Source organism: Ischnura elegans, chromosome 8 (assembly GCF_921293095.1).
Source record: "Ischnura elegans chromosome 8, ioIscEleg1.1, whole genome shotgun sequence".
NCBI classification, from domain to species: Eukaryota; Metazoa; Arthropoda; class Insecta; order Odonata; family Coenagrionidae; genus Ischnura; species Ischnura elegans.
Genome location: NC_060253.1, coordinates 37,935,442 through 38,051,989, shown reverse-complemented (window position 1 = coordinate 38,051,989; position 116,548 = coordinate 37,935,442). Strand labels below are relative to the sequence as shown.

Here is a 116,548-nt window from a genome sequence, read left to right as displayed (position 1 = left end):
TTACTTCGTTAGGCTATGAACGAATGCTCTTCGTTTTTCGTTGCGTAAACGAAGGAATACATTCGCTGAAAAACTTTCGTTGGCAACGAAAGTGTTCAAAACTCGCGCGTTTGGGATAACGAACAAATGACAACGAATGAGTTCGTCATAACGACGGATTTTATTCGTTAAGGCGTAACGAAGGATTCAAGACTCAGGCCACAGGCCCTGAAATAAATTTCGTCCGGCCTTCCTTCATTGATGGAATTGGCAAGAATGTATGATTCAATCCACAAGAAGCAAGCTAGAAGAAAGTGAACTAGTCCAGCAGCAGCACTTCAGGGCAAAAAAAAACGGGATGAATTGTGGATCTAGTGGATTGAATTACAAATGGCAGGAGGGGCTGTGGGTTGAAATGCAGGGGGCAGATAGAGGAAGGATAATAGGAAGCAAGCACTTAGCCAGGGGGGTGGGACTTGGAATCTTCAGCTCTCAGCTCCCCCATTAATTTTTCTCCTTGAGACGATAACATTTCTTTCCAAGACTAACATCCCTGTTCCACCTATCCTCTGAACCCCATTTTTCGATCTATATTTATTTATTTAATTCAGCCCAAAACAGCACGAGGCCAATTACAGAGGACAGAGAATAACAAGAGAATAATTTACTAATATTAAGCAAAACGTAACTAACAACGAGAAAAATAATATTCAACAGTATTCATGGGCATACCCAGCGAGGAGCAGGAGGGGGCAGCTGCCCCCCTCCCCACTAGAAGCAAAAATCGCAAATGTCTTTAGGGAAAATAATATCTTTTCAAGCAAATAATTTTAAAAACTAATAAAGAGCTGTAACAGTTTCCTGAAAATGTTGATTTCATTCACCTTTTCCATGCTTAAATCTTGCCTACAACTTGAACCATGACTTGCCCTCGTATTGATCCTGGGTACGCCCTTGACAGTATTTAAAAGGAAATAACAAAGAATGATAGATTTCATCGAGTGGTGCGAGGTGTAGGGATAGTTACATTTCATACTATCTGACAATAACCTACGAGGTGATTATTACGGAGGCTTCCGCGGTGAGTTGATTGGTGATTTAATGAAATTCCTGATATGTGCTAATTGACAACAAAATGCGATTACAGACAATCCGCATACCAACTAAGCTCCCCTCGAAGCAAATTTATGGCTGCATGCCGACAAAAGATAGGAACATAATTCTTCTTATGTGACCCGAATGTGAGGGTTACCGGGCAAATGTGTAGCGGCAACAGCACTCCAATTGCCGCAACTGGCACTTCGAATCGTGAGCTTAAGAAATAATCTACCACGAATGGGGAATGCGGTGATCACAAAGAGAAACTACTTTTGGACACGCAAAACTACTTTGAGACCAGTGAAAAAATTTAGACGCGATGTCAATGGATGCCTTCGACGGATGGATTGGCTAAGTACGAATAATAAAGAAGAAAGTCCAACTGATGAAGATCACAAAACCTAACAAAACCGGTACCGAGGGTCGAAGCTCTCAAGGAAAATTATAACAGGCAAGAAAAATTAGAATAGGAATCATATTTATTTATGCTTTGATATTTATCATTTTTGTTTTCGTAAATTTATCCCATAAAGATATTTCTCGAATGAAATATTTAAAAAATAAATGCCATCTATTGAAAAAACTTAAGTTTCAAGGATGTTGACTGTTTATCATAATTTTTTTGAGTGCTTAGACTGCCTTATTACCCTATTATTATGATGCAGTGCATACATAATGCGATGCATAATAATAGTAAGAGAAATTACGTATGCAAACTGCAAATGTGTATGGGAACTGGCCGGTAGGGGTGAGTCTATGAGCTCACCGTAAAAGCACATTATCGTGCGAACCTCCTGATTACGCTACAATAGGACCTCACCGTTGAAACGGTGATTCAGCAGGACTCACCCAACCGAGACCCTGGACACAGCTTGAAATCTTTGGTCTACCATCACCGCTGCCAATGATGTAACTGCCAACGTCCTTCGAAGCTCACGAGAAATACTTAAGTTATATTTTCCGAAGGAAGGGCCAATTTCAATTCGATGTACAGTGGAACTTGGTCATAACGTCATCAAAGGGACCAGAAGATTTTTAACGTTATATTCGAGTGACGTTACAAAAAAGCAGCCTTAAATCTGAGTGACACCACAACTTGACATTGCTCAAACAAAACACAACTAACAACGTATAAAACAACTGTCAACAAACGCGATGCTCACACCGAGGTAGGTAGTGATGTGACTGATGATCTACTGTAACTAACGAACCAAACAATACAAGATAGTGTGCCTGTGTCAGTGACCTTGTAGAATATAGGGGTGGGAAGGGATAAGACCCGGGTACGCGGGATAGCCCCCGCTCCCTCCAGATACCAATGAAACAAAAGAGTTGCATCCCGTCACCTACTCAACGTCCAGCTTGTGGCCTGTTTTTGCTTTTGATGTTTCTACTCATGGTTTCTATGAACTTTGGGACATAATACAATCACACTACCACTTTTGCAACCTAAGAACAGCAAAATTTTTGACGCTATACCCGAGCGTCGCAATATTTGTTGACGATATAAACGGGTTTTCGTACGACATAAAATGTTCAATTTTGTTTGGTCTGTAAAAAATGTGACGTTAAAGCCGAGTTGGCATTACAGCCGATGCCGTTGTAACCAAGTTCCACAGTATATCATTTAGTTGAAAAGCAATCCAATCGGAAAAAAATGATTCATATATTTTATAACAAACCTGCCAAACACCCTAGAGGTGGCTCGCAGGGTATTATGTAGATGTATAATAGCGATCAGCGGTCATTTGAGATACACCGTTAGTGCAATAGGCGACCAAATGGTTAGGCCATTTGAACCTGGAGGGAAGGAAGGGTGGAGAGAAACCCGGTGTCGGCATTGGTCATCTCTGAAAAGACAGACGGCAGAGGGACCATGGTTTAAAGTCCCATCCTACAGAGGGAGCCCAGAAAAAGTGACTCCCTCAATGCAGCACTCAATAAGGGATCTAGCCATCCATGAACAGTAAAATATTTCAATCCTACCGTGTGAGCGGGGGTGAAATTCACATAAATTCCCCTGACCCGGGAATCGAACCACGGACTATTTGCTTTCCGGGCCGTATCACAGACCACTACGATATCCAAGTTCCTTAATTCCTATTTCAATTGTACCGAGGCTCATGGTATTACATGTTAGGCTTTCGTGGACCATCAAAGACGAAAAAGCCTTCAATGAAGCCACAATCGGAAGAGATCCTGCACTAAAACCCCTCACGGCGGCAGTAGCCCGGGAAGGTAAAGGTACGTGGTTCGATTCCCGCTTCAGGGAATATTTTTCTCATGGCAATCCATGTGAATTCCACTTCTGAAATGCTGTCTTAAACTGAACCCGGGCCCATGGGGTGAGAAGCCAACACTCCATCCACCAATTTCAACAGATCTCCTTTCGAAGACGGCTTTTTCTCCGGGAAATGCAACTGCCACACAAATTTCAACGATACCAGGAAATATGACTAAGGGCTCGAGGTCTGGGGTTGGTAACAGTAGAAATGAAAACAAAAGGATTCCTTTTTTTTTACACCAACAGCATTTACTCAAATCACATTGCATACATACAGACTGATTGATGCATTTTTTTTCTTGAAAATTTTAAGTACAATTACAGTAGATATTTTACCACTAACACATCACTTTTTGGAGCACAGCCTAATCATTTTCATTCGAGTCCAAGAATTCAATACAGCAGTAAACATATATAGGAAAAAAATGCGCCATAAAGAGATTAAAACGCGGCCGTTTTAAAGTGTTAAAGTCTAGTAGGACTTTTTCTTGCTTGGTGGGAGCCAAAAAAAAGGATATCAATATAGTACACACATTGCTTCGTCACCTTCAAAAAAATGAAAGTATCTTCCTTCCGCCAGCGGCAACTAACACGTGTTATTTATTCCCAACTATATAAATGCTTTTCATATTTTTTTCACCCTTATGTTAAAAAAATAAAGGCTCCCCTGCTGTATGTAAGCAAATGTTAAAAAAGATAAAGAACATCGCTGTCTCAATGCGAACGAACTAAATGAAAAAAAAAACCCATGCTTGAAAGGATACCTTCTTCGACTGCAAAGCCGTCGGCGTAAATTAAAACAGAACTAAAGCCAGCCTACGCTCCTGTTTTCTAAAAAAAAAGTGCAAAAAATTAGGAGCGAGCCTTATTTTTTAAACTTCTTGAGGTTTTCTGCCAAGATGACTCCAAGGTATCGAAAAATTTACACCACATACTTTGAATTACTAGGTCATGAACAACATCCTTCTGTTGCAAATATATATGCATTCATATATGTCTTATATATTCAGTTACCTATTTTTTTTAATTATTATGCTTCCCGATACAAATAATAAACAAAATGGTGCATACTATACATTATTGATGATATCTTCTTTTGGAAAGAAACTTTTCAATGCTTATATTATTTTGGGTTTTTTGCTGCTCGAAAAAACCTGCTCATATACAATAATATTTACAATATTTTTTAAGTCATAAATTCTGTGATCTGTCTTTGCGAGCATCAGCACGCGCTACTAATCTCTATCAAAAATTACAGACAGGTACCAAAAGAGCAACTCCTTTTTAAGTGGTTATAGGTGATTTTTAAAGGATATAATTAGAAAAATCAAACACAATATTGGCACTTCAAAGCAATTAGAATCGAATTAGAGATAGAATTTCAAACTAGGACTGCAAAAAAATAGCTCAACGAATCAACCCCGTGAGTAGCGGGGAAATATAATTTTGAAAAGGCAACATCGATTGCAAAAAACAAGACACGGCAAAAATAATTAAGGAGCACTAAGTTTTTTCTTTACTCATACCGTGAAAATAACATCATGACCGTGTTTCCGCTATTTTCAAGAAAATTATTTTTTTAAAGCCGAAACTGCAGATACTAACGCATTATACATTCTAAAAAATATTAATAGTAGATACGGAAAGTCGAACAAAGTAGGGTTGGCCTGATTTCCTTATCCTAAACTGCTTTACTTCCCTATCCATTGGAAAGGCGAAGAAGAAGATATGACGACTGGAAAAACCAAATTGCCGGCACGAATCAAAGCAAACGGAAAGACACCTTAAAGTCTACGTAGGAGCGAACTCATTATTTCCAGTTAAAAAAATATAATTACCAAATATTTGAAAATACAACATATATCACTTGTGTAACACTAAATCTTTGCACCATAATGAAGTCATTTAACAGAAAGAATTATTATTACACCTACTAGTGCAAAGCCACACACAGGAAAAAAACAATAGTGCATTCAATTTCTTCACCCCGCAACATAAAGCCTTTTAACATATATGACCATGTTGAGGGTTTAAACTTTCGTAAGGTTTCATTTCAATTAAATCTTTAAGACGAGAGAACAAGTTTGCATTTAAAAAACACCTTGAAAAAAAAATCAAATGAGAAAATTACCAAGTGAAGTGATATGTTTGAATAATCTGACAAATACACTTTTCTAATTCTTGCTCGTGGAAAAGGCAATGAACAATATTATTACACCTAAAAAATAGGACCCGATAACGGGGCTCCCAAGCATTCATTGAAATGCAAACTCTTACAACAACTCCAAATCTCTTACAATACAAAGGATAATAAAGTAGAAAATAAAGGCACTATCAGGTGGAATGAGTATCCGTTGGCAAAAAACTGACATAAACCCTTGTGACGGGAACTTTACATTATATATATATGGCGAAATATGAGCAATAAGACTTTGGCATTTAGCTGACAATGCTAACTCCTTATAAACTGTGAAAAAGACTGCTTTACAAAAAAAACTGTGTTGAAATTCAGAATCACTAAACACTACAATGAAGTTGAGTAAACATAAAATAAACATACTCAGATGCAGGCATTACTAAGTTCACCTATTACCCCCGGCCTTCTATTAGCCAGAAGGCTAGCGAGATGGAATAGGACCACCTCTAGAATTAAGTTCGAGGTTGGTAACACAAGAATCAAATCCCAACAGCAATTTTCACTCCTACTACCAGCCTAAGTGTCCGCGCAATCATCGGTACCCGTAACACCAACTGTTCCGTGTGAAGGACAGGGCAAGATCACGTGGGTACCGGGGCACAGCACATTTCAGGGCTGCACATACAAAAGTCCTAACAAACCAGTTGTCACACGTTTGGATACATCCGCAACTACATTAAATGTCCCCGCAACTCAGTATATTGAAGTCCTCACCCAACTTCCGACGCACATAGACCGTAATTTAAAGGTCGTAGTTCTTGAAAGAGAGTCTTCACGACGAAAGCACAGTGTTTTCCTTGTGCACAGATGATAGAAAAATGTTCAAACATTAAACTATGCAGCACGTGAAATCATCACCATCTACACAAAGCTGCACGATTGTCTTACACAGTTTTTTCCTTGTCTTTGTTCTGCAATGAGGAGTCCACAAAATAATAAATCCAATACACGCTAAATGAAAAAAAAGTCACACCCACGAAAAATGCTACATATGCCGACTAAACTTTCTCTTTAACATCTATTCATATATAATAGCGGCCTGAGCTATAACTTCAAAAAAAAAGAAAGGAGAATTGCATTGATAAAACGGCGAATGGACAGTAGCTGACTGTTCGCCAAGGAAGACAAAGGTAAGAGGTACGAACAAGATTACAGATAAATATATAGTTACAAATTTTTCTTCATATAGCCGACGATCCACACTCACAAAAAACACCGGCCGGCGACGTCAAGTCCCGTATCCCGCGACAGCGGTAATGCAGTGTGCTTACACACGGTCCCACAGCTTATTATCCTCACATCCATTCAGAACGACGAATTCTTAAACTGCCACAGAATCATGGGCACGAGAGAAAAACCAGCCGTTCCCCAGTCGCGAGCACAGAGCGCAGTCCAAACCGATGGGGACATCGACACGAAAAAACTAAACTGTTCTGAATTATACGGAACTATATCAATATATATATATTTGTCTCTCTATGTTACAATAGATATATATGCATCATATATATATATTATTCATTCTTCATATGTACACACGATAGGGATGAGAAAGTACCCTCTTATAAAGTCCACCATACATCAGAGCGTGACCCTAACTGTTTACCGCGCCGCCGCCAGACTTCTCCTGAGCGACGACACCTGAGCGCGTAGGGCAACTTGTCGGGCCCTCAAGGCCTTGATGGAGTCCTGCTGCTTGCTGCCGATGGCCGTCAGGTGAGAACAGAAACCAGCGGCTTCCCTGAGTATCGTGACTTTGGCGGCCCTCTCCTTCTCCCACACAGCCGGGACCAGCAGCCTCAGGTTCTCGAACGCGTTCCTGAGGTCAATGCGTCTCTGCCTCTCCATGGTGTTGTGCATGGACCGTCTCTCCAGGGGGTCCTCGGGAGCAGAGTCGCCTCCTTCGTGGGACTGCCGGTGCTGGCGCCTCCGGTGACCGCCGCCGCGTCTCCTGGGAGGCGACGCCGTGCTCGAAGACGACGAGGACAGGTACGAGTTGTTGTAGCTTGAGGACCAGGTGCCGTGCCCGGAGGAGGAGGAAGACGGGTGCTCGTCGTAGTCGGGGTCTTGGTCGCGGTTCTGACGTCTCCTCCGCTTGTGGCGGCGGTCGGTGCGGGATTGCTTCGCGGAGGGACCGCGCGGGTCCTCGGAGGCGTGCCGTTTCGAACCTGCCGAGATCTTCCCACCGTTACCGTGGTGGGAAGACCGGCTGTTCCCGGCGCTACTGCTGTTGGACGAGGAGTAATGGTGTCCGTGGAGGTGTCTCTGCCCTTCCGAGCTGTCGTATCCCTCGTATTCTTCTTCCTCCTCCTCCTCTTCTTCTTCCGCCTCCTCGCTCTCTTCCTCCTCCTCCTCGTCTTCGTCCGAATCTTCCTCGTCGCAGCCGTCGCTGAACGCCTCGGCGGCGACGTTGGCTGAGACGCGGGCCATGGCGGCCTCGACCGTGAGCTGCAACTGCTGCTTGTCCCTCGCGCTTGGGTTGGTGGGCAGGTTGACACGGCCGGAGCCGGCGGAGGCCTTGCTGTTCCGGGAGGCCGTGGGGGCGGGGCTCGACCTCACGGAGGGCACGGGCTTCTCGCCTCCGGTCAAGCTCACCACGTCGATTTCCTCCTCTGCAAAGACAAGAAAAGAGATCATTAGAAAATTTGGTACAACTAAATTTTCAGACAAATAAGTTTGTAATACTGCATGCATAAACATACTACAAACAGAGTTCGTTCCCAATATATATACACCCTTGATATAACATACATACACCAGTAGTATCAAAAAACGGAATTAAGCGTAACCTTCCGAGAAATTAAAAAAACTTGCTTCGTAGGAATACGAAAATTGAGATCTCATTGATGTTAGGAAAGATAAACTTTAGGAAAATACGGTATATTTAAACTTAAATTTTAAATTTATGGTATATTTTAAAAAGCACGAACGACAACCCTCTATACAAAAAGTAATTTTTTCATTTGGTGATGAATTATTAAAAGCCATTGACAACAAAACACGATAAGTTCCCTCTAAAATTTTAGCTACGAATACTACATGCGCTGAAAAAACATGCATCCACGAAAAAAGGCAATTTAACATGCTAACTATCACCATGCATAGATTTTCTCTTCCAATAGCCCAATATTTTTGAATCAACACGTTCCCAATATTTTTCTCAAAGAAACACATTTTCAACAAAAAAGAAAACTATCGTCGATTTGCAGCCGAAACGTGTAGGAGAAAACAAAAAGAATCATTACAGGGGAGCATGTATAGCCCATGCACATCCCTTTAAACGCAAGCCATGAATTCGGGATCGCTTCAAGGTGCGAAAGGCAAGCGATCCTGGTCGAGATTTCGCGTGTTATCCCGAACCGCACGAAGAATAAGGGCGGGAAAAATTAGCCGCTTAAGGGTTAAAAGATCGGTGGAGAAGAAACAAGAAAGGGGGAAGAGTCGACCCTCATTTCAAGCAGTGCAACCCCTTCGTCACCGCAGAAGGGAACTTGTGGGGCTTCAGAAGTGACCGCGGTGTGAAGCCACACAAAGACGACGGCTTCCAGAAGAAAAAAAAACGAACCACGAAAAGCGCACAGCGCGAGCGGTAGCGTCTTATACACGCCAGATTGGAGAAAAGACGGAAATGGAATTTCTCGCAGTAAGTATCCCAACGACTATTGCCTCAAGGAACAAATCCTCGGGAGGAGATTTTCTCCTTTTGCGAGGATAACTTACACGTGAACCGAACATGCTAACGGAGTGATGAACAGAATCGATAGACGACGGCTACGCAAACAGTAGGACTACAGTGTTCCCGCTTAGGTAACCGAGAAGTGCGAGGTATACAGTCGAAGCGCACCAAATCATCTCCAGCTCTAAGGACTGATATCGCTAATGCACAGCATTGCTAGGAGTACAGTTATGAGCAAATGTCACTCACGAAAACCACGGAATATCTCAATACTCTTCAAGGTGCTTCTACAACGTGAACTAACGAAACAATCTGGAATTATCAATTAAACTCCCTCATCCATTCACTTAAACTCTCCAAGCTACTCATTTAAAAAAAGCCTGCAGACTGTCTACGTCAACCAATTACCGCCAAAACGTCGAAATGGCGCGTGGATTGGGTTGTTGCGTAACAGACTATTTATTAGAAAAAAAAGGAGTGATCACGCTATTGACAATGCTACTGAATGCTCGAGTTCCATAAAGCATTCATTCATTCCAAGTCGTATGAAACTCAGGGGGAAAACGAACTACGATACAGTTCAGCATAATATCATATTTTATCGTTAAAGTGGTTCTAAGATTATGTCCACCGTAAAAGATGTATATATGCTTTATATCTCTTAACAGCGGTTTACGTGGTCCGTGGAACGCCTGATTACTTAATGATACCCTCCATCCTTCACTTGCCATCAAACACAGGCGAGTAAGAAAGCAAACTCAAAACAAAATGGACAAAAGCAAAGAGTGATCATCTTACAAAACTCAATGGACGAGCGGAATAAAATAAGAAGTACACATTAGAAAACATGCGGGCATGAGGTCGGCCAACATAACGCCTCAAACTCAGCGGGAGACGCCATTGTTTTTTCTTCCCTCCATCCGCCCTCTAGTGGAGAGTAAGGGGAGGAAGACGAAAGAAAAAAAAGAGATCACGACATGTGCTTAGAGCGTCCGACGCTAATTCCTTCGCAGCAGGAGGCCGAGGCAAAACGGAAGGACGCCATTGGCAATTGGACAAGTCACAACTGGCGCCACAAATGGAGCAGTTGAAGAGAGACCACCAAGACGACTCGACAAGTTTGTTTCACTCGTGGCGTGCAACTAAAACACAGCATCCGAACAGGCCTGTGGACCATCAGGCGCATCATTCATAATAACGAACTTAACTAAAACGAATTGCAACACGGTTGCATATCGGGACAACATAAACGCGAGCAACTTCAATATTCAACTAAAGAGACTACGGAAGGGATTTTTATTACCATGTACGGAAAGAGTGATAACTGAAGGAATAAATCGGTCCCTAACACATTCACTCACACCATAATTATATAAAGACGTAAATTGAGCGAAGAAACCAGACTGAGAAATTAAAAATGTCAAGCTCATTACGGTGTGTAAGTAATAACAGAAAAACGTTTGCAACAACAAATCAAGATTTGTTACAAGAGGAATTAACTATCTCTTCCACATTCATTCTTTCAATTCAACAAGGAAACTTCTCACATTCAAAATCATTTTTCTAGGATTGTCAAGATCGTCGAGAACAGTTTAAACTATAACTGCCAATATGCTGAGTAAGAGATACTAAAATAAAAGCATAAAACGGTTTGAAGTTACCAAACAGAACTCGCTCCCCATCGTGACAGAGAGCTCTCTCCAGGGATTCAAAAGAAGACGCGAAATAATAAAACGAGAGAGAGAGAAAGAGGAGGAGAAAAAAATGAATCTCGCCGCAGCGCACTCGAGGCGAGAGTGACGTATTTCGCCCGAACCTTCCACAACAGCAGGGCTAGCGTTCCCCGCCGCCATGAGCAGGGACCCTTTCTCTCTCACTCTCCCGGCCACGGCGCTCCCCCTTCCCGCCAAAGAGTGCGGCTGGCCCTCGACGAATCCACTTCCAATGACGAGGGAAAGTAGGATGAAGGTGCGACAAGCGGCGAAAGAGGGGTGTGGCCGCCGCGGATTCTAAACGGGAGCGGAGCGACAACACCGGACGAAGGTTTAAAGACTTAAAAAAAAATTCCCTAACTTCGCATTCCGATGTGGGAAGGAGGGCTTCCTTCTAACCCTTTATTATGTAGCTCGCACCGACGAAAACAATATTACGCAACATCGGAATGTCAACATAGACACGGAAATGGGAACGTTGAAAACGGAAAATGAAAAAAAAAAAAACGCTCCTGAGATATCAATTACCCACCTAATAGAAACAAAAAAAAGAAAAAGGACGTGCGAAAAATTACGCAACGTATTTGAACGGAGTGTTACGAAAATATTGAATAAGAGGGAAATCTCAAGAATAGCTTGATATCATAAGAGATAATAAATATGCTTTTTTTAAGTATCAGTCGATAAGCAGTTAACCTAAGATAACCGAATAATATGCAAATGTCGACATTAGATACTTCCCCCACCTAATTAATCAACCAACTACACCCATATATGAAATAAGCCAAAGGTCAACTACAGAAAGTTAAGGATTAACTATAAAAATTAAGCTACAGGATTAGAGTATACGATTTCGTAAGGAATAACGAGAGATGATCCTTATAAAGGAAAGGAATACAACCATGCGACTCAAAATTGGTAATTGATAGGAAGTGAAAAGGAGATTAGAAATTAAGAGCAAACGCAGCGGAAAAATCCCCTTGCTCATTTATCCACACAAGAGCGGTCATTGAAGATGAACCTCCTAGATTGAAACAAAAAGTGGGTCACGCCAGCCATCCGGCCGGTTAAGGGACATCGGTCGACCACTGCAATGTGCACAGGGAAGGGTCGGGTCATGCGCACATCATGCTAAACAAATTTAAGAGACAGTAAAATGAACGAACTAGGAATATTAAACCCGAGTTCTAAGGTCGTTTATCCTGTTCAACCCCACCCGGTTAACACGACTCATGAAATAGTCAAAGGAAGAGTGCTGGCTACATTTTCAAATAAGCTATCGATGCCTACATTCTCATGATAAAGCTGTGTGTACTCGTACATGATATTTACAATTTCCCGGAAAACTAAGTTGACAAAATATACATCCGCTATGAACATAAACGCGAAATACTCCTCTCATTGATTGTATCAAAACCAGCTTGCCACAAAGTGTATACAAACAATCCATACTTAAGCAACACGGTTACAATACGCTTGAGCATCTATCCCAAAAAAAAACAATTTAACTCTTCGTCCCAGACATGAAGATGGGCAACTGTATACTTCACTCGTGCGAACCCGAAAACAAAGCAACTTCCACAGCAACTTTACTAACACTTAAAGAGGTTTATAATTCAATTTATAAATAAAAAAATGCGGGTCTAGTTTCCACAGAACATTTAATCACGCAACCGCTTCCAATACATTTCGTACACCAGACCATTATACGAAATGTAATAATGATATAATAATAATAAATGCCTTTATTCAGGCGCGGTGGAGACAAATAAGTGCCCTCTTCCACCCCTAAATACCAAAAATATTAAAATAGGCTAAAATTAGAAGAAAGTATTCGTAACTTCATCGAAATAACATTAAAATTATTTATATTATTTATGAGGCATTTTTTGATGGATAAAACATATATATCACGACACAAACACGATATGTTGCTAATATTGATATCAAACTACACTAAATATTTTATCCATCACTACGCAAAAAACCCTTCCAATGAATTCGTCGAAGTAGATGCTTGATGAGAGGGCAATCGGATTCCCAAAAAAGAGAAACGTCTGAGGGAACGGAAGAGACGCCCGGGTGCGGCAAGAGGAAACGCGGCATCGTATGGAGGAGATTGGCCGGGCGCGGCGCAAGGACAGATGCAATGGGGCGGGCACCGTCCTATGGAGGTGGGGGTGCGGCACGGGTGCGGGAAACTCTACCGCTCCCAAGACTTGGCAACCGCGCCGACGCGGAGGAACGACGGAGCGCGGCAGAAGGGTGCGGGGAGGGGAGGGGGGAATTTGGCGCGGCGGTGTGCGGCGCCCTGCCGATCGATATGTGCCAGGCAATGAACTCTTGCGGCTGAGACAGGGCAAGGGTGTGGAGGCGGGGGGAACGGAAGCTTGGGGGAGGGGGAGAGAGACAATGGGGGGAAGGAAGCGGGGGTGGAAATGCGAAATAAGCGCCCCCCCCGCCAGACGTCCCGAAGTCAACCCTTCCCTCCACCCCCATCCCTTTAAAATCGGCACGAACTTATACATGGTTCACATACCCCCTGCCATAAACCGTGGAGGTGGCTTGCAGGGCATTATGCGGATGAACCAACCATTCACTATCAAATTTAGAACAAAGGTAGTACTTCTGGATTTATCACGGTTTTTCCCCCGCATCAATTTGCTTATGGACAACAAGGCCTTAGACAAGAAGATCATGTGGCAAGATCGTCATCATAATCACTGGTCAACAGTCCTAAGATATTGGTCTGACGCAGATTTCCAATAAATTATCCTAACAGTTAACTTTTCATACCTACGTATTTCCTCTCTTTATTCCAATACATTTCGTACACCTGACCATTACACGAAATGTAATAATAATATAATAATTTATCATATACAATTTCCTAGATTTCCAATTTGAAATTTTTAAATATCCCTGACGTGTCATGTGCCACTGAAGACGTACCATAAGCAAGTTAACCTCTTCCCACGCCGAAATAACTCCGCACCTATAAATTCATCCCTACCTTAGCTCGGCCACCTCTTCCTTCCTGGCTATCACCGAGAGTCTGATGAATCCCCATCCTATTCGCCTTTAAATATAGCTCGCGGTAGAAGTCAATTGGATAGTAAGTAAGGGAGCTAGAGAAGGAAAGTAAAGTGGTTTACAGTGTGTACGAGCGAGGATTCAAGAAACCTGAATCATTAGAACTTTTAATGATCATTATTCAGACGAAAAAATAGAAATGTAATTAAGTAAATGGATGTAATTAGTGTCAACCTGTTTCTCCACTTCAGCTTCTGATCAGCCGCAACTAGCTAAGCCTGTTTCATGAAAACATTCTGTGGGAACTTAAAAAGAAGTTTTTGTTTACGTTACAATCGGAATGGATTCTTAAGCAGGTACGGTATATATTGTTATCATCACGGAGACAGCGAACACTCGCGTATTTTTTTCATAAACACGCCACAGCCAAAACAGGGACTTGACAACTCAGTTACACCGAGCATGTAGTGAATCCGCCCGGTAAAATATCATTCTGGGCACCTAATTGCACGATCTTACATGTTTACGTAAGGTGCAGTCAAAATTGCGTCCCGCAGAGCGGTGAATAGTTGGAACGCAAGCGAGAATGCATGGACGTGAGATAGAAAATTAGACATTCGCGCAATTGCACGCCATAATGAGAAATAAATGCAATTATAACCTGCGGAATTGCGTGCCCCGTATACAACGGGCTCAAGCCTAACCAGTATTCTCCGAGATTTCCTAGAAGGAAAGGGCGGGAGAGGTTTTAAGAATGAACGCGAGGAAGTAGTAGCGTAGGCAAGACGAGCGATGGGAGCCCAGTGGCCCGCGAGAATGAGCGGAAGTGACGCAAGCGATGGCGGGAAGTTGGTTAAGCGACCCAAGACGGGAGGAGGGTTCCTGCTGGAGTAAAACAAGAGAAGGCGAGAGGCCGATGGTCATTGATGGTGGTGGCGTGGGAGGAGGAGGCAACTCCACTGGCCAACAGTGCGCACACCGGATGGATAGTATTTATTTATTTACAGGAGAGCGATAACCTTTGTGGGTGGGGCCCGCAAAGGGGGAGAACGACCTCCACAGCCTCCGCCGCGGCACTCCACAAACAGAGCACCCCCTCCTCACGGACGGCGGGATGATAGCTCACGTTAAAGGGAATGTGTCACGCCTATCAACACCGATCGGCAGGGAGACTATATAAACGCGATGGCATCAATTCACAGAGTACGAAATAATAACTCGTCATCACACATGCCACAGCCCTTCAGCGAATCCAGAAAGGATGTTCCAATCCCGGTCAAGACAAATGATTTTTCCCTCAGTGGAAAATTCGCACTTATGAAAATAAAGTGAGGTTAATTATTCTGCTGATTATTAATGGTAATGGTTCTGGAATTCATTCAACACTGAGATACATCAACGTTTTTACATATTCACAGTCTATGCTGAAATGTATATTATCATTAAATCGTCATAAAAACAATGATCACAGAGCTTCTTACAGTTAACACATCGATCATGCTTGATAAAATGTTTAAAGCACAAATTCCAGAATCCGTATGACATCGCTAGTCATTTCCTTGAGTAACTATAATAATTATCTTGACTCCTAAATACGAATATTTTACCACAGAATTTTATCCGGAGCTAAACTGACACATGTATCTTCCCAGGGGCTATCATTTCATTTCAAGTTAATCCATATAAAACGATGTAATAGTTAAAAGTTAAGTGGGAACACTTGTGCGGTAAAGGAAGGAAGACATCTCACTCCAGCAACATTAACATTCTAGGAGCGAACAGAATGGCTGGAGAAGTGAAAGAAAATGCTAGAAGTCGACGTAGAAAGGACGTAGGATGATAAAATTCAAAGATAAGACTGAGAGGAAACGGCCAGAGGAAGAAGGAAGTTGGAGAATGCACAGGGAAGACTTTTAGATGCATCCTTGTGCCGACAAAGGAAAGGCGAGTCCGACGTATAGAAAAAAGAAGACACTATATATAATGCTGGCATGAAAATAAGTGCTCCACAATTAGCTAGCAGATCATCAACTGTTTTATCTTAGAAATGATGATTCGAAGATATCAACCTAGGAGTTTAACAAAAACCTCCTGATAACATGAGTACAACGAAAAAATGGTCAATTATTTCTACACAAGAAAAACTTGACTCGTAACCCAGATTTCGGCGGCAGAATGTTTCAAGATATTTAAGTATATCATACATAGAGCCCCAATTTTTATAGGGGGGATATAATTAGTGAGTTTTCCGTCATGACTACGCCAAAATAAAAAAAATACGCATCAATAGTTAATGCTACATAATCAAATAGACATCAAATAAGTGGAATATTTAAAATTTTGCCCATTTAAGGAAAAAAACGTAGTTATTTTGCCGAGAGTGATCAATAGGAATGCAAGAAGAATCATCGCCCCAGCGTCTTCCCCTCGGGAAGAATATAGACGTGCGGTCCCAGGCGGCGAGACTGCGTATATTTACGGAGGCACGTGACCAGCGGCCGGAGAGGTTGCTACAGGACATTGCCGCGCTGCCGAAAAAAAGAATTTATATATCCCCGACGTGAACCCAGGTCGGGAAACACAAGAGCATCGGAGGGCGGAGAGGAGAAGGGGTGGATAAATTAAGGGCGGGGCTAAGGAGGGGTGGAGGGGGTTGAAGTAGGAGACAAAAGGGGAAGCTCTCTCTCCTCTCCGGAGGAAGATTAAAAGGGACAGATATGGGGGGGGGGGGATGGGGAAGGGATGCTATGCGACACAGCAGCCATGCGGTGGGGGAACTTGACGGAAAATGTTCATCAAGGGCTTTGGGACGATGCTCATCCCAAGTCATCATCAAAAAACCCACGACGGAAATTAACGAGAGGGGGGAAAAATAAAAGTAGCAAAAAAATGACGCGAGTACATTCCAGAGCAATGACCCCCCGGCTGCTAGCGAAACATAACCTTGATTTCAAGGGAGACATCACCGGCATTCAGTACGTTACGATAATAAATACGTCGCAGACAGGAATTCCGTTTATTGCCACTTTATTGAACCCGTCAAGACTATAGCGATGATCGATAATGTGAAAATCACTGAGACTAATATTAACTACTATCGATGAGCATTAGTAAGAAGCACTTTGCCACCCTTGGTAGCAACTGAATCATCTATCAAATATGAAGGCAGTCGAATGTACTAAATATAATGTTATCAAGTGCAATGTTTTATGACCGTGTGGTGGGCATGTAGCGGTCCTCTTGCATGCTGCATGTTGGTGACTGACCACCCCCTGCCAAACACTCCAGGGGTGTCTCGCAGGGTACTATGTAGATGTATAGTAGTATTGTAAATGGGCAACCCTTTATAGAACGAATCACGTACAAGTAAAAATAAAGTAATCATTACGGCCAAAATAAAATGTAACAGGTGAAACTGTGTAGCACTGTTCAGCCAATAACTTTATGTGACAACTTTAAGATCTCATTCAAAGCACAAGTCGGACGCAACTGGGAAAAATCAACACCGCTCCAGTTCCGAATAGCATAACGATGTGAGAGAGAAGCGAGCGAAAAGCTTCGACTCAAGGCACGATTGCGACTTCCACGCAGAGCCATATGGCCCGCAATGATTCCCAGGCCACCCTCTGTACCACGGAGATAAGGACTATTGCCGGAGGGGTTGGAAGAGAGTCGTGCAGATACCACGGGAAGTAAACAGATCACGCGCCGGTGACATCATCCGAGATTTTTCAAGGGCTGCCCCCGCCCCTTCTTTTCCTGGCGCGGCGGAACCGTGGCAACCCACGCCAACGAGCAACAAAACGGGGTATAAATGACGAAGATCGATCGAAGCGATAGAAAAAAAATGAGGCACGAATACCGCAAAAGCCACAGACTTCCTCCTCGATGCTACCCTTCCCCAACGATTTCGAAAAAAAGGAGGGGAGAAATATTTTTCGCATCTTCAAACAGAGACCACCCTCATTCACTCGACTTCAGACGTGACGATAAGGCAACACTGCACGCCGGGAAAAGAGCGCGGAGAGAAACAAGCGAAAAACACCGGGCGAATCTCAGAATCGCGGAACGTATTCGCTGGAGACTCAGAAGTTTGAGATGCTGGGGGACTCGTAATAATCGAAATAAATATTACGGATATTGATAAGACAACACACTCTCCTCAGAGCAAACTGATTTCCATTCAACGTTAAAAAAACACATAGAACAGTGAATAATCGCGGTTGTATAACAGGCTGTCCAGATTTAAAGGCTAAGACAACGATTAACTTCATAACAAAAGCCGTCATTAAAGGCATTTAGTGGACGAATTATTGATACAAAGGGCCTGTCTCCAGATGATCGTCTCCTAAAGAAAAGCCGTCGAAGTAGGAGCAGGAGACCCTTCCTTTCGCCTAGTAAGACAGGAATTGAGTTTATCGAGACTTTCGTAAAGTTCCTATTCTTAACGGAGGGTGTAGTGAGGAGTGGCACTACCAGAAATAACCAACCCTGACATGTCAAATAAAAGAGGCTCGTACAGTTCACCCACAACTAGCACATAGAAAAATAAGGAAAGATATACCGAAAACAAGTCCACGTAGTAAAGTGTGCGTCACACGTCACCAGCATCACATCGGCCCCAAGGAGACGAGAAAGCAAGGAACAATTATATAACACTTTGGCCACCGCCGAGAGATCAAGACAAACCGAGCGAAGAACCACACGACTGGGGAAACCCATCAGCAATTGGGGGAGAGCTTCCCATTTAAAGCAAAACCCCTCTACACCAACTCCCTAAGCACTAAATCACGAATCAACCAGAAAAGGGGCGGGAGTTCTTGTTGAGATGTTAGAATGGAAGAGCAAGAGGAGCGATACTGCGGATGTCAGGGAGTGATATGTATATATGATGGGGGGGGGGGGATCAATACCCCCGTAACGAAACGAGGGTGGATGGAAGACTCAGCGAGCCTGTTCAAGTGAAGGAACATTGTGCGCGTGAATTCGTAGGGGGCGGAGATGTATTTGAACGAATCGCAGCTCTATCAAGGAAGATCATAGATAGAGTGTTCAGAATTTTTTTTCGCGTAGGTTTAGTGCCAATGAACGCACTAACCCCAAAACCAATAAGTTTAATCTCTAAGAATGCTGAATTAAATGTCTTTTCAATTTCACATAAAAGTTTTAAATAAATTCCCATCATTAACCTTTACCTTTGTTGGCATAGAGGGCTAGAGAGATCACCAACAACTACGCAGACACTACAGCTCCTGTCTATTCATTAAATTCGGTATTTAGTAATGATTTCGTACTTATTTAACAACCGAACTTAGGACCTTTCCTTGCAATTAAGTTGGACACGACATATATCCAGGCCCTGGTTAGCTGAAAAAATCCACACAAGCGGGATTCGAACCCGCGACCACTGGATAAGCAGGCAAGGACTTTATCCCGCCGCCATATTCATGTCTATAGTTAATATTTTCCACTAGATTGTACCCCTTCCTTCCATAAATATACTGCGGTCGCCAGGGAGTCTAATGCATGCAGGGGGAGCCCACAACATGCGGGGAGGATTTGAAAAGAGATTTTTTTTCAAGTGCACCAGCAGGGGTGGGAGGTGACAAATCGAGCCCCCCTCCCACCACTTCAAACAGCCCCGGATGTAGAGAGGGGGTGAAGAGAGGGTGGGTGTGGCTCGGGGCGCCCGCCGTGTAGACGACCTACCTTAAAGACGAACCCCGTGAGCCGGCTGCACGAATTCGCAGGCGCAGAAAACGCCCCTTCATTCGGAAACGGGGCGACAGGGGGGATTGAAAGGGGGGTCCCGGTGACAGACCCTGTAGAGGGGAGGGGAGAGAGAAAAGGGTGCGGTCCGTGCTCTCCAGGGCACATTAATCCCCAACAGGGAGCAGACTGCGGCAGCCCTCCGCCAAAATATCCCGCGCACGGCGTGAGAGAATGGGGACGTTAATTAATGCACTGATTGAAATAAGCTAGCGTCCAGAGGGTTCTACGCGGTAAGGACTAACGGCCCTGCATCTAAGTCCCGTGCTCATAAGGCGAGACTAACCCATGATGGCATCTACTAAAGAAGACATTGCAAAACTCCTAAATATCCTCGTAAGAGACACTGAGTGCTTCTATAAAAGTACTAGACGATTTTTCCTGGTCGGTAACGCCCATTCTGAAATACATGATGAAATTTTCAGGGGTCCAGGAGCTCAATATTATTTCAGAAAAAAATAACCTGGCTAACAACCAGAAAAATGTACCCACGTTCACTCGCTGGTCGACTTTCACGTTAAAATTGTGAACGACAAGGAATAATTATTCGCTTAATCAGGCAAAATCACGAACTTATGACATCTGATAGGAAGAAAGCATTATGACGTATTTACCCATTACGTATTAACAAAAATAAATAGTATGAATCCTCTTCTGGTAAATCAGATTATCTCCAAAGGGAACTACGGTGATGAAGCAGTTCAATAGATACAGAGCAAACACTCGAATGGAGTTGAACTATAGAAAACATTGAACCGTCGTCACAAGTTCGTAGCACGATGCATTGGAAAGAGACGCACAGGGCATGGACGCTATCTGAGACCTCAACGAAGGATGCAGGTCGAAGCGATGAAGAAAAAGAAAAACCTTTCGGGCGCGTCTGTGTGATCTTGACCGTGACAGTCTCAGACGGACGCCGAGTGGCAAGTGCGCCCTAGTATTGGGGCGCCAAGGCAACGCGAGTAGGCCAACAGATCTCAACCCAGCATCATCGATTGCACAATACCACGATTAGCTTCGGGGGGCTGTGCGCCAGGACTGGCGGTGCGAATAAAGGCATAGAACAAAGGACCGAAAAAATTCAAGGGTATCGTAAAAATGTGCCACCGCTAAATTTATACGAATACGTACAAGCATAAGGCGTCTTCGTCAAAATATTGCACACTTAATTGACGCGACTTTCTTTTGGGTTTAAACGCGTCATAATTTAAATAAAAAACGACGGTGTCGTCCCTGTCAATGAAACTTCTCTCAGGTAATACCCTGCGTTCTATCAGCCGTCTCCTGCGTAATTACGCGTGAAAAGTTTGACTCTGTGATAAGGGTTTGCCAATGACAAACTCGCCGGACACACAGGAAGTCATTCAAGGAATTTATATCACACCATTAAAACTATTTTCCAAATCAGAAAGAAGAAATAAATGAAAAAAAAAGTTGTAATATTATTACCCAGATCACAATCACGAGAAGTGACTCAAAGACATTAACTTAGCTTGGAAAATGGACTCGTCACCACTCGTAATAATATTTATTACTGTTACATAAGCGTGCGACGAAGTTTCCCGAATTGGTACTCCCTTTGGGATGGTCGCCAAAGGGTCATTTGGCAAAAATCACGCGCCAATAACAACTGCGAGTCACGTCTCGGATATTGACCAGATGATAGCATTCTACGCCGCGGAGAACCTTGAATCCGCGAAGGTCAAAAAAGCTAAGAGGGAGGAAATGAAGCGAAAAAATTATACGGGAGGAGCCAGGCGTTGGGATTGAAAAATCGACTCCCACATGAATCATACCTTCCCACGCCAACTTTCAATGTCAGTAACCTCACTCGAGAAGAAGAGCAAAGCTGGAGCTTACGCCTTTGCGACAATGAGAGGAACTTCAGGAGCAAGTGGCAAGTAAAGGGGTGAGTTGGCAAGAGGAGAAGAATACGCGGTTTACATCTTGCGGGATTTTCGCTCGCTCCACGGCGTCCAAATGTAGGGGCGGCTTCTAAAACAAGCAACAGCCTCGATGCGTAGTACACAGTCAGTGATGAATTTTCGGCGCTAAAAATCTAGGGGTATATAGGAAGAGGCTGAATTACACGCAATTCCCTCAGCTATAGGAAATAGATGGAAATGAAGGATTGAACCGGGGGCTGTGCGCCAGGACTAGGTTAAAAAAATCTAACATAGAGCATTTACAAGAAATCGTGACTTCGTAATTCGTGATGAAACAAGTAAGTAATTTAACAAGTGTGGAGTATTACTAATAATATTAAATATCAACCGAACCGAGCATCAGTAACAGTTTCCTATGACTACACCACTGAAAACAGAGTCGGTGAAAATTAAGTGTGGAATATCACTAACGTGTTCCATTGTGTATAGAACGATAGGCCGAAAAATATTAAATTAGCTAGTTCTAAGAAGGAGTACAGAGAATGGTCAAAGAATTATCAAATACATTTCGAAATAGATTAATAGTAGGTGTTATACAAAAAATCTGACAAAACGTTTGCGAACCCTAAGGTCGGAGGTTACTTGTATTATGCAGTAGTGCTACAAGCTTTACTTTTCGGTTCTAACGCTACAAAACTCAACACGTATAAAATGATAGATTTTTTAGATGAATACATTCCAGTTTTCCTGGTTATTTCTCCAAATACTATACCAGTGAATAATACTGTACGCATCATTGGAAAAAACTGAAAAAAAGGAGGAAATGAACGAATACACAATTCTCCATGCAAAACTTTAAATAAGGGATTGAAATGTCGCTGAATATATTACATCGGGGGATGGAATGAAACAAGTGCCACGTATAACAAATAAGTAGTGCAGCGATGGGAGTGAAGGGCATCGATTCGGCCCAGACGCAGAGATCTGCCCCGCGGATCGGATCAGCCCTGATTACAGTTCGATGGAGGATGAGATGGGGGAGTTAACTTCGCCGCTTTTCATTGGTTTTTTTTTTTTCGCACGCCTCTCCGGGAAGCCCCACCGATGGAATGCGGTCGCCGAGAGAACCCGTCCTTCCTGATTATATCGGCGGTGGACGGCAGGCGCCACGCGAAAGAACACCGCCGGCACTCCTGCCCCGCGCTTTCTCCGTGGGCCATTTCACCAACGATAGTCGAAATGGCAAAATCTGGGTGGCTGGTAAGCAATAAATAGGTATTATAAAATACATACCTGGCCTCATGAGACGATTGAACGATGACACAGGCGCTTACATTTTATGATATTAATTTCAATTAATTAATTCTGTTGTAATAGAATTTAATCGTATTTTTAAATACCTACTTATATACCCGCCACCTTGTAGATATATAAAGGATTAAAAAATCCATAATGAAATGACGCCCTCAATTCAATCAAGTCACCAATTTTTTAACGCTATCAAACGCTCTTTATGGACCAACTACCGATAATAGTCCATGACGATGAACATAATGAATAACGTACTGAATATCTGAAATAGGCAGAAATGGAAATAGTTGGAATAAATATATGTACCAACGGTTTGAACGTATCTACCTACGGTACAACCAGCGTTGAGAGCCAAGGGCCAAAAAATGGCGAAGTTATATTTAAAAAATCGCGAATTTCACGTAACCAAGGAGAATTTTAGAATGCTGTTTAAGGAAACGCACTTTAGAAATATTATACTATTAATGGAATAAATGGGGGAAAATACGAGAAATAAAGTAATGCAGGAGTTGCAGCTCTTTGGTGAAAATGTACGAATAAGTTTCACATAAAACAGTTAAAGAAAGAGATAACGCAAGGAAGTGATTAAAAGAAGAAAAATGAAGACTTATTGGAGAAGAGGGTATTATTATCATCCACCGCGAACATGAGTAGTGGGGGGAAAAGACATCGACCTAAGGAGATGAAAAACGCTTGTCACGACGGGATTATGGGAAGGGGGTAAAATGGAACGAAAATTAAACTTCGGCCCTGAGGGCGACCGGAAACACAAGCACACGATGACAAACTTCTCCCGAGCGAGAATATTACGGACGTTGCCCCGCCGAGAGAGAATTTCGCGAAAAAAAAGCAAATTCTTCCAAAAATCCACATCCCCCAACGTGGAAAGGGAAAAAAAGGAAGAAATATTACATCTCTGACATCAACCGCACACAAAGAAAATCGTACCTCGAATACGGTCAAAAGAAGCCATATCTTGAAGATAAAGAATTCACTTCCTCACGTTGGGAACAGGAAATACAGGGACCTTACACGTGAGCAGTCCTTTGTCAACGTCATCTCCGCTGGACCTTCTCGACCGAGGAATTGAAAGGAAGTACTTAATTAATAAGTACGAGGAAAAGGTCGTTGGCTTTTACGTTGACGCCAAACTGCTGAGTGAAATTTATTGGTAAATGCATTATTAACTTTTGAAGAATATGTAAAGGAAACCTCACACCAAAAATGTATACTGATGAACCTAATAAATAAAGATCTACCAAAAGCAGGCTCTGATGACTATCGCGTGACAATATGAGCATGACTAATATAAATTTTAGGGTGACCAATTGCGCATAACATAGGGAAAAACCACATTGCAAATAAAAGCACAGTAAGTATCAAAAGTTTCTGCAACACATTTAACATAAATGACTGTACTATCACATAATACGTACGAGTATAACACGGCAATCAAGTCCCGATGAAACCACGTAGTATCGCCTTCCGGATGTAATATAGGGCACACACACAGGAAAGTATTTGAGAGACATATCGTCTGACTTAAAAACAAAAGAAGCTCGCCAACGGCGCTGGACCCAATAATGGGGAGGAGAAGAAAAAAAATGCCGACCCAATCCCATTTGAATTCGTGCTAATTCACAACCTAGACATGTGTAAGTCTGTGGCGGAAAAAACACACATTGAGGAATGCCTAAGACTGAAATGGAAAATGCAAAAGAAGACTGCTCGGAGAAAAAATATCTGGATCCCTAGGGTGGGTGGAAGAGAGGAATTCCAATCCTGTTTGTGCATACAGCTGCTGACACACTTATGCACAGATACACGCCTCTTCCAAGACAATCGAGTACCACGTGACCATCCCTTGCGTTCACTTTAAAGAGTCGAGTCGATTGTATAAGAATGGGAGAGAGTAAAATAAAAAAAATGATGATTTCATAACGAAACACAGGGCAGATACTACAAAATGAAGTTCAATATCAACTGTGTGTTAACAGGTATGGACAGTTTTCGGGGAAATATAACAGGAAAATCTAGGAAATGGCTTTGAGCTACCACAATTCCAGCAGGTTGACATTGGTAAGTGTGAAGTATCACTACTGTGTTATCCTAATGAATATTAGCAAATAGCTGAAACAATGTTGCTTATGTTTCCTGAAATTTATTGTAACGGCCTGAATGCGGATTTTCGAAGAGATGAAGGTACATAAATATAATCGAAGAAATAGAGGATGGAAATAACACAACGCGCTGCGATATAAGAAAGTTAATCACGGAGAAATAACCGATTTGGCCAATCCCCCTGGGCGATGACACAGCCTCTAAACAGCGTGAAAGTCATAGCCACCACCTGCCACACTCCATCGCGGAATCCAGCGAGGTAAGGCAGGATGTTGGCGATTGGATTCCAGTGGCGTGGCGAGAAAGTCCTTCGGCTCCAGGGGGGAAGATATATAGCCGAAGCGGGGGAGTAGGGGCACAAAAGCCTCTGATCACGCAATCTAGGCCAGAGAAACGAACAAAAAACCACAGGTGAATCGGAGACGAGATTTTAAGCGGCCATCTCGCACAGCTTCTGGGTCACCACCACCAGATCACGGAAAGAAGGCAAGGCATTTCAAGAAGCTAAAAGACGGCATGAATGAACTACCGATTTTTTTTAACGGGTAAGAATAAAGATACTTCCAACAGTCCACGAGTCAACGAAGACAGCCAAATCATGGTGGCTATCAATAACCTGGTTTCAATGTTGATAACACGAGATTATAAGATTAAAATCAACTCAAACAAATGGGTTACACGGGGTAGGTAATCAAGGATTAAATGAAAAGAATGGTTTAGATATAAAACTGTGAATAAAAAGGACAATAAAAAATAAACAGCTGTGCCGGGTGATCCGTCAGACCAATCTTCTGATTCCTGCTGACTTACGATGATCGCAAAAGTCATGACTTATCCCTCAAGCCACGAACGTTGTATAAATATTTCACTTATCAAGATATTTCCAACATTTGTAATATCTAAGCGATAAAAAAAACACTTGGAACTGTAAGTTTTCCCGATTACATCCGAAAATCGTGACTGCCGTATGTATCGTCTCGTTCGGAGTAACTAAAAACAATCAGAGTTGACCAGTACCAATTTGGCGTGAGATACTTTTAAAGGGTCACAACAAAGATAAACAAGAAACGAAAACAAATAGTAAAGGGGAGTCAGTACATTCACCAACTTCAATCGATTGAAACGCGCTATTCGGTCAATAACACCTGAATCGGGAGAAATCGACCTGCGTTAAGAACGGAATACTTCGCGTGGGCGATCAAACGTATAAATCCACGTCTCGTTGCGAGAAGGAAGATGCTGTGAGGTGGTCTTGGGGCAACGCCCTCGTCCACGTAGGCCACCACGCCCATCCACCCGCCCCACTAACACTGGACCCGGTTTCCATGGCAGCTTCTCCCACCATCCAAACATACCCAACTCCTCTCTTTTCGCCAAATGCAACGCCCTGCGATGACCTCAACGAGGCTCGCGTCCACTCGAGTCAAACAAATACATCGTTTCTACTGTTGCTCTACTCTTCTCTAATTATTTTCCTCTATTTTTCACCTGCATTAGAATCCGCGAAAAATATTTTATTGAGATATAAAGGAAGCTCGCTACCTGAGCGAAAATGTAGCTGAACACCGACATGATTTCACATTTTGTCACGAAACCACGACCAAATTTCTTCCAACTATACTGTATTCTCGATTTGAAACTGAATTCATGAATTAAATGCTTGGAAACGTAATTAGTCACCGATGCTTACACAGCGATAACGAAAAAAAAACTCAAAATATATGCGTCAGTACATTCTATGTTGTATACCCTTACATAATGAATGCTGTGTAGCACTGAGTTGTCATACAAAAATAGAGGAACATTCCCTGATGTTACTCTTCCTGGAGTGGCAACATACGCGAAGGATTTGAAAATATTTCTTAGATGACATCCATCCATACTGCGAAATAGTCCGAAATTAGAGTGTACTTAGGTCCCTCGCCAAAAATCAACCCAACATATGAACTTACTTCCAGACCAATCCTCCCGTATAGTCAACAAACGCACCCCTGATATGAAAGCCCCACCCTTAATCAGAAATTAACCGGAGGGGCTAACCCACCCTTGGCCACAACAAAGAGCATACGCTTCCGAGACCTCGCTATCAAGGGAAGACAGGCGGAAAACTGAACGCCCTCTCCCTTACACGATGCGGGAATGGGATGTTATGAGTGAAGGGGTTGGAAGGGCTCTTTCGGAAGGGGGTCTGAAAATAGGAAGGACAGGAAGGCAGGGCGCGTGGGAGCGGTTGGGAAGAGACGGCAGGATAGGGTATTCACCTCGAGCGGCCCGAGCAGTGATATTTACGGGCTAGACAGCAGGGGGGAATGGGAGAGAGTGGGAAGGGAAGGATAGGAACTAGACCAGCAGCAGCACCCGCCGCCGACGGGAGGCTAGGTTGACGTGACATGACCGTGACAGCATCGGGAGACGTGAATACACACATTCGGGGGACGGGACAAACATATCTCACCCAGCACAGCTGTGAGTGATTTGGACGCCGAGCGACGGAAATGCAACTCACACACACACAAAACCACCTCACGTTAATACCAGGGTTCATACCAGCATCCCATTTTCAATTACCAGGAAGTTCCGCCGATTTCTTAGGGCTATGTAAAATTGCCCAGACTATAAGCATCGGAAAGCAGTCTTATACGGGGACTGAGTGGAAATTTATGTGAAATTACGTTAAGCATCAGTTGCGTTAGTAACTGACACAGACGAGATATATTGGAATGACATCTTGATTTGATGAAAAGAGAGATGGCACTATATTCCACAAATGCACTGAGTAATGTGCGTTTCTTTTAACGTACATACTCAATAAATAATAAAATAAAGTTCCATCCCTCTTTTCACAAACTAAACATTAGTAGTAGTACTTAAGAATCGCAAATCAAGACAGCAACCATAATCAAAGTATTCATTTTAATAACAATAATAGCCCGGAGACTCGCTATAAAACAATAAGAGACACGTGAAATAGACAAAGGGACTCGCGTTGTAAAAGTGTCCCACGGTGATGTAAATCGCCAAAGATAGGGTATAAATAATTATCGGAGAATTAATTTGAAAATCACTGCGCGTCGAGAAAGAAATGAGATGAAACGAAGAATATTTCTAAAACAGCGGGCGTCAGAGTGATGTCACAGGTGGGGAAGAGCATTAACAAGAATGGCATTTTCAAGAGAATGGACGTTTCATGTGGATCTGTCCGTAAAAGGCAAAGAGAAACGTCGATGTAGGAAAGGAGGTTCTCGGTGCAGACGAATGTGTTTGGGCGAGAGATTTGAGGAACCCACGCAGAGTAGGCGGAAAGACCAAATCGGAGATGAACGACACATGCATGAGGAAATGAGGTCACTATCGAATTAAGAAACCTCTGCTGCGATAGTACCAATCAACGAAAATACCCATTTAAACAAATCTAAAATTCTTAAAAATACAAACGAGAAAAAAACGATAGTATAAAAGGAAATGAGACTAGTTAGGAGAGCTATTTTAGGGTTTCCCCGCATCAATTATGTAGCTATCGTTCCCTTTATTTTCACGTAGGTCTTGTCTTTAGACTGGTTACAATAGCTCATAGTTAACAAATATAAAGAACAATCTATTTCTAAGCCACGTCCCTTCCCAGCTACTTGAGGTGACTATACAGATTAAAGCAATATGGATTCTGTTACAGCAGGTACCCACATAGCTTAAACTTTATCGAACCCTTATTCAAGTTATTAACTCTTTAATGCTATTTATACACAAAAATATAGCGTAAAGGAGTCTCCCACTTCATTCCCTACGCAAAGGAACATCGGCATTTACGACTTCATACGATTTTACGGGCAAAAACAATGCTTATGCACGAAAGACCACTTTTCGGGGACGAACGATCAGTCCCTTGAAGATTTCCGGCTGGTTGTGAACTGCTGCCATTATTATCCAGGTGAATCAGTACCTCCCAATGCGTTGCTCAGCTTGGGTGGCGACCGGGTGGCTGTAATGAACAGGGCAGTCACGATTCGACGCGCCCAACATCCTCGCGCTGAAGAGAGGAGAGGGAAGAGCCGACGTGGCGCATGCCGGGAAGGAAAAGCAGCGAACAAGGCGGCACGGAACACTCAAATGGGGGAAAAAAGCAGATCCCCTCGCATTACAGGAGCACGCACATGCCACCTGCATGTACCGCTAGGCAAACAAAAACAACAGGAATCAGATGAACCAATAACAAAAGAAAATTTAACGAAAAAATATATAACCATTCAATTAAGAAATAAATCTAGACTAGAGATACTTCGACGTTCTGCACGCACGGGGAGCTACCTCAAATGTTACACTACAAATATATTAACGAATCAAACTCCTCAAGTAGATTCGCCCTTTTGAGTTCCGATTGGGGTACACTTGTGTTTTGCGGCAGAAAAATTAAATTATTCGAGATCGAGAGACTGGATTTACTACTAAAAAAAAGATATATTAAGCTTACTTCGATATGATGAGACACGGGGAGGTGTGCTAAAAGAATTGGAGAAGAGAGTGAACTTCAAAGCAGCATATGCCAAAGAAGAACCCGGTGGGCAGGCCTTGTCGTAAGACATTGTCATTACGCGAGATATATAATGGAGGGATAGAGACTGAAGAAAGTTCCATGAGGAAAACCAGGTAATTCGGACAGATAACGAATGACGAGATGGGAGATGAACGCCATGAAAGTGATCGAACTAACAAAGGGAAAATAGATAGGGAGGGCTGCAATCTTAAATTTGTAACACTAAATAGACTGCTTCCAGTAGATTTCATTTACACCCGCACATCCGGCATGTTTTTTGTACCTACGGCAAAGGCAATCAGTACATATAAATTCGTGAACATTGCAGTGCACCCGACGACAAAGCAGGTGAACCTGACGAAGGACTATCCTATGCATAGACGAGGAGGGATTAAAGTAGAGAACTAGAAATAGATCAGGAGGGGATGAGGAGAATAAATCGCAGTCCGTCGGCCTCGGAAGATGCACAAGGCAGAGCCAGAAATAGCGGAAGGAGGGGCGGGCAGGGAGAAGGAGGAGGGGTGAGAAGGCTTGAATATATATGCACAGGAAGGGATGAAGCGCGGACCAGGCAAGGCCATGGGAACCAATTGAGATTGGGGGAGGGGGGGTGAAAGAGGCGTAGGCGGGGAGACGACTCCCCCCCACCCCCCAGGGAGACGTAATGGAGGGGGTGGGGGAAATAGTCAGCGAAGGCGGTATGCCGAAAATAGTGCCAAGGCACGAGGAAGCCAAGGTGGTTTCCGGAGCCGACGCTTCTTAATGACACCGACTCCGAGAAAGACCCATGATCTCCTATCTCCGATTAAAAAAACGCATTACATAATACTTAATTTTTTTAAAGTCGCGTGCCCCATGAACCTAAGCCACTTCCGCGAACCTCAACCAACTCGGAGAAAGAAGCATGATCTCGTATTTCCGAAAAAAAGCGCATTACATAACATTTAACGTTTTAAAATTCACGTGCTCTGAGAACCTAAGCCACTGCGCGTCATACTAAAGCCATTAATTTTCATTGAATTTTCCAATGCGATGGCCTTTAAGGACAGATCTTCACCTACCAGCAGTAGAGAACGAATCCATCAAAAATTATAACGGATGATTTCAGGCTTAACTGTTTGAAACCTTACTATTATGAAAAACTTCGTTAAGGTTCACTAACATATTTTAAAAACCAAGACCCGGGTTACATAACATGTATCACGATGTAATTATGTTATTAAACCCCGGCAGTGTTTTTCGAAATATATATGTTGGCTCAACAACGTATATTCTATCATTTTACAATTTCAAGGATTAATATTTTAAGAAGATAACATGTTCGGTTCCATCTAGTTATCAATGCATCGCGCGATCGCACTTTTAACGCTATTCATGCATAACGTAATCATGAGCCAAATTGTTGGGTGCGTTACGAAAAGCCAAAAGTCGATTTCGGGGCACTGTATTTCTTGGATAACTCCCGAGTAACAACTATGGATGTTGGAACTAATTTATCGCGTTAATACGAGATTGGAATCACAAGTAACAAACAGTAACACCCTTTAAATATGAGGTGATATCGAGGCAATACACGAAGGTACACCCATCGGAAGAACATGCAACGAGGATTAACTCTTCGTTTCAATGGGAATTCGCCGTTGCAAGCGGAAGACTTCGTAATGAGGGGTCATCATCTCCACGGCCTATCACTCGATGGAGGAGTAGGAGGATGGGAGATTTCTGTTCATTAAACCGGGACGCGACGATGGACGAAAAGCAGACCTCGATCCAGGGCAAACATTCACCACAAACACCGACCCATTATTTCCAAGGACACGCCCACCCAAGCAGATACCGCCCCACACAGCACCGTATCAGATGCTGTACAACCGCCCTCCCGGCACGCCTTGGTCGGACGCTAAAACAAGACCCCTGGCTTGAAACTGAACTCCTTTATCGCCACCTCGACATGCTTGAGGAGCAAAGGCTATTGTCGAAGGCATAAGGATGGAGAATTTCTTCTCAGACATGACGAAAGAAGTCGATAATATGCGAAAGAACTATAGTAACAAGGTTAAAAGTGCGATGACGTGACGTATTATTATTAACTAAATAAGAATGAACCGAACATGTTAACCTTTAGAAATCTTATTATTTTATTACCTAATTCGCTCTCGACCGCTGGTAGGTGAAGATCTGTCATTAAAGGTAATCACAATGGAGAATACAATGGAAATGAGTGGCTATGAGTATGAGACGCAGTGAATGAGGTTCATAGAGATATTAATTCCGACCAAGTTTTCGATTGCTCAGCAACCATTATAAAAGTGAATCTTACACGAGACTTCATTCCCTATATGTGCGTGAGGGCTGATTTGATGTACCAATATTCTTAATTTCAACACGAAACTAATAATCCTCGAGTAAATTAGGGAAACCAACCGTTGATTTATGGGCACATTTCGTTCTGTTCACAGGAAGAAACTTCATGAGAAATCATGGTGCAGGCGTTCGGAGGGGAGGGGGAAAATCCATTTACATCTGTCATCGGTGGACCACGAAAGGATACCCACGCCCTCATCATTAATGTCTGCACCGTAAACACCGTGACGGAACCGTGCACGGACGCGACATTAATCGACACGCACACGAAATCGAAAAGAGGTCAGTGGGAATTGAGTTTCTAAGAATTTCGCAGGTGATCAGTGGGTACGGTATACTTAACCAAAGAGCTCAGGTTATCATCTTCTCAGCGGCAAATACTTAATAAAAACCCGATCACTTATGCGGAGGGAAAAAATATTACGTATCCCTCCGACAATGTGTTGAAATACAACACGACGAACTTCGCAATAAGGAAAAAAAAATCTAAGATGAACAGAATGTATTCAACTCACCGTTACTGAGGACTGTGGGCGTTTAATTACCGGTGGAGTGTACATGAAAAATGTAAACTAATGTAAATCATGCGAAAGTTCCAATTTTTTTTAATTTTCGCAGAATATGTGCATTGCGGGTGACAACGTGAATTTTTCAACATGGCCAGTCCTGGCATACTTAAAATAACGTAAATATTGTTATGACGAAAACCAAGAGTAGGCTAGACAGTTACACCACACACATGACAGCTACACGTGAAATCAAGCAGAACCATCAATACCGCTAATTCCTCATTGCTGGCGGTCCATGTATGCAACTCGTCGAGGACCAGCATCGAACAGGACCCGACTTTCCCCATAAATCTCCCACCATGCACTTTAACCCCTAACCCACCTGCAACCCAGCTAACCCATCGGCTCAAATTACCTCGCCGGTGAGTCACCTCTAGGGCGAGTAAAAACCAAGTTGAAGGAGAGGGAGAGAGAAGATAGGACCGACCTTAATCCCGGTTTTAGTGCCGAATAAAAACGGCTGACTAACGGGTCTACAGTCTGAGATGAAAATGGAGCCGTAGAGGGATAATCCCGTCAAGAGAACAGGGGAGGACTAGGGCGGGTTGGTTGGCGCGGGAGACAAGACACCCACTCGTACTCGAGTGGGTAGGGATGGGGACTGGGTGCATGCATGTAGTCGCCGGTTGGTTAGTCATCGCGAGGCGAGAGAGGACTCGTGACGAGGGGAAGGGGTGAGAATGGGCGCCATTTACACTCCCACACGGGATTTCGCGGGAAAGTGCAGACGGGGGGAGGGGAATATATCAATCATCAACGGTACACCTCCCTCCACACTACCCCTCCTCTCCCCCACCACAGTGCAATACGCAAACTGAGCGTGACAACAACTAGATGCGGGCTTGATGCGGAATATAGGAAGCAAAAAAATAACGTACACTTCCATGGCTTAAATTATGAGAACTCATGGCGAAAAAGAATTGGATCTGGAGAGAATAAAAAAACAACATCTTTTAAAAATTTAAGAATACCGGGACTAGCCGCGGTGTTATATTTACGGAGTCACCCGCAATGCATAATTTGCGCAGGGAATAATCACGACTCCGTATCTTAAGAGGCTAAAGCACCTGACCGCAAATCGAGGGATCCAAGTTCAAATCCTGGTCAAGGCGTATGATTTTTTTCTCGGTGGAATTTTCGCACAAAAAGCAACATATGATATCACCAAATTAGCAATTTGATCATGTCCCTAATTTTTTATGCAACATGAGCAGTTTTACTCGAGTATTCATTGCGGTACTTTGGTCGCTAATGATTGGGTGCAGCTAGCGATAACAGTAAACAGTTTGGTTGTTTGAAATTCATAGTGACGTAGTCTTTCTTTCGCTAGGCCGAGTTAGCGACATTAATTGCAACCTAAATAAACGTTCTGAGAAATATTTTCACTTCTTAAGGCCTAGTTAGATATAATATTAGCTAACAGCAGAATAGAAAAAAAATGCAACAATAGATAAAACCAGAGTATTAAGTACTTTTCGTTCCTCTAATTCCCCAATCGTCACCCTTCATGTTCATATAATGAATAGGAGAAAGTAAGCTTAACCGTAACTAAATTAAAACAGAAAAAGAAACACTTTTCCATACAAAAATAAGCAAGAGATTGGAGTTAAGAACTAAGAAATCCTCATTTCACAACTCTGAATAAACATACTGCAAAACCTTTACGACTGCAGCTATTCAACCGAGGTGACGTAAAAAACACTGAGGCTGTCGATGGACTCACTCATTCCCATTCATTCTCGGCAATGAGTAGAAATTACGACCGGTCGAAGTTCACTACTCGCAACAAAAAGATGGCACGAAGCAATACTTCGAACATAAAGCTATTGCTGAGCATAAATAAATACGGAGAGGAAAACACAGCTGAACTTAAAGGCTAAGACATGAATTGAATGGGTTTAGAAAGCTCGTGAAAAATACAGAGAAATTCCTGAATTCTAAACAATGCAAAAACCAGAGAAGGGGATATTCTACGAGAGTAAATGCGCTGAAGAAGCTAAATTTTCCACACGACGTATCCGGGAAGTTCTCAATCCAAACAAATACACTCTACTCGAAAATGTCGTGAACTTCACCAAGACGAATGGTGAATAAACATACTGAATAGTGACGATGGTAAAAACATTTATGACAGAAGAATACCTCTAACACAGTACCACTGTGATCGTGACCCGTTTTAAAAAATGCACTACTCGAGGCAAGAAAAAAACGAGGGTATCACGTGTCACAAAGGTGGCTGCGGTTATAGGATAACGTGGGAGACGAGTTGATCATTTCGCCGCGAGGGAGCAGGTCGAGCGGAGGCGCGGCTCTTCTCTCGGCGCGCGGCGGCAAAAAGAGCCGGAAGGGGTGTGAGGTGGCAGGAGTAGCGCAGGGAAAGAGAGAGACAGAAGAAGAGCGGTTAGCGCAATGCGATCAAGAACGTCTATCCCGCACCGCAGACAGGTGCGGGCGCGCAAACTACAACGGGCGGGGGATAAGATTCCCCGAGTCCGTTGCCCCCTTCTTCCCGAGGCAGCGCCAATGCAGATGGCACGGACGCCAGACACTGCTATATTAAAACCAATCCAACCTCCACGTGAAACTGCATAGACGGGGCTCGGGAAAAAAATGCACAAGTCTATTAACGCCGTAGTTATTTTTTTGAGACCATAGAGATTTTTTTGCAAACTCCAATGATTATACACCACTTCGCCTTATTTTCAATCACATATTCCGCATTCCATGTTGTACAATTTACTTATTACGATCAAATAAGGTTAACAAAGGCAGTAAGCCACCGTATTACAAACGGTTAGATGCGTATCTAACAAGGTTAAATAAAACCTTGGCTGTGCAGTGTTGAAAAAATAAACCGATTTTAAGATTTACACGATAAAAAACGAATGATAGATGTTGAAATTACCCTATTGCGTAAGACATAGATGGAATATTCTAGTAAAAAGCAATAAAACCACTTCCATATAAATAAAATCAATTGCAATTGACTAATCGAATACAATATCATAACTCGTCGTACGGAATTGAAAACGCAACTTATACACAAAAATTGATATCCCAGACTATTACTTCCACAAAGAGCAAACACAATGCATTTAACATTGCATAGAAGATGGAATGCCGTTATATAAGGAATAAATTACAAAAGCATTCAATCACAAAAAGACATGTCCATTGCAAACAAAACTGAAACCACAGAACAGGAATATTTGAGAGCGCCTACACCAATGGGCGATATAGACGTATTTAAGGATTAAAAAAAATAAAACACTAACGCATCACAAATCGATAAAGAATCACAAAAAATTAACTGCAACACAAGATGGTACATAGACTGGGAGACGGTAGTACCGGCATTGTGGCGAAGGGGGCGTTGCACGCCGGTAGAATTGGCGCGCGCTGATGGCGTGGCGGGAATCTATGGCGAGAGTGGCGTGGAGGTCGCAGCGCCGCCACGCCCCCCGCGCGCATTGATCCCTCCGGGGGCCGCCAGACGTCTGCGGTGACGTCACACGCGGGCGAGCATTACTACGAACCAAGGGGTGAGGGGGGTGAGTTTACAACCTAAGGGGGGAGGAGGGGGGGGGGTGAGGGATACGGCTATAATCAGTGGGGAGAGGAACGTATGCTCTGGAAGGAGTAGAAAATGGGGGTGGGGGCGATATTAGGGCCCTGGACAAAGGGGAGGGGGATGCGACAATACGGGGAGGGCGAAACTATATCGACGACACACGATAGTCCAGCAAAAAAAAAGACTGCAGCACCCCGCCCAAAACGTTTTCACTCAAGAGGGATTGATCGTGCTACAATGGTAACATACTCTTTTAAAACTCTTCCACACAACTGAAACGCGAAATTTATTTTCCTAGATTAATTTTCCTTTGGAGCATGAGACCCTTGCCGGATTCCGTTAGCAATTCCGTCCCAAAAGAACGTATCACCGGGTTTTCTTCCGGAATCATAAATTGACTGTTATTAAATTCATAATTTAATCGATGAACGCAGATAAAAAACGAAAGCGAAATCCCTGTCATTACCTAAACTACTGTAACTGTAGGTAACTGTTTTCTGGTCATAAAAGCTAGATTATGTTAAAAATTCTTTCTTAATAGACCGTATCACCGTGTTTTCTAAATAACTTATCATTATTTTAATCGAATTCATAAAAATTGGTTAACGCAGAAAATAAACCGATAAGAAAATTATGTTCATTACCTATTTCAATATATGATTCTTGCGTTGCTGACTTAGGACATAAAAGCTATCGTATATCACAGCAACCTAAATTGTAATGCCTTGATGAGCACATAGAAATGCACGTTGAGGAAGAGCTCACACAACACGTACAAACCCGCATGTGCGTATTGAGTAACGTTTTTTTTTTCTATGAAAATTAAGGGCACGAACGATTACAAGCTGGCACGCATCGCAAGCCAAAATACCCAAGGGAAAGTAGTAAGAGCAATGTAGATGTAGAAACACAATTCCATGAAGTATTTACAATCCACGATACTACCGCGAAATCGTAAATGCAACGCATAATAAAAGCATACACGTATGGTAATGTATACCCTACCGTATTGCGCGTCTAGACAGCCGGGGTGGTGTTCTGTCTCCAAGGAGTTCCACGCATGCGTGGCGCCAAGACGGAGCCAGGACTATAGCGGTTGCTAAGCGAGCGTGACACCACTCCAGCAGAAAAAAAAATAAAAAATCAAAACGCCGTCGCCTAGGCGCGCCGAAACTGCCAAGTGCGCGTAGCACTTAACAGCGACTCCAGCGGAATAAAAAATATTTTCAGAAAATCGAATACGCGACTCTGCGTCAAGGTTAAGGTCCGGCGGAGAGAATTAAAAAAATGGGGACGAGTTTATTTTTTACGAAGAGAACCCTTTCCCACGTTCTCCATAAAAAAAATTCCCTCCGTTATTCAGTCCAACCTGCCCCTGGGTAGTGAAAATTCCGCCACTGTTACTGGTACATCAGAGATTCCAAAAGCTGAAAACAATCGACTAACTGCCGTTCATACTCGTCGCAATTGTGTTGCCTTCGTGTACTTCACAGAGAAACTGTGTTAAAAAAAATTGACAGAGATGTTGAGTTAGGGTGATACCTAAAACTGTCTTGAACAACCACGATCTTAAAGATACGAAGAAAGTAGCGAAACTTCGGCCAAATTTCATTGTCACCAGAGCAATTTAAATTGGCATCCTTGCTGCATGAGTAACATTTCCTTTAAAATAAGAAATAAATAAAAAGAATATTTACTCCGCACGATGCCGACCAATTAATACAATACGGAAAAACCAATATCAATCACTTCGTAAATTTAATTACTATTAGAAAGAAGAAGGATAAAAAACAATTGAATCTCGACGGGATTGTAATTCGCGAAGTCCACTTGATTTTCTCAGCCTTGGAGGACTAAATGCCGAACTAAATGGACTGACGCCAAAAGCGTGGATGGTTCTGCTCAGACGAGTAGCGCCCCTCAACCTTGAATCGACAAGACTGGAGAAAAAATCGGCCGACGGACATCCATTAGGGACAGCGGGGGATGGAGACGAGGAGGCCCCGACGGAACGGACCATGACGAAAAAAACGAATTCTCATATTCTTATGGGAATACGGCGACATGACCAGGAGCAAGAGACACCACGACATTAAAAAATGACAATCGTAGCCAAGGAAAACCAGTACATAAAATGAATGTTTGAAGCCTGTTCGACTCGTGATGAAGGGAATCTCAGCCAATCACGATTTTTAAGCAAATTATCCCCGATCGAAGAAAAAAAAGGAAATACTTCCGGATTTCCAACGCCATGCAGTGGATTCAAAAACATGTATTATTTCAATAAATGGAATTTACCTAATTGAACACAAGTACTGAAACAATCATTGCTTCCATTTGCTCAAAGCATCATATCTAAGCTTGGAAAAACCTAAAAACCAACCAATTGTGTTGAAATGAAGATTAAGAATAACAGTGATCCAAAACGCGTTCCACCATATTCATAGAGTGTCATGCATCCCATACGGAGAGTAAAAAACGAACAAAAAGCAGGAATATCTATCAGGAAACAGAAAACATAGGGCCCAAAATTTTGCACTGAGAGCACTACACAAACAGTTAATTAATTCAAATCACCCATGGACGTAAACAATAAAAGTAATCCTCAAAGGATATATGGAACAATACACTATCCGTCTACAGGAACTATACAAGCAATAAAGAAACGGACGACTAGGAACAAACCCCGCACATATTGAACGAAATAGGGGAGACGCATGCACCCTAAGAACAAACTGACGGATGTTTCAATTCGTAAAGGCAAAATAGCAGACCACATACGCTGCGACAGTAAAATAAAAGAAAATTCACTTCCACGACGACTGAGGGCAGAACAGCAATAAACCACGATGGAGAGAGAGGCCCATCAGGGGCAAAACACTCGCGATCGAGAAGAAGACACGGCCCTTCTGGCAAGGCAAATAACACGCGTGTTAGAAAGGGCAATAAGGAAAAAAAAGAGCACGGACAAACAGGCGAGCAATGCATAGCGCTGCCGACGGAGAGTATTAGGGGGGAGAATTCACAGCACACCCACACGCAGGGGTGGCAGAAGGAGCGCCCCCCACCCATCAGGGGCGTGACCATGACCCATAACACTCGTCGCAACACGACTTCATTCCACCGCCCCTGGTCAACCCCCCGAGTCGCATCAGAGAAACGTACCAAAGGCACGTACGACAAAGACAATGGACCGCGAAGTAAAACTTAAAAGCAATTATCTCTGAAATGCGGGAGGAAAATAGTAATTGAGAGAGCGTGAGAAGAGGTCGGGGTTTGCGGGGTGGTTGCTTACATGCAAAAATAAAGAAAGAATTTGAAACGAAAGGTTTTAAGTTGTAAAAACGGAGGGACGGAAATGAAGAAACATGCTAAACGCACGCAGGGCGATAGCGCGAAAAAATACGCGGAACGTAGGCGGACGAACACGAGTAGCCCATACACAAAAAAATTAAGTTCTATTACCTAACTGCAAAAGTAAAATTAACTAAAACTATTACTTAAAGCAATGTTTTGCGAGACCACTTCGAGGAGGTGAAAGAAATTGTTTCAATGCTGAGCAAACAGGAAAAAAAACGGATCCTTATAACCTCTCGATAATGCCCTAAAAATGTCCGTAGAGCTTATTTTATATGAATACTGTGTAGAACATAACGAAGGTAATTTTTGAATCGGCCATTACTAGTTAAGGCAGTATGAGTGATACTATTAAAATCATCGAATTAATTTTTCACTTTTTAATATTATTGGCGTACTACAGTCACCCCGGTAGAACACGCTTGCGGTAATCATGGCGATTCATATGACGTCGCAAAGCTATTGCAAATCGAAGGATAAAGAGAAAAAAAAAAGAAGGGGGAGTGGTTTATCAAGCCACAGAAGGAAGGGTGCTATGCAAACAGGCCGCGCAGAGCACCACATGGCGGTGCACAGAGGAGCGGATCAGCGGATGAGTCACGTTGGGAGGGAGAAAGATAACAGCTCCCCCGCCCGGGACGATGTACACAGGGTGGATATGCACCGCGGGAAATATTGCATCGCTGACACTGACCAATGTGAGGCCGCGCGAACAAGAAAATAAGCACTCAGAGCCGCGCTCAACTTCCTGGTCCATCTTGCCTCGCCCGACACCATGTTAAAGGGATTGCAGAGAGAAGAAAATATGCCGGATTAAGACCCCGCCCAACGGAGGCAGAAGAAATGCAAAATTTCACCCCAAGAACTTCCAATTCCACGAAAAATTTCTCTAGAATGCCACTAGTTAGAATCTTCACAGAATTATCATACGGCAAATAAAAAAGATGCATAATTGCCGGCTAGCTTTGTAAATTTGTACGGGGAAAAATCATCATTACACTAGGAAGAAAATGAACGTAGCAGTTATATAGTTTTCCACATGACACCAAAGATAACAACAGCCAAGATATATAATCCTATACGTTCCTTGTAAGACCAATAAAAGCAATTAGGTCCGAAAAATATCCTAAGCTTATATCTTTGACTAATTAAAAATAGGAGCAATATGAGAGATACAAAAAATAACGAAGAACACTCTCCATATTCACATACAGTTCAAAGGAGGGTAAGCAGCAAAGACAGGACATCGTGGTGCACACAAGCTTAGGATGAGGGTTGTTCCCTGGTCTCATAGCAACGTTATCTACACCCTGCTTATCAGGGGGCTTACAATGGGAGAGACAAGCGGCTCCCTTAACAGCTACAGTGACCTACTGTCAGCACAGGGAGAAGTAGAGGATGGAGCAGGCTGATAAGAGGAGGAAAAAGATCCCTAGCAGGACTCCTGTTTAACTTTCCCACAAGACCCAAAGAGCATCTCTCTGTGACCGCCACACACGACGGCTAGGGGCACGACTTGAAGCTTTCTTGAAGACACGGCAATACCAGGACATTCATAAGAGGTAAGAGGTCAAAACTGAAAACCAATTATACTCCAAAAGGCGCGTTCGTTCCAAGGAATATTAATCGCATTAAGCCAGTTCCATACACAATTTCATTTAAGTTAAAGAATTGAGAAGTAACTGTGTAGGGCTTATTATGAATTAATATCGAAAAAATATTATGATCAATTGTTCTTGATCTTATCATTCAAAATTTCTTCAAAAGTTCAATCTTGGACTTCTCCATTAAGAAGATAACAGGGATATAGCAAACAATGATGACAAAGACAAAAGAATGACGGCTGAACAAAAAGGTATTGTTTTTGTGTACTTAGGTTCCATCCTCATGAGTAAAATAGATTAAACTAGACAATTTTTAAATTATCGCTCTCGCCCTCATATTTTATTTATAGGTATATTACATAATGCATTACAAGAGAAGAATTCGAATTCAAAGCAAACTAATCCGTGAGTTTGCCTCGAAAAAGAGTCTGAGATGTACCAAAAATCGAGCAAGAATAACACATGCGAAAAAAATTAAACTTAAAACACACGCAGGCCAAAAATAAAAAAAAAAACCGACCCAAGGCCTTGAACTCGGAGGAGACGAAAAGAGTGCAACCCCCTTGAAGGGGATATTGATCCGGGCGGAGGGAGCCGGGTCTTAACCCCGCACAACCCCCTTAATAATTCATAGATACACCACCGCAGGACTCCGCTAGGCGTCGCCTTAAAGAGAGAGACACACAGATACATATATGTGCGGGTGAGGAGGTGAAACATATATCCCTTGCCCCGCGGGTACTGCCCCACCCGCGGTGCGTACCCTCCCCTTCCCCGGGCGCTCAAAGATCTCGTCTCCCAGGCAACGGCCGCGGGAACAATGACGCATCGATCAGCGAACAGTCGGCACTGCCAAGGTCGAGCGCCGAGCAGAAAACCGCGCCTTCCTCACCCCATACTACGTACGGATACGCGGAGGCGCCAAATTGGAATGCGAGAAGGGGGATGGTATTGCGTCATCCGCGTCTACATTGACTCCCCCGGTAAATAGCGAGGGAGGGGGATGGGTTTCGCAGGCACGAAACGAGCATTGCATGGAACCAAATGATTATGGATATTGCTCGGGACGATTGCAGATCCGTACCTAAATAGTGCGGCAATAGAATGAATGGTACATCCGAGGGGAGGGGTAAAAAAACTATTATCGCATTGTGATAAATACTAACACTTAAATTAATAATGAAAAGAATGTTGAGCAGGAACAAAGCACTTGCAATATTTGAGCATCCTCGACCAAAAGTAGAAAGAAATTATTCCTGAGCCCTTACGTAAATTTCCATACAATTAAAAGGCCTAAATCAATCTTGGAAAATTCAAGATTCAGCGTTTGTGCCTTGAAAAAGAGACTGAATACCCAAGCAGGTATTACCCTACGTGGAACCTACCCTCGTTTTGTCTTAGCAAAATTTTCTCACATCTCCCCTATGAAAACCAACGAAAGTAATATAAAATAATAAATAAATAATATTCCTAAGAAGGAAACGCAAGTGATAAAACCGCAAAAATACCATTCCATTATCCGCGCCTCTCCCAGAATGCATTGCGTACGAGGGGGCGAAGTAAGTTTTGTAACCCCCACACACGTATTGTGAAATAAGGGGTTGGCTGCATCGGAATGTTCTACGAGAGAAGGGAACACTTCCTGGAGTAAATCACACACGAAATGCGCAAAACGACGTCTTTATGGAGGGGCGGGCGGCGGGACGGCGCGGAACTTTAATTAGCAGAAACCGCATTAAGTGTGAAACCCATGCCCATGCAGGAAAATACGGACGAGCGACCGCAAAGGGAAGGCCTGCACCCTATAGATATGCATTGCCTTTCTCATCTCTCTGAGCATCTATTAACGCCGTTCCATTAAAATAACCGCCTTCAAAAGGCACAATAACTTTGCGCATCGAGTTACGCAACTAAGCCTAGTACGTCTCAATATGCACGGAAGTTTAACATTCCCTCTAAACGCAAATTTACACAGCGAAAGATCCCACACGTAAGAGTAAACTTGAGATTGCAAACTTGTCTGAACGAGTACAGCTCAGTACAATTCTATGCGATTGAATTAGCCGTATTCGATAGCTCACTTTTCATGTCAACAAATAGTTAAAGAGTTTCAACAAATAAAATTACAGGGTAAAACTATCAATGTTTTAGAATCAAGACACCGCAGTTGACCTGCATACAAGCAATGGAGTGCAGTTAATTCCATGCGATAAAGGAATTATATAATAATGACAAGTAACTAACATTGAAACAATTATATATCCTGATTACATACAATAAAAGAAATGAAACTAGATGATTCAGTTACTAATAACATCTTCACTAATTATTAGTGTCAGCCTCGCAGATTATCAGTGCGGACGATGATAGGTGCCAATTCATTGAAAGACCAATGGAATTAGTACGAAGAAACAAGGGTGCTATTAAGAGAGAAAACCCAAGGGAACATTATCGTACTTTAGACGCCCCTGATAACGCGTCGGAAGCGACGCTGACCCTAACCCAGAGAAAAGGAAGCAGGCTTGACCCTGAACTCCGAGGCTTCTTGTAATGTTCAACCCCCTGCTCCCACAGCCAACAAACGCCACACGTTGCGCAACCAACCAGAATACGCCTTCGTATGCAGGCCCGGTGGTACCTACGGATTAGGGGGAATTTCCTAAAGGAGGATTAAGCCGTTCTGGTGCATACGTAATGAGTAATGGTCCCAAGGGAAACATTCTACCCAAAGTTTGGAGGAGTAACTTGCAGTCATGGAAAAAGAGGGTAAAAAGAAACAGCTATTTCGTAGCACCGCTCATATTATACAGAGTCCTATGGGAACTATAAACCAAGATATGCAAAACCAGATTAAACGAGCAAATATTCTAACCCAAAGATTTTCCCAAGGTGCAAAACGCAAGTTACAGAATCCAAAAAGAAATATATGTTCGCTATAACAGAGCTGTTATAGGGTTCCATGATTTTCGCGAATAAAAAAAACCTGTGAACTCTTTTTCCAACTTGTACACAAATATTTAGTGTACGAGGCGTTATATATGGTCATTTTCACGATTTTGGGCGGAGGGCGGATAATTTAATAAAACACCAAAAACCTACAAGAAATATTGTGATCGCAATAATTCGCAAACACGAAAAATCAAGGAGCACTTGCGAACATTACGAAGATCGAATTCATGCTATCCAATTAGACAACCGGCTTGGATAAGTTTAACTTAACAATACTAATGACTTAAGTTTTGCCTAAGGTAGTCTTACTGTTCCCAAGCGACGACACAGACAACCCCAGCATGTAACACAAACACAAAAATGACAGTGACCTTGCCCACTGCGGTTTCGCAGCACAACAGATCGGACGGGGAACTCAATAACTACGTGGGTTCCATGCCTACCGCCAAATATCCGAGATCAAATAACGGGCCAACCCCGAAAGACTATTAAAGCCCCTAAAAAATGCCTAGAGTTGCGGGCAACTTTTTTAAATACCTCGCCGGGTCCCAACCCGCGCGCGCACATACGTTAAAGCCCGCGCTGGGAGAAACGTGGCAACGCCGCAATCGACCTTCGCGGGCAGAGCCGACGGTCAACGGCCCCGCACTCACCTCCAACCCCCTCCCCCCCACCCGCCGACGCAACCACCCCCACCGAGACGCTGGCAGACGCCGGCGCCGCGCGGCGGCGGGAGGGCGGTGGGACGAAGTGAAATAAAAAAGCGAACCCAACCCTCTCTGTGCGCATGCGTAACTACGCCAGACGCCGGCCGGCAAAACGCGGGGGCAAGGACTAACTCCAAGAATACTACGATAGAAGACGCACAATTCGTCAAGAAGAGTAATTATTTTTTTCACGCACCGCACATTAACACAGTTATTTTAAACTAACCGCTAGAAGATTAGCTTCCTAAAAAAGGACATTTTAATGACATAATAAACGTGTTTTCCCTAAGAGAACGCGAAATAATTGCTGTCATACGTTAGGTTCCACAAGAACTTAAAATTCAAAAATAGCGGCAAGGGATTAATGAGAAGATTATGCGAAATATTTAGCCCTACATTAAAATTGAGTCATTTTAACTGTTGTTAAACTAACTGCTAACTGTTGTTTTGGCTAACAATAATAGAACACCAGCTGGAATTTGAAATGATAAAATTGCGGAAACTGAGTGCTGAGAAAATTATGCCCTGTATAAAATTATTATCACTAAGCGAAGTTCAGGAAATCTGAATGTCAAAGTTTTCGTAAATCTGAGAGAATTTCCCTGAGTTTTGAGCTCTCGTGCAGCTTGTTCAAAACTCAGGGAAGTAGAAACCCCAGCACTGGCATATTAACAAGGAAAGCAACCAGAAATGCAATGGAATGAAAAGGCTAGAATCAGGGGAGTAAGGACTTAACCGAGGAAGTAGGGAAGGTAAGCCACCTTTCACCAGCAAGCTTTATCTGCGGTGGCGTACGGCCCGAGGGGTTTTCCGCCTAAAAGAGTTTACCCTGCAGGTAGGCGCCAAGGAGCCGTTTAGCCTGGGGCGAATATTGTTAGCCAACTACGGGAATAGCAAAAGAAAATGCTCTCCCCAGGAGAAACCGTAAGGATCAGACAAAGTTTCTATGGGCCAAGCTTCCAACAACACGAAGAGGGGATCGTACCAAAATTGTGAAGACAAAAAATTTGATTTTTTTTCGAAAGAACCATTTCACGGGCGATTTAACCTCAAAAAGTCAAAGATGGATGTTCACCAAGCTTGTCCAAGCGTGCGCGGGGATATCTTTAACATAACGAGTGGTTCGAAAAGAAATTAAATGAGAGTTATTGTAGATTATACTATGAAACTACCTATCCATACCCGAAAATAAAAATGGTCGGATTTAAACGAAAATTGGAGGATAAAAGGTAAAGTTATCACACCTAGTAACCCTAATTATCAGAAAATTATTTCCCAAAACCAGCTGATAGATGCTTTTTAAGGATTAAAAATAATATTAAAAGCATCAAATGACCAACGAAAATATACTAGCCCCTAACTTTCACCTTTTCTAAACCGGTATCGACGCGCATAACAGTCTTTCTAAAGAGCAACTGCTCGAGAAGTGAACAAGATTTGAAGGCACGTCACTGCATATGAATTTCCACAACGCAACCACGTCAGCTATAAATCTATCAATTTAAACTAAAAAATTACAATAGTCAGTGCAGCAATCATTATCCCTTGGCCAATCTTTGAGAATAATATATAAATTCTACGGCCTAATTACAACGCAGGGCAGGTGCTGCAAACCGTGTCTTCGTGCGAGCGTGCTGAGGAGGAGGAAGAAGAAAAAAACCCATCGATGCACGGCTGAAGAATTCGCATGACCGAAAGCTCCGTGGACCGAGGAGAGGAATGTGCCCTTCCCACCGTCCGGAAAGACCCAAAGGGGGGTGTGGGGTGGGGGAATTTGGGAGGAGGTGGACAGAGAAGACCCGAATGCAGAAGAGGCAGAGGTTGTCAAGCCGAGGCAAAGGGTTATGGAGGGGGGGAAAGGGAGTCAGTACTAGCGTAAGGATTGCCAAAAGCAGGAAAATCAAGCCACTCCTAAACTGAGGGCGAAGAAGGAAGCGTTTACGATAGACTTCCATACGAGCCCATTGACTCATACCAACCAGCCACATTGCGATGTTTGAATAGATTATAATACATATAATTATTAATAATAATATTTATATAACATTAATAATATTTAATACACGCATTTGTTTACGCTGTCATTGTAGCGTGATGTACGTGTGAACTGGAAACTAAAACTTAAACAAATACTGAGGTCATATCACGCCATATACATCAATTGATTGTACATCACGGCATACTTCATTCATACTAATTGTCATTAACTTATAACGGAGTAGAAATCCGATGAAGTTTGCACATAGCACCAAAAACTGACAAAAGTTATAATTCTATATAAGTTGCGAAATAGAAGATTGGCTAAAGCAAAAAGGTAAAGAAGATCAACCGTAAGCTATATCCGAGATGCAGGACTTGAAATTATAAAAAAGAAAGGGTTCCAACATAATATCTAAAAATTTACGAAGCGATAAACAGCCCATAATAGAAAAAAGAAAGCCTCCGTAACGCACTAAACTCAACAGCATAAATTTTCGTACGGGACGAGTTGACAAAGGAAATGAACCACACCGCAGGGGTGTTGTAAGAGCATCACCACCTGCCATACACCCGTGAACCGTGTTGAAGGAGATGCAGATGAGGCGTGCAGAAGGGCGTGACAAGTGGAGAGGGGAGGGAGGAGGCGGAGGAGTCTAGAGGAGAGGGCGCAGTGTGATTGAGGCGAACCTTGACCTTCCTTACGACCGTTTAATTGCGGAGCGAGACAACCCCACCAAACTCTTTCCTCCTCCCACGTGCACATCACGAGAGACTTGGCCCGCAGGGCGAAGCCAGCCCGCGGCAGGAGAGACTACAGATACTAAAAAAAATCATCCTAAGAGATGCACCCTTCAGCCTACCCATTCAAGAGGCAACTCGCGAAAGGTACCTAAAAATGAATCGGCAAGATATTCCCCGAATTATGCCACAGCCAACACAGATTAATGCCATCATTTTCCAGTACCTTTCAAGCATAGAAGTGGGAGACATTAATATTATTAAAGTATTCTACCGATTAAGGTAGGTTTCCAAGCCTCCCCTTCCATCATGCATTTCCCTCTTCAATTCACAATAAGACCTACTCCCTTTCATCCTATCTAAAAAAGCCTATTATTTTCCTTCCTTCGAATTAATTAAAAAATTAAACATGGGACAGGGACAATATTTCCCTGCTCTACAATTTACAATAAATTTAGGAATATGAGGCGTGAGCAAGAAAGACAATATACAGGAATTTCCAGTAATCAGGCGTGCATTATTCCTTAAGAAATTATCTCGGTAAAACCCCTCCGACAATAACTGAGTAACCAAACAGATTCCATGAAGGAACAACAACCAAATCGTGGCGTTGGCACTTGCAGTTCAGCATAAATAGCGATAAAAGACATCGTTTAATACAGCCTGCGGTACGTATCTATCACAACGGGCAAAATACGTTCAGGGAACTCAGAATTATACCTTAGTATAATCGACAACTCCGAATCAACTGAAGCAAACCGAGACATAAATACTGTTTTCACCTTCCTTTTTTTTGCATGGTTATCAATGTTGGCGTAATTAAAGCCTTCTGCGAGCACAGTAAAAAAATTGAAGAATTCCACAACAAACACTCGGCCACTCATTCCGCGCGGTAAAACTCAAAACAGTCACGAGACATGGAGGGATTATTCCAAATGTCAACAAAAGTAAGCAACGAGCGGGAAACAGACGATAGAGAATAATACCCCGTCGGAAGGAGAGAAGGTTGACAGCCGCCTTCTGCGACAATAACGGGAGGAATCGCAAGAAGGACATTAACATATGACACCATGCCCATAAATAGCAGCGAAAGAGTTGTGCAAGGAAGGAAAGGAGATAGCATTGGGACGGAAATACACCACCCTTCGATTCAATTAAAAAAAAAAAAACGGAGCCCGAAATAAAAAAGGTAACGAACGCCAAGGAGCAATAAATGCTGGAAGACAAAAGGGTTTGAATCACTGGGTGAAACAGCTTGGGACTATAAACGGAAGGAGGGGACGAGGAAATTAAAAACTCCCGGAATGAAACAATGGACAAAAGACAGTCGGGGGTGGCCCGCGAGAGGGGACGCGACTATTTGAACACGACGGAATATCCCCGATTCCCTAAACAACAGCGTCAGGGAAATGACGGGCGAGTCTGAAAGAGAGATTTCATTAGGGAATCGGGACAATTTATTGTCCGCGCGCCTACTCTGGCATTCTGAACGCGGCTACGTTCTAATTCGCCCACAGGCAGCTTAATGGAGACACCTACTGAAAGCATAGCAAAAGACAGAATTTATACTCCAGAAAAAACAAGCTTTCAACTCGAAATGGCATGGGAGCACAAGTGGATAGATAGACAAACCCATGGAAAATTATTTAAAAAAGTGAAACTTGAAGTTTCGCTGCTGCCGCTTAATTGACCTCAACCGGGCATAAACCAGCTAGCCCCTCTATCACTACTAAGCCTCCTACTGATATTTAACTTTCAGGAAAACTTTCCAATCGCAAGATGTTGCGATAATAATATTTTATAACATAACCTTCATTCACATGTGGTCGACGTATAGGATATCTATTGCAAATGGTGTCACCCTTTGTGGAATACCACAGAGTTTGGCAACAAGCCTGTGTAGTTAATAGAAACGTTACTTGAGTTTAATCTGATGGTATTCTAAAATATTTTAAATCCAAACTTAACAAAAAATTAAAAAAATTGTTCATGGAAAATAGGTATTATGTTAACATTAACAGTACGTGGAATATTTACAACAATGTCGAATTAGAATTCCTTAATTTTATTTTAGAAGCCCTTAAAATAACTTTCCATCGCATCCATTCGCTGAAAAAAAAATCTCACGAGCACCAAGGACTGCCAAGCACCCGAAGGAATGCACACACGACAGAAAACATGCATCAAGCCACGCCGATAATCCTCCCCCCTGCAGATTCCACCGACATGAAATAAAGACAAAAAAAAAAAAAAAAAAAAACGGCGCAAGATGCGGCGGCTGGCGCCGATCGAAATGACATCGTCCAAGAAACACGCCCGATTCCCACGGCCACGAGGGTTGAATGGGGAAGAATAAGAAGAGGGGTCTCGGCGCCAACACGGGAGGGAAAAATAAGACATGGTGGATGGGGGGGGGGGGGGGTGGCAGGATTGCGACACCACCGCCACGCACGACATATGGCACACACCCACCCCCTCTCTACCTGCCGAGGGCTCACCGTCGTGCTTACTACGAAAGGGAAGATGCATACTACGGTATCCACCGCAAGAAAAAACAAGATTGTGAAATATCACTGGAAAAAAATGTAAATAGAGGCAGTACATTTAGGCATCTACATACAAGAGCTCTGGGTGTATTTGGCAGGGGGTGTGACAAATGGACCATGGAACAACAACATTTGAATTTGCCATATTATGGACATAATCTCTGTTTTCACTAAAGGCAGAATTTGAAGGTGTATAGGTAGATTGTATACGGTGAAATAAAAAGTCAATTTCAAATTCAATGACAACTTCGGAAGACTGTTTTGGAGGGAAGTAACGTAGTACTAACTTCAGAACATGTTTAGCGGTGATGCAAAAATTAAATGAAAGACGATAGGAAAGCTACAATACCGCCCAATCAGCCTTTAAGAATATAGCTGGGAAGACGATGAATCCATGCCGATGCACGGACACTCGAGATAGGATCTAAACGGAGAAGGTGCATCTAAAATAGTGCACTAGCGATGCTGGCGACGTCCACGTGCGCATTGAATGACGGGAGAAGTGGTGGGAGGGTGGGGGGCGTGAATCTAAGGATGCGCACATACCAATGTGACTCAGCACTTCGAAGTGGTCCCGTGACCGCAGTGAAGATACACACACACGCCAGCGAACTACAGACATTAGAACGGAGTCTGTGGAGTTATATTGAGGGACAAAGATCACACCAGGAAATCGTGAACGACCCCACTTCCTGGAACTGCAAAAAAAAAATCCTTCGCGCGCGCGCGAAATAAAAAAAATGAACAAAGTGAGAGAATGCAACAGTAATGGAGAAAGATGAATGCATAAGAGGAATACAGTGCGATCACGGAAAACGTAGTCACGATGACATCTGAACCGCGTGCACCTAAAAATCACCACCTTTCATTAAGCTGAACAAATAGTGCAGAAGGGCACAAAAACTCTACCTAAAAAACGACTACCACAAGTTTCCATCCACAATCAGAACTTATCCGACACCATGGACCCACACTAAAAACTTATTTTGAAAATACAGTTAGTAAGTTGGGTACAATAATTGTCGATGATTTATGTATTGATTCATTAGTGCACCTTCATAACTCATTATTTAGTAGGTAAGAAAAAATGATCCATTTAGGAACAATATTTGGGAACCATAGTGATAACGATCCTTACTGTATCTCCAAAACATTTTGCTACGTAAAATAAGAAAATAATATGGGAAAAAAGAAACAAAAAATTACAAAACTGAGCGACTACGCTCCAGGCAAAAAGGTGAAACACAAGTCCCCAAGGAAAACATCGGAAGAAATTTACATAAAAAGCAAAATCTCATCATCACCGCCAAGGAGACAGGAGAAAGGATTTAAATCGCTAGAACAAAGCAATTTAGAAATAAAAAAAGAAATAGGGAGGCTAGACTAAAAAAATCCACGACGTACATAAGCGACCTTGCAGTGCCTACCAATGAAATCATACAGCCATGCAAGGACAACGCTAAAACAGCATAGGGGAGAAGAGCGAAGCAAATATTAAACTAGCGATAACCGCATCCACAGCATTGCATAATGCACCAGCGAATGCCGAGTCAGCACGAAGTGACATACGCCGTCGCGCACCACGGAGATGGGGGTATTGCGTCATGGCGACACGTCATATCCAGCGGACCGCCAACACGGCGCCTGGCAGGGGGTGACGGGAAGCTAGACTGTTGATTGCGCAATAATAGGGGGAAACAGGATCGCATAACAATGCATCGGGAGTTGGAAGGGTATTGCGAGCCCCCGATCAAACAGTCTCGTAGCAACGACACAAACAAGCAGACAGTGGCGCAACAAACAATAAGGGGAGGTCGTTGAACGCCACGTAACAATGAGAGCAAAATATCGCCTAGGTACTAACTAAAATGGTTGACATGCGATAACCACTACGGTGTGACCATATTTTAGACCGAGGGTCAAGCTAAGGACTCTAAATTAAATACTTCTAATCATATCTAACAGCAAAGTGTACATATAATTTTCATAACAAAATTAGGTAGCATTAAATAAAACGAGGGAAATGAGGAACACGAAAATAAAGGGGAAACCGAGGAGAGAAACAAGATCAATGGGCCACGAAACGTATTGCCAATAAATATTTCTGTACATAGAATAAATAGTGCCAAAATCATCACTCATCGCGAAATTTAAAAATACGTGAAGTTACATTAAATCACCTACAGTGAAAAATAAATGGTTTCCCCTTTATAATCTGCAAACGACAGATAAAGAATTGGGGGAGGCTGATAGCCAGAATGGTAATAAATGACGAAAAATCCAACATGAAAGAGAATATTACAAAGCGGCCGTCGAGTGGATAGTCCCTCGTAATCCTTTGTTATTAAACGCTTGCAAGACCCAATGGTACAGCGGAGGAAAGTAGACTTCCGTGTCGTCATCGCGGCGGTGCACCGGTTGGCCGCGAAGTGGGATGGGGGCAGCACCGGATGTCGATCCGGTTGACTCACAGCCAGACGACTCGAACGTAAACAATGCACTTTCCCCTTCCATCAAGACTCGGCTGGACCACGAAACACGTAACGGGCAGATTCATTGACCATCGACTAAAGGTGCGCTGAATCACTACTATCAGGTCTCGCAATTGATTGCTGATACATTTGCAATTGATTGGGATTGATACTGATACATTTAAGTAACGAGCAATGGCGTCACTGGGAGGGGGGGGGGGGCGGGCGGATGACAACCCCCCCAAACATTTTTTGAAAAATGACATGCCTTCACATCATATTTCATATAATATTGGCACTGAAGAGTTAAACTCAAGCAAATGCAGTTATTACATGTCAACACTAGACAATAGCATTAATATTTTTTATTCCTATGAGGTTTATGGGGGTAGAACCTATCCCTTCATCCCCCCATACTTATGCCACAAGATCCAAGTACTCCGTAGAGATTACAATATACTCAAGATCCATTTCTATACAAGTGCCTTTGTATTCGGGATTATACTTCGGATGTACTGTAAGCACACAGATGGGATATCGGTAGCAAAAACGACTAATCTGAACAGCAGTAGCTACTATCCTTAAGCAGCGAAGCACGTATATACGAAATAGAAAATACCGCTTTCTATATGGCGATTTCAGATACTTTGACACATCCCTAGCAGTATCATACTGCCGATGCCCCTTGGCTGGATGGCAAGTATTAAGTCAGCACGGAATAAGACAGACATTTAACGCAAATTCGTTCCGGCGCTTTTTAACTTTAATGAACAGTGAAAGCTCAACATCAGACAGGATGACTCGTACGGTAAGTTATGCTCGGCACTTTAAGCATCGCATACCAGGGCAAATTCCACACTAACTATTAATAATTCACATTCCCCACCAAAATTTTCCCTCGGTGGCATTTAAAGTTAATCTCAGAGGGGAAAACTATACACAAAAGTATGATAACGCATCTTTGGGGCCATAACAAACTTGGCCGTATAAGATAGTAAGCCTACTTGGTAGGACGGAGACGTAATATTATACCGAAACTGCAACTATGATGACACAACGAAGTACGCGATATCTCTCGCAGCGAAAGAGCGACGCATGAGATACGACTATCAACAAGTGGTATCAAGGTAAACAGGCGGAATTGTGCCAATTCCAGCCGGAGCCATTAGGAACGGAAAACGATAGCAGTGTTTACGGAAGACAAAGAGGCATTGGCAAGAGGAAGAGAGAGATGCAACGAACGAGAGGCCAAATTAAACTCTGCTTCAGGAAAGGGAAAGCGGGATGTGAAATCATGGGTTGCAAAATGGCATCCATAAAGCCTGCCAAGCATAAATAAGCGCCTCATTCAGAGAAATAGAAGGCAGGATAACGATAACCGCACACTCCACACGGAACATCCACGACCAATAAAATCACAACAAAACCGCGATTAAACAAAATAACAGCAATGAATTTATTAAAAATATATTAATTAATTATAAAATGAAATAAATAACATAAATAATAATAATTTCAAATCACAAGCCAATGAATAAAGAAACTCAATTTTTAAATCATACTCAGGTAAATGGGAAAGTAAAGAGGTGAAATTGCAAAAAAATAACAATAGCATGCATATTAAAAAAAAACTATTGAGATCTTGGAAAGGTCATGAACATATACTGCAGAAGTAGAAACATGCACCTACAAAATATCGAGCATTAGGGGAAAAATCCGAGATATTAATACGATACCGAATCGTTTGTGATAAAATAACTGTTAAGTAAAGGTTAGGACAGTCTTCCCCTGACCCAGTAAAGCCAACAAAACCCAAACACTCCTTAAGAGGCTCGAAAGAACTCATTTCGTGATTAAATAACTCGTGCAGACGTAATGAGCACTTTGAAGTAAGGTAAATCATGAAAAAACGCCCAGTTTTCGGAACCATGAGCGCTAGATCATCGCGATTTACAGCATCCGGCTTTTGATTCGCAAGAAGCGACGATAAAAATGAAATCGATTACGATGTGGCAGAAGCGACAATGAGAGACTCTTACACACGTCACACATTCCCACCCTCTTCCCCTCCCCTCCGCCATACAACTCCTCGGCGGCCTTGAAAACTACAGAGCCGTTCACGTGTCACGAAACAGGCGACAAGGCGGGATACAGAAGAACGATCACAAATACTACAACAGTGGAATCTTCAGTGCAGTGGATTTGAATGGGATTACAAAAGTCGCCACTCGCGTAGATGACGACAAGAAGATGAGAAATTTAGGGGGACATGGGGGACATAATTAAGGTTGTTCACCGAAATGTGACAGGCAGGTCTAACGGAAACAATAATTGAAGGACAGGTTGAAGGGAAAAAAAGGTTAAGGCAGGCTTCGGAGAGATACATAGGGCAAGTGACTAAGGATGCAAAAATCTGGAATATCAACCGAATTGCTACTCCTCGCGATAGCAAATACTTCAGAATACAAAAATTGAGAGTTAAATGAACCACCCTACAATCATCCCCCACCACGGGCATACATATCTTAAAAACCAACTAAAATTCGATCATAAAAGCTGACCGAATAACATTAACCCTCTACGGAATGGACTGGGGGACTCCGTCTTCAACCCGTGAGAATATAGGAAAACGGGGTTGCAAGACGAAAAAAAAGTTACTAGATTGATATAAAGTGGACGTAGCTAATAAAAAAAATACAAAACTTGTACCGGAAATTGACTCGTACAGCCCCAGAAAATGAAAAAAAAAAGAGAATACAATTCCACACGCACTCAAAATTTAAAGACCTGAAATTTTCATGATAGCCGGAGGATTATGCGAACGTAAAAAAAGTGAACAGCTCCCCAGGGAGTCAGGCAGATAGTGGAAGGGTCAAGTCGCATAGTGCATTCAGTGGGGTGACGGAAACGAATACAATAAGACGGACAGAAAAACGGAAATAGCAGCGATTAAAAATTAATGCCGCAACGAGACCAAGAGGAGAGACAATCACACAAAACACGAACTGAGTAATAATTCACATGTATACGAGGCTTAAAAAAAAAGCGAGCATCGCCCAAGGCCGGGATAAACGAAGCTATCTTTATATAGCCGACCTAGCATTACGGTAGGTCCGTTAAAATAGTCATAATACGTCTTGCTATATCACGCAAGTGAAATACGCGAGAGAAAATATAAAGACTCGATTCCCACACAACGGAAGCAGGAATTTAAAAATAAGACAAGGAGAAAGTCACGGAGAAACATGCGTCAGAGCTTCCGGAAATGCTTGGCGGCAGCTTACATAAAACCAATTACCCTCACGAGCACCGCCTCGATTGAAAACAAGTGTATCACAGAAAAGGCCCCGGATAGGGAAAGAAGTAAAATTACACTGGGATGGAGGTTCTTTAAAAAATTAAATGGAACGAAGAGGAGGACTGGTCCCGCAGGGAACATAAAAAAATGGGCCAATGAAAAAAAACAAGGAGGGTATGGGGCGGTCGGGACCTTTAAAATTGAGGGGGTGGGACTAACACATGAAAAAAAACTCTACGTTGCATCCGCCCCCTATATGACACAGAAGGATTCTTCCTCCCCCATTGGGAAGGGATAGTTTTACTCCAGGGAATATCTACGAAGGGAACAGGTTAAAGCGTTGTTCGCCTCGACCAAAAAAATGTTATATACTGAACGGAAAGAGGGATCGTGTAAAACAACTCCATCAAAATATATGTAAAAAAACCTATCCCCAGACAACAGGAGGAACCTTACAAGTGAGCTCGGTGTACCAAAACATATCCCATAAAACCTGTTTTCAGAAAATACACCCTCAATCTAATTCACTTCGACACAAGAGCATCACTACTACACTAAGGACTTTCACTATTACTGGAAACAGACATAATCCCACAACCTCACCAAGGAAAAGTAAGACTACTACACTAATTCTACACAATATCTTCTGAGCCGATTATTGTAACATTTATATAAATATGTAATAAACTTAGTGACAGCGGTATAATAAGAGAATTGACAATGAGAAATGTTTTCAGTGATATACCGCAAGTATACTCATCTACCAAATTGACATGAATACGTAGGTAATTGCAAAAGGGTACACAAGAAACTGTGTACACGCGACAAGTCGTGATATTGATATTTGCGAGAGCAACTATACATCGTTGTCTGTGGCTTTTTGTGGTATTATATCGTGGTTAGTAACGTGCATCAGAAATGTCATAAAGCGAAAGCATAAATTAACTGTCAAATTAAGTGGCGAACAGAGCGAAGTGTCACAGATATAACCTCTCCAACCGGCTTTAAGATATCGCGAATAGAACAGGAAGGAAATCTAATTCGCGGAACGAGAACGAAAATGGATGTTAAAGACCACAATAAACACGTCACACAGTATCATCTCTATTCCTATGCTAGCTCACGCATTCCGAGAATTCCACCTCCCTAACTATATAGCATTCACGGAAGGAAAAGAAAGGGTGGGGCAGCAGCAGTAGTAGGTGCCACGAAGCAGCAAGCAAGGAAGGGGAAAGAGAGAGCTATAAGCTAATACAGCGAACGGCGGGGGCCCCGCAGCAAGCGTTTGGGGAGCCACCCGGCTTCCCAACCTGACCTTGGAGCAAACCCGGCGCGGCGTCCATTTGCTTCCCGCGCTTTTCCACCACTCATGATCCTCAAGCAGACGCCCTGACGTAGGTTTCCCGCCAAAAACGACACGACCCGGCCCCTTCGCCGTATTAACCACGAAAATAACGCAATCCACCCGTTCCGAAATAAAATTCGCTACAGAAAATCAAAAATAAGGTTATCACTCGCGGAAAAATGCAACTGTCACATCGAACTTGTGAATTATTACCCCGAAACTCGACACATTCCTATGGACATCACGGGCTACAACGCCCACTAAATGCTAAAAATGGGCGTGTTTGATTACATACAAGATTACGCGAGAGTCAACGTAGTAAGCCGAAAATAACACACAAAAGTAAATATTATGAAAAATAGTCACGCACACACTAATTAAAACAACATGACCGCACTCATATCAGATTGTACACCACGAAGCGATTTGAGTACTTCTTACCGAGAAAGTATCGAGAATGCGACTTATTTATTCCGAAGACTTACCCTAAGTGCAATTATTTTCTCAATAAATAGCGACATAACTTCGTGATTTGTCGATATAAAACTAATGGAATTGCGTCAATCAAATGGAAAATTAAGAAAATATTTTTGTATCGACATTAAGCGCAAATAAACAATTAAGGATTACCGTTTCATTAATATCCGACATAATTATCCATCATCAGATTACAATAAAAAATTAAAAGAACCGACCATAAGACTTGATAGAGAAATGGTTGTCATGAGGAAGTTAACACATTGCACACCCGAAAAAAATACCTATTCATCAGAATTACTTCTTATGGCAAGAAGACTCTTCCCTAGAGAAAAAATCTTAGAAATGCGAATATCTACAGCGTAATCGACTCGTAGAAAATAGTTAGATATCAAAGCCAGGGACTATAAAAACCTTTTTCTAAATCTTCCCCGACAAGAGACAACGAATATGACTTCACATCACGTTAATTGCACCCGAAATGCGTCTACGAATCATTCACACCACAGAAAAGAAAAGAAGCTGCCCCGGAGACATTAATCGCGATTGATTACGAGGAGTTGAACGATGATAATTGTAAGGAAGCAAGCAATTCAGTAGATTATAACTCGATAAATATCCCAGTAGCAATGCACCCGCAAAACCACTCCAAATAATGACTAAGTAAACATGCGGAATATAAACATGAAACTCACCCGAATCGGAAGGCGTCTGCACGCCAAGGTGGTCTGTCTTGACGCTCTTCATACTGCTGTTGGTCTTGTGGTAGTCGTGGTCTAGGTAGCATGCGTTGGATTTGTTGTCCGCGAGACTCGAAGTAGATGAGGAAGCTGTAGACGAGGTAGACGACGACGAACTAGACACACTGGGCCTGACCTGACCCGTCACCTCAGTCAAAGACACCGCTTCCCCACAATCCTCGTCTTCCTCAGCGGCAAGCGCTATCGCCTCGGCCAGGGCGGCCGCGGCTTCCGCCTCCTCCAAGTCCTCGGGCGTGGACCCACGGGGGCCCGACACCGACCCAACACCCAACACGAGACCGCCCCCACCGCGGCCCCAGACGTCGCACCGCGTAGAAGCGCCGTCTTCGTCTTCTTCCTCGGACAAGGACAGGGGAGTCTCCGGTCTGGGTGAAGTGGCCCCGGAGGCGAAGGATCGTGGCGAACTTGCCGGCTTTTTACCGCCTACGGTACTCTTGGAATCCTTGTCTTCCGAGGGCAACCTCACGGTCACGACCCGAGCGGCCGGCTCACCAGGCCGGGAGCCGGGCCTCGAGGGGGCGCGGAGGAGCAGGCTCTTGCCCTGGGAGGTGCGGGCAACGACTCCGTTCTTGGGGACACGCAGAACGGTCGGCGACGCGGTCAGCATGGGAGAAGGGGCCATCATGACAGAGGATGGCACCACGGAGACGGCGCCATCCTTGTCCTTGGATTGCTGCACCACAGGGTTCTTCAGCAGTGTCTGCCCGGGTGCCACCACGACCCTGCCGCGGTCGCCGGCGGCGGCTGCAGCCTTAGCCTGGTTCCTTACGTGCTCCTTGTTAGTGCACTGTCCGGCCCACATGCAATCGTGATTCCTCAGCTCCTTGCCGGTGGTAGAGATGTGGCCCTTGCCGGTTGGAGGCGGGTCGCACGGGAAGCCGATCTGAGAGATCCAAGACATCTCGTCTAGGAGGGAGTTGGACCATTGGGTCGAGGTCTCGGTGACCGGCAGGTCGAACTTCTTCCATATCTCCTCCGAGGCAAAAGGAGTGTTCTCCAGGGCGTGGGTGTTCTCCAGGGGGTAGAGGGAGTCTTCGGAAGACGGGTGACAGGGCGACTCGGAGGCCGAGTTCCTGATGAGCAGCGTGGGAATGTTGTGGCTGATGGTCGACTCGAGGAATATCTCCTCGGCGTACTCGCTGAGGCTGTAGCAAGGCCCCAGGAGGCCGGAGTCGCAGAGGGAAGTCGGCATCTCCGACACCTCCATGAGATTCTCGATGGTCGAGCACTACAAAGAGATAAATATGCATCACGATCAGAACCACATAACTCAATCGCTAATTCCATAAACGAACATTCCTTGATGAATGTCCACGGAATAAAATCAATTGCAATGGATGTGGGGTCCGATCATGCATATTGCGAGGAGGAAGACTCGTCTGGGGTTTACATAGCGAAATAAATAAAGCCATTTGTAAAATTTCAAGCTAAAGTGGCATACACTGAATCTACGAACAAACTTCTTAAGTTAAATCGAGACAAAAAGAGAACGATAAAAATATACTAAACTTATGCCAAACTAATCCTTCCATTAATTAAATACATGGGCAAAAATTTATCCGAAAAAGTTAAGTCCAACTTAATAGCGCAGAAAATGGAGTATATGGAAATGTACACGGAGTGGCTATCCATGAATATATGCCATATTATCTTAAACCCACCTACTGAAGTCATTAAAATAGTAATATCTCATTTCAAACCGTTATATACAAACACCAATCCTAAATGTTGAAGTGGAAGTCCTTAAACGGAATAATAACACACAAATGTCACAGAGAGGAAGACAAATAAACGCCCACAGCTCACGCCCATTGTCAATAAACAAACACATCAAGTGCGCCAAAATGCTTGAATCACACAGAATGACAACAATCGCAGGACGAAAACAATGACTGCGTCACTGTCAAACATCGACGACAATACTATCGCAATGAATGGAAGCGTACGTGGCTGCAGCTATCACGCAGGAGTACGCGAGGTTTTCTCGTATTCCAGTTATGATTATGTCTATCGAAATCGTACGTAACTCGTCAATTGCCGCATTCCACTATTAATTTCTTATGTTTACACACACAACTAAAATAGCAACAAACGACAAAAAGGTAAAGGTGGGTGAAATCTTAAAAAAAAAGAAAATTAAGATGACAGCTCAAGGCCTATGCGCTAATATAAGAATTATGCTGAATAAAAAACCAAATATCTCATTATGTAAAAAACTCGCAAAGCTAAAATATTCAACTAACAATCGACTTCGAGGTAAGGCAAAATCTTTAAGGAAATTATTGCGGCATTAACTTACCGGTGAAGCCATAGCTAGTATTCCTGTGGACTTACGCCCCCTGCTTCCAAATGAGAACTAACACGAACTTGTAAGAAAACGTAAGTACGATGAATGACATCGCCAACGATACGAATAGCCCGCGAATACAATTTGCTACACTTGTCTATCAATCCATTTGCCCGCAACATTCAAACCAGCCACCCAGGAAATCGGAGTCGGAGCCGCTAAAATCAAACGCCGGCTAGCCGGCGACGACCTGTGCTGACGTAGGAGGGATCAGCGAATTCACCGATGTCGTCTGCCGACACGGCGCCCCACGAAATATTGAATCACCAAAAACACACTAAGTAATCGAGAGGTTGACCACCTAAATAAATGTAGCGAGCCTTACCCATGCGCATAAAAAAAAATATGCTTCAGAACATTAAACCGCGAGAAGGCACATAAAACGCTAAACTAACTGTTATTTAGCGAATAATTACCTTCTCGAAATGAAAAATCTTCTTAAGATCTTTGGTGGAGTCCAATCGTGACACTGGTGCAACACAGAACTTCGTGGATGTAATGAAAATAATCCAAAATTGTCTCAAGCGGCCGACGACCGGCGAACAGAAAATCCAATGGGCGCGGCACCGGGTGCGTAAGGACCGCAGCCGGGTGAGGGGTAGAGAGGGTAAGAGGCAGGCGTGGCTACGAGGGCGGGAACCCTAATATGGGCGCGGCTGTGACCGCACCGCGAGAAGAAAAGACAATCCCCTAACGCACTCGGATAGGTAGTTTTATTCCTCGCCGGTATAAGGCGAAGTGTCAAAGAGAAGGTCTCTGGAAAAACACTCCCACACGCACACAGAACACGGAAAAGTTCACTCCCACGCCGGCCGGTTTAAAGGTACCCACACCGGCGAGACCGCAATCTGCTGCTTTTCAGTTCACAACCGGCACGAACTGCGGATACAGGGCGACTTGCGCACCCAGAAATGAACACGGAAGAAAGATCGCAACTTCGTCCTGGAACAGTTCATGTCCAAGCTGAGGATGGTAAACTGCCGTGGTGCGAAAACCGGACGATGATGCCGGCCAACGCCCCGTCGGAATCCGCCAACTCTTCGCCGCCGATGATACACACGGAAGATTTTTTTTGACAGCTCCAACGAAGCGGACTGCGTGAAATCAGAATATAATTCACACAATCACACGCGGAACTGAGAAATATTCCCACACGGGCTGGATCAACCGCGAAAGGCGTAGTACTCTATACGCGATATCAAACCGGACACGGGAAAACCTAACTCTCCGTCTGTATCCTAGGCAACGCACTGCGCGCGCGACGGTCGTACGTCGGTGATGGAACAAGAGACACTCGCTGCGCGCCACCTCTCGGCAGACTAAACCCGAATCGAGAGCGCAAACCCGGCTTCCTGGCTCTCCAAGCTCCTTACCCGTCATGCCTTGCGCGGAGCGAGCGCGCGCTGTTCCTATGCGCATCGCACCGGACCCCACAGCTTTGGCCTTGAGTACGGATTCCAAAGGAGGGGGGAGTGGTTATGAGTGGGATGGGTAGAATGGGATGGGAGGGAGAGGGGAAGACTGGCGTCTTGAGGGGGCGGCGGAAGAGGAGGGGGAGCTGAGAGAGGAATGGGATGGGTAAGAAGACGTGTGGGTTCGGCGCTGGAGGGGAGGTAGACGGTGGTGTGAGGAGAGAGAGAGAAAATGGCGTACTATGTGGGTCATCGTTCGCCGGCCGTCAAAGATGGTGCTCTTCGCCGGGTATGCGCGCGCAGCACTTACGAGAAAGAGCCTTGAAAATGGATTTATTAAGTCAAATAGACCTCCACGACGTGCGGAAACCATCAGAAATTAATCTAAATGCGTCGATCTAGTAATACTGTGCCGTTCGGCCCGTTGTCGAAGCATACTTCAAGGATTTTCGAGCTAGACTAACCGGCGAATTATTTCCCGACGCGGAGGATCGTCTGCGACGGCGATGAGGAGTTCCCCCTGGCGACTTGGGAGGCCGCTCAGCGAGCGTGTTTCCCCCGGCGGGACCGGTTCACTCAGTTTGCGCAGAGAGAGGGAAGGAGATACGAGGAAAGGAGAGACAGTTCTTGGGCGGACTGACTAAGCTAAAATTTCGCCGCTTTCGTATGCGCGCCCGGTTTTATTCTCGGAATCGCGAGAAATGAATCACATGAGTGACAGATCTCCGAACGCTAATAAATTTATATGCGATGGGAGACCTTTTCGCGCATTCAGATGTAGGCATTGGAATGCGGCAGAATTATGAAGCAAAAAGCGAAAAATTCCTATTTTGGTATTTCGTCAACATCATATCAAAAGCGAAACATAGCCATTCGTACACACCATTAACTCCCATCTATTTTTGGCTTTTTTCCAGTTTAAAGTAAGCACTAGTTAACCATTTCAAATTCAAAATACCTTTTAGTTTTCAGTATATTTTTATTCAATATATTCTTTATAGTTTCCGAGAAAAATGTTGGATTCGGAAATGATATCCATTTTTTGGCATTCGTCCGAGTGTTAGCAACGGTTAAACGTAGTTAATCTTATACGTTATTAAATCTCATCTATTTTGCCATATTTTCCAATTTAAAGTAAAACATTTAAACCGCTTAGAATTTATAAATGGCTATTAATTATCAGCGTATTTATATTAATTATATTCTCTGATTCGGAACCAAGCATAGAGTTTCAGCGGAATCATTAAAAATAATGAATTTGGAAAAATTATCCATATTATGGCATTTCGTCCGAGTTTCAGCAACGGTCAAACGTGGATTAGCGCTCATCTATGTAAGCATTTTTTCCACTTTAAAATAAAACATTTTGAATTCAAAATATCAAATAATCATCAGTATACCTATCATAATTATATTTTTTGATTGAGAGCATGGCATAGAATTTCAGCGGCACCACACCAAAATTGTGATTTTGGAAAAAAATACACTTTTATGGCATTCCGGCAGAGTCATAGCACCGTTTAAACATGATTATTCGTGAAAATTAATAGTGCCCTTCTATATTGCCTTTATCAGTTTCAAATAAAATCTATTATACCATTCAGAATCCTGTATACCTTTTAATTTCCAGTATATATTTATCCTTATTATATTTTCTGATTAATCACATGGCATACAGTTTCCGCGGAATTATATAAAGAAGATAAATTCGGATTGAGCTTATAGTATTTCTAAGGCATAAGGAATACAGCATATTTTTTCCATGAATGTTATTAGTCATATCAACCACTAATAACAGATCTTATGTGCATATTTCTACCACCCATTTATATAGAGAAAATTTCGCAGCCAAAATCACTACTCACAAAACAACGGCTAATTCAAAATATTTATAAATTTTTTATATTCCTATGTTACCTATTTTCTTTCATCAAGACATTATCGAATAGTTTCCGTATAAAAACTGCGATTGACTAGATCAAATCCCTTTGGCTGTTCACCCTTCATAGTTGTATGTTATTTTGTCACCAAAGCAATGAGGAAATCAAAATACATATTTATCATCATAGGCGAATTCAGGGGCACGTGCCAGACTCATAAAAAATATACAAGATTTTTAAAACGGTCGCTTTATTTTGTGGATTGCGGAACCTCAATTATTTACTTTAATATTAATGGCTTTTATATTAAAATAAAGAGAATTTTTTTACGGTAACTGTTGCATTTTGTTTTTAATCTCAAATGTGAGAAGACTTGTCTGACGCTTGTGCCCCCCAGAAAAAAATCCTGGTTCCGCCCCAATATATTTGATTGATATTAATTCCATTAATAATCTCTGATTAAGACGTTGCCCTATATTTGCAGCGGAACTTAATAAAAAATTAAATCAAGGCCCTGTTTCAATATGAAAATAAAATTTAACCCTGATTTCTTTTCATCAATTATTAAATAATTTGTAACATATTCTTGGGACGAAATAAAAATTTATAATAAAAGTAAATTTTACTGCAATCTGCCATTATTGCAATTTATGATTGATTGATACAATAATCGACAGTAAAAATATTTAAATTATCATTTGATATCTCGGACCGCACCTTGCAGTCATTTTTAGGTAAACAGGTTCACAGTTAATTACTATAACAGGTAAAAGCTTCAAATTCTTAGGAATCCTTTTTTATAACGCATAATTCCACATCGCACCGACACAACACACAAGTTCCATACTGAGGCAAATAAATATTTGAATAAAGATGTATTCCTAGAGTGCTTTATATGTCTAAACACATAGCATCCAAATATTAAAAAAAATAAAATTTCTAAATATTTAAACAAAAATAAATAGGTTTAAAATTATTTTGAATGGTAATGAGGATTGGATATTGGCAGCAGCACATAACTCTATATTGGAAGCTTTTTAAATGTTATACTACCCAAGAAGGAGAAAAAAATGGTTCGACCCAGTTACATTGGTGTCATGGTGCCAGAACACGCCGGAACGCCGCGCCGCGCCGTTCCGGCACTGGTTAACAAAAGACATAATAGTCAAATAGCACTTTGATCAATTTTGTTGCCTCAAAATTTCTAATACATACATTCCTAACCAAAACAAAAAAATGCAATAAAATGTAAATAATAACTTGCAATAAAAACACACAAAATAATATTTCACTTCTAAAAAAAGTAAAGGAAAGTGCGTTCCGGAACTGGTAATATTGCCATGACGTCACTGCCCAGTAATTAATAATTACTTAGCAGATTGTGGGAAAAAAATTCTTGAGATTTATTTTTCTTCCAAGATAATCCTTCTAGAGATGAATGGAGATGATGAAGTATGCGGAGAGGAGAAGGAACGACGAAATGTTGGACAGCTGTACGAAATGTTGGTCGGGTGAGGAGAGACAGCTTTTAGATGAGGTAGGGAGGAGACAGAGGGTATGGATTGAGCGAGTACCGAACGGGGAGGGGATATTGAAAACAGTGTTAGAGGGTATACAGGTTGGGTAAACGAGGTAGAGGAAGGAAGAGAGTAGGACTTTTAGATAAAATTAAAAGCAACTCTGATCTTTCTTTTCACTCCAGCCCGTACGACTCGCAATACAAAAACTTTACACCAGCCCAATTTCCGACAGCGAATGTCGCAAATATCACTTTTGTTTTTTAGATGAAATAGGGAGATAATTATTATTTCTATTACCTTCCCTTTTCAATTACCTGTCGAATACTTCTCCTTCCCGTGACATCTTTGCCTCCCGCACTAGTTTCAACAGCCAAATACAAAGCCTTTAATTCAGACACCCTCATTTTGTAAACATAAAAATCTTCGTTATTTATGAGATTATTTTTAAAATTTTTATTTTTTCATCTTTTTATTATTTTCATACTTTTTTATCATTTGTAAATAACCCAATTTAAAGCTATTATGCTGTTTTCGGTGTTAAACAACTAAATAAAGAATTAAATAACTAAATAAATAAAGTAATAGACCTTATTTTGAATTGAAGACGGTAGAGGGGAGGCTTCCAGAACACGTCGTATATATTTCATGCAAATATTTATCGTCTCAGGCTCAAATTTGTGGAAGTTCATTTTATCGTCAATGTAATGAAAAACTGTGTTGTATTCCACCAATTTATTATAAGGTACGACTATTTTCGACTTAAGACTGTACCGCTGCGTCTAAACTAGTCGTAAGCAGTGGCGCAGCGAGGGGGGGGGGGGATAAACCCCCCTCAGAGCTCAGAGAAATTTTTAAGTTTAATTCATTTTACTTAATTGGATTGATACTACTAATAGAACAGTGTAAGGATTAATAAAATATCCCTCAGAAAGCCGTAAGACTCACTATTTTGAACAAATTTATCTTAAAATTCCGCAATTTATTAATCTTACTTACGACCAGGGGCGCAGCTAGGGATTAAGGCTGGGGGTGGTTTAGGTGCAACTGATACCGGGGTGTATGGGGATATGGAATACCAACCATGATAAGCGGTTGGTGCGAGATTAATAAATTGCGGAATTTTAAGATAAATGTGTTCAAAATAGTGAGTTTTACGGCTTTCTGAGGGATATTTTATTAATCCTTACACTGTTCTGTTAGTAATATCAATCCAATTAAGTAAAATGAGTTAAACTTGAAAATTTCTCTGAACTCTTGGGGGGGGGGGGGTGTGTATCCCCCAAAACCCCCCCCTCGCTACGCCACTGCTTACGACTAGTTTAGACGCAGCGGTACAGTCTTAAGTCGAAAATAGTCGTACCTAAAAATAATATGGTGGAATACAACAAAGTTTTGCATTTCATTAACAACTTTATGCAAACCTACCTTAATCGGTAGAATACTGGTGATGGTTATATCATGCGCTCGCGTGGCAGGCACACAAACAAACGTCAGACGCCACTTTCGCTGGGGGGTCGGAGTCCTTCGGATGCGACGCAATAAACATCCGTCGTCACAGTTTAAGGTCGCCCGGGAAGGTCGCACAACGAGCGATCGATAATGACGTAGCGGCGAGTTACTTCGCCGGTCCACGGAATGCATCAATAAAAGTCCACCTGATCCACCGGAAAAAACACAGATGTGTATGGAAAAAAATTAATAACCATTCTGGCTTGTATGCATCCCTTTCCTCATCTAACTTCTTTCTCCCTTTTATTCACATCTAGGCCTAATCGCATTTTTTTGCATTCTTTCTCTTAACTCGGTTCGTCTGTTTCATCCACGGAATCCACGAATTGATTTTTAAGCCACATTCCATTGTCGGATTGGCTTTAAAATTTTCAGACCTGCTTGCTTTGGATGACAATTCAATATTCGATGATAAGAGATTCGAAATTACGCTCGATGTTCCTCTAATTAATTAACTAAAATTCCATGTGGAAAATAGATTTAAAGCGTGTCAATAAATATCGTTAGTTTCTTCTAGAATTTTTGAAAGTGTAAGTCGTCGAAGGAAACGAGCTGAAGACCAGATCATTTCGAAATTTTGCTTTTCTAAAGAAAACTTTTTTATATTTCATAGTTGGTTATAGGAAAAAATAAACGAAAAAGGTTTAAAAAAAAGCACTAAAAAGTATATATAGACTTTTCATTACTCGGAGAATGCTGATTAAGTTTAGATAATAGTATTGCGTATCAATTCTTACTCACCTATCAAGCTCTTTTACACTCAGTTATAAACCTCTTAGCACACACGCTTTATTCGTCAAGATATGAAAAGCTTATTTTTTTTACCTTTTATAGTGTATTTTATACCGGTTTTTATTTCTGTTTTCTTTTATCAATAAATCCCACTTTACCCCCTCCCTCTCCTTCGCTTGCCCAACATTTCTCCCCAAAACACTATTTTTTAAATTCATCCGCTTTGTCATATTTAATAAAAACTTTTGGGCTATGTTGCCGCGTCAATTTTTCGGGTGGCCCCAACGTTTCCCGACCGATGCTGGTCGATTTCTCAAGGGGTTACAACATTTTTGAATTGTGGTTCTTTTCATTCAACCCTTTGGGTGTCAACTGATTTCTTAGGCAATATGCTAAAATTGCCGAAGAATTATTTGCTAATGTTGCGTTAGTATCGAGGCCCGTTAGCAGAGATAAATTAAGAGAGATGTTTTGCCGAACGGATAGATACGGGAATTCGTTTTTCCCCCGAACCATAAAGGACGTTAATAAACGCTAGTCCCAACCTCGTTTGAGCAATTAATTTTTTTAAGCTGTAAACGGCTGGTGTCCTAACACCCCCTGCCGCACGCCTTTTAGGCGGCTTGCGGGGTATGACGTAGATGTAGTATGGGAAAAAAATATGTCTCAAATACTTTGGCATGTAAATTTTGAACAGCTCAAGGAAAAATTTAATATACGAGGTCTCACCTTTTCGATATGCTATTTCGATCGACGACTCGAATCGACGACTTCTTATACAAAATAATAGTTCAGTAATTATTTAAACAAAATTGAAATTATGAATATCCCGCCGAAAAATATTTTTAAAATATGAAAAGAGCATTAAACTATAAAAAAATATAATGGTCGAGGAAAAAAAATGTTATGGTTCAATGTTAATACTCATTGGGTTGTTTAAGGATTATTTTTTCATGTTTATTCTATATTCAAAGTGTGTTTAAGTTTCTCTTTCGCATAAACCACACATTGCGCATGACATTCTTTTAGACAGAAACTTTTTTATAGCATATTTTTATTACATACATTACATATTACATGATAAAATGTATATGTATCTTATGCTCTATTTTTTCATATATTAAGTCGCATTCTGTGCCGACGATGCTTAATGTAAATCTACATATTTTTCGTAATATTTCTGACTCTATTATATTTATAATCATGTATGTTCCTGAGGGACACACTTGACCCGGAATAATAAATATCATTTTCTATTTCTAGCGGTGGCTTAATGGCAACTGGGACGGTGTTTTACGCGCTTTCGGCACTCCAGTTCGTCTGCTTGAATGATGATTGACTAGACCTGAAGACGTCTCCAGGACAGGAGACGAATCTGTTGTCACGAAAGTCTCTGATGCGAGTTTTCGCGGCGTTCACAATGGCAGTAGGGTAGATTTCCGGGTTCCTTCCGCGTTGTCTTTTAGATGGCGACGTTTCACCCTCCGTACTGTAGGCGTCTTCAGGCCAGGTTGAATTGGAGAGCGCTTCAATGATGTCCGATATGGTAACCCACTTCCTATTGTCAAATCTGCCTGAAAATTTGCGCACTTCCTTTCTTTTGATATCAATACAATATTCAATAATGAGACATGAAATTTTGTTCCATTGTGCTCTAATCAATAAACTAAATTTCCATACGTAAAATAGATTAAAATTTTCTCCATATATGGTGATAGTTTTTTTTTAGAACTTTTGACACTGAAAATTATGGAGGAAAGGACTTCAAGCCTAGCCAATTTCGAAATTTTGTTTTTCAAATTTTAGTTTTTTTTTAATATTTCACCATCGGTAAATATAAATAAGTTACTCCCTCTTTCACCTAAATATTTTTATATCGGACACCCTTCTCGACTCAACAAATTTATTTAAAAATGTACAACATTGTACTTGAGAATGACCTGACGGTCGAAACGTGTCTAACGTTTTTATATAAATCTGCGCAAAAAAAAAGAGAATAGGCTAAGACGAACATTAACCTAGGGAATTAAAAGCTTGAAGAGATGGTAGAGTTTTCTTAACTGAGAAAAAGAAATTACCAAAAACGGACGAAGCAAGAGAGGAATAGTCTGTACAATAGTGCAGGAGAAGGCGGCTTTCTACAAAAAGAAGAATCTCCTTACAGATGGGAATGCAAGAATACAAGTAAGGAGACATTTCGTCAAATGCTTCATATGGAGCATGTTTTTCTATGAAAGCGAGGCTTGGACGTTGACAGCAGCAGAGAAGTTAAGAGTGGAAGCATTCGAAATGTGGTGCTACCGAAGAATGATGAAGGTAAAATGGATCGACCGTTTAAGTAACGAGGAAGTGCTAAGAAGCGTGGGGAAAAGATGAGTCCTCTAAAAACCTTAATCAGAAGACGGGACAACTTAGTTGGGCACATTTTGATGCACGATGGTCTGATGAAGACTATCAAAGAAGGACAGGTAGAAGGGAAGAAGGGCAGGGGACGACCCGATTACATGGGGCAGGTTATAAAGAATGTAAAAGAGAATAAACACCTCCCAATGAAAAGGCTAGCGGATAGGAGAGAGGAATGGAGAGCTGCGTCAAACCAATGTCAGGATTGTTGACTAATGATTATATGCAAAAAATTGCCATATTTCGTCTTGATTAAATCAGGATGTCATTCCACTTCATCCCACCTACCTCAGTTACTTCCATTTCGGCCCTTTCACATATTCATCCCTCAATAGGGTGGTTTCCTATTATTTTTTTATTGCCTAAATCGAAAGATTATTACTCCTGGAGTACGTATTTCACGCTTTTAGATTTTTAAATGACGATATCTATTTTTCGCGATTAAATGAAAAGTGAAAAATTTCAAGCGCGCGAAAACGCGATGCTCAAGTATGAATGCCGGGAAATATCTCCGTACGTCGTATTTCTGGTTCCCCCTCCCGCCTTGTCAGGTGACCTTGGAGAGGCTCTGAGCGCTGATACGACGCAGGATGCTAGCGGGTAGCTGAGTACCATGCTATCTGGTAGCGCTTGGCTTAAATAAGGATTCCTACCCTATCAAACGAAGAAAACTTTCCGAGCTTAGCCAGTTTTAATAGGTTATTATTAACCCTTTAGCTGCGGGAGCGTCAAAATTTTTCTGCCACTGTGTGCGGGACATAAACGGAGAAGATATTTTTCCGTCGACCCCGGGCGTGTGTCTAGCAGGTAGTGGACCCTCATAATCCGGGACTACCCACCCTACCCCCTGACGACAGACCATGAATACAATTGAGCCCTTTCAAAGAATAACAATTGGAATTGAAATATTTGATCGTTACTTTTTCTAAATTGAATGTAAATGAATTTTTTTCCTCAAATTTGGCCAGCATGACATTTTTATGAGCGATTTGATATCAAACAGTAATAAAATCCATTGATTTTTAACCATATTTCTCAATATTTCAACCATACTTCAGCCGATTTGAACTTTGGGGAGCATTTGGAACGTATGTTTGGATGCGGTAGGTAAAGGTAATGGATAATAAAGGTTATAATAGGTATTCTCATGAAGGTGGTCCGATATTACACGAGATGAGGAGCTGTCGAACTGGAAAATCTGAGGAGTAAAATCATCAGTCCTGGACCAAGAAGATGATGCGGATTCAATGTCTTCAGCCAAATTGAATGGACCACCATCGCCGGAATCATTTGCATCATCCTCATCCGTCTCAGTATCCCTGGTAGACAAAGACACATCGGAAAAATTTCCATCCTCACTCTCACAATCAGAGTCGAATAAAATATTGAGAACTTCATCCTGGAGAGAAACCTTTCTCCTTTTTGGCCGAGATGGCAAATTTTCACTATCCATAGTGACAATAAATGAAGAGATTCACAATATGTAGTCACTCGAGTAGGTACTTGATTAGGAGCAAACGTACACCACCGAAACTCTGGAAAAACTGAGCAAAGATCAATAGAGCATGTGGAAAAGACAGGATATTCGAAGGGAAACCCATTCGGTGGGAAATCCAGAACGAGATTATAATACTCAAAGGAAAGAAATGTCCTTGGTAATTACGCAGGTACGACTGACCCACCACCGAAAGTATAAGAAAGAATAACCAATGCTTTCAAATAAGTTTCCCCGGCTAATGGACAATGACAAGATTAAAAAATTCCTAGGAAATGTAAGGATTCATTGGAATTGTTTTCTTCGTGAATGTGCCGCGGAGAGCTGGGAGCTCTCTCCCTCGGTGAAGGGATAATCTGGGTAGCGCTCCCCGTGGTGAGGGTGCCCAGTCCTCGAAAGACGCCTCTGTGCTCTCTGCCACTAGGTTTGGCCGAGTTCAAGCAACCGCGGAAAGGATGGCAATAAAATCCTTAGGAAAGTCTGCCAGTGGTAAGAAAATTTGGTCAAACGTAGAAAAACGTTTTTCCCGCACTCACCATGCAGAACGTTTAAAAACGTTCCCGCAGCCTAAGGGTTAAGACATGTTCCCCTGAGCTCTGTGCCTCTTGCATGCATTGGTAACCTCAGACGATGTATAACTCCTATCCTCTCGTGTAGAAACTAGGTCCCTGTGACGTCACGTGGAGTGGCATCGCATGGGCGCCAATCTGGCCTTTTTCAAATGAGGATAAAATTTGGCCCTTGCCATTCGTCTAAACCGGGATTTCTAAAACTAAATAATTTGTGTATTATGAATACACAAATGGTGGGAAACGAATCGCAATCAATGCCTTTCGTTTTCTTCGATGAAGGAAACTACCCTATTATCACCCCAATATATTCTCTGCAAAAAAAAGTCACGCCAAATATTTTCCTTGCACGATACGCGGGGTTTCAATCACCGTGCAGGACGCTACCCACACTTCGGTGGAATCGACGTATAATAAAGGGCGTGTTTACTCGTAACCCTGAAGCCATATTTCGGCGAGCCACACTTGATCTTTTCCAGGTGAGGAAGGGAAACGCTCATGTACTTGGTTTGCGGCAGAGAGGGGGAAAATTTACATCCTTGCATTGGGAGGGCGAAAAAGGGAATAGTTTTTAATTTTGATTTTCCAGAGTAAGTACTGGGAAAGTGCTAGGAAGAGTTAGTTCTATTGTCATAAAAAATATATATTTTCTGGTTCTTAGCTCTTGAATCAAGAGTGGAAGCATTCGAAATGTGGTACTATCGAAAAATGATGAAGATAAATGGATCGACCATGAGATCGAAATGGATGACTAAAGATGATTGTGATATATTTTATGCATAGCGAACCTTACTGAGTGAGCTATTTTTACTTTTCATTAATACAATTAGCCAGGGAAGTACAAAACCTTATGTTCCTTGGAAAATATGATTCTCCCCACTTCATACTCTCTATGAAGTGGACAAAATTATATCTATCAGAGCATATCTCATCTACCTCATACCCACATCTCGAACGCCATCAACCATTTCTAATTTTCCTTCCTCTGCAGTGTAAGTATCCACCAGTGTATATAGCGAACACAGCATGTGGAATTAACCTGTAGGGCAGAAGAACCTATAGGATCATTGATGTTGGTTATAAATTTATTTTCCCTCCCATCATCATTGGGTCACTGAACAACAGAAGGCGAACCAGCCCATTTACGTCACAGGTAAAACCAATGGGCACCGTATAAATGGGATTAACACATGCCATCATTATTGTTTAAGGATTCTTCCGATTAAGGTAGGTTTCCGTGGATAATTCAAGAAGTATTCTGGCAATCTCCTTTCCCTCCTATATTCATAATAATGGCTACTCCCTTTCATTCTACCTCAAACTCCGTATTTGTTCCTTCATTTCTCTCTTTACCCAACTTTCTACTCTCCAACACAGTTTTCAACACCCCCTAGGCAGCTCAAAATTAGCTCCCTCCATAACCTTCTGTCTCCTGCGTATCTCTTCTATAAGATGAACTCCTCACCCACCTTTCCGGGCACTTCATCGTTTCCAGGGATGCCAACTTACAGAAAATATTGGGGGGCCCAAACCAGGGATCTTGCCCGGGAAATTTTATAAGTAGTGAGTTTTAAGTTTTTTAAGCATTTTAGAATAGTTGTTTGATCAACATTAGAACTCTGATAACTCGAATCTCGATATCTGGACATTCCGGGGAAAATCGACAAGCCTGACACATTTTTTCCTCACACCCATAACGAATTTTTGAGGGGGCTCGAGCCCCCTCAGGCCCCACGGAGTTGGCGCCACTGATCGTTTCTCCTCGTCTCCGTCCACTGCACATTCTCTATTTTTCTCTACATACACATCTCGAATGCCTCCAGTCTTCTCTCGTCCTCCAATCTATGTGTCCATGTTTCCGCACCGTACAACTTATCAAATTTTGACTCTTATTTGTGAGGAGGTGGAAGATATAGGTAGCGATGCCTATGCCTCGTGGAAACATGGAGGACATTGAGGAAAGAGGTTAAACAGTGGATTTGGATAGTTCTGCTCAGACTGGGCACTGGTTAAACTGGTATCTACCGATTCGATCGATGGATTTTTCTTCCTCATAGGAAAATCCACTAGGATTGGTAGAATATTAATTGCGTTTCGCTTGGTTTCGCTGTTAGTAGGGCCCGCCCGCCTTTGTGACGGTGCGGGATTCCTCGTCCCTTCCCTTCCTTCCCTATCCCCTCCCCGGAGGCGTCGTCGGGCTCTCATCGCGGCGGCGCCTCCTTCCTTGCTCCTTCCCGTCCTTCCCCTTCTGGGTGCAGAGGAGAAAAGCTAGCGCTTACAGTCCCTGCCCCATGAGCGTATCCCCGCGAGCCCGCCCTAGGGTTTCGTTTCCATTGGTTCAACTGGTAGATTTCATCTACATCTACATGCTAACCCAAAAGCCGCCTAAAGGGTCATGTGGCAGGGTGTGTTAGGACACCAGCCATTTACATATAAAAAGCAAATGCTTAAACAAAATTACGACTGGTATTTATTTAAGTCCTTTATGGTCCGGGGAAAAACGAATTCACATACCTATCCGTTCGGCAAAATATCTCTCTATAGAGTGAAAAGTTCTCGGGATCGCCACCGGGTCAGGAACTCCATATCTGCCAACGTTTCGATGCCCGACTCGGTCATCGTCCTCAGGGCTGCGAATGTCGAGTGACGCAGGACGCAGGACGATTGAGCTGCGTTTGTACGCATATGTCGCGATATTCAGCCGTAGCTGCTAATCGCGTGTAGGTCTTGATGTGAGTTCTTGACGGTTATTTTGGATAGGACGTATTGTGTTTAAGGTTTGGTTAGTTTTATGTTTCGTGTTTGGGTGTTAAGTGTTCTTCATTGGTTAGGTACAGTGTTCTTCATTGTGTGTTAGTGGGGCTAGGCGGATGGGGTGTTTTGATCTGCGGTATTTGAAATGTGGATTGGGTTCGTAGTTCCAGATGTCGTGTAGTAGTGTATTGTTGATGTTTGAGAGTGATTTTTCAAATTTATCTTTAATGTTTGTGAGGTGTTGGTGTAGTGGGGGGATTTTTAGGTCCTTTTGGATTGCTTCGTTTCTCACGAACCATGGAGCGTCGATCATATGGCGGATTATTTTATTTTGTTTTGTGCACAGTTTCTTGAGGTTTGTGTAAGTTGTGTTAGCCCAGGCAGGGTATCCATATGTCATTAGTGGCCGAATCATTGACAGGTACAGCGTGCGTTTGGTGCTGAGATGAAGCTTGCTTCTACGGCTTAGGAGGGGGTGGAGTGCAGCAGTCGCAGCTTGTGTCTTCTTTGCAGCGTAGTTGATGTGGGCATTCCAGGACAGTTTTTTATCGAGTATTACTCCCAGGAACTTAACCTCTTTGGCATCTGGGATGATCTCCTGTCCATAGTGCGAAGGCGTGGTGTTTGTATATTTTGATCTCCTGGCGAAAGTGATGGACGTGCATTTGCTGGCGTTGATAGATAGTTTCCATGTATCCATCCATGTTTTGACGGAATTGAGGTGTTCTTGGACATTTCGTGTGGCTACATTAGGGTCGAAGGAGCGGGAGATTATTGCCGTATCGTCAGCGTATAGGAAGGTTTCGGTTTTGGGATTACAGGGCAGGTCATTAATGAATAAATTGAATAGGATTGGTGAGATTACGGAGCCTTGCGGTACTCCGGAGCAAATCGGTTTGGAAGGTGAGGAGGCAGAGTTGACGGAAACAGAGAAGGATCGGTTTGAAAGGAAGGAAATTAGGAGTTTTTGTATGTACGTGGAAATGGGAAGGTGTGAAATTTTTAGGAGTAGTCCAGCATGCCAGACTCTGTCAAAAGCTTTTTGAAGGTCCAAGAACACCCCATGAGATTGCTTATTTATGTTGAAGCCGAAGTTTATGTATTCAGCTATTCTGGTGATTTGGTGTGTGGTTGCATGGTGTGCTCTGAAGCCGGCTTGCTCAGGTCGCAGAAGGCTTCCTTCGTCGATCTCCGCAGAAAGCCGGTTCAGGATACAGCGCTCCAGTATTTTCCCTAAGCAGTTAAGGAGACTGATTGGGCGGTAATTGTTGGGGTCGTTGAGAGGTTTTCCAGGTTTAGGCAGCAGAATAATTTTTGCAATGCGCCAAGGCATGGGGAAGTGGGATAACAGGAAACAGGCGTTCAGCAAGTGGCGAAGATATGTTGATGAATTACTGTGGAGATTCTTGATGGCACGGTTGGAGATTGTGTCTGGACCTGCTGCGGAGCGTTGTTTGAGCTTGGAGGTTATGTCTTGTAGTTCTGCTGGGCTTATTATAGGGAATGGCGGAGTTGGGGTGTTCTGTAGGGATGTTACAGTTGCAGCTGCTTCATCTTCCAGATTTGAAGGCAGGTGGTTTTGAAAAGTTGCGGATAAGTGGTTAGCGAAGAGTTTCGCTTTTGAGGCATCTGATACGGCGGTGACTCCTTGATGGATGAGGGGTTTGGACTGCGGGCGTTTCCCTTTTAGATTGCGTGCAAGTTGCCACACAGAGTTGTCCTTGTGTGACAAAGACTCTATCATGGAATCCCACTTTGTTGAGTTAAACTCACGGAGCAGGGAGGTGGCGCGGTTTTTTAGCGCTCTGTATAATTTGTGGTCTGCCGGGAGGTAAGTACGTTGCCAGAGTCTTCTGGCAGCGTTTCGTCTCCTGATGATATCCTGAATATGATATGGAAGGCATTCGCCTACCAGAGAGTCCAGTTTAGGTGGTATGGAGGCTGCTTTGAGGGAGGTTTTGAGAAAGCAGTTGAAGTCGTCCACCAGCTTGTCTAGTTGCGAGGTTTTTTTCATGTTTCTCGGGTCCGGGAGAGAGATATTGGCCGTAATCTCCGTGAACTTGGACCAGTTAATCCGTGGGTTCGGCGGAGGTAGAGATTCGTGGGTCAGAGGGATGGTGTACTGTAGCGGGCAGTGATCCGAAGCGGCGTTGTCGATGGTGCTCGGAGTGATGATGGTTGGGATGTTGGAAGAGATGACTATGTCCAGGATGTCCGGTAGCGTTGGGAATGGAGGAAAATGGGTGGGAGAATCAGGGACAGAGACTTGAATGGCTTGCGAGGTTGCCAATTTTTTTAATTGCTTTCCATGTGGATTTGAGGAACGGCAGCCCCAGTCTGTGTGCTTGCTGTTTAGGTCTCCACCGATGATGCAGGGTTTCTGAGCCAGTTTGAGTATTGTATCGGTGTCAGCGGTTTCCCATTTGCAGTGTGGCTTGCTGTAAGCCGACCACACCTCAAGAGGGCCCAACGAGGTGTGAATTGCTGCTCCCACCAGTTCAATGTTTGGTGAGGAGGGATCTCTCAGCTGTTCGAATTTGATCGATTTCTTGATCATCAAAAGGACTCCGCCGCCCGGAGTCTCACGGTCACGACGGATGCAGCGGTAGTTGGGAATATAGAATGATTTATTAGGTTTGAGCCAGGTTTCTTGTAGTAATATTATTTCTGGATGATGTGCTTCGATAAGGTGTTGTAGTTCTAGCTTTTTGTTACATATGGAATCAGCATTCCATTGCATGATGGTTAGTTGGTGTCTCGCTTTAGAGGCCATTGATGATGAGGAGAGCGCCTGATATTAGCTCCTCCAGGAGTATGTCCAATTTGGACTTACCCTCTGTGGGGGCTAGGACTTTTTTGATTAAACCCAGGAACCAAGGTTTGATGGCGGATTTCCAGTCAAAGGGCGCTGAGGTAGGTTGTGGGGGAATTGGTAAGTTGCTGGCTGGATTGGGAGGCATTGGTTGATTGGGCGGAATAACTAGTGGTTGGCTAGAGTTTGAGGGGGTTTGATGATGTGGTAGGTTTGTTGGAGGCTGAGGCGGGTTGGTGGTTGGTTGAGGTTTAAGAGGAGTTGCGGGTGTTCGGTTACGGTTCCATGGGTTGCTTGGTAGGGGGAATTCAGTAAGGTCGTTAACCTGTGGTGGAGCTGGTGTAGGGTTGAGAAGGCGCTGCCTTTTTTCCTTCATTGAGCGTTGTACTTCCTTGTAGGCAGGACACCCTTTGTAGTTGGCCGGGTGGTTACCGGAGCAGTTGACGCACTTTGCCGGCGTGCCGTTCGGTTTGGAGCAATTGGAATAGTGATGGTCTCCGGCACATTTGTGGCATCTGGGTTTAAGTCCACATGTTCTGAATGTATGTCCGAAGTTTTGGCAGGAGGTGCACTGCGGCGGGCCAAGCGATGGTCTGTATTTTTCAACCTTCACGCCAAGATCGAAGAGGCGATTTAGATTTAAAAATTCTTCACCAACTCCAGGATTCCGTAGCTTCACTTGGTAGATGGGGAGTGGCGTAGGTGTAACCGCTGGCAGTTCAATCGCTGGATTTGCTTCTTTCGCAAGCTGACGGATTGACTTTTCTTCATTATTCAGCTTGATGGTGCGCAGTTGTGATATGTGATCTGTGCTAAAGCCAGCGTCTTCCAGGGCCTCGGCAACTTCAGCAATTGTCGTGTCGTAAGGGATACCACGCACGACATAGTGGGTGTGCTTGTCTGTTTTCAGTTGGTATGTATAGTGGGCCCATGCCTTTTCTTTCAACAAGCGTGTGACCGCTCGAAAATCGGCAGTTTTTTGGCATTTAATTCTGATATCTTTCTTGACGAGTGTACAGATCGGGGGAAAGTCGCACACGGCTTTGATTTGGCGTTGCTTCTGTGGCCAATTAGCCGTTTCCGTAAGGAAGATGGGCGGGATGCGGGTGTCAGGTTCTTGTTCGTTGTCTTCGGTCTCTTCCGTTTGCATTTCTGCTGTCGTGCTGTCTTCAGCCTCCGTCGGGGAGATCGCAGTAAACCGGTTGCGAACTACTGTCGTTGCTGTTTGTGGAGGGCTTGGCGGCCGGATTGCACGACGTTTGGTCGGGACGTTAATCCATTTTTGTAGTGGCGCAGGTTTGTCTGCCTCGGGGCTGGTGAGGCTGTACTCAAGAACGAACGCCGTGAGTTCGTCGCCTCTCTCTCGCATAAGCTCCTGCAATCGAGGATCGCAGGCGATTGGTGTGTGACGTTTCTGTTGGTTGAATTGCACATTAGAAGTGCCTGGGGTTGGTTCCGCGTTAGAGGCAATAACGGTGTTTGTAGCAGTCATCTCGGACGAAATGCTATGCTCTGTGCAAGTTTTGGGTTGGTCACGGGCCTGAAGAGGGCCGTTGGGAGTAGCTGGTATCGTGTCATTTTTGTTAGGAGTAGTGTTGGCAGCGTGCGCTGACATTCGGGCTGTGTAGAGCGTTTGTGGCCGCAGTTCTACGTGGGTCAGGTCCTGAAGAGGGCCAATTTGGCCCTGAAGTAAGCTGGTTGGTGGCGTATTATTATCCATTTTGTCGACTAAAGGGGGGACATGGAGGACAGGGGGAGGCCTATTTCCCTGACGAGGGGACCCGGCCGTGTCCCCCAGGCGTGCAATGAGTTTTACCTCAATGCCTGGGGTAGCGGCCGAGACAACCTGGGAAATTGTCGCTTGGACAAAGGCGCCACCCGGAGGTGATAACCACAGTGTCCGGGTTCGAATGTCGAGTGAGAAATTTTGACTTGCTTATATACAGTCACTCTGGTGGTCAGGTGACTGCTGAGTGACTGTATATAAGCAAGTCAAAATTTCTCACTCGACATTCACAGCCCTGAGGACGATGACCGAGTCGGGCATCGAAACGTTGGCAGATATGGAGTTCCTGACCCGGTGGCGATCCCGAGAACTTTTCACTCAATCCATTCGCCGGGAAAGCACGAAATCTTTCTATCTCTCTATATTTATCGCTTATGTCGGGCATGTAAATGTAGTGGTATATACTTTATTTTAATAAATACTCGTACAGAATTAGTTTCTGAGTCCTAAAACTCACGTTTTCAGCATCAAAAATCCCAAAATTCTCCGGAGGATGACCCCTTTTCCTCTCTTGAACTGTAGTGTTCTGCGTACATCCCGGAAGGGCCCCGAAATCTCCGGTAAACCCCCCTCCCCCCTCCATTTCAAAATCCTGGCTACGCTACTCTTAGAAATGAAGTTGGATACTTCTCCCGAGACTGGGTATCGGTAGAAGTTCGTCTGATGGAGTCGTGTCGTGTTTACTCGCTAGTCCGAAGCCATATTTCGGCGAGTCGCACTCGATGTATTTTTTTCTAGGTGTGAAATGGAAACGCTGTAGCACGCCGTCTACTTGGCTTGCGGGCACAAGAGGGGTGAGAGATTTTGCGGGATAACATATATAGGGAGGGCGAAAAAGCCAAAAGGTTGTTTTTTTTTCCAGAGCAGACACGCAAGTGGTGGTGGTGGGCCAGGTGGCTTACGGGTAGGTACTTGTATATGCGCACACGAGAATAGAGTATGGAGTATGAGAGGCGTGAGCTGCCTACGGATGCATGGACTCCCTCCCCCCTTCGTTCCTCCTTACGTGAGACTATTTTGCGTGGAATTATGCACCGGAAAGGGGGAGCCACGTACCCCTTCTACGTACCCTCCCCTCTTTCCTCCAACACCTCTCTATAGCATCCCGTGGGAAAGTGCAGAGAACTGCTTTCCTTTTGAACCGAGAGGGAAATAGGGTGGTTTCCTATTTTTTTATTGCCTAAATCGAAAGGACATTACTCCTGGAGTACGCATTTTATGCTTTTAGATTTTTAAATGGCGATATCTATTCTCCGCGATTGAATGAAAAGTGAAAAATTGCAGGCGGGCGAAAACGCGACGGCTAAGTATGAATGCTGGGAAAAGCCCGTGTGACATCATTCTGGTTCCGGCTGCCGCCATGTGAGGTCACCTTGGTGCGGGGCTATGAGAACCGCTGCCCTGCAGACTACTTGTAGGCAGCAGAGTACCCTACTAGCAAGTAGCGCTTGGCTTAAATTAGAATTATTAATACCCTATCAGGCGAAGGAAATTTTCCGACCACAGACAATTTTAATAGGTGATTATTAAGAGATGTTTCCCTGACTTCTGTGACTCATTTATGTATTGGTAATCTCAGACGATATAAAACTCCTGACTACTCGTATAGCATCTAGGTGCCTGTGACGTCACGTGGAGTGGCATCGCATGGGCGCCAATTTGGCCTTTTTCAAATGAGGATAAAATTAACCATTACCTTTCGTCTAAACTGGGATTTATAAAACTAAATAATTTGTATCGCAATTTGTGTATTTGTAATCGCAATCAATGCCTTACGTTTTTTATGGAGGAAACTACCCTATTGCGACTGAATAGCTGGGAACATTATGGATATAAAATGATAAATTATTGATTGTATAAAAAAATGGAAAAAAAATATACAAAAGAGAAAGAAATCAAAAGAGCCCATTACAAATGTGGACGTGATTTTCAACTCCGTTTTTAATTACTTTGTACTCATTATTCAATCCTGAAAACGAAATTGTAAGATGTATGTAGCTCTATGTATTTTGATGTCTAATATGTAAGTTTCTGCTAACACAAACAACACACTACCCTGACAACATATACAACTGCGCCAAATAATTATTGTATTGTACACTGGCTGGTAGAGGTAAACATGGCTTTACCGGAACGGCTTTACACGCGCCTTCGGCGCGCCAACTAATGACTGGAAATTGTATATTAGTTGTGACTTGATTCGAATTTGAAAGAAGATCAAAAATGACAAAACGTCTTCGTTTTCTTTCACGGAGTTATTATTTTGGTACAAAATATTTCAACCACAATAGGTCATTTTCAAGTACACATGAACATATCTTGTTTGATGTTGGGCACGATATGGTGGAAGTTCTTAATATTAGTAAAATAAGACATTGCAATGTTTCCTCTGAGTTTTATGATGACACTACGCGTTTCGTCGTTACAAACAACAAGACATATATAAAGAGGAACTCTTTAAGACTTGTTACATTTGATAATGTTGTTTGTAACGACGAAACGAGTAGAGTCATAATAAAACTCAGAGGAAATATTGCAATGTCTTATTTTACTAACTAACACATAAACATGTTGAACCAAAAAACATTCCATGGAAGAAAAAGAAGCCGTTTTGTCATTTGTGAACTTCAACTTCCACAAAGTTGATGCGGAAACAATTGAACGCTGAAAGAAGAAACATTTTTAAATATGTGGGTGTCACTTTAACTAATGAATACCAGATCACTCACGCACTCCCATGGCCGTTTATACCCTAAGTGGTATTTAGCCTCTCCAACTGTCTACCTCCAACTCTTCCTCATCCGCCTCACTGACTCCCATTTTCCCCATATCAATCAGCACCTCATCCTTCCATCTTTTTCTCGGTCTTCCTGGAGGTCGTCTTCCATCAGGGTTTTCTTCCCAGACTTATTTTACTTGGGCCTCCTGCTCTCTAGATGAAATCCAGATAGAGGAAGAAATCCCATGTAGATTGGCGTCATCTCAACGATGCTATTTGAGTTTTTAACATTATTTGTTAGCAAAATACTGACCAGAGGAACTTAAGTTCAGTCGAATGAATTAACCAGTCCTACCGCATGGAGCGGAATTCTAGACAATTACGAACAAAGTGAGAATAAACTCTTTACTCGCGCAAATAAAATTTTACGGAGATTGTTCGAACCGATAAAATAAATAGGCGAATGGCCGATAAGGAGGAATCGTTAGGTGTGGGAAGATTAGGAGGACCCTAAAATTACAGTCTTGGTGATGAGCACGATATTAAGGTGGCTGCTACACGAACACAGAAGAGAGCAAGAGCAGACGATGAAAAGAGTGAAGATGGAGCAATCCAGTGGCGGATCTATGGGGAAGATAATACGGGTGGTATACGCCCTTCTTCCATCCCACCTATCCTCCTACGATTGCCTCCATCAGGCCATCAAGCCTCATACAATACAACTAAAAAAAGTTGTCTTCTGCTTAAGGTTTTTAGGACGCTTCTCTTTTCTCCCGCTCTTATTAGCACTTATACGGTCAATCAGTTTGATCTTCATCATTACGTAACTAACAATAATTAACTGACTAATAAGTAACTAAATAATGCGGTTTCCTATTATTTTTTTGCGAAAAGATTATTACTCCTGGTGTAAGTATTTCACACTTTTAGATTTTTAAATGACGATATATATTTTTCATGATTAAATGAAGAGTGAAAAATATCAAGCGCGCGAAAACGCGACGGCTAAGTATGAATGCTGGGAAAAGTCCGTGTGACGTCAATCTGATTCCGCCTGCCGCCATGTGAGGTCACCCTGATGCGAGGCTATGAGGGCCGCTACTAGCAGGTAGCGCTTGGCTTAAATAAGGATTCCTACCCTATAAAACGAAGAAAACTTTCCGAGCTTAGCCAGTTTTAATAGGTGATTATTAAGACATGTTTCCCTGAGCTCTGTGCCTCATGCATGGATTAGTAATCTCAGACGATGTAAAACTCCTATCTACTCGTATAGAAACTAGGTCCCTGTGATGTCACGTGGAGTGGCATCGCATGGGTGCTAATCTGGACTTTTTCAAATGCGGTTGAAATTTACCATTAACATTCTTCTAAACTGGGATTTTTAAAACCAAATAATTTGTATATTATGAATACACTAATGGTGGGAAACGAATCGCAATCAATGCCTATCGTTTTCTTTGATGAAGGAAACTATCATATTGCTCACCGAAGGACAATTTATCATATCGCGATGAATTCAGTTTTGGATTTTCATCATTCTCGGAAAGACTGAATATAGTGGGAATGAAAAATAAATGAAAGAAACATTATTAGAGCCTCGGGGGGGGCTGAAAAATGTTTGGAAACATCCAAACAAAATACATACTAATGATTGACACTTTTTTTCGCAAAGGTGTAGTACCTCTCTCAGCTTAGTGGGCACTTGACGTTGATGGAGGATATCTTTGCAAGACCCTCAAAACGGTCGAGCTGTGCTCTTCATTTACGTACTCGAAGGCTACAACAAAAGTGATAAGTAAAGGCTCGAGTTTTTTGACGGGGGAAGATCACTCGAAAATTCAAGTTCTGTCGGCTCGTTTTCAGTCTACAAGGTGTCAAGTGTCGAGGGCCTTTGTCAAAGTGAAAGGGTCCTGGGGCCCGCGATACAGCCGTTCTGCTATTTTATGGGGGCCACATAGGGACCTGGTGCCTCAATGAGAAATACCTCATGACTCTTGTAATTAGCTTCATAGTGTTGATTAGTTCATGAAAAACGACTTAAATAAATGCTTGTTGTAATTTTGTTTGAGCATCTGCTTTTTATACATATGTAAGCGGTTGGTGTCTTAACATACGCCGCCACACGCCCTTCACGCGGCTGGCTACGTAGCATTTAGATGAAGATAAACTGCTTTATTGTCAGTATTTTAACCCATTATGACCCAATGTTGCATATAAAAAGCATAAAATATGTACTATATATTTTCAGATATATTCAGGAAAGATTGAAACTAGTGTTCTTTTGTACTGTAAATTTTAATGGGGAAATAAGTAGCTGCCTCAATAATTACGATTGAATAAAAATTTTTCACATTTTAAAAATGGAAGTCTTGAAATTTAATTTCTCCCAGAAGCAGCTCTGGATTAGAAAGGGCTCATTCCGATGCCTGTAAGCTAGCCTTGCTGGCTGTGAGATCCGCAGTCACATTTAAATACCACGTTTATCCATTTTATTTCAGAGGACATTTCGCACGTGCCCCTTAGCATTTGTTCCGGTGCGCTGAAGAGAAAACTGATAAATGTTTTACGAAAACAGTTTTTGTGGCATACTACTCGTTTAAAACTGATGCTATGAATTTGAAAATGTCAGGGTATAAGTAAGTAAGTCATTCTAAAAATTTTCTTATGCATCAAACATTTTAGAAAATATTGAGGCGAAATATTTTTCTCGCTAAAAATATTATATGCACTCCGACCCATTATATGCACTCCGGAAAACTAAGGATAATAACATTGTCAAAGTATAGTTTAAGCTATTGATGGGATGTAAAAATTTACCGTGTGATGAGTCCCCTTAAATAAGTAGATAAACTTTGAAGAGAAGCCGATGATCTACCCCCTTGGTCCTCAGAACTCAGAGACTGCCTTCACGTAAATATTTATTCGTAAGTAAGGTAACGGTGGGCCTTAAAAATGATTTGTTGCATTAGTTATTAATTAGGAAATGAATAAATATAAAGAAAATAATTAGGAACAGCCAAAGATAACGCAATATAAAGCATTAATCAAAATTATATTGAATGCATTATTTATTGGCTCATTTAGTAATAGATCTATATCGTGAAAATAAATGCACATTTTTGAGTTCTTCGGACTCGCTCTGACTCACATTCGGACTCGCTCACTCGCTTCGGACTCAAATTCGAGCATTCGACCTGCAGAAATAGAAAGGGTTGCCGACCCTAAACCTTAGTAATGCATATCTGTGTCACGCCTAGAGATTTCCCGATCTTCCTCTTTTGATGTGACATTCGTACAAGTTGCACTGTATTGTCGCACTAAGGATGACCACTTTCCGCCACTCAAAACCCTTTTCACACGGGCGATCCCAAGTCACATTCCCGGATCAAGTTTTCACAAATGAATCGTCGAAAAGGAAACGGAGAATGGATACCCGTATGCGTACTACGAACGCATGTGAATACAAAAGCTCTCTCACCTTTTACAAGTCAGGTATACGAGTGTCCTAATTTCCCTTTCTCGATATGTAAGGCCCCTCGTAAAGGAGCGAAACGCGAAAGCTGTATCGCGGGGCCTCGGGGCCGTCACGCTTTGACAAAGGCCCTCGACACTTGACACCTTGTAGACTGAAACTGAGCCGGCAAAACTTGAATATTTGTGCGATTGTGCCCCGTCGGAAAACTTGGGCCCTCACTTTGCGCTCTTGTTATAGCTTTCGAGTGCGTAAATGAAGGGTCCCGACTCGACCGTTTTGAGGGCCTTGCATCCTTACATCAACGTCAAGTGTCCACTAAGCTGAGAGTGCATCCGTACTGGCACTTAACTGCGCCATTATGGAAGATAACTCACCGGTTGGGTAAGTGAGTGTTTAGTGGAATATTGCAAAGATGTTATGACTCCTATCATGGCAAAAATCCACAAAGTTGAGCCATAAGATCTTTAATTAACAGATAATATTAGCGCAAGGCGCTGGTGGAGTAGTTTAACTATTTTGGCAGCACATTATAGACAAGAGTTGATGAACTAGAAAATAATTAATTGATGTAATATTTACACAACCTCTCAAAGCAATACCGTCTACAATTAAGACGTTCAAAGAGTAAAATAGACTTACAACTTAATATCAATAACAAATTAGCTGGGTGACAGAAAGAGAAATGAATGAATTTTATTTTGATGACAATCCTCTTTAAAAAAATTTTGCATACGTATAAAAATGCGCAGTGAAATGCAATTTAATAAATAAGCGATTCTTACACATATCATTTAACCCACATATGATATAATCAGCATTGGTAAAGGGGAAAATCGCAGCGTCACTAAAAAAATTACATAAAAAGGACTAGCGGTATAAAGGATCTCATTATCAGAAAGAGAATTGCTTTAGCAAAGGAGCAATCTATCGATAGAAAAGAGCTAATGAAGGGATCGTTATGTGTGTTCAAAAAAGGATAATTAAGAGTCTGATCTCTTGTTAGTCGCATTTGACTTACGACTAATCTTTAATCTGTTAAGAATTTGTGTTTTTGTAGAACTAATGGGAATGAAACGACCTTCTTTGCCCTGACGTGGTCGAGACTGGAATTGCTCCTTGGTAGACTTCAGCATCGCATATTTCTCTTGAGAAAATATCGTCCGAATGTAAGCAGTGCGTCTTCTTCTGGAGAAACCCGAAATTCTTTCGCCATTCGGGCGAGCCAGCAGTTGAGTTTCCCTCCCACGAGATGCTATCCGCTCCTCCATCATCATCCGGGCAGTAGATCACGTTCGTGACCCTCTGTGTGACTCTTTTCCCGTGCCGCATACACAAAAGGCCAAGCAGATCCCCAGTTTTTACGTGGTTAAACAGGGGAGTCACTCAATTTTTTTTTCTCGGTCAACAGTCAGTCCGAAACTCTCTGCTTCCGCCTGATAGTTATAACGATTTACTTTTCTCGACGACGTGCACAAAAAAAGGTCGCTATATATTTTGTCCCTTTTCGCCGCACTGCCAGGCAGCGACACGTCGCAATAAATCTAAAGTGCTCATCCTTTTCTAAAAGACGCGGTCATCACCTCTGTTTGCTCGCTTGCTTTCTGTGTCGCTCCCTTGGAGGCTTGCACCGTAGAGCTACGTGTCCATCGGTGACCGAATTTCGAGACTCGATCGAGAGATTTTCTCTGAAGTGTATCCATTAGAGACTAGTCTCAGCAACAGACAGTTACGGTCTTTGAAACTAAAGTTCTGGAGACTTATCTCAATAATGGCACAATGGACTTTTTTGTTTCGTAATACAAAATATGGCGATGCATTTGCATATCAAAATAGTGTTCTTTTAACTCTCCCTGACGTGAAACAATTCCAAGTCTCATAAACAAACCGGTCTTTGAGACTAAAGTTTCGGAGAATTATCTCAATAATGGCACAATGGACTTTTTTGTTTCGTAATACAAAATATGGCGATGCATTTGCATATCAAAATAGTGTTCTTTTAACTCTCCCTGACGTGAAACAATTCCTCTACATCTACGAGTTATCGTGCAAGTGACCACCAGGGTGTGTGGCACAGGGTGACTCCACATCACTCATCGTAGCCCGGATGGAAATCTCTGTCTAACCGTAGATTGAACAGAATAGACAGATTCAGAATGTCTTTTTTCCACGATCAATATGAAATTATAATGGCAGCGTTAGAACTCACAAATAGAATAGATGGGTGACTGTAGTGTAGCCTACTAACTTATGTATAACTTAATGCATGTTTCTGAATTTTATTATTATTTCTAACAGCATGTGGTAGTATAATTTTTTAGTATGCGTGACGTTTTTTGGACCGTGTGGTGTGCATGTGGGAGTCCAAATGCAGGCTGCATGCTGGTGATTCATCACCCCTGCCAAACACCCTAGAGGTGGCTCGCAGAGTATTATGTAGATGTAGCCTTTACCAGACATATGCCCGCTTTCGAGACGCAGGCCAGGCACATAGGACAGCGATATGCGGTCTGATTAGTTATTAGCAGAATGCTATAAACACTAACAATTAACCATGTTTTGTGTGTGTAGGTTTCTTGAATTTATAAAAATGATTTCAGATACAACCGCTACTTTAAACTGCTTTATCTGAGCCTCTATTGGTGACATAATATCTAGATTGAACTCAGAACTGTGTCCATTGAAGACTAGTCTCAGCTTCTGAGAGGTCTCAGAGACTTGAGTCTCGAAGACTTATCTCAAAATTGACACTGCTATCTTTTTTGACCTCAATATTGAAAATGTTCATTACCGTCTCGTAGTATAGGTCCAAAAAATACTACAATACAAAATACGAAAAAACAAAAATGCTAGGAACCCAAAGAAAAATTCGAAATGAAAATACACAATTTCTTCAGGGCTATGAATTAATATTATTACATTAAATTGATACATGAAAGCATAAAATATTATTAAAATGTTTATTGAATTTTATTTGTTGTAGCCCTGGTGACCTAATATATAGGTTATAAACCCTGTGTGCAAATCCAAATATAGTGCTTATAGTAAATAATTTTCCAGTGAAAAGTTACCAAGGTTGTGTATTTTCATTTCAACATGGATTTTCACAAAGTTAAAGCCGAATCGATTGATTTTATCGGAAATATTCGAATTAAAAAATATTTCTTATTAAAGAAGTTCGATTTATCCAGGTCCCACTGTATATCCAACGGTTAGCAAGATATTGCAATCATTCAAAACAGATTTTTAACGAAAGCGTCATGACATTAAGCGTCGTATCTCTGGAAACAAGGAAGATTGAATGGCATGCAATGTATTATTTTAAAAGTCTTGAATTGGGCAAGATAATCGCTGAGTAGATCATGCCCGCTGACAATCACGGGTAGGAATGCCTGTTTCCTTGAGAACGACGGGCGGCTTGAGCAAAAACTATAAATTTCTGAAGAAGGCCACGCAGGAGAGATTCTGAACTTTTGAGCAGACCGGTCGCCGTCGGACCAAGGAAGTCCAAGAATCTCCATTTGAATAGCGACCATTCTTCTATTCATTCCTCTACCTAAAGGAAAGTGTTTTTCAACGCATTTAGATCGAAGATTATCCACAGGTATTCAATTAGCGCTCGAACGAAATCGATAATTCTTCACCAAAATTTAAGCGCTGTCATGGGAGTAATTTTATTAGGATTTTATCCAGACGTTCCTACGGGCCACGGTAGAAGAGTGTTACTATGGATAACTAAATTCAGTCATTCTTATACCTTTACGATAAAAAATGAGTTTTTAAGAGGTATCGATCCTCACATTCCGAAAGACAAAGTAGTTGGACCATATATATATTTCAAAAGTTACAGCTCCGGCGACGTCAATTAAAATTTCAGCGAAATAAATAGACTCATTTAGACCTCATATAACGCTTTAATAACTCATCGAGAACTTGATATGACCGTAAAATATAAAAGCTCTGCCTAAAATAAATTTTAAGAGATTTTGAATCTTGATATGATGCGACAGCAAATTTTACCTCTTTGCCTACTTTGCGATAATAATTATTAAAATATACGTAATTGTTCGCTATTTGAGATGAGATTAAGTGGTCATATTTGCAGTAGTGTTATTTTGGATCATCATAAATAGTTAAATAAATAGAGATAACGAAATAGCGTAATAATGGTTTTTAATCTGGAAGTATAGCACAGAAAAAAGGGGAACAAAATTTATACATTTTGAGAAGCCTTGAATAAATTAAAAGACAGATCTGTGACTAAGTTACCATAAAATTGATCGCTGATCATCGTATCATAAATTAATCACACCAACGTGTCAAAGTGATTACCATTGAAAAATTGTCTACAAAAATTTATAATTTTATCATTTGGATGATAAAAATTTTTTATCTTCATGATATTGCCTAATGAATTTGTAGAAAAAACATTTAAGTAAAAAAAAAACTTTCGTGGAAAAAGATAGTTGGCACCTAAGGTCAGAAAATGGTACCACTAAGGTCTATAAAATTTCGAATTAGAATAAAATTGGTTTATTTCATTCCGAGACTTTCATAAAATTCATAAAAAAACATGCATCAGCGGAGGAAATATTTTAACTGGGAGCGTTGAAACACCGAAAATAGGCTATCAACTAAAGACGTGAATAAAAACGGTAAGAGCTATAGGAAAGAAAGAAAATGCATTTTTCCTTTGATGATAAAGAAGATTAATCAAACTGTCTCATTCGGAAACAGTTTGCGAGAATATTCCATAAGAGCCTATATAAACGGGTGCATTGCCTCTAAATAATAAACCTCCCGTTTGATCGGGAAAAAAATTTCATTACATCTTTCAAGGGTGATATAATGGTATCACTGTCCCGTTTTTACGCCGACATTTTTCATGAAGCATTTTTATGACCGGGGAATCAATTGAACCTTTAGGGGGCAATTCCACAATGTATGTCACTGAAAGAAAAAAAAATGTTGCAGCGTCAACAAGTATTGATCTCAGAATGGATGCAATTCAATTGTCGATTTTATAACAACGTACCTTGTCGTGGGCGTAAAAGGAAGGCCATAGAAAGCTTATATCATAGGGGCGGGGATATGTATTTCACCAAGACCCTCTCCTTCCATTCAAGTTTACTATATAAACAGACGTTCTTTCGAACATTGTAAAGAGGAGGAATTTCCCCGCAGGCATTGATGTATTTCTGCCACACGATTGGGATAAATTTTCGAAATTCGCTCCCTCCTTCCATAGCTCCTTTTTAGCTGGCATGCAAAAAATTCACCGCGCAAACTCAGTCCCATATGTCTACCAATAGAATGTTATACTTTCCCTACTGGTTAATTATTTGTTTGTTTTTATTTTATTTTGTTATTTTATTGTGTCTAATTTATGTCATTGTTGAAAATTTCACTTTAAATTGACGTCACGGCTGTATGTGAAAATTACTTAAATAAGACGAGTACAAGCCGCAATTCTCAATAGTGTTGCGTATAAATGCTTTGATAGCAAAGAAGAAAATCAGCTTTATAAGAAAATAAAAACGGAGGCGTATTAGCGCTATGCAAAGTGTTTTAAAAATATTGGGAATTTAAAATAAATGTATTCGTCCGTATTCATGTTGTACCCTTCAGAATAGTCCCCAATTTGATATTTAGCACTTGTACCAGTGCTTCTTCCAATCCTCGAAATACTTCTCAAGCTCGATCTTTGGTATAGCCTTTAGCTCTGCCAGCGATATCTTTTAATGTCATTTGTTCTTATAAAACGACGGCGTCTTTATTTTTGGAAATGGGAAAAAAGTCACAAGGAGCCATGTCTGGTGAGTTTGGAGGCTTGTGTATCGTTAACGTTTTTTTTTGCCAAAATTTCACGAATAGCAATGAAGTATAAGTCGATAATTGCCGAGCTCATGAAGACACGTCAAACCTTAGCGGCTGCCACAGACTATGAAAAAACAATAAATACGGCTGAAATTTCATCATACGTTAGGGGCTACCATAGCAAAATAATAAAAAAAATTGACAACCGGACTCTCCAAACTAGCGAAAAATTAAAAAAATCAGTTCCCTTAATTTTCTGAACACATCTTGTAGTCCCGTTTTGCAAATAGGGATGCACTTTTGTGGGGGTTCACACCACATACCTACATAAATAGGTACGAGTTATTTGTTGTTATTGTTTTTTTCACTGAAATGTAGATTGCCTGTAAGGCATCTATTACATACTGTGTTGTTAATTAATCACCCCCTGCCTCTAACTCTTCATCTACATAATAACCTGCGAGCCACCTCTAGGGTATTTGGCAGGGGGTGATCAATCACCAGCATGCAGCATGCAATTGGACTCTCACATGCACACAAAACGGTCCAAAAAACGTCACGCATACTAACAAATTATACTACCATATGCTGTTAGAGATAATAATAAAATTAAGAAACATGCATTATGTTTTACAGAGTTTAGTTGGCTACACCACAAGTCATGCAATCTATTTATGAGTTCTATGAGTGAAGTGAGGTGACTCGCTGGGTATTATAATGTTGATGGATAATATTATGCCATTCCCTAGGAAAAATGATCCCTCTAGATACTATTTTTCATGTTCCACGGCTATTAAAAAACTCAAGCATCATATATTTTCCAATTAAATTGTTCCAAATTGATGCAGATAATACGGAATATCATCAATGCATCTACATATACAAAATACCCTGCGAGCCACCTCTAGGGTGTTTGGCAGGGGGTGATCAATCATCAGCATGCAGCATGCATTTGGAGAATGATGACGTTGAAGTTCTAAATGTCCCTCCCGAATTTTGACCCACCTGCTGACCTCACATATTTTCTTAAAAGTGATCCTTATGACGAGCTGCTGGAGAATCTACATCTACATAATACCCTGCGAGCCACCTCTAGGGTGTTTGGCAGGGGGTGACCAATCACCAACGTGCAGCATGCAAGAGGACCGCCACATGCACACCGCACGGTCATAGAAATATTACGCACACTAGAAAAATATACATGCTTATTCATAAAAAATTGCTAATGGTTAGTAATTCCTAGTGCAAATACGTGCAAGGTTAGAACTATGAAAAAACATGCAATGAGTGATCCTAGCGAGCGACGCCATTAATCCTATCAATTGGGACAAGCTTGCTATCCTAATAGTACGAGGGAAGAATGACATTTTAAATCTCTCTGTTTGCAGTCTATTTATTTTATTTTATTCTCATGATCGCATACTATAGTGCGATTGTAAACGAAGGGTATGAAATAGCTGGTATCTACTATAGTACGATGGTAAACGAAGGATATAGAATAGCTGGTATCACTTCTTCACATTTATTCGCGCACTAAGTAATTTAATCCGAAGGTTGGTTGGGATAGGTAAAGGTAGAGCTCACCCCTTTATAAGCCACAGGCGTTCAAAATTCACACATTCTGGGTGGGAGGGTCAGTTACTTTTCCATGGACACCTTGCACTTCGAGGAGTTTGATTTGGGGTAGTCCGAAGGCTTCGCATGGGATTTGAACCCGGTGTCTCTCGATCAACATCAAAGCCAAGAGTATGCGTGACTTTTTTGGACCGTGTGGTGTGCCTGTGGGAATCCAATTGCATGCTGCATGCTTATGACTGATCACCCCCTGCCGAACACCCTAGAGGTGGCTTACTGGAGGTAATCAGGGTGGGGATTTTCCCTATTAATTTGGTAGCATGTTCTTTCCATGATAAATCACAGTCAACCTAGAAATTTAATGTGATGCTATTCCGTAATAGAGAAATTATCTAGCATTAATATATTTATTGGAATTGTCTTTTGTTTTGAAGGATTAAAATCTATAAAGATTTGATTAATCGTAGCGGGCGTAACTTGGTGGAAATCCATAATCGCAGGAATGGAAGATCAACAACTTTGCTATTTCCACATCGTAATTTATTGACACCGACGATGGTTCCGTTACAGAGTAACATTATCAAGGTGGGATGGAGGGTCTTGGAAAGGGGCGACCGGGGGTCCGCTAAAATGTTTGAAAAATCTGAATGAATCAAACGACTTACTGCCATGATATTAATAATTAATGTTATCTTTAACTTAAAGGTAAAGTTTAACTTAAACCTTGATAATGTTACTCTTTAACGAAACCATGGTCGGTGTCAATAAATTACTATGTGGAAATAGCAAAGTTGTTGATCCTTCTATAAAGATTGTTTTATTAACAATGAGGGTCCAAATGCATGGTGCATGCTGGTGATTGATCACCCCTGCCAAACACCCTAGAGGTGGCTCGCAGGGTATTATGTAGATGTAGATGAGGGTCTCTTGCTAAATTTTTCTCTCGTACTAACTTTTTCTCAAGCATTGTAAAATATAGAGTACCTCACATGCGTAATATGCCCACTAACAATATTCTAACTTCTCTCTCCATTCACAATCTTCCTACTGTACGCCTTAAAAGTGACCTTAAATTTATATACAATATCATCGACTCAATCACAGACTGTCCTGAACTACTTTTCTTAATTTCCGAGTACCCTCACGCGCACACACTCACTGCTCCACACACCACTTCCCAGATTATCACTCATTCAACGCTCACTTTTTTTCCGCCTCCCCTCACTTTTAATTCCCTTCCTCCGAGTATTGATCCCTTTTCCCTATCCCCGAAAGTCTTTAATAACCTGGCTCTATCTTACCTCTCTAAACATCAATAACAATACTTCCCATTTCTTTCAATTGCTACAATTTTCTTTAGCTTTTTTATACTTGTGTTCTAATTTGATTCTCGTTACATTTTATGTGCTTGATTCTCGGCATATTTTAGGTTGATGTGACTCCCGTAACATTGTATGTATTTTCTTTCTTGTTATATACTAATTATTATATTGTCATTGTGCCACTGTAAATTGGCAATAATTGCTGTATGTGGGCTTTTGAAATAAATAAATGAATAAATAAACTTGTTAGGTTGCTGAAATAAAGAACAGAGAGAATTGGTGACAGGGAGGCTGTGGGTGGTGGCCGAGGTAGTTGTTCCCGTTACTCAAGAACCGTAAAACAGCATGCCCCCTCATTGATGTCCCTCAAGGACAGTCGAGAGGGGTTCTCGCATCTGGTGCGTCTACCCTTTTGCATTCAGGATGGGAGCACAACAGGAAGAATGGCCGAGGTGCCTGCTGAGGGCCTGTTGCCACGACAACCCTTTTGTTTTGAATGAGCCAAGGGTGCTTTCCCCATACCACAGCCAAGGGTTAAGATCACTCCTACCACTAAAGGGGACCCGTATCTCGAGGAGGGCAAAAATACCTTTCTCCAAATCGCCACCCAGGCTGGCCAACAGTACCGTTTTTCCATGATATTCATACTTTTGTCACGGTCTCTTTTGAAATGAAAATATACAACCTTGGTAAATTTTCACTTGAAAATAATTTATTGGCACGACGCGTTTCGACGCTGAGGCGTCATTATCAAGTACTTAATACTCCAGTACAAGTAATTAATACCTAAGTACTTGATAATGACGCCTCAGCGTCGAAACGCGTCGTGCCAATAAATTATTTTCAAGTGAAAATTTACCAAGGTTGTATATTTTCATTTCAACATGGATTTTCACAAAGTTAAAGCCGAATCAATTGAATTCACTGTCTTTTTTTTGCTAATGGTGATAAGAACTTTTCCGACGTCGGTAGCGGCAGAGTTTTAAGCGTACTGCGATGCATGGCAGTTAGAATTAAATTTGAAAAAATGCCTCGTAATGAATTTATGGAAGAAGAATAACTCCCTACAACATAGCTATATAATTCGGGGCACTCCAATAAAGACAGTTGAATCCGTGAAATATCTAGGGTTAGACTCAATTATGATCTATCGTGGAATAAACATATTCGGAAAATAACCGATCAAGCTAATCGTAAAATGGGTTTTGTTAAAAGAAAGTGCGATGACAAAGTGAGAGAAATTAGCTACTTCTCCCTCGTTAAACCCAATTTAGAATACGATGCGGGTGTTTGGGACACTCATGAAAAAGGTTTAAAAACAGTTAGAACGCATGCAACGAAGAGCTGCCAGGTATGTGAAAATTCGTTATTATAGTCTAGTAACTGACCTCTTAGATAAACTCCGATGGGAATCTCTGTCAGACCTTAGATAGAAAAATAGACTAAACCTTTTGAATAAATTCAAGAGCAGTGTCTTTTCTAACGAAGTTAGCCATATCTTACGAACGCCACCATACTAAAAAGTCATTTCTCGGGGATCGGGTTAGTGCCGTGGCTGGAGTGTTGGCATCCCACCATGGTTGTCCGGGTTCAAGTCCCGCGGCAGTGGGTATTCTCCTGATCCATGTTGTGTGCTTTATTGAGCGCACTTTAGGTACGGTACCTCCGTCCGTCGGATGGGACGTTAATCCGTGGCCCCTTGGCGCCTTTCGTTAAGAGCAGGCTAATACCTACACCGCGTTTCTCTCCTCTTTTCCATCCTTATCATTCCCTCATGCGCAAATGACATGAACTATATGCCGCCCTCTCCAAATACATTATCATGCCAATACATCTATATAATACTCTGCAAGCTACCTCTAGGGTGTTTGGCCTGCTTGCAGCATGCCGATGCATAATCCGTGAAATATCTAGGGGTTAGACTCAATAATGATCTATCGCGGAATAAACATATTCGAGAAATAACCGGTCAAGCTAATCGTAAAATGGGTTTTGTTAAAAGAATATTAGGAAAGTGCGACGACAAAGTGAGAGAAATTAGCTACTTTTCCCTCGTTAGACCACATTTGGAATACGCTGCCAGTGTTTGGGACCCTCATGAAAAAGGCTTAATAACGGAGTTAGAACGCGTGCAAAGAAGAGCTGCCAGGTATGTGAAAGGTCGTTACGATAGTCTTGTTAGTGTAACTGACCTCTTAGATAAACTCGGATGGGAATCTCTGTCGGACCGTAGATTGAAAAATAGACTAAACCTTTTAGATAAATTCAAGAGCAGTGTCTTTTCTGACGAAGTTAACCATATCTTGCGGACGCCAACGTACTACGGAAGATCAGGTCATATAAATAAAATAAGAGAGATAGATTGTAGAACAGACAGATTCCGAATGTCATTTTTTCCACGATCAATAAGAGATTATAACGGCAGCAATAGAACTCGTAAATAGATTGCATGACTTGTAGTGTAGCCTACTAACCTATGTAAAACTTACTGCATGTTTCTGAATTTCTATTCTATATTCTATTTCTAACAGCATATAGTAGAATAGTTTGTTATTATACGGGACGTTTTTTGGACGGTGTGGTGTGCATGTGGGAGTCCAAATGCATGCTGGTGATTGATCACCCCCTGCCAAACACCCTAGAGGTGGCTCGCAGGGTATTATGTAGATGTAGATGCAAGGGGATTCCCACATACACACAACTTGGTACCAAAAACGTTATGTATACTAATGTATTATACTACCACATTTGTGCAACGGTAAAACTTGCTAACTACTCAATAATATTATTCATTAATAAATCCCTTCCAATCCGAATGATGAAAGAAAATAAGTGCGGTATAACAGTGGTAGTGGAAAATAAAAACTATATCTACATCTACATTATATGCACGGAGAACATAATATTAAAACCGCACTATATTTCCAGGTCCAATAGAAGCGATATTTTAAGAGAGATGTTTTGCCGAACGGATAGATATGGGAATTCGTTTTTCTCCCGAGCCACGATGGATTTCAATAGATGCTAGTCGTAATTTCCTTAGTTCCTTCTTTTTATTTGTACACGGCTGGCTGTCCTAACATCCCCTGCCACACGCCTTTTAGGCAGCTTGCGGAGTGTTGTGTAGATTTCTAGATTTTTGGTGACAGCCCCCACCGCCTGCTGGCATTCATGTACTCTGGGCTTTTTTTTAGATCACAACGAAGACGAAAAGTGCCAAAATAAAATTCTACAATTGTAAAATTACTCTAACGTGCACTTTTTTCTTCGAAGGATGCAACGCTGTAACACCCCCCAACCCGCTAGGCACCTTTTGTGGCGGCTCTTGGAATGGAATATAGATGACCTGTATAGTACCTACTTTAGGAAAGAGGCGTTTATGATGCGATATTTTCATTTACACATGAGCAACTTGTGAAATTTAACTTGTCGCGTTTCTAGATATTTCAATTGTTACCATTTTTAAATTTCTACCGCTTGTCCATGCGTAAATATGAGAATATCTTGCATCACATAATCAAGCGATGGTATCAATGCAGCATACGGCGGTGTGAATAAGAAAAAAAATTCTGGCTGGTAATCGAACCCCGTTCACCGGCGTGACAGGCGGGGATACTGACCACTATACTACCGAGGATGAAATGTATATATTACGGATTTTAAGGAACTTAATGTCGTGACAGTCGTGATCATCTTACTCAAATGTTTGATAAATTTGACGTGCTTGCCATCGAGGCCGTAGCCAGCCGATGGTTACATGGTTTCAAACCCCCTACACTCCCGACCGCCGAAGCGCTTAAGAGATATCTTTTGCGTTATCCCTACCTAACCATCACTCTTCTATGGCCTGGATGACAGGCATGTCAATTTTCCTATCCATTATACGAGGGTAGCTAGGCCACTATATTAACTTTCTTAAAATCCACCATTTACTCATCTGATCCTCGGTAGTATAGTGGTCAGTATCCCCGCCTGTCACGCGGGAGACCGGGGTTCGATTTTCCGCCGGGGAGAACTTTTTTCCTTATCTCATTGCTCACATTTTGTAATCTCACATTTTGTAATGCAACAATCACTAGATACATGACTCAAGGTATTAGATAGATACACACTTAATTACATATATACACGTAGAAATTAACGCATTTAAATGCAGTAGGGTCTTCAAAATGGTAACCATTATAATTTTTAGCGTGGGTTGCGAGATTTTACAAGTTTCTTCCGTGGAAATTAAGATATCGCCTATAAACGCCTCTTATCTTATGTAACATGTAACTTATCTACATAAAATTCCATAAGCCGTCACGATAAGCGTCTGGCATGGGGTGTTAGGAAACTACGTCTTTTTTAAAAAAAAAGTGCCCGTTACAGCAGTTTCGCGACTGAGTACCACGCGTGGTAAATGGTAAATTCCACGTGGCCAAGTAGGGCCTTTATGGCGTGCGTGTAAAACGGATAACTAAACGAATCAATTCGGCAAAATACTTGGTCCTGGCGAGTGACGACATTAATTCCATTAATCAAGACACCTTTGCTATCCCTGAAGTACGAGGAAAAAAAACCGTTATTGATATAAACGTACAGCTATGCTAATGATACATGAGAATTCACAAATAGATAAGACGGCTTGTAGTGCAGCTAACTAACTTATGGTTACTTTAATACATGTTTCTGAATTTTCTTATTATTTCTAACAGCATGTTTTGTGTGTTCTAGCTTTATTGGCAGATAACCTTGATGAGCAGTTCGCAAGTTCTGCCTTTGCACGAATGTGGCAGTATAATTTGTTAGTATTGCGTTACGTTTTTGCAACGTGTGCTATATGGGAATCCAATCGCATGCTGGTGAGAACACCCATTGCCAAAGACCCTGGAGGTGGCTTGCAAATATTTATTTAGATGTATGATGTAGATGATATGGAGGAGAAACTGAAACAGTTTGGCTTAAAAGCCTACATACGCTCAATATGCATACAAATTGTAATTTATTTATCTATTTATTTAATCCAGTCCAAAAACAGCACGAGGCCAATCACAGAGGACTCACAATAACAGGATAAACAATTTAGTAATATTAAGCAACGTAACCAATAATAATTACCCCAAAATATTCAGTAGTATTTACAAATAAATGACAAAGAATAGTAAATTTATAGCAATAATTATAACTAGGCGTTAAAAGCCCGCTGTTTGAAGCACACGGCGATTCCCTGGCTCTGTACTGCGAAGGTTTTGAAGGTTGGCTAGCTCGACCATGGACTACAGAGGTTATGCCCCGAAGTTTTCAGCCCTTCCTCCGATAATCCGTCGTAAGCCTCATGACTGCGTCGACAGGGCGGGACACCCCGCTGACCACCACCGAGACGCTGAGGGTACTTCGAAGAAGTGCGAAGTCAAAAGGATATACACTCGGTCTGAAAGCCAGCAGAGTCACTTTCCTCTCTATTTTTCTCTCTGCCCTCCTATTCTCTTTCTTTTTAGAAAACTCCCTCGCCTCTTTTCCTTCTTCATTTCCTCCATTGTTGAGTGCCAAGTGCAGCGAGCAGTCCTTGGAGACAAAGATGGACGGACAGTTCTCCGAAAAAGCGCACGAGCGAGTCGAAAATTTATGATATGCCTCTCAACGAGAGCTGACTCGGAGCTGCCGATAGTACAATCGACAATCTTACTGCCGAATAGTACTACAGACATTTCCTTGGTGCTGGGACGAGGGTGAATCGGTATTCCACTATCAATCGAATCGAATTTTTAATCGAATACAAAACATGAGGAAGCAATGTGTCGTTTACCGCCGTACTATTGTAAACCTGATCACGAGAAGAAAGTACAGGATATGGACTACGAAACAGATAAATTTTAAATGTTTCTTTCTCCTTGCACTATTACGGATGACAACGCCGCAAGGTGAGGGTGAGTGCAAAACCGAGAAGTGTGCATACGATAGGCGTGAAACACTTGATGTATGTAATCTCAAAGGATGTAGAAGTATGCTAAGTATACACCATGCGAGTTCGACTACCGATACAGGAATATTTGAGCGATAATGGCATTCGGTCTTCCGCCGGCCACCGGCCAGACGCCCTCAGCGGAGCGGTGCACCGCACAACTTAAAACCCTCTAGATGTCGGATAGGCAAGTATAGGCAAGATTTTTTTCTCCATCTTGTTGAATATACTCTTCCCAAGCATTCTGCATAGGAAACATCTACATCTACATAATACCCTGCGAGCCACCTCTAGGGTGTTTGGCAGGGGGTGATCAATCACCAGCATGAAGCATGCATTTGGACTCCCACATGCACACCACACCGTCCAAGAAACGTCCCGTATAATAACAAACTATACTACTATATGCTGTTAGAAATAGAATATAGAATAGAAATTCAGAAACATGCTTTAAGTTTTACATAGGTTAGTAGGCTACACTACATCTACATCTACAAATTACCCTGCGAGCCACCTCTAGGGTGTTTGGCAGGGGGTGATCAATCACCAGCATGCAGCATGCATTTGGACTCCCACATGCACACCACACCGTCCAAGAAACGTCCCGTATAATAACAAACTATACTACTATATGCTGTTAGAAATAGAATATAGAATAGAAATTCAGAAACATGCAGTAAGTTTTACATAGGTTAGTAGGCTACACTACAAGTCATGCAATCTATTTACGCGTTCTATTGCTGCCGTTATAATCTCTTATTGATCGTGGAAAAAATGACATTCGGAATCTGTCTGTTCTGCAATCTATCTCTCTTATTTTATTTATATGATCTGATCTTCCGTAGTACGTTGGCGTCCGCAAGATATGGTTAACTTCGTCAGAAAAGACACTGCTCTTGAATTTATCTAAAAGGTTTAGTCTATTTTTCAATCTACGGTCCGACAGAGATTCCCATCCGAGTTTATCTAAGAGGTCAGTTACACTAACAAGACTATCGTAACGACCTTTCACATACCTGGCAGCTCTTCTTTGCACGCGTTCTAACTCTGTTATTAAGCCTTTTTCATGAGGGTCCCAAACACTGGCAGCGTATTCCAAATGTGGTCTAACGAGGGAAAAGTAGCTAATTTCTCTCACTTTGTCGTCGCACTTTCCTAATATTCTTTTAACAAAACCCATTTTACGATTAGCTTGACCGGTTGTTTCTCGAATATGTTTATTCCACGATAGATCATTATTGAGTCTGACCCCTAGATATTTCACAGATTCAACTGCCTTTAGCTGCGTGCCCCGAATGACATAGTTACGCTGTAGGGAGTTATTCTTCTTCCAGAAATTCATTACGACGCATTTTTCCAAATTTAATTCTAACTGCCAAGCATCGCACCAAGCTTGGATAGCAGCAAGGTCATTCGTTAGTTCATCTATATCTTTGCTGGAACGAATTTCTCTGTAAACTACAGCGTCGTCTGCAAATAATCGTAACTTACTCTGCACTACTTCGCCAATGTTGTTTATATAAAGTAGGAATAGGAGTGGGCCAACGACACTACCCTGAGGAACGCCAGAAGTGACTCTAACCTCATTGGAGACTGCACCGTCTAATACTACTCTTTGGACGCGGTCGCTCAAAAATTCTCCAATCCAGGAAATGACATCTTCGTCTAGACCATAATATTTCAGTTTTATTATTAACTTTCCGTGGGGTACTTTATCAAATGCCTTTTTGAAATCAAGAAAAATCGCGTCTACTGGAATGTTGTCTTCCCCGGAGACTAAAATATCGTGGGCGAAAAGCGCTAACTGAGTTTCGCACGATCTGCTTTTCCTGAATCCATGTTGATTTCCCATTAATAAGTTTTGCGCGTCTAGGTATTTCATTACCGAGCTGACTACGATGTGTTCAAGGACTTTGCAAGAGATGGACGTTAAAGATATCGGCCTGTAATTAGATGGCTGTTCCTTGTCTCCACTTTTAAATATTGGCGTTACATTAGCGATTTTCCAGTCATTAGGTACTTCGTGTTGCTTGATGGATTTACTGAATATTAACTGCAAGTAGGGGGCAAGTTCTGAGGCTAGTTCTTTATATACGCGAGAAGGGATTTCGTCTGGACCAGGTGATTTATTTGGACTAAGCGATTTCAATATATTTTCTATTCCGAGCGTACTAATGTCAATAGCTGGCATCTTATGTAGACAGGGATTGTCATCGGTCTCGGGTGAGTTTTCGGAAGGCTCCGTGAACACGCTCTTGAAGTAGGAATTTAATAATTTGGCTTTATCGTAACTGCTTGTCAACACATATCCATTGTCGTTTCTCAGCGAACATACGGTAGATCGTTTACCTTGAACTTCCCTAACATATGACCAAAATGCTTTTGGGTTATCCTGTAACTGCTCTACTAGTGTTTTTCTTTTAAAATTCGTGAACGCATTCCTGAACGCTTCCTTCGTGGCGGCTTTAGTCATCCTGTATTTTTTAATTATTAGCTCGCGTTCATTAGCGGATAAATCCGTGCTGACTTTTTTCATTTTAGCATGACACGCTCTCTGTCGCCTCAATGATTTTCTCACTTCCGCGTCGTACCATCTCGGTTCGCTGCCTTCTTTTACTATTTTACTAGGGATGTAGCTATTTATTCCCGAAGTTACGAGCGAAAGAAAAGCTTTCCAAGTATTCTCTACATTTAACTTTAATACTGATTCTTGAAACTCGGGGAAAGCATTTTTCATATGACTCTTAAACCCATCAAAATCAGCTCTTTTAAAAATGAAAACTTTACGCTCTTTTTTAAAGTTTACAGCGGTATTTAGAGAAAACTTTGCAGTTACTACCCTATGATCACTTATTCCTTCGACAGTGCCAACGTTTATTACCTGATGTGGTATATTTGTCGCTAATAAATCAAGAATATTTTCTCCTCTGTTTGGTGCGGATGCTATTTGAAACAATGAATTAGATGTGAAAGTGTGTAATAAAGCCTCGCAGATCACTTTATCCCTCCCACCAGGAATGAAGCTATAAGTCTCCCAATCTATAGAAGGTACGTTGAAATCTCCACCCACAATCCAGTTTCTTTCAGGATACTTGGATGCTACGCTGTTTATTTGATTTTGAAAATCCAACATTGACGTTATATCTGAGTTAGGTGGTCTGTAATACGAACATAATAAAATAGTTTTGAATTTTGGACATTTAATTAAACACCACACAGATTCAACGCTGGTCTCAGTTACGGTTATCGCTTGGCTGACGATTGAATTCTTTACAGCTATAAAAACTCCGCCCCCAACTCGATTAATTCTATCTTTCCGATAAACAGTGAACGATTTTGGGAAGATCTCATTGTCTGAATCATCATCTGTTAGCCAAATTTCTGTTCCAAAAATGACGTTACACTTCGTACTATGAATTAAATGGTGGAATTCGGGAATCTTATTTCTTAAACTACGGCAATTAACCACAGCCACGATTAAAACTTCGGAAGTAGTAATATTGCGATTCGGGAATAATTCTGATTTGCTTTTGTCGAATAGACTATTCACAGGCTCTATACCGCTGATAAATGGAAATGCATGTCTTATTGACACACTATCAAAATGACTTGAGCCTTGACTGCCTTTGAACGTGTTGCTCGACTGACGCTTCTCGTGCTTAAATGTAATACCTGAAACGCTGATTTTTCTCTCTACTTCTCTATTCTCATTTCTGGAAGAATCTTTGTCTGTGAAAAGTTTTGAACATACCCCTTTATTTTTCAACCCACTAATATATCTACACTCTGCCCTACTCTCTACTCTAAAAAAGACCTACAGTGCTCAAATATGCTACTCGCTACACGACTAGCCGACTCGGCCGTGTAATGGACTCCCGAACGGTTCAGAGGGATCCGACACGATCGGATTGCCGGCCTAAGGTCCACGAAGGAGGCTCCGATGTCCGTGCAGAAACGACGCAGCCTCTGGTTTATGCCTTCCACTCGGCTCCAAACCAGAGAACCACGATCGATCCTCGGGACAAGACTACAAATCGAAAGCTCAATGCCGACTCCAATGGTCCCACCCACCCGCTTCACTTCGGAATTCAGATCCCGGAGGGAATCTAGAATTTCCTCAGATCCACGGAAGGTGGCATCATTGACGCCGACATGGGCCACGACCCGCAGTCTGGAGCACTTCGTGCCCCGTACCGCCGCACCAACCGCCTGCGTCACCTGAGGAACACCGCCACCAGGGATGCACCATGACGTTACACGGTCGCTTACACCCTCGCGGTCTGCCCTCTCCCGTAACGGGACCATCACACGACGGACATTGCTACTCCCTAAAACTATGATCCCCCCCTTCCCACTCTGACGCCCCTTCCTAGGTGCCGGTTTCGGGGTAGGAGTAGGCACGTCAGGCACCTCGGAGTTTCCATCCGACAGCAACTGGTACCTGTTCGAGACGGGGACGGGATTTGCCTCAGCATCCCCCAAACCCCGTCTTAGAGTGACACTACCACCGTCCCTCCGAGACACGACCCTCCAAAACTCAGATTTACGGGGTGACGTGACCCCGTCATCGAGAGATGGGCCTCGAGGAAGGCTCTCGATCGACCAGCCGCTATTTGCAATCGGGCGAACCCGTGCAGCCCCTGTGGCACGGCGACCTTTCGAAGAACCACCCCTCGGACCATTCCCCTCAGCGGTATCAGCCACCCTTTCAAACTGGGCCCGAAGTTCCCGCACCATCGTCTCCAACGCGGTAATGCGGTCTCCGAGAGCCTCGCATTCACCGGCATTTTCAACTCCGGCAACGGGTGACCTATTCGAAGGCATCCTATCACTATCGCAACTTTGGATTTCAGAAAAGCTTACCTGACGGGAGATACGCTTAATAGATATTTGAGAGAGTAAAACAAACCGATAAACTTACTAGCTTGTCTCTTTTTAATAGATATTTACGCTTAATAGATATTTGAGAGAGAGTAAAACAAACCGATAAACTTACTAACTTGTCTCTTTTTAAACGTAAATAAGGGAATGTAGTTACCTGGATATGGATTAAGTCGATTAATGGGTTTAAAACTAGAAAACTATATAGTTCCAAAGAAGACTAATTAACGAAATTAAGATATAACTTAACGTGGGACAAATAGATTAACGATAATAATCAACAAGAGAGCAAAGACGAAACTAACTAGCTAAAATATAAATTCCCCGCAATATGATCCCCACGAAAGAGCAAAGCTATAAAAAGGGTGATAGACTAACAAAAATGTATAAATAATGTATTAACTACAAGTCATGCAATCTATTTACGAGTTCTATTGCTGCCGTTATAATCTCTTATCGATCGTGGAAAAAATGACATTCGGAATCTGTCTGTTCTGCAATCTATCTCTCTTATTTTATTTAAATGATCTGATCTTCCGTAGTACGTTGGCGTCCGCAAGATATGGTTAACTTCGTCAGAAAAGACACTACTCTTGAATTTATCTAAAAGGTTTAGTCTATTTTTCAATCTACGGTCCGACAGAGATTCCCATCCGAGTTTATCTAAGAGGTCAGTTACACTAACAAGACTATCGTAACGACCTTTCACATACCTGGCAGCTCTTCTTTGCACGCGTTCTAACTCTGTTATTAAGCCTTTTTCATGAGGGTCCCAAACACTGGCAGCGTATTCCAGATGTGGCCTAACGAGGGAAAAGTAGCTAATTTCTATCACTTTGTCGTCGTACTTTCCTAATATTCTTTTAACAAAACCCATTTTACGATTAGCTTGACCGGTTATTTCTCGAATATGTTTATTCCACGATAGATCATTATTGAGTCTAACCCCTAGATATTTCACGGATTCAACTGCCTTTAACTGGGTGCCCCGAATGATATAGTTACGCTGTAGGGAGTTATTCTTCTTCCAGAAATTCATTACGACGCATTTTTCCAAATTTAATTCTTACAGCCAAGCATCGCACCAAGCTTGGATAGCAGCAAGGTCATTCGTTAGTTCACCTATATCTTTGCTGGAACGGATTTCTCTGTAAACTACAGCGTCGTCTGCAAATAATCGTAACTTACTCTGCACTACTTCGCCAATGTTGTTTATATAAAGAAGGAATAGGAGTGGGCCAATGACACTACCCTGAGGAACGCCAGAAGTGACTCTAACCTCATTGGAGACTGCACCGTCTAATACTACTCTTTGGACGCGGTCGCTCAAAAATTCTCTAATCCAGGAAATGACATCTTCGTCTAGACCATAATATTTCAGTTTTATTATTAACTTTCCGAGGGGTACTTTATCAAATGCCTTTTTGAAATCAAGAAAAATCGCGTCTACTGGAATGTTGTCTTCCCCGGAGACTAAAATATCGTGGGCGAAAAGCGCTAACTGAGTTTCGCACGATCTGCTTTTCCTGAATCCATGTTGATTTCCCATTAATAAGTTTTGCGCGTCTAGGTGTTTCATTACCGAGCTGACTACGATGTGTTCAAGGACTTTGCAAGAGATGGACGTTAAAGATATCGGCCTGTAATTAGATGGCTGTTCCTTGTCTCCACTTTTAAATATTGGCGTTACATTAGCGATTTTCCAGTCATTAGGTACTTCGTGTTGCTTGATGGATTTGCTGAATATTAACTGCAAGTAATGGGCAATTTATGAGGCTAGTTCTTTATATACGCGAGAAGGGATTTCGTCTGGACCAGGTGATTTATTTGGACTAAGCGATTTCAATATATTTTCTTTTCCGAGCGTACTAATGTCAATAGCTGGCATCTTATGTATACAGGGATTGTCATCGGTCTCGGAAGAGTTTTACCCTAGAGGTGGCTTGCAGGGTAGTATGTAGATGTAGATGTAGAATTGTCTGCAGCAAGCGAGAATCGTTAAGTAATATTCATCTACATCTACATATTGTGCTACGGCACTACATCTTTACAAAAGAAAAATGTTCACGTTAGAGTAATTTGACTACTAATGAATTTTGTAATGACCCTTTTTGTCTTCGTGGTGATCGATAAAAGGCCAGAGTACCCACATACATGCCTGCAGGCGGTGAGAGCTCTCACCGATCATCGAAAAAATCTAGATAATATGCATCTACATCTACATAATACCCCTAAAGCTGCCTAAAAGGCGTGTGGCAGGGGGTGTTATCACACGAACCGTTTACTTATAGAAAAGAAATGCTCTTGGGAAATTACGAATAGCATTTATTAAAGTCCTTTTATGGTTCAGGTTAAAAACGAACTCCCATGTCTACCGGTCGGCAAAGTATATCTCTTAATTTATTGCTTCTGTCGGACCTGGAAATATAGCGGGGCTCTAATATTATGTTATCTGTGTTTCTCTTAAAGATATACATTCTCAATTGTTCAAGCAATCTAAGCCTAGCGCGCAGCCTCCGAGTCTCCAATGGCTCCCAGCCAAATTTGCTTAACATCTGGGTAACACTGTCTGTACGCCCGTAACATTTTTTGACGAATCGCGCAGCCTTCCCTTATATTTTATTCAGTTTGTGGATAAAGTCTTCCTGCACCGGATCCCATACGCTGGATGCATATTCAAGGTGCTGTCGGACGAGTGTGAAATAGCACCTTTCTTTTACTTTCTCATCCGAAAATCTTCCCATGAATGCTTAATGAATGCTTGACGAATCCTAATTTCTTCAGGGCTAAGTCGCAAATATTCCTTAAGTGTATGTCTTTCCCTACGAGAGGTTCGAGGTTATCATTACTCCCAGGTACTTCACTTCGTCTACTGCCTTGGTGTCAATGCAATAATTCCATCCACTGTATAAAAATGGTTATAGCTGGACGAATTGATGGAGTTATAACTAAACTTTAACAAAAACAAATGAAAACTGGGATAAGCTTATTCTATCAGTGATCCGAATTCAAATCTCGATGAGACCTGACTTGCTTTTTACGACCTTCTAAAGTATAAATGCATATATTATGGCTAAAAATTTACCTTATATAAAGTTAAAAATGTATAGTTGGTTTTGTAACTCATTAATTACACATATTTAATAAATGTATTAAAAGTGGGAAGCTGAAAAAATTGAAAGGGGAAATTGCGTCTCATTTAATTAATTTTAAGAATATTCATATTACCGTGCTGAAAACTACACATGGCACAATTTAAAAAATAAAATTCAACTGCACCTTTCCACAGTTACTTCAACGTGTCGTTCACTTAAAAACAGCTGTGAAAAAGTGCAGTTACATTTTATTATAATATTTAGAACATCCTTCACCTTACCGCGCTACAAACCACACACGACATGATATATTAAATTAAAATCTTATTGCACTTTTTTCTGCATACTTAATATATGTACTGCATGCTTTCACAATTATTTTAACGCTTCGTACGCATTAAAACAATTGTGAAAATGTGGAATAAAATTTAATTTCGATGACTTCCACTACATCACTGCATAATCGGTAGAATTTTGTGACATAGTCAATTTACGAGGATTTTTTCTATGGCTTTCTAATTTACGCCCATATTTCGTGACATTTAGGTCTGGAAATAAATAAAACCGGCGTCGAATTTTGATATTTTTTCGTCCTCAAGTCTTTCTTGCATACGAATAATTTTCTCTTCCCCCGAATCTCAACGGCCCGCTTCTCACGGCTGGGATTCTGGCCGGCCTAACCGCTAGGGCAGACGACGACGAATTCGACTCCACCCTGCTTCCTCGTCTGATTGCTAATAACATAAATGACAGTCGAGTCGTTCCACGCGCCGTAAACGAAATGCACAAATAATGTAAAATATCTCAGAAGTTGATTAATTTTACCTGATCCAATTACCACCCATATAACTTATGTTTTGGCGAGACCACCTTTCAGAACTAATTCCAAATACATTAATCCTTCATAAAAACCTGTGAGCCACCAATAGGGTGTTTGGAAGTGACCAATCAATAGCACGAATGTCAGTCATGCACAACGTTATGTCATAAAAATGTATCTACATCTACATATACGAGTATATAATACCTTGCGAGCCACTTCTAGGGTGTTTGGTAGGGGGTGATCAATCACCAGCATGCAGCGTGCATTGGACTCCCACATGCACACCACACGGTCCAAAAAACGTCACGTATACTAGCAAATTATACTACCAGATGCTGTTCGAAACATGCATTAACTTATACGTAGGTTAGTAGGCTACACTAAAAGTCATGCAATCTATTTATGAGTTCTCTCGCTGCCGTTATAATCTCTTATTGATCGTGGTAAAAAAGGCATTCTGAACAACTTCTGGCATCCTGAGAGACGCCAGAAGTGACTCTAACCTCATTGGAGACTGCACCGTCTAATACTACTCTTTGGACGCAGTCGCTCAAAAATTCTCTTATCCAGGAAATGACATCTTCATCTATACCAGGGGTTCCCAAACTGGGGGGGCGTGGAGAAAGTCCAGGGGGGCGTGGCACCAAAATGAAATAAATAAAAAAATTACAAAAATAATTTCCTCAGATCTTTGAAATAAATTCTTTCTAAGTTTTCATAATTGTAATCTTTCCATTCTGCGTTTCCCGCATTCAACAGTGAACAAAAAAATCTACCTACTCACCGTATCAAGTAGGCACATACTTGTACGAGTACAAGTACTTGTGCAAGTAGGAGTTGGTATGTACGGCACCGTGGAAATAGGGTATTGCAAAATGGGAAGCTGATATGTAGGGGGGGGGGGGGGGGCGTGCTACAAAAAAGTTTGGGAACCCCTGATCTATACCATAAGATTTCAGTTTTATCATTAACTTTCCGTGGGATACTTTATCAAATGCCTTTTTAAAATAAAGAAAAATCGCGTCTACTGGAATCACCCCCTGCCAAACACCCTAGAGGTGGCTCGCAGGGTATTATGTAGATGTAGATAGATTATAACGGCAGCAATAGACCTCGTAAATAGATTGCATGACTTGTAGTGTAGCCTATTAACCTATGTAAAACTTAAAGCATGTTTCTGAATTTCTATTCTATATTCTATTTCTAACAGCATATAGTAATATAGTTTGTTATTATACGGGACGTTTTTTGGACGGTGTGGTGTGCATGTGGGAGTCCAAATGCATGCTGCATGCTGGTGATTGATCACCCCCTGCCAAACACCCTAGAGGTGGCTCGCAGGGTATTATGTAGATGCAGATGTAGATGTAGAATGTTGTCTTCTCCTGAGAAAATATCTTCGGCGAAAAGCGCTAACTGGGTTTCGCACGATCTGCTTTTCCTAAATCCATGTTTAGTTCCCATTAATAAGTTTTGCGCGTCTAGGTGTTCCATTACCGAGCTGACTACGATCTATTCAAGGACTTTGCATGAGATGGACGTTAAAGATATCGGCCTGTAATTAGATGGCTGTTCCTTGTCTCCACTTTTAAATATTGGCGTTACATTAGCGATTTTTCAGTCATTGGGTACTTCGTGTTACTTGATGGATTTACTGAACATTAACTGCAAGTAGGGAGCAATTTCTGAGGCTTGTTCTCTATATACGCGAGAAGGGATTTCGTCTGGACCAGGTGATTTATTTGGACTGAGCGATTTCAATATATTTTCTATTCCGTGCGTACTAATGTCAATAGGCGGCATCTTTCGTATGCAGAGATTGTCAACGGTCTCGGGTGAGTTCTCGGAAGGCCTTGTGAACAGGCTCTTGAAGTAGGAATTTTTTCTGTTTGTCAACTCATCTCCATTGTCATTTCTCAGTGAACATACCGTAGATAGTTTACCTTGAACTTCCCTAACATATGACAAAAATGCTTTTGGATTATCCCGTAACTGGTCTACTAGTGTTTTCCTTTTAAAATTCGTGAATGCATAGGCACTCTAGCCAAATAGGAATCCATTCTCTTTTTTACAGATCCCATCCACTTGCAGCGTACTTTCAAACGGAAGAATGATGAAATTATTATTTCACTTTAATATTTCATTCTCCGTGAATGTATTTAAAAAAAATCTTATAATTTCTCTTTTATGACCGGTATAAGATGCAACACCATAGTTAAAAACAGAATACTATTATTCCTTTTATCAAATATTTTCTGAATTAGATAATGGTGTAACTGCCGAAGCCGGTCATAAAATAGATTTTTTTAATGAATATTTTGTGTAAGTAACAAAGAGTCTGTTATTGATAATATGGAGCTCTTCTACCACCTACAAGCTTCAAGTTCCGATTTTTATTTTTTTAAAGTAGTAATTTCCTATTTGAGATTTGAAGAGAAATGTAGGTAATATTTTTTCAGACCCAAAACATTGCGTTTTTAAACCTGCATTTGTGTTTGTAACGCCCATCAAGGCCAATCTCTGCCTGAGTCACGTCCCGAGTTGACTCATCACTAAAAGCATTTTCCCAGGCTCGCGGAAAAATATGTTGACCCATAGCATGAGTCATTCAGGGGACGTGCTCACTAAGTGATCTACATTAGGTACTGCCTGATAAGAGGGATTTTGGTAATTTGGGGAAATAACTGGCTAATCACAACCTGGGGATCCTTGCGATCCTGACATTCCACCAGCAAGTCGTGGAGTATTTATGTACAGAGGGAATTAGGATGAACTTTTCCTGCCCTCACATCTACATCTGCTTAATATCCAGCGAGCCGCGTTTAGGGTTGACTGAAAAATAGACTAAACTTATAAGATAAATTCAAGAACAGTATCTTTTATAACGAAGTTAGCCATACCTTACGAACCACAAGATACTACGGAAGATCTACATCTACAAAATACCCTGCGAGCCAACTGTAGGGTGTTTGGCAGGGGATGATCGATCATCAGCACGAAACATGAAATTGGACTCCCACATGCACACCACAGGGTCCGAGAAACGTTACGCATATCATAAAAATATAACGCATACTAAAAAAATTGTGCTCATTTCTGCAAGACCGCTTGCAATTTTGCTGCAAGACTGCTTCCGGGAAATTTTATAAATAGTGAGTTTAAAGGTTTTTTTATAGCATTTTAGAAGAGTCATAAGGTCAACATTATAACCCTGAAAACTAGACATTCCGTGGAAAATCGACAAGCCTGACACATCGTTTCCTCTCCCCCCATTACGAACTTTTGAGGGGGCTCGGGCCCCCTGAGGCCCCATGGAGTCGGCACTACTGCTAGTTGGAGATTAATTTCGTGAAAAACGAAATAACCTTGAAAACTAGACACTCCGAGGAAAATCGACAAGGCAGACACATCTTTTACTCCCCCCCCCCCATATGAATTATTGAGGGGGCTCGGGCCCCCTCAGGCCCCGTGGAGTCGGCACCACTGCTAGTTGAAGATTAATTTCATGAAGAACGATATGGGATGCCGGACCAAGGTAAGATGAGATCGATTAGGAGCCATCTGAATTTAAAAATATATTCCGTCAACAGCGAACAGCGTGAACTTACTTTAGCTTCCAGACTCGTAGGGTCATAACTTACGATGGCATGTTGACAATCCAGGATAGTCACCTGTAATACAAACAGAATCGACGTAATTAATTAATTTAGAAACCGTTTAATTGGCGGGCTATTACATTAAAAATTGGATCGTTACTAATTACGGAAAAAAAATTATAAATAATTCAATTCCCTTTTTACCAACCGCGATGGTAAGAAGTGTTTATCAAAGAGAATGATCAATCACCAAACACTTTAACGTTAGTCATACCATAGAGTAAACAACTAGGAATTGAATTCAATCAATATTTAATTAGCCGGTATAGGCCAGTAATCATCACATAGTGCAGTGGGAAAAATAACTCCTTACCCTTCCTGGAGGACTTAATTGCAGGCGGAAAGAAAACACCTTGCTCCAGAAAAAAAGCATTCGCCCCCGGGTGGGCTCGAACCACCAACCTCTCGGTTAACAGCCGAACGCGCTAGCCGATTGCGCCACGTAGGCTCTTAGATAAAGCCGAAAGATATCAAAGATAATTTGAATGAAGCTTATGGAAGATCTGTTCCTGAGTTTGAAACTATTTACAATTTGGTAAATGAGTTAAAACGTGGCCTTACATAGAACAAATGAACATTGTTCCGGAAGCTCTGTGGAAGTGTCTGCCCCCTAAATTGATTGAAAAAATCCACGACACGATTTTAAGTGATGGAAGATAAATGTGCGAGGTATAGGTAAGGCCACAGGCATATCACAATGCACAATTGCTTTAATTTTGCACGAAAATTTGGGCGTGAAAAAAATATCGACAAGATTGTAGCCGCGTTTTTCACATTGGAGAATAAACTCAATGGTGTGGTCAACTCAAGGGCTGTTTTGGCGCTTTTCCTTCGCAATTCTAAGGATTTTCCGCATCAATTCAAAACTTTTGATGAAACATGGATTCATCACTGCACTACGGAGACACAGTAATAGAGAAAACAATGGAATTTTGAAGATGAACGAGCTCCGAAGCAGGCAAAAGCGATGAAATGGGCCGTTCAAGTCATCGCAACGATAATTTTGAATGTATGCGGCATTATCTACATCGATTAATTTAAAAAGGGAAAAACGATAAAAAGAGAGTATTATCCATCGTTATTGTACCGGTTGATGGTAGAAATCAAGAAAAGTGCCCTCATTTGAAACAGAAAAATTACCTCCATCAACAAGACAATGTACGGTTGCTCACCTGTTCAGATTCAATAGCCAACATTACAGAATTAAAGTTACAATTATTAAAAAATTCACAGAAATCACCATATTTGGCCTCTAGTGACTTTCTAACCTCATAACTTGAAGAAATGATTTTGCGGACGAAGGTATCGCGCAAACAAATGCCTATTTTGAGGGTATCAAGCAATTCTACTTTTTGGGTGGCTTTAAATGCTTAAACATTTTTATATGACTGAAAGAAGACTATAAAGAAAAATGTAGAAAAATGACCCATTGTAATTTTTTTTAATACCTTTTCCTAAAGACTTATTGAACAAACCTCTTATTATAATTTCTATGTTCATTAATAGGCTTAAAATATTAACAATTAAAATAGACCAAGTATGTTCCATTTTCAAATTCCTAATAATGATGCTTACCATTCCTTGACGGCGAAAATGGCCTCAGACGTTGTTCAGCAGACTGAGTTGGAAATTTAACAGGACAGGGTGTTAATGTCGGCGGAGGGCCCAAGAGAAAGAACGGAGCAATTATAACATATCGCATTTCATCCAACGCCGGTCAGCAAATTCGTCCCCTCGGAGCGCGTGGTGCTTTCTGTGATAAAAATAAATTAATAAAATTCCACGAGTCCAAAATGCCCGCCGGGTCTTTCGGATTCTGATCTGTTGAAATAGGCACGTCGTCATTGTCCGACCTCATTCATCCTGCTTCCATGACGGATCTTTTGTTCCAGTGTCCAGGGTATATGCGGAGCTGTCACCATTACCACCAAGCCGTGGAATGGTACAAGATCTTGAAACGACGAATGAATGGTAACGACAATGGAATGCTGACGTTCCCTGTCCAAGCGAAACTAAAACAATTGCGGGTCTGGCCATCTTGAGGTCCTCGAACATTGTGCTGCGTTTAAATGGTTGGGAAAGCACGTAACTTCAATTTTTTTCTCTGTCCAATATATCGGATGATATTGTAACTTGGAGTAGTGAGTACTCGAATTTCATAAGATTGCACCTCAAAATGCATATGCATAATATAATGCATTAATTTGGAATATCGTTTAAGAAATATATACTATTTGGATCTTATTCTATGCTGTCCACCAGATTTCATAGCAATAAATTTATAATAGTGCTTTCTCACATGGTACCAGTTTCTTCGATAAGTACCATTAACTTTGCTTTGGTTCCATGATGTTCTTTATCCTTTAGTCCAAGGGGGCTACATAGCGAAGGCCTAATACCATACCACAGAAGGCTAATATCTGTCGCCACTTCAGTTGCATTTTAATCGGTTTTCAAAACAGTCCACGGCGCGGTGATGAGTGCAATACGATCCGCATTTTTTACAATATTTTGCATTGCAATGTTTGTAAATGCGAGGAATAGCATTGAAGAGTTATGAAGTTGATAAATCACATCATCCTGAATGTAAATTACGGTTGATACGCCTAGTTATACATTATTTCCCCGAGAAACTCGGATCACTTTGCCTGTCAGAGACGCGAGTGGCGACTTTTACAAAAATTTTAAATGCGCGGAAAGTGACAACACACTCAGAGGCCAATTACAGGATCCTCTTCCGTAGATCTTATTCAAGAGCAGTGTCCTTTCTGACGAAGTTAACCATATCTTACGGACGCCAACATACTACGGAAGATCAGATCATATAAATAAAATAAGAGAGATAGATTGTAGAACAGGCAGATTCCGAATGTCATTTTTTCCACGATCAATAAGAGATTATAACGGCAGCAATAGAACTCGTAAATAGATTGCATGACTTGTGGTGTAGCCTACTAACATATTTAAAAATTAATGCATGCTTCTTAATTAAACTATTGTTTCTAACAGCATATAGTAGTATAGTTTGTTAGTATACGGGACGTTTTTTGGACGGTGTGGTGTGCATGTGGAAGTCCAAATGCATGCTGCATGCTGGTGATTGATCATCCCATGCCAAACACCCTAGAGGTGGCTCGCAGGGTATTATGTAGATGTAGATGAATATTCGATTTTTTTTATTTGCCCCAAGTATAACACATCCATTGGCCTTCGCCGTAGAACGCTTCCATTAATTTTTGCCTCGATTATGTGTTGCCCACGTTTGCAGGGGTGTCACGATCTCAATGCTGATAGATAAATATTGCCCCGCCGATTTATAGCAAGAATTTTTAAAATCCACCTTTAATTTTTTCCCCCTAAAATGTTTACATTGTGCAACTTTTTCATGCATTTATATGTTGTGATAATTCCATAAATGGCACCCCCTGCCAAACGCCCTTTAGGCGGCTTGCGGGGTATTATGTAGATGTAGATAGATGTAGGGTGGGAATTTTTGATAAAAATAACCTAGATGTAATTGTATTTGATAATTAGATTTTCTTCTTTTCTTGTCTTGACCTCTTTTAATTAATGATTATTTAATTCCCGGAGTATAGGTCATATGATGCAAAAAGTTGTTTGCCAATGTTTCTGTTTATTTTAAAACCTTCATCCGGGCTTAGTTTTGCACATATTTGTTTATTGTCACCAAATT

At 41.9% G+C, this 116,548-nt stretch overlaps 1 protein-coding gene and 1 non-coding gene across 2 annotated transcripts; both read right to left on the bottom strand.

The window, feature by feature from the left end:
* Positions 1-3,589: 3,589 nt before the first annotated feature.
* On the bottom strand, positions 3,590-62,058 carry LOC124163302 (myc protein-like). Its single transcript, XM_046540115.1, has 3 exons — positions 61,095-62,058; positions 58,266-59,559; positions 3,590-8,170 (listed from the first exon to the last, which is right to left on the bottom strand). Exons 2-3 carry the CDS (start codon positions 59,536-59,538, stop codon positions 7,161-7,163), a joined length of 2,283 nt encoding a protein of 760 aa, XP_046396071.1. The 5' UTR covers positions 59,539-59,559; positions 61,095-62,058; the 3' UTR covers positions 3,590-7,160.
* A 51,170-nt stretch (positions 62,059-113,228) lies between these two features.
* On the bottom strand, positions 113,229-113,302 carry Trnan-guu. Its single transcript has one exon. It is a non-coding gene; the product is annotated as a tRNA-Asn (tRNA).
* Between the last annotated feature and the right edge of the window lie 3,246 nt (positions 113,303-116,548).

Excerpts from the sequence above, each read along its gene's own strand:
- LOC124163302 (XM_046540115.1), bottom strand. The coding sequence starts at position 59,538 with ATGGAGGTGTCGGAGATGCCGACTTCCCTCTGCGACTCCGGCCTCCTG. Across the intron at positions 8,171-58,265 it reads GCAGACGCCTTCCGATTCGG|AGGAGGAAATCGACGTGGTG; the intron begins GTGAGTTTCATG and ends TTGTCTTTGCAG.